This window comes from Mercurialis annua, linkage group LG7, assembly GCF_937616625.2.
Source record: "Mercurialis annua linkage group LG7, ddMerAnnu1.2, whole genome shotgun sequence".
In the NCBI taxonomy this organism is placed as follows: domain Eukaryota; kingdom Viridiplantae; phylum Streptophyta; class Magnoliopsida; order Malpighiales; family Euphorbiaceae; genus Mercurialis; species Mercurialis annua.
This window is the reverse complement of record NC_065576.1, coordinates 10722214-10849361: the sequence shown is the minus strand read 5'-3', so window position 1 is coordinate 10849361 and position 127148 is coordinate 10722214. Positions and strand designations below refer to the sequence as shown.

At 32.1% G+C, this 127148-nt stretch overlaps 11 protein-coding genes, 2 non-coding genes and 1 pseudogene across 15 annotated transcripts; 5 read left to right on the top strand and 9 right to left on the bottom strand.

Annotated features, from left to right (window-relative positions):
- Positions 1–6299: 6299 nt before the first annotated feature.
- On the top strand, positions 6300–9759 carry LOC126655515 (shikimate kinase 1, chloroplastic). Its single transcript, XM_050349731.2, has 11 exons — positions 6300–6495; positions 6594–6922; positions 7407–7465; positions 7671–7725; positions 7813–7885; positions 8042–8129; positions 8382–8464; positions 8577–8706; positions 8812–8890; positions 9046–9110; positions 9303–9759. Exons 2-11 carry the CDS (start codon positions 6706–6708, stop codon positions 9381–9383), a joined length of 930 nt encoding a protein of 309 aa, XP_050205688.1. The 5' UTR covers positions 6300–6495; positions 6594–6705; the 3' UTR covers positions 9384–9759.
- A 2076-nt stretch (positions 9760–11835) lies between these two features.
- On the bottom strand, positions 11836–13146 carry LOC126655514 (F-box/kelch-repeat protein SKIP6). Its single transcript, XM_050349730.2, has one exon. The coding sequence runs from the start codon at positions 13104–13106 to the stop codon at positions 11988–11990; it is 1119 nt and encodes a 372-aa protein (XP_050205687.1). The 5' UTR covers positions 13107–13146; the 3' UTR covers positions 11836–11987.
- An 8344-nt stretch (positions 13147–21490) lies between these two features.
- Positions 21491–23979, top strand: LOC126654605 (cytochrome P450 78A7). The gene is made up of 2 exons (XM_050348520.2): positions 21491–22574; positions 23134–23979. Exons 1-2 carry the CDS (start codon positions 21582–21584, stop codon positions 23731–23733), a joined length of 1593 nt encoding a protein of 530 aa, XP_050204477.1. The 5' UTR covers positions 21491–21581; the 3' UTR covers positions 23734–23979.
- A 2691-nt stretch (positions 23980–26670) lies between these two features.
- Positions 26671–31129, bottom strand: LOC126656783 (uncharacterized; annotated as a pseudogene).
- An 11607-nt stretch (positions 31130–42736) lies between these two features.
- LOC126656782 (uncharacterized) lies at positions 42737–43370 on the top strand. Its single transcript, XM_050351400.1, has 2 exons — positions 42737–43208; positions 43252–43370. Exons 1-2 carry the CDS (start codon positions 42737–42739, stop codon positions 43368–43370), a joined length of 591 nt encoding a protein of 196 aa, XP_050207357.1.
- A 21143-nt stretch (positions 43371–64513) lies between these two features.
- Positions 64514–64594, top strand: TRNAL-AAG (transfer RNA leucine (anticodon AAG)). The gene has a single exon. It is a non-coding gene; the product is annotated as a tRNA-Leu (tRNA).
- Positions 64595–64693: 99 nt separating this feature from the next.
- Positions 64694–67048, top strand: LOC126655628 (uncharacterized). The gene is made up of 10 exons (XM_050349870.2): positions 64694–64911; positions 64978–65073; positions 65465–65539; positions 65622–65690; positions 65901–65977; positions 66069–66157; positions 66237–66366; positions 66489–66579; positions 66671–66736; positions 66803–67048. Exons 1-10 carry the CDS (start codon positions 64765–64767, stop codon positions 66920–66922), a joined length of 960 nt encoding a protein of 319 aa, XP_050205827.1. The 5' UTR covers positions 64694–64764; the 3' UTR covers positions 66923–67048.
- Positions 67049–67173: 125 nt separating this feature from the next.
- LOC126655627 (4-alpha-glucanotransferase DPE1, chloroplastic/amyloplastic) lies at positions 67174–74705 on the bottom strand. The gene is made up of 16 exons (XM_050349869.2): positions 74301–74705; positions 74076–74126; positions 73489–73580; positions 73296–73356; positions 72729–72807; positions 71371–71507; positions 71102–71260; positions 70617–70693; positions 70026–70165; positions 69909–69940; positions 69749–69823; positions 68775–68847; positions 68577–68665; positions 68341–68385; positions 68072–68224; positions 67174–67535 (listed from the first exon to the last, which is right to left on the bottom strand). The coding sequence occupies exons 1-16, from the start codon at positions 74646–74648 to the stop codon at positions 67431–67433; spliced, it is 1716 nt and encodes a 571-aa protein (XP_050205826.1). The 5' UTR covers positions 74649–74705; the 3' UTR covers positions 67174–67430.
- Positions 74706–75963: 1258 nt separating this feature from the next.
- LOC126655108 (peroxidase 5-like) lies at positions 75964–77138 on the bottom strand. Its single transcript, XM_050349107.2, has one exon. It carries the CDS (start codon positions 77101–77103, stop codon positions 76126–76128), a length of 978 nt encoding a protein of 325 aa, XP_050205064.1. The 5' UTR covers positions 77104–77138; the 3' UTR covers positions 75964–76125.
- A 711-nt stretch (positions 77139–77849) lies between these two features.
- On the bottom strand, positions 77850–90553 carry LOC126654788 (alanine--glyoxylate aminotransferase 2 homolog 1, mitochondrial-like). Of its 3 annotated transcripts, none has more exons than XM_050348767.2 (9): positions 90268–90553; positions 87900–88130; positions 86752–86922; positions 86466–86612; positions 86114–86293; positions 83375–83600; positions 82887–83000; positions 82698–82784; positions 77850–78079 (listed from the first exon to the last, which is right to left on the bottom strand). In XM_050348767.2, the coding sequence occupies exons 1-9, from the start codon at positions 90514–90516 to the stop codon at positions 78036–78038; spliced, it is 1449 nt and encodes a 482-aa protein (XP_050204724.1). In that variant the 5' UTR covers positions 90517–90553; the 3' UTR covers positions 77850–78035. The 3 variants fall into 3 exon arrangements, with proteins under 3 accessions (XP_050204724.1, XP_050204725.1, XP_050204726.1); XM_050348768.2 differs by having other exon boundaries at positions 86469–86612; positions 90268–90552; XM_050348769.2 differs by lacking the exon at positions 86114–86293 and having other exon boundaries at positions 86469–86612.
- A 13016-nt stretch (positions 90554–103569) lies between these two features.
- Positions 103570–106382, bottom strand: LOC126655124 (amino acid transporter AVT1I-like). Its single transcript, XM_050349125.2, has 3 exons — positions 106221–106382; positions 105348–105958; positions 103570–104151 (listed from the first exon to the last, which is right to left on the bottom strand). Exons 1-3 carry the CDS (start codon positions 106321–106323, stop codon positions 103639–103641), a joined length of 1227 nt encoding a protein of 408 aa, XP_050205082.1. The 5' UTR covers positions 106324–106382; the 3' UTR covers positions 103570–103638.
- A 12485-nt stretch (positions 106383–118867) lies between these two features.
- Positions 118868–121295, bottom strand: LOC126657688 (FBD-associated F-box protein At5g22730-like). Its single transcript, XM_050352424.2, has 4 exons — positions 120734–121295; positions 119671–120588; positions 119456–119599; positions 118868–119332 (listed from the first exon to the last, which is right to left on the bottom strand). The coding sequence occupies exons 2-4, from the start codon at positions 120565–120567 to the stop codon at positions 119048–119050; spliced, it is 1326 nt and encodes a 441-aa protein (XP_050208381.1). The 5' UTR covers positions 120568–120588; positions 120734–121295; the 3' UTR covers positions 118868–119047.
- A 2202-nt stretch (positions 121296–123497) lies between these two features.
- Positions 123498–123600, bottom strand: LOC126658893 (U6 spliceosomal RNA). The gene has a single exon (XR_007634460.1). It is a non-coding gene; the product is annotated as a U6 spliceosomal RNA (small nuclear RNA).
- Positions 123601–124834: 1234 nt separating this feature from the next.
- On the bottom strand, positions 124835–126533 carry LOC126657689 (stress enhanced protein 2, chloroplastic). The gene is made up of 2 exons (XM_050352425.2): positions 126133–126533; positions 124835–125433 (listed from the first exon to the last, which is right to left on the bottom strand). The coding sequence occupies exons 1-2, from the start codon at positions 126463–126465 to the stop codon at positions 125164–125166; spliced, it is 603 nt and encodes a 200-aa protein (XP_050208382.1). The 5' UTR covers positions 126466–126533; the 3' UTR covers positions 124835–125163.
- Positions 126534–127148: the final 615 nt, after the last annotated feature.

The following is a 127148-nucleotide window of genomic DNA, read 5'->3' as shown; positions in this document are numbered from 1 at the left end:
AACACGATCAAAGTTAAAAGACGTATTTAGAATAAGATCGTGATTGCCCAAGGTTACAACTTAGGATTTCGGTACTAAGTTTACGTTTATGAATTAAACGTACAGGTAATTTGGATAAGTAATGGACGTAACGACGAGCTACCAGGCCGACGAGCTGGAATAGCTACAAGATCGGACAATGCATAGAACCTGCGTGATAGATTGGTAGCATTGCGGTAGATTGGATAGCAGTCACTGTGAGTACATTTTAATTACTCGTTAATATTCATAGAGTCACGTATTTTCATATACGGACGACTATATGAATACTTATATGTTTAATATATGTTTGAAAAAGTACAAGTATGTATGTTTTGAAAATGATTACTTTCCGTACTGCGTTATTTTAAGAATAACATAAATAGATGAAAAGAACATATATGTTTAAAATACTGGGAAAGGGGTTAAGCAATATACAAGTATCGAACCAAATATGTACGAGAAAAGTATAGTACATTCCCATATGTACTATTATTCATATGTTTACAAAGAAATATAGTACGTTCCCATACGTACTTTTAATTATAACGAATACCATATGTGCGTGTGTTATAGATGTATGATTGTAGATTGCAATGTGCATGTCATGGTCCATAAAGGATCAATACAACATAAAGGAAAATATATAATTAAATAATAAACGTAAAACGAGAATTTGTACGATGGTACAACCAAATATAAGAACTGAGATACAAGGTTGATTTCGGTAGAGGTATCCCGAGACCTGTATCTACCGATTCTTGATAATAGTCCTCGGGACTCATATAAAGATAAAATTAAGTATATATATACTGAGAATCAATATGAAACAAGAGTAATAATTAACATATGAGATAAGACACATCGGTTGGCGTGGCTATCGATGTCAGATGATTAAAGACACATCGGTTGGCTTGGCTATCGATGTCAGATATGTAAAACACATCGGTTGGCTTTGCTATCGATGTCAGATATGCGTAACACATCGGTTGGCTTTGCTATCGATGTCAGACAGATGAAACACATCGGTTGGCTTTGCTATCGATGTCAGAAAAATGAAGTTAGAAAAGTTTAATAAGAAAAATAAAGACAATCAAAACTATAACAGTAAACAAAACATATCAAGCATGTACGCAGTATAAACGTACATGAGATACAAGAACGAGGCAAGGATATCAAGTACGTCTATAACATAAACGTTTAGTTTATGACACGTACATGGCCTCTGATAGTATGAACGAACATACGAAGTATGGTTGAGAGTAAGATCGTGTGAAGTATAATTCAAAAAGAATATTTTCTACATAAAGAGGTTTTTAAACATTTTCACCCTTTATGCAATATTACTTGTAATTAAGTGTATTCACTCAGTTTTATACTGACCCCGTTGTTATTCCAATTTTTACAGGTTGAGTTAGGTATGATGTGGAGAACGAAGCTTCCGAAGTTTTAATTCTCGGAAGTAGTACGAGTCATGAGACTAGGTTCTCATTCTAGCAAGTCCGCAGTAGTTTAGAATAGTCAGACTCTATTTGTGAAGCGCTTTAACTCTGATATGTATTTCAAATAGGGGTCGTGTATATTTGGATACTATTATGATATACGAGATATAATTTGATTTGCGAAAAATTAATATGTATTTTCAGGCTTGCTACGGGTTTTGGAGCTACCACTCCCATTCCCTAGCGCCGGTCGCGGCTCAATAATTTGGGTCGTGACAATGCAATAAGCGAATTTTCCATCTATTAAGTCATCCATTATCTGAGGTAGCCCAAAATAGAATTTCTCTAGCTTCAACAATACCGGTTGAACGGTTTGGTATTGGTTTACATGGCCTTCTTTTATGAAAAATATTCTCTACACCTTTTTATTTCTTTGAGAAATTCTTCTCAACTGCTCTAAAGGTCGTTGAATTGTCCTAAGCTTCCTGACTAAATCTTTCTCTTCTTTTGAAAAAATACCCCTCGGCTAATCCAAGGGTCATTCCACTAGTTTGGAGTTTGATGGCTGGCCGATTATATTTGACACATTCCATTTACTAATAGAGGAACAATCTCTAACCGTCTTCAACTTATCCTTGATCATTAGGATGGATTTTAGTGGCTGGCCGATTATGTTTGACAATATGTTTGGCAATGGGCTATCATTTTATTCTTGTCGAGGTATTAATTATATACTAGAGTTGTTGGGTATAGTTCAATCTATGAAGGGTTGCTCTTTGCGCCAATGTGATCTCTATGACTATTAAGCCCATTGAAGATTGATGATGATGTTGACCAGGTGGTTCGGGCTTTCCTAGTATTCTTATTGGGGACTATCCAGTTTTGTTTTACTAGTTCTTGAAGATTTGGATCGTGTTCAACTTCTTTAGCCTCTTTGTACACAACAAGGATAGAGTCGTCCGTGGACATGTATGACTTTGGGGAGCGTATCATGTCATTCATATGGGTTCTTTTTGGCTTTTTATATATTCCATTTACAATGTCGGTTAATGATCGATTCACTTTCTGTGAGTGTTTTTCTTCAGATGTGGGAAATTTCAATGGCCATCTTGACAGGTGTTAGTGCTATCTTTATCTTTGTTTTTCCTCTACTGAGCTGCTGAGACTATTCCTGCTTTTCTAACCACATTCAATTAGCATCTTTTCGAGATTGTCGGAATGATCTTGCATAGACTTATGTAAACAACAAAATACAAGAAGATCTTGTTAGTTTTATAAATTGTATTGAAATTCCTTCTACCTTATTTGTTTTACAGATTAAGCTCGTGTGGAACAGGCCTCCATGGCTCGATTGGCCTACTTGGTTTAGAGTGTCCCGCGAGAAATTAGAGATGGAGTTCTTTATGCAAGGGCCAAACTATCGTGCCTGATTCTTAGAGGAGCAAGTATTTAGCTAGGGGCATGGCCCTTCCAGCCGTCAACATTTGTTAGAGCATCCTTTTTCTATGCTGAAAGGCCGGGATGTGTGAGATCCTGTTTTTCGTGAAACATTGACAGGTTATCCAATTGCATAGTTTGTGGTTACACCCTATGATGCACCTTGGACTTTGTCGAACAATATCTTATAAGGAGAGTGCTTTAGGGGCGTGAAGCCGGCCCTTCCTCCTGCTCCTGGTACAACTTTGTGTTAGGTATCTTTCTTATCTTTCCTTGCTTTTGATTAAATAGCATGTCTATATTTCCTGACTGGACTCATTGTATCAGGTGCTTGGAGATCATCCTAGATGAGGCTCCTGTTGTGCCCGTCAGCGCATGTCAGTTCCATCATCTTCTAGAGGGATCCTATTATGAAGGAGAGGAGAAGGCTTCCCTCCTAAATTCATTAATAAATCATTAGACTTCATGTGTGATGTTGTCTCGCTCCATTATAGTGGTCGTGGTCGTGTCTATAAAATTGTTTCAGAGTCTTTTCAGCCTCGGGATTAAATTCACGTAGGTAATTCTCTTCATTTTTATCTTTTCCTTTGGCAATTCTTGCCCCCTGTCTGAGTTATTCTTCTAAAATGAAGGTGGTAGGGGACCTGGTCGCTCATTTGGCTGACTCCGACGCATTCCTGTAGGATCAGTTATGTGACATCACCACCCAAATAAAGGTAAATTTGTGATATGTTTATACAATATTCTAACATGTACGCGTGAATGAAATTGTGGTTTTAACTGCCCGTTGACGCTTTGTAGTTTTGCATTGATGACTTAGAGGAGGTGGTTACGCAGGTCCTCTTTAAGTCGACTTTTAATAGGACGTGAACTAGTAGTGCTTTACAACTTGCACAGAGAGATGGTGGAGATCCCAGACTGAATGAAGATGGCATACTATTTGAAGATGACGATAGCAAGGAGGAGACTGATGACTTTTTGTCTATATTAGCAAATTCGATACCCCCAGCCTTGGTCTTTTGCTTTTATGAATTGTGTATTACTCTCACATTGTCTAGCACTTTGTTTGTAAACTTGTATCCAATATTCTAAACTACCATGACATGGTGCGGCTTTTACAAAAAAATCACAAATTTTTCATTTTTCTACAACGTTCATCCTTCCTAATCAAACTAGTGCCTTTTTTAAACATGGTTCTATTATAAGATGGCATCGAGCATGTTGGCACCAAGTGAGATGGCGATAACGCCATCTCGATTCCAATTTTTTTTTTGGGAAAAAGTTTGTTTATGCTCCTAAAGTTTATCCAAGGCATTTATCTCTATGTTTAATTTTGGTTAAAATACACCCCTGGCGTTTTAAAAGTAGCCTAATTATGCCTTTACTTTTGACGGGATTAAACATTTTAAATTTTTCGTCATCTCTTTCCTACGTGGCTAATGACATGGTTGGACACCTAAGCACATGTTTGTTTATGCCCTTAATGTTTTTCCCAAGGCCCAGATTTGCCCTTAGTTTAAATATTAATTTAAATTAACTTTTTAATAAAAAATAATGAACCTTTTTTAGATTTTTACACTCCGTAACTTCTGAAAATTATTGGTACGAAATATCATAAATAATTTTAATTTCATCTTTAATTGACTTAACTAATCATAATTATGAGAGTGTGGTGGACGGACTGTGAGAGTGCGGTGGTGGCGGGAATTAGGATTTCAATTATAGATTAAATTAGAGTAATTACGATTAATTAAGTTAATTACTAAATTAAAATTACTTATAATATTTCATACTGATTTTTGTTCCGATGTATTCGGCGGAGTTACAGAGTGTAAAGTTTTTTTAAAAAATTCTTCAATTTTTATTTAAAAAATAATTTGAATTAATATTTAAACTAAGAGCAAATCTAGACATTAGGATAAACATTAAGGGTATAAACAAATCTGTACTTAAGTGTCCAGTCACGTCATCAGCCACGTAGGAAAGAGATAACGAAAAATTTGAAATATTTAACCACGTCAAAAGTAAGGGCATAAACAGGCCAATTTTAAAACGTTAGGGGTGTATTTCAGCCAAAATTAAATGTAGAGGCGAATCCGAGCCTTGTGATAAATATTAGGGGCATAAACAAACTTTTTCCCATTTCTTTTTAGATCATGATTCGTCTTCGATAAAACTAGATATTTTAACATACAAATGACTTAAAAACGGATGAAAACATTTATTTGATATATTTTAGAAAAATTAAAACCTTAATCTAAAATGAATAAAAGATTTCATACAGTACTACAATAGATAAAAACTTAACTTAAATTAATTACATACTAATAATATTATGATAAAAATACTAATTAAAGTTAACTAACTTTCTATTAGAATTTTTTTATTAACCTAATAAGCACGAAAACTTCGACGAAGTTGTATGTCCCATTTCGAAAACCGGAAACTCTCAGAAAACTCATAAGGAAATGTTTTTGGCCGTTTCCGTAAATAAATAAAATTATATAGTTATAAAAAAATCTAAAAAATTCTCAACTAACAATTTTTTTGAATCAATTATCCCCAATTTTTATTGTTTACTTTATATACAATAAAATTTATCTTCTTATTTTATTAGATTTAATTATATTTAATATTTTATTAATTAGCATAAATATATAAATAAAATTTAATATATATAATATTTTATAATTTTTAATATTATAAATATATCTCTATTTTATTAGGCAAAAATACTTAAAAGCCTCCCACTTTTGACTTTGTTTTCAATTACACCACCATATAGGAGAATTTTCAATTACACCCTATTTAGGGTTTTCAGTTTTCGTCTGTACCCTAATTGACTAAAATGACCTCTTTTTATTTTAAAAAAAGTTTAAATTAATTCTTCATATACTAATTTATTTGTTTTCTTCAAATGGAAAAAATAATGATACAATCCCTCTATTTAGTTGGTTTTAATAATTTTATCATTAAATTATTAATTTTTTTTTATTTTGGAGTACAGATGAAAATTGAAAACCCTAAATAGGGTGCAATTGAGAATTCTCCTAGGTGGTGGTGGAATTGAAAAAAGTTCAAAGGTGGGGGAGTTTTCAGTATTTTTGCCTTTTTATTATTTACACATTTCTCCCACATTTCGTGTCTTTTATTTTAAAAATTTATCGTTTTCCATGTCTGTTCTTTGTTTTTTTTGTTTTTGTGCTACCTACTGGCTCGTCAAAAACAATTTTATTATAAATAAATTAAAATAAAGTATATTTTTTTTAATTTACTGTAAATATGAATGATAGGGCAGATAATATGGTTAATAACTCATTTAGCACATGAATGACAACGAATTTATTCGTTCGTAAAAAAACAAAGCGACAGTAGAATCTCCCACTTTTTCCCTTATTTAAAAAAAGAAAAATACTGTTTCTCCCACCACAACCTAACCATCGCTGTTATAAACTGAAAACCCAACTCAAGCCACCAACACAACACTCCACAACAAACATATAATCAAACGTCTCAATTACCTTTTCAATTCTCTTCTTTATTCTTCATTTTTAATTTGATTTTTGATTATACAGATTCTGTTTCTGGGTTCTCTCTGGTAAGTTCAACCTCTTAACTTTTGAATTAATTTCCAATTCTGTTGCTTTTGTTTTTTGTTTATATGGTTCTCTCAACTCTTGGTTTTTGTTTCTACAGAGAAATTTTGATCTGGGTATCGCCGATTTAGCTTAGTGGACTAATAATATTCAGTAAAGTTCAAATCTTGGATTGAGCTGTTGTTGAAAATACGCTTTGTTTTTGGTTACTAATGGATGCCAAATTGGTGCAAGGAGTACAATTTTCAACGTTATGGACTGATTCTAGCCAGTTTTCAAGGAGAAATTCACATGGTTCGTTGCGGTTTTCGAGTAAATTGAAGGGGAAACAGAGGTCTGAAGTGGTTAATTCAGCTAAGTTTATGCCTTTGAGTAATAAACATAAGCATAAATTTGTGCCTTTGGAGGTCTCATGTTCTTATACCAAAGGTATGCCCTCATTAACATTAAATGGAGCATCTTTTTGTAGTTCAAGATACAATTAATATTATGCTTTCATAATCTTTTTTGTAGCTTTATTAATTTGTTTGATGTAGAATTATTCTTTTTTTAGTTTGATACTGATTTTTTTCCAATGAGATTGGGAAAAAGATGAGATGCTTTTATTTAAATTGGTTTATGGATCAAAAATTAACATTGAAATTGAGAAATCTGTTCGAATCGGTAGGTGATTAGATCTAATGAATTATGAATGACATCGAATTCTGGTTTTGGATTGGTAAATTAGTCAAACAATGAGTTGACAAGGTCAATATTAGTTTGCATACATGTTTTATGCAGAACAGAAGTCAATCTCGGAATTTTTTTTCTTTTCATAAGCTCGAATGCTTGATTTATCTTTGATTAACAGTAAATATGAGGCTCTAGTCTATTCTAAACATTAACATTTGTTTTTTGATTTTTTCTTTTGTAGCTTCAGTATTGGAATCAGGAAATATCCATGCTTCTTCTGAAGAATATTTGATTTTGAAGGTTTTTGAATTCCTGCCTTTTCGTATTTTAATCATTTCGGTATATCAAATTTAATAAACAGTACCTCTAATGGTCCTCGTGAATGTTCATCATCTATCATGTTTATGGTATTTGGACATAGGCTTAAATAATAAGGCCTAGTACAATTATCTCAACTACTACAGTTTTGTTCGATATCTCACTAGATGCTGAACAAATTTTGCAGAATAAGTCACAAGCAGTTGAGCCCTATTTAAGCGGACGTTGTTTATATCTCGTAGGTCAGTTTATTTTTCTTGAGTCCCTCATGCACTGTTAGAGAATGATTTGATTACTTCTAGAAGTAACTATATAGGTTTGAGGTGCAGGAATGATGGGCTCCGGAAAAACCACTGTGGGCAAGATTCTTGCACAAGCGCTTGGATATACATTCTGCGACTGGTTTGTACTTGTGATTGGATTTTCTGATTGAGATTTTTGGAAGTTTCATTACCATTGAACATTACATCTAATGATGTAGAATGTTCAAATGATTGCTACTTCTACTGCTGCCATATAATACGTTCATTGTTTTATGTATGTCTTGTATTTCTTCAGTGATACCTTAATAGAGCAGGAAGTAAATGGAGCTTCAGTAACTGAAATCTTTAACTTGTATGGAGAAGGTTTCTTCAGAACAAAAGAGGTAAACATAGTTCTGCTTGCTCTTGTTGAATCTGCATTGTTACAGCAGTGCTTGTTGGAGCGCTGATGATAATTATAACTTCTTTGCAGTCACTACTGATTCACTCAGTGCTGTTTTTTCTTGTCCAATTGTATCTATCTACTGCTAGTCTACTTCTGCATGTGACAATTCTACGGATAACTTAGATACATATCTAAAATATGTTTTTGATAGTGGAATAAGTGCTTAATAATTTTTAATTTTGCTCGTCAGACGGAGGCCTTTAAAAAGTTGTCTGGGATGCATCAAATGGTTGTTTCTACTGGTGGAGGTGCAGTTATACGGCCCATTAACTGGTACAAAAAGTGAACACTGTTGAAGTTTTGATATTTTCTTCTTCATTAATTTGCTAGATTTCTCTAGAAATGTTGTTTGTTTTAGCCAGTGTCCATGTTGTTTTGTTATCAGGGAATACATGCAAAAGGGAATAAGTGTCTGGTTGGACGTTCCTTTGGAAGCATTAGCAAAAAGGATTGCATCCGTGGGAACTGATTCTCGCCCCCTTTTACATCACGAATCAGGCGACGCATACACAAAGGTATCTTATTATCATCCCAATCCTTGTTTAAGCACCATGGTGAGTAGTCAGCCATAAGTGGATTCAGATCTCATGTTATCTTTTTGCACTTAAAATTCCCTGCAGGCCTATAGGCGTTTGTCTGCTATACTTGAAGAGAGAGGAGAATTGTATGCAAATGCAAAGGCCAGGGTTTCTCTGGAAAGTATGTGTGCGCATCCCTTTGTTTCAAATTAGTACAGATTGTGTGACTGTTTTGTTTGCAATAGACGGGGAGCATTTCGTGCACCAAATGAATAATTATATATTGAAATGAAAGTTAGCGTATAAGGTCTGAAGAAAAATTGTTCTCTTGTACAGATATTGCAGCCAAACTGGGATATAAAGATGTGTCCAGTATCTCGCCAACCGCAATTGCAGTTGAGGTATTATCTCTGTCTATTTTTATTTGCATATCCATGTGCAATAATTGATGGATCCCAAATTAGAATAGCAGTGTCATTCTGAAATATTCTTGTAACTTGTACCATAAATAGTTTTGCGATGCTCTCGTCTTGTTTTTGTTCTGCACAACTATACTGCAGGAGGGTTGCTGATTTTAGTCTACATTTTTTCAGGCTCTAGAACAAATTGAGAATATCTTAAAGAAAGAGGAATGGAATATAGCATTACAAGACACTGGTTCTGATGGTTTGTGATCTCATCCTGTTATATCTGTCTATGTTGCACGAAAATTGTAGAGTCTTACGTTTTGGCGTTCTGTTTTTTGTTATCGTGAACACTTCTGAAACTCCTAAACTTTATATTTATAACTTTTTCCTGTAAGAAATGTCGTTTTATCGCTTTCTGTTGTAAGGTTTTTTCAGCGTCTTCGTGCAACATAGATGCCTGTAGCGCATGCCTTGGCTCTAAATTTATTAGTGAAACGAGGAATGCGGCTTGTAATTATGTATCAGATAAAAATGTGTGATTGTTGGCTTGTCTAATGCTGAAGCATGTAATTGTAACACTGTGATGAGTATTGCTTGTTGAGTTATACTACACATTCTCAGAGCAGGTCGATTTTGTTGGGTTTCCACTTGTCTCCGTCGCATAATGGTAGAATTTTCTTTTAAGAGCTTTATTTACTGACAATTGAATCTGTAGCAAAAATCTTCAGATGGTCATTGATGTATAAAATGTGTCCATATTTGATGGGATGTGTTTGGGTTTTGAAGGCTAGTTGTTTGTGATAACCAAAACTTGCATGGATGGAGTAATGAGAATGATGTGCCCTAACTGCTTTGAACTTGATTTGCTTTCAATAGCTCATTCTGCTTTTCATCTCACAAATTCTTTACATTTTACAGGCTGCTTTACCATGTGATAATGATAACTTTTATATCAAGTTAGTGAAATTGGAATCAAGACTGCTGCTGATAAACTTCTTAAATTTGATTCAAAAAATATTTAAAGCTAATTCAATTATATTAATTGAATCGAAACTCCATCTAATCAAATTAACAGCCAATCCAAAAATTTATATTATGCTTATACATATATTACACAATACTTAATTTTGATTCTAAAAGTTTAATTTTAAAATTTTACATAAATAATTGAGTCGAATTCCCAGTTTTTCTATCAAGTTCAAATTCAAACTCCTAGAACAAAAGTTAATCGAGTTCAAATTGAATTTTCGAGCTCCGACTTTTATTCAAGATCCTAGAACAAAAGTTAATCGAGTTCAAATCGAATTTTTGAGCTCCGACTTTTACAAACAAGACAAACCCAACCTTAGCAATGTTGCATAATCAAATATTTATTTGCTAATGTGCATCAGATAACATATAATCGCATACATAGATGAGAGCCTATTTTGCTTTATCATATTACACCTACAAGAAGACAGATTCAATGCAATACTTAATAGATTTGCTGTTTAAATTACAATTCAGAAGCCACACAGAACCATCAAACAAAGTAAAATACAGCTTCTCTAATTCACTGTTGAGATTTATTTTATAACCAAGAGTTTAAAGTCTTTTGCCACTTAGCTTAGTTATGCGGCTTACGCCCTATAACATGGTTTGAAACTTACAAGCATGGCCATGCTCATACTTTAAATTGCAGATAGCCAAACAACAACATACTTTGTTGATCACGACTACAATTAGGTTCCTAATCATATAAAGTAAAACAGGTATTCCAGAGGAGTATAGAAGAGACTTCAAGCTTTTTCTAGGTGCATAAGAACAAGCAGCATAGAAACATAATATAAATAGTAATGACATGAATTTTCGACTTTATTCTACTATCACGTGGAAGTCGATGATGCGAGACTGAACATTAAAGCCCTAGTGCTCTATTGCTTCAAAAATTTAAACTAAAAAAGAGTCCGAACAGTTAAAGCTTTGTAATGCAACATTCACAGATGTGAAAATTGCTAAACATGCTAGGATCCTTTTCTTGTTGCCATATAACTTTGTATCACAAAATAAGATATGGTAAAAATGCAAATTCAACAGGTTACAATAAGACGAGATGGGTCAAGCGGTAAGAGTGTCTGACCTATCTAAGACCAATAGATCTCAAGTGTGAATCTTTTAATCCGCTTTAAAAGAAAGTTACGAAAGAATCCTATTTCTGCAATTAAATTACATGTGAATAGATTTGAAATCAACAACTCTCAGCACACACATTTTGAAAATAACATGTAAAAATGATTTACATGATTCTGTTCTTATTAAAATATGATGATAATGCATAAATAAATAATTCAACAAATTAGATCAAATATTCTTATTACACACTAGAACTTAAAAACTTTAGGAAGAATTCATACATAAGCGAAAAGTTTATCTTGCATCACCAAATTTCACCCACAAGCATCACAAAAGATTTAATGCCTCATAGCACTCAATATCTAATAATACAAAATATAAGCAGCATAAAACCATCATACGAAACAAATTTACTAAATGTCCTCGGAACTCAGATGAGATAATCAGTTTGAATGTATTTAGCTTACATTTAAACACTCAAAACTTGCTCCAATTTGTTCACACCAATTGTTTCATTGACCTAAGTTCTTCCCGGCTCATCCATTTCTTCTCCTCCCTAGTAAACACTTAATAGACTATCAAAAATAGCTCTTACTCGCACGCAAAATTATCACATATCTAATGACTGAACTTCTATATAATAACCAATTATCAGATTACACAACATATGTACAAAATTTACATGGAACATCAAATGAAAAAGTTAAGCAATGAGTATTAGTAAATAAGGAACATACAAGGCATCTTTATAGCAGGCCATCACACCTTCACTGCCAAGCAATGAACAATTGAAGATCCATAAGGAACCTTATGAACAACCTCACACCATTCAATCATCCCCCACAGTTCTTCATTCTTCTCCCCCTGCTTCTCCACCTCAATTTCAGCACACCAAATCTCAATCTCCTTCCCACTTCCATTCCCTTTCTCCCAAGCCACCACCAATTTCCCCCCGACATTCGCCATGGTGGCCCCAGCCAAAAATCTCGGCAACGCCTTCTCGACACCTCTCAACTCCATCCAACAATCTCTCTCCACATCAAAACCCTTAATCTTCCCTAAAAAATCATAACTAAACAAAACCCCATCAACCACACACGCCCTCCCTCGCCACCCCGAATCCAATTCAACCCCGACACACTCCCATTTCGCACTCCGAGGTTCATAAACAACCCCATTCCGATCCCCCATCGCGTAAATCCTCCCATTAATAACAGCACTACCGTGCATCCATTTCTCCCGAAATACACTCTCTTCAACACTATCAACACCTTCCCAATGTCCCACCTTCGGATCAAAAACCTCCGCCCAGTACTTAGACCGGGCAAAGGTATCGACAATACACCCGCCAATCACGTAAATCTTTCCTTCCACGACACCAGCAGCAGCAAACTCCCGGGAAATGTTCATACTCGGCGCGACTTCCCACGTGTGGAACCTGAAGTCGAAGGTCCACACGTGGGAGGACAGTATATCTTTGAAACAGCCGCCGATCACGTAAATTTTGGGTCCGAGTGAGACAATTGCAGACCCAGATAAAGGAGAGGGAGTTGGAGGTAATTTGGCGAGGAGATGTTTGGAATTTTGTTGTGGGTTTTGGCGTAGAGTGAACCAGTGTAGGGTTGTTGTGGTGGGGAAGCGGATTGCGAGATGGAGAAGTGGTTGGGTGGCGTTGAGCAGTGAGCGAGCTGTGTAATAGAGAGGGGAGGAGAGGAGAGAGCGGAATGATTTGGAAAGTGAGGAGAGGAATGGGTGGTGGGAGCGGGGGATTCTTGCTAGGATGTTTATGCTGATATCGTTTGGGAGTGGTGGGATTAGAATTTGGGGTGGGGAAGTGGGGGTTGCCGTTCCGGCGGCGGAGGTGGTGGTGGTGGACATGGCGGGAGTTGGGTTTGGGCTGGAACTTTGGTAAGAAGATGACGCGTGCAGCGTGTGTACATGTACATAGGAGTTGGAGAGTTAAATGGGTTGGGTTTTCTGTTTGGGCTTTGTTCGAACACGTTGTTAACAATTAGGGCTTTTTATATAAAATACAGGATTTAGGCTTAGACTTTACTTTTATATGCCCCAATCCATATCTTTACTTTTCACACCATCAATTTTATAAAATCTAACCTTTTTTTTTGATTTATTTCTTTTTTACCGTTTTCTTATTTTCTTTCTCAATTGGCGGTTTCTTCATTCTTCTCCGCCATTTTCGCTTCTCTTCTCCACGATTTTGCTATGCGTTATCTCCATTACTGCACGACTCCTCTTGCTTCTCTCATTTTCATCTCTATTTCATCATTATCTCAACCGTTCTTGCTTATATAACAGTAAATTCTTTTGAGTTGTGAAAAAAAAATTTACGATTTCTACTCCTTCGCTTCCGCCGTTCCGCCTCCGCTGTTGCGCCTCCGCCGTTTCGCCTCCATCGTTCCGCCTTTGTCTCGCCGCGCCATCTTTTTTTTTATCTTTTTAATTTTAGATCTGAAATTTTTTGTTCTTTTTTTTATTTTCAGATCTGTAATTTGTTTATCTTTTACTGTTGATTCACCATTAAACATGTATAAAGAGTATCTTTAAAGAATCTAATACTTATTTCATGTTATATAGAATAATTTTGTGATTTTATATAATAAAATTCTGTTATTTCTGCTTTTTTTTGTGTTTTGTTGTATTTCTGCGTTTTTTTATTCTATAGAATGATTTGTTGATGATGATTGATTGCTGAATTATTGTAATGTTACAGTGTTGTTGATTTTATGTTTACTTTATGTTGATATTATGTTGATATCTACTGATTCTTTTTATTTTAACATTGACAAATAAGATAATATTGTCTGTGAAATAAACTTTCGTTGGATGAAATGAAACTGTATCATAACCGTCTTTGTCGAAATTTAGTTAGGTATGAGAGGTGGAATGCAAAACAATTATACAAGTGATTTTGAAGAAACTGTGCAGCTGCAAATAGAATTGAGGAAAAAATATATTTTGAAATAGATTTCTTTAATTTGTTAACTGTTGTGCTGGTGTATATTTAATATTCTTTTATTTTTATATGTAAGGATAATTTTATTTTTTTCATTTGAATTATTGTTGTTGTTTTTTCATATTGTTTTGATTACTTACTCTACTAACATCTTTATCTGATTCATTTATTTTAAACATTTTGTACCTTTATTGTTCTTTAGTAGAATTACTACTATCATATTAACAAGTTATCAACATAATGTCAACATGATATCAACAATTAATGCTAATATAGTTAAGATGTTTGTAAAATGAGAACATTGATTGATTTAAGCCAAAAAACAATCAACATATTATCAAAAATATGTCAACAACTCATCAATACAACAATTTAAGACTAACTTTGCTTTTCTTTTAATGATTGAAAAATCAACATGTCATCAACAGTATATCAACAACATGTCAACATAAAATTGAAAATCAAAAAAAGTTAAAATACTTATCAACATATATAATGTCAACAATAAATCAACAAAAAATCAACAATTAATGCTAATTTAGTCAAGATGTTTGTAAAATGAGAACATTGATTGATTTAAGTCAAAAACAATCAACATATTATCAAAAACATATCAATAGTTCATTAATACATCAATTTAAGACTAACTTTATTTTTCTTTCAATGATTGAAAAATCAACATGTTATCAACAGTATATCAACAACATGTCAACATAAAATTGAAAATCAAAAAAAGTTGAAATACATATCAAAATAATGTCAACAATAAATCAACAACGAATCAACATAAGGAATAAAATAAAACATAACTTTTTGAAAAATTGTGACAATCGATAAAATATCAACAAGAAATCAACAACATGTCAACATGATAATGCTAACATATAATTATTTAGTCTCTATTAAATTTTATTTTATTTAGTTTATTTTGCGGATAAAGTTATCTAATTTGCCAAAAAAAAATTAAATTTTTTTTTCCGATGTTAAAATCAAGGAATACCAACTGATTATCAACACAAAATCAACAACAAATCAACAACACTGTAACATTATAATAATTCAGTAATCAACCATCATCAAAAAAACGAGCTGCAGAATAAATAAACACAGAAATACAACCAAACACAAAAACAAAATGAAGAAATAACAAAAAATTATTCCATATAATCATAAATTTATTTTACATAACATGAAATCAACATTATATTCTTTAAATATAATCTGTATACATGTTTAATCGTGAAAAAACAGTAAAAAATTGTAGATCTGAAAATAAAAAAGAAGAAGAAGAATAATGAATAAATTGTATATCTGAAATCAAATAGATGACGACGACGAGTAGAGGAGATGATATTGTTGGCGAACATGACGAAGAAGAGGATGATGAGAACGATGACGGAGGAGCGGAGGAACAGAGGACGACGCACCGGAAGACGGCGGAGAACGGTAAAAAAAAAAGCGACCTGAGAGTGAAAGAAAGAAACATAAGTGAAGAGAGAGAAAATTGAGTTGAGAGGAAGAGAGAATTGAATAATGAGAAGAGAGAAAAAAAGTGAAATTATGATGTCTCTACTATTAGGGTTGAATATATACAATCCGTATTAAAGTAAGAATTATGTCCGCACATGGTAGTTTAGATAGCTGAAAATATGACCCGTATAAAAATAAAGATTTAGCCAATGTTTGTTGATCGTGTAAAAAGCCCTAACAATTAAAAAAGGAAAAAAGAGTCAACGCGCCCTGAACTTGTGACACAGGTCATATAACCCAATTTATATTTTTTTGAACAATTAACCCCAAAACTTTTCATTTTTTAGTCAAATAACCTGATAATTTATATTTTTATTTTAAAAAATAGATTTAAAATAATTATATCGGAACAATTAGGAAAATATCTAATTACTTTTTAGCATCGCTCGCCTCCGATTTGTACTTTACACGTTTTAAAATATAATTTTGGAGTTATCTGACCCAAAATTGAAGAGTTTGGGGTTTGTTGCTTAGAAAAGTATAAATTAAGTTAAAAGACCCCGTGTCACAAGTTTAAGAGGTGCGTTGACCCTTTATTCATTAAGAATGATATAGAAAAATTTGTTAAAGGATTATCCATTTTGAGTCTCTTAAGTTTACGAGTTTTATTTATCTGGTCCTTAAACATTTAATTGGTGTTATCTGATCTTTTAATTTTTTATTTTTTATTTATAGGGTCCATGAATTTCTATTTAATCCTATTTGTCCCTGAATTTTGATTTTTTTGTTGTCTCATGCCCTCAAAATTGTAAAATTAAAAGATCGGGTAAATTAAAATACTAAAGTTGAGGGATCGAATAAAGAAAAAATATAATGTTAAGAGACCAGCCAAATGAAAATTTAGGGAACAAACAAACAAAAAATATAAAATTAAAAGATTATATAAGCCCAAATAAATAAATTTCATAAAATTGAAATACCTTAAAATGGGTTAATCCTTTATTAAAACACTCCAAAATTAGACATATTTATAAAAGAATGCCCCAATAAGAAAAATTAGAAAATATACTCTACATTTTTAAAATTCTTTATTTTTACTCTAAAAATAAATTCTCTTACATTAATGCCTAAGTTTGTTTAAAACTATTCTAGCAAACTTCACTGTTTACTAACAAAATTTATTTTTTGTTTTCTTTTTTCATCTAAAAATCTTCCTTAACATTTCTTTTCTCAAATTTTTACTATCTCGAATCTTTTTGTTTTAGCGATAATTTTTTATGGCGGGGATTTGTTTTAGCGACATAGACGATTTTTTAGTTGCTAAATTTTAGAAGCTTAGAATTTTGATTAAGAAACATATATATTTTGAGTGATCTAAATATCAAGCTGCAATCTGTTGCATGCAATTTATAACTTAAAAGTTTCTTCTAACTTCTCAAGTTTATCAGACTCTGATTTGAGTTCTCTTGCTTCTCTCCGCTCTAAGAATTTCTTGATCTCTAAGCAAATTGAGTATTTTTGACTTCAAAAATTCAGACTGAATTGGAAATATTTTGGTGACAAGAACACTAAATTTTTCCATTTGACTACTTCAGTTCGTTCTAAGAATACTTATATCTCAGCGATGACTGTTAATGACATTCGTTACACTTCTCCTTATGCAATCAAGAAGCAAGTACATTTGTTTTATTATCATTTTTATAAGAGTAATCCTTCTATTCTTTTTTCAGTGGACACTTTGCCTATTTTTTTATCTCTCTGACTCGCAGGCGGACCATCTAATTTTGACTTTTAGTGAAGAGGAGGTTTATCAGACTCTTTTGGATTATGAGCATAATAAAGCTCTAGGGACTGGTAGTTTTAATTACTTTTTTCAATAAAAAAGCCTGAAGGGTTCTTAGAGCTAACATTATGAACTTGTTATGGAACTGTACCAGATCTTTTCCTAAAGGAATTAATATTGTTTTTCTAGTGTTAATTTCTAGTATCCAATAGGCTAGCAATATCTCCAATTTCATACCAATTAGTTTGATTAACAGTATCTTCAAGCAAAGTTCTTGCCAACCGTATTTATCCTCTATTGCTAGCATAATCACGACCGATCAATTTGGGTTTATTAGAGGCCACAACATTCATGACTGCCACATGATCGCTTCATATATTGTTCACCTTACTTCTCGTTGCAAGGAAAGAGGTTTTCTTTATTAAGTTGAACTTTAAGAAAGCTTTTGATAGTATTTTTTGGATTTTCATACTGAAAATATTGACTTGTATGAATTTCCAGCAACCTTGGATAGATTGGATGTCATCTTTTTTCAGTTCATCTCAACTTTTGGATTTGGTCAATGGTTCTCCTACCAAAAAAATTGTTGGAGAAGGGAATTATATAGAGTGATCCGCTCTAACCTATGTTGCATACATGTTCTTGTTGTGGAGGATTTCAAGGCTTTGATGATTCAGGCTATTAATCAAAATCTTTTGAGGGACATTCACATTGAGTAGTACGTTGAGCCGGTTTCTATACTATAATTTATTGACGATACACTTTTAATCATTCCAAATAATTTGAGAATGATCCATAATCTTTTGAGGATCCTCAAGTGTTTCCAATTAGTGTTGTATCTTCATATTAATTGCAAGAAGATTTTTATCTTACTCATTAATAATCCTTGATTATTCTCTTGAGTCGGCATCCAAGATTCTGAACTGCCCTATTTCTCACTTCCCTATTACTTACCTTGGCATGTTGCTATCTTTGAAGCCGATTAAAGCTTCGCTTTGGTAGCCGGTTGTGTCAAATTACAATGCTCGACTTTTATCTTGGAAAGGTAATCTCCTTTCTCTGTCTGGTAGATTAATTTTAGGGTGCCCTCATGGTTCAGAAGGTGCAAACAACCATTAACGTTTTTAAATGAGCTCCTTTAGGCCCTCACATTGAATATTGTTAGGGGCATCTGTAACTCTTTTCCAAAAACACGTTAGTGGCCTAAATGAGCCATTTAAAAACGTTAGTGGCCCTTTTGCACCTTCCCAATCCATGAGGGCATATGTGATCCTTAGCCCAAACGTTAGTGGTAAATATGACATTTTTCCCTTGATTTTAATTAAATTGATTTTGAGTAGTTTACCGTTCTACTACATGTGTTCTATGGTTATGCCCTAATCCGTTATTGTTTCTTTGGATTGTTATATGAAATAGTTTCTTTGGTGTGGCTCTCCTTGTGGTAGAGGTTTATGTAAGGTTTCTAGATCTCAAGTTTGCATTCCATATTCAAATGGTTTGAATATTTTATCTTTTCGTATTAAAAACTAAAGTTTGCTTTACAAATGGATTTGGAAATTAATGACTGAGAACAATTCTCTTTGATATTATGTTACAATCCAAATTTGTTCTTTAACAAATTGGTATGATTTTTCAGTTCTTGAATGTTTTAGGCAGTGTTTTAAAAACCGAACCGGTGGCCGAACCGGTGAGGCCACCGGTTTCCGGTTCAACCGGTTGAACCGGTTTAATGACCGGTTCAACCGGTTTGACAAATTTAAAAAAATTTCCGATTCACCGGTTTTTTACCGGTTCAATCCGGTCTGATCCGGTTCAATCCGGTTCAACCGGTCCAACCCGGTCCAACCAAAAAGATCCGATTTTTCACAGTTTCAAACCGGACCACTGGCCGGTCTGCGGTTCAACCGGTCCGACCGGCCGGTCCGGTCCGGTTTTTAAAACACTGGTTTTAGGCTCTCACATATTTGGAGTGCATCAAACATCCTCACCGTGGGAACCATTTTATAGGTGTCATTTCCTTTGTTGTTGGCTGCGGTAATACAGTGAGATTTTGGGATGATTAATGGTTGGCTAATGAAGCTTTGCAAGACAGATTTTTGAGATTATACAATTTATATTCGATGCAATATAGAAGAGTGGATGGGCCCTGCAACTTGCTTGCAGTGGATTTCTCTCATTTCTGTTGGAAACGCAAACTTCAAGTTGGTAAGATTACTGATTTTTCAGCATATTCTGTCTTAGCTCGCTCCGGTTACTAGGTATGACTCGGTTTGTTATTTGTGGAAGCAAACAAATTTCAGTCCAGGCATATGTTTCAGCTGCTAATTTATGTCAATTCTCAACCGGTACAAAATGTGTTAATATCTTCAATTTGGAAGCTTAAGCTTCCTCTTCAGGTGCATTTTTTTGCTGGTTGTTATCGACAGAACATATTTCTTACGATGCGACTTTGGCGTATAAAGGTATTATTGATCCATCTCTTATTGGTTGTTGTTTGTGTTATGAAATTGAGACCTCTTCTGATATTTTTTTATACTGCCATTATCTTTGAAAAAATTGGTGCTTCATCTTTGACAAGTGTGGTATTTCCTTGGTTACTTCATCGTGGAATGATTGAGCTTTGTCAGAATTCAGAGAGTTATGAAAGATCATTCGGTTCTTTTGCCTTTGGAAATTGTGGAAAGCACATAATAAGAGAATTTTCAGGAATGAACTACTCAAATATAGTTGTTGGTTTATTTGAGTATTTGTCATGCAATATTGTATTTTTCTTTTTTTACTCTCAATTTGCTTATTCGTGGAGTGATATTTTTAGATATTTGGATTGTTCACTGAAAATGCACTCATTAGGCTGAAAGCTTACCAGTAGCCCATTACTTTTTAATGGAATGAAGCACGAAGCATTAAAAATACCGATTCACAGAGGCGCCCCTTGTTGAGTCAACTATTGGTGGGACCAAGAATTGATGTTGTTCTCGGACTAAAAACATCTCAGAAGAAGAAGGATGGATCCGATTCATTTCTTTAGAAACGTTTATCTCATGAATCAATAAGATCTGATCTCCGATTTGTTCCACAAAAAGGAGCAAATTCCTTTTCATATTAACTTGTAACTTTTTTGGTTCTTTATCTTCTACTCATTGTGGTTAAGCTTAATAACAATCTTTTATCTAAAAAAAAGAGTATATCTGTTATGTATGTGATTGATATTTAGTAAGTAAATAAAATAAAAGTTTTTTTTAAAGCAAAAAAAAATTCATATTAATTCAAAATAAAAGCAGTTATAAGTATAAGTTTCAGAAAAATTCCAATGACCTGATTTAAAACAAGACATCTATATTATAACATAAACATTTTGATCGTAAATTGCTTTATAAATATAGTAAGATTAATTATATAATCGTGTTTGATCTTTAATTCTTCAAGAAACTCGTCACAAACAAGTATGACATATTGCCAAAATGTTGAATCAACAAAAATCGATAACATGCAAGTCCAAACCATCACAAAAATAACTTGAATGAACCAACAATCACATCAAAAGCGGTGTTCATCCAGAATCAAAACAAGTGATCGCTTATACTCTTGGTCGATTCCGAAAAACCAAACTACAACAACAAAATAAACACACCATAATCAAAACACATCTTCCATATAGAGAAAATTTATTCATAAAAATAGAAAAACATAAAATATATGGGCCTAGTTTTACTATTAGTATATGTTACATTGCCAACTTTTAATATGAAATAAAAATGAATTAGTATCAAGATTGAACACATATTTTCCTAGACACACCCCATGGCCATGGCCACCGCATACACTTCACATTCCATGCAATTCCCTACTTCCCATTCTCTTTCTTTCCCACCACGTGAATCCCTCCCCCTCCGCTCATTTCTTTCTTTCTTAAATAAAACATCAGAAAGAAACAAAAATCGTGAATGTCTCTCTCTCTCTGACCTCACTGCTCTAATAATATATCAAAATTCAAGAAATCAAATAAATGCCCCTCCTCTATAAATATACCCTCTCAACCCTCCATTTCTTGCAAGTGTCAAAACCTTTCTCTCTCTCATTTTGTTCTTGAAAAGCTTGAGTTTCTCTGTTTATTTACTCAGAAATTATGGACATGAGTCTTGTTTCCAAGGATACTAGCTGGTGGGTCTTTACTCTTCCAGCATTTCTTGGTTCCACAAATTTATTAGATCCCTATATTTTGTTTTCTCTTCTTTTTTCGTTTCTTTTCCTTACATTTCTCACTTGGATTTTCACTTCCGGCGGTGTTGCATGGAAAAATGGTCGGAATCATAAGGGCCATGTCCCCATTCCTGGTCTTAGAGGCTTACCGTTCATCGGTAGTCTCTTCACTTTAAGCCGCGGCTTAGCTCATCGTTCTTTGGCCACCATGGCTTGGAAACGGGCCAATTCTCAGCTCATGGCTTTCAGCCTCGGCTCTACTCCGGTTGTTGTATCATCTGATTCTCATATTGCTCGTGAAATCTTGTCTTCTCCTCACTTCGCTGACCGTCCGATCAAACAGTCGGCTAAACTCCTCATGTTCAGCCGAGCTATAGGGTTTGCACCTAATGGTACTTACTGGCGCCTCTTAAGAAAAATTGCTTCCTCTCATCTTTTTGCACCTAAACGTATTGCAGCTCATGAACCTCTCCGTCAGCAAGAATGCTCAGTCATGATACGTAACATAGCCAACGAACAGGAAACTAACAGTTTTGTTTTTTTAAGGAAACATCTTCAATTTGCTTCCTTAAACAACATTATGGGGAGTGTGTTCGGTAAGAGATACGTCGACTCTGCGCATGATTATGATGAGCTTCAAGAGTTGAGAGATATGATCAGAGAAGGATTTGAACTGCTGGGTGCTTTTAATTGGTGTGATTATTTGCCTTGGCTTAATCACTTTTATGACCCGTTTCGTATAAATGAACGGTGCTTGAAACTCGTTCCTCGAGTTAGGAAACTCGTTCGAGGTATTATTGAAGAGCATAGACTCGGGGGGTTGAGAAAAGAGAGTGATAGCTGTGATTTTGTTGATGTTTTGCTGTCTCTGGACGGTGAGGAAAAGCTCCAAGAAGATGACATGGTTGCTGTTTTATGGGTACGTTTAAATTTTCCTTTTGCCGTTAAATATGAGATTAGATATTTTTAAGATTATTAAAATACATTTTTTTTATAAAATGGTTAAGAAATTAATAAAAATTATCAAACAGTTATTGAATTATTTATTTAATTTTTATAAATTGGTTACACAATTATAAAAATTTATAAAACAATTACCAAATTCTATATAGATACGGTAAGAAAAAGTCATACAACTATTAGACAAACCTATAACCATTATATAAAAAGATTACAGATTCAGTAATTGTTTTGTGAAATAATTATAGTTTGATAACTGTTTTGTTGAAAAATTATAGTTCCGTAACTGTATCAAAAAACCATTATAATTTGACACTTATTTTGTAATTTTTATAGTTTAATAACAGTTGTGTAAAAATATAATTGGTCGGTGATTTTTTATATTTTTTTTGTAATTCCGCAGCCAATTATGAATGAAAAAGAATTTAGTTTGATAACCTTAAAATTAGCCGTTAAATATGTAATGATCTTACCGGATCTAGACAAGAATTTTACTAATTAATTTTTTGGAAGTGCAGGAAATGATATTTAGAGGAACTGATACAACAGCACTGTTGACAGAGTGGGTAATGGCGGAATTGGTATTAAATCCTGCAATTCAAGAAAAGCTACACCAAGAACTAGACAAAGCAGCTGCCAACTTGACAGACACAGAAGTGGCAAACTTACCCTATTTACAAGCTGTACTCAAGGAAACTCTTAGGGTTCACCCACCTGGGCCCCTCCTATCGTGGGCCCGCCTCTCCACATCAGATGTCCACCTCAGCAACGGAATGACCGTACCAATCAACACTACTGCAATGATCAACATGTGGGCAATCACTCATGACAGTCAAGTGTGGGCAGATCCATGGGAATTCAGACCAGAGAGGTTCATAGAAGCTGACGTGGACGTAAGGGGAGGTGATCTGAGACTTGCACCGTTCGGCGGTGGCCGTAGAGTGTGCCCGGGGAAGAACCTAGGGCTAGTGACTGTGGGCCTCTGGGTGGCTCAGTTGGTGCACCATTTCAAATGGGTTAACCATGTGGCCCACCCGGTTGATCTTACTGAAGTGTTGAAGCTGTCTTGTGAGATGAAGCATCCACTGCATGCTGTGGCGTTGAAGAGGAGGAATTAGGGTTTGTATGGAGTTATTATTAGTTATTCATATAAATTTTTGTTTGGTGTGGGTTTAGCTAATTAATCATTTATTAGTTCATAGGCTATATATATAGTTTAGTATGCTCAGAATTATTTCTGTTGTGAATAATCTATATATGTTGGTATGGATTGAAATAGGGACTCCAGTTTTGTGTGGTTTTCTGCATGGGGTTTCCTCTGTTTTATTACTACTTGATTTCTTTATATATTATGGATTTTATCATCTTACTTTTGTTTCTGTTATAGAAGTTTTATGTCCAGTAATCTTTGTAAAACAGTGGTGTGTAGAAATCAAAATTAAGAGGGGCAAAATATAATTTTTTTATATAGTATATAAAATTTAAAAATTTATTAAAATTAAAGGGGTCAATATATAATAATTGTCTAAATAACATGATAATTTTTTAAAAACTACTTAAAAAATCTGTCATTTGCCCCTCTTACTCTCCATGTGGCTCCGCCACTGTGTGTACATGCCTATATGTATTTAGTATTTGTATTGTCAAATTCAATTTTGAGAGTGGGTTTAGGGTAGGAATTTTTGCACTCCACTATTTTATAATAGCACTCCACTTTAATGTTAAAGGACTTTATTATCCCTCATTAAAATTGTTTATTTCTTTAAGTTTTTCATATTTACTCGCCATTATCCTAGCCTTACTATTATTTCCTTCTTTTTTCGAAAACGTCTTAATTTTATAGGATGCTTTATTGTTGATACATTTATTTCAAAATAAAAATTACAATTAAATTATTTCAAAATTAGATAAAATAAGATAAAAAATCCAAATATTGACATTTTTATTAATTCTAATTATATTTTTTAATTTTTTCAGTTCTAGTATAATTTAAAAAGATTAATTTCAATTACAGTCAAAATTCAAATCCTCTCAATTGAATCAACAACATTAAATTTTACTCATATGAAAATTATTAAACAATTTTATTTTTTGTGTTTTTCTTTTTATTCAATTGAGTGAATTTTTTTTAATTGGGCACCATTAAATTATTACCAAGTGAGAAAAACTTCATTTAATTTATTCAATGAAAAAAGTGGTAATTTCTCAAAATACATGTTTCGACATTTTATTTACAACTTTACATTGCAAGTTTTGACTTTTCTTTTCTGACTTTTTCTATTTACGAAAAATACCTTTTTTGGTTTTCAATTTCGGTTTTCGGTTTTTTCGGTTCGGTCGACCGAACCAACCAAACCGACCGACAATTTTTTTATATAGTGTAAGATTAGTGTATATATAGTGTTAATTTTTTTTATTTTTTGAATCATTGACCTAGAAAAAATAATTCATATTTTAACAAAATCAGTTTTACTGAATTGTCATTTTAAAATAATACTCCCTCCGTCCCAATAGAGTTGTCCACTTTGCCTTTATCACACAGTTTAAGAAAAGTAATTATTATTTATAAATTTTACTTATTTTTTTTGTCATACTCCTATTAATTATAGGGTCCACTTTCAATTTATTTATTAGTGGATTTTAATTAGGGATAATATAAAAAAATTAAATGTAAAAATTAGTTACTTTTTGAAAGTGGATAAGAGTTTTGGGACAAAAAAATTTCTCAAAGTGGACAACTCTATTGGGACGGAGGGAGTATCTTTTATGATAAATAAGTAGATAAGATTAAAAAAAAAAAAAAAAAATTTTTGTCTGCACAAAATCTCAACCCTAAGAAATATATATTATTATAATAAAACTTTTTAAAGGATAAATTATAGAGCATTAAATGGTGAAAAATCAAATCATTTTTAACAGAAGGCAAATTAGTCATATATAATAAATAAATATGAAAATGAAGTGCTATTATTAAATAGTGGAGTGCAAAAATCCCCACTTATGGGTTTATAAAAACTTTATCTAAACAATGCACATAAACTTTCCTGTGATAAATTACTTCAAGTAAGTTAGACAAGGTAAAAACTTCTTTATTTTCGTTGTTAAGGGCATCTCTAACATGATATTTATTTTTAAATTGCATAAACTTAATTTGTCATGTAAAATTATGAATTATTTATTTATTATATGACATGTGTCAACAATAAATATATTAATCAATCAATAAATATCATATTAATATAAACATTTAATGTGATATTTATTGATTGGTTAATATATTTATTGTTGTCACGTATCATACAATCAATGTATGGTTCATAATTTTATATAATGAAATGAGTTCGTCTAAGAATTTCTCAGATTTTCTAGAATGTTTTACTCCAATCCATGATCCTAGATTTCACACGAACAAAATATTCTCTAAAAGTTCTCTTTTATGTTCAATAATATATTTAACCATTTACCAATTTACACCTATATTTATATTTTAACCATATACACCCTCATCTATTAATATATTTAATAATTCTCAAATAATGTTAAATTAATATTTTAAGGCTTAATTGCACCAAAATCACGAACTTTCGCGTGTTTTTGGTATTTAACATAATCTTTTTTTCTTAGCATAAAAAATCATCAACTTTCATTTTTTGGCATATTCGTCCACATACCGTTTCCTTTGAAAAATTAAGCGCAAAACGACGCCGTTTTAGCGCAAAACGGCGCCATTTTACATTCAAAACGGTGCTGTTTCAAATCCCGTGGAAAAATATGCCAAAAAATGAAAGTTGGTGATTTTTTATGCCAAGAAAAAAAGATTATGTTAAATACCAAAAACACGCGAAAGTTGGTGATTTTTTTATACAATTAAGCCTAATTTTAATTATATAATATTATTTAATATTTGATTATCAATTTTAAAAAGATATACCGATTAATAATTAAAATTACAATAAATTAAAATAATAGATTACATTCAAATATTAAAAAGAAGTACAATTTGAATAATCTTTTTCATGCCTCCGCATTAATATATTTTTTCTGTAAATGATCAATCAATTTGTTATGAAGTGCAATGTGCGCATCTTTGTCCTTAATTTGTCCGGTCGAGCAAGGAATTCTTCAAATTGAGTATCATCATTTAATATCATTTCAACTTGCGGTATTTCTCCTTACATTGAGTTTGTAATTGCTGTATTTAAATCACATACATCCTCGATGATCATATAGTGCATTATTATGCAAGATGTCATTATATCATGCAACATTGTTTTTCCAAAACGAGCCGGTCTTACGATAATTGCAAATCGTGATTGTAGAACTCCAAATGCCCGGTCAACATTTTTTTCACAGGCTTGTTTTATGGCAAACTATTTCTTTTTCGGAGTACGTGGTTCATGAATAGTTTTTACAATAGTAGACTACTTTGAGTATATAGAATCAGCTAGATATTAACCCATATTATATTCTTTTTCATTGATAACATATTTAGCAGGAGGAGAAATACCTTGTGTTAAATTAGAAATAAGATATGATTACTCTAATACGTTAAAATATTAGTACCAGGCATACCATAATAAGCATGTCATATCCATAGATCATAATGTACTACAGCTTCCAGGATAATTGTTGGTTTTCTTCAATGACCTGCATATTGTTCGGCACATGCTGTAGAAAATTTTTTCCACCTCTAATGCATGCAATCTAGACTACCCAACATTCCAGAAAAACCACATTGTTCACTAACATGGAGTAACCGAGCAATGTCACTTACATTTGGTGATCTCAAATATTTTTCAAAACAAATCTCCACAATAGCGCGACAAAACGATTCTTTCAATTGTCGTTAACTCGTCAATTTTTACATATTCGTCGGTTAGATTTGCGGGTAGATCATATGCTAGCATCCGAAACACAATTGTCACTTTTTGCAACGTTGATAACCCATTTTTACCAAAGAGCATTAATATGTTGTTGAAAGTATGAATCATGTTGTTTTGTTGCATCAACAACTTGCAGGAATAAATTTCGAGGTATTCAATATCGTCGTCGAAATATATCATCACCATATTATGGATTATAAAAAAAATAATTATTGAATAAATTATGATCTGCCACTTCACGATCCCGATTAATCACAATATGATTTGAACTTGAACCTCGATAAGACAATCGTTGTTGTTGTTGTATTTGATGTTCATAGTATGCAATAATTTTATTATTATTACTGTTAGTGATATGCACTAGGTCAATCATGTTTGACCATGTTTTGACTTTATCATTTTATTATTTATTGATTGGCAGTTTTTATCATTTTATATTAATGATTAAAATACTTGAATGGTTAATTCTTTCTAAGGTCATCGAGTATGTGACTTGATAGTAGTTACCTTAGGTTTAATAAAAGAATTATATACCATTTATCCCTAGTCTTAATAGAACATTGAGACTAGTATGATGTTGACTGATGATTATGTTTTACTAATCATGTATATGAGATATTAAGTCAAATCATAGGTGCTATTTGAGAAATAAGGCACTGGATGACCCACTGTGAGAATACTACATAGATCACTGTCATAAGTAATTCTCATTACAGTTCTATTAGTATAATCCTTTGACCTTGAAATCATCATGAATTTCTACATAGCTATTTCATATTTTGATACAGTCTTACATTATCTTTAACAGGATAATGGAATAGATTGTCATTGGATATGAAAGTAACTATGTGAGAAATGTGAGTGACTGAGAAGGAATTTGTCCCTCATTTATTTGAGTAAGATATCTATGGGCCCCTTGAAGAAGATAGGCTGAAGAAAATGCATGGCCATGCTAATTGATAAGAAGTTATCATTTTCAGTCTACTTAGAGTCAAGAAACTAATGATTGAATGTTATAAGGATGACATAACTATGCCTTATATTCAATCTGGATATCGAGAGACAAAGGGATTGAAATATTATTGTAAATGGTTAAATCGGATTATCGATATTCATATAACTTGGGTAGTCATAATGTCTTGCTAGAGGCCACTTATGACTTGTGGGCTGAAATAGGGATTTCGAGCCTACTGCCAACGTTATATGAACCTACAGGGTCGCACACTAAGAACAGGCCCAAAACAGTTATGGGTTGTACAAGCCCAATGTGATTAAGTGATTAATTATATATATATATATATATATATATATATATATATATATATATATATATATATATATTAATAAATATATATATTAATTCGAAATTTAAGGATAAGTGTTTTTTTTAATTTATTATTTTTGAAAGATAATAAATATAGTAATTAATATATATGGATAATTATCATAAAAGGAGTTTTTGATAAACATAAACTTGTAGAATTGCAATGAGATTGAAATTCGAATTTGTCTCAAACCCTAGTGTTATTTATCACTATAAATACTCATTAAGCAATTGGTTTGAGAATCACGAAATTCATTATTCACTAAATCACTAAAATTCGAAATTGCTTGTGAAGCAATAGTGCTAGCACACAAGCACTAGTTTTGGCTAAGGTATGTTCGTGTGGATACTCGTAGAGGACGCGTTCTTTTGGAGGCGTTTCTGATCCGAGGCCAGGTATCACCAAAGTGAACCACCTCCTTCCTTCCTACATTGCTGTTGAATTCGACATACAAGTAAGTAATTATTCTGTTAATTCGAATTACATGGATCTTGGTTTGGGTTTTTAGATAAATTTTTGAAATTCCGCTGCGTTATGAACCTATAAAACCCAACAATTACATATCATACAAGACATCAAATCTTCTTCAGTTTGTTGTTGTACAATATAATTATTTATTAATACATCATTTTCTTCATCAGATGAAGATGAATGATATGATGACCCACCAATATTATAATTCATTTTCAAAGTGAGAAGAAGTAAGTATTTTTGTTATAGAAGTTTATGATTTTCCAAACTTCCTTTATGAAATTATTTATAGAAAAATATTGTTAAACATGTGATAAAGTGATAAAATTCTTATACAATTGAATCAAATGATTGGGATTTAAAAAAAAATCGATCTAACGATTTGATGTGAATAATCCAAGATATACTTGGTTAAAAAATTCACCATGTAAAAAAATGATGTTTGAGACATGTCATAATTAATAAGATTCTTGTACAATTGAATCAAATGATTGGGGTTTTAAGAAATCGATCTAAGGGTTTGATGAAAAGAATCCAAGATGTGCTTGGTTAAAAAAATTCACCATGTAATAAAGTGATGTTGAAAAATGAGACATGTTATAATTAATAAGATTCTTGTACAATTGAATCAAATGGTTGGGGTCTAAAGAAATCGATTTAAGAGTTTGATGAAAAGAATTCAAGATGTGCTTGGTTGAATTTTTTTACCATGTAATAAAGTGATGTTGAAAATTAAGACATGTCATAATTTATAAGATTCTTATACAATTTAATCAAATGGTTGGAGTTCAAATATAGATCTAAAGGTTTGATGTAATGAATCCAACTGTGCTTGGTTGAAAATTCTCACCATGTAATAAAATGATGCATATAATTGAAACATGTCATAATTTATAAGATTCTTGTACAATTTAATCAAATGGTTGAGGTCATGTAATAAAGTGATGTTGGAAAGTGAGACATGTCATAATTATTAAGATTCTTGTACAATTAAATCAGATGGTTGGGGTATAAAGAAGTTGATCTAACATTTTGATATAAATAATTCAAAATGTGCTTGGTTGAAAATTTTCACCATGTATTAAAATGATGTTGAAAAGTGAGACATGTCAAAGTTATTAAAATTCTTATACAATTGAATCAAATGATTGAGATTTAAAAAAATTTATATAACGGTTTGATGTAAATAATCCAAGATGTGCTTGGTTGAAAATTTTCACCATATAATAAAGTGATGTAGAAAATTGAAACATGTCATAATTAATAAGATTCTCGTACAATTTAATCAAATGGTTGGAATTTAAAGAAATCGATCTAACGGTTAGATGTAAAGAATCCAATATGTGTTTGTTAGTTCTTTATATGTCTATAAACAAGAGTTTTATATTACTCCATGATACACATCATTCCATATATTACTAATAATTTCAATTTTTTAAAAAGATGTCTGGTTGATCCTCTAGTTATAGGTTTCACGAGGATATGTATTCATCTCGGGTTTATAGGAAATTTCTCAATCACCAATCTTCAGATAATTTTTGGTCTCGAGTGTGAAACAAGTACAACAAAGAAGGAACTGATGGTTTGGAGGAGTATACCCAATGTTTAGTTCAAAAAGAGGGTTTGTGGCAGGAGTTAAGCCTTCTTCTAGGTTTTGTTGGTACCATTTTTTTTAGCGGTGACTTTAATGATACTTTGATTCCTGAGGAGAGATTGAATGGTTCACGATATTTTGCTTCTATGTTGGCTTTTGTGATTTTGTTAATAACTCTAAGATATTGTATCTCCTACTTCAAGGAAAGGCTTTATAATTCAAATTTTTTTTTCTACGTCATCGATTGACAAATGCTTAATCTCTACTGCGATAGGTTCTCTCTAGCTGAATGTGTCCTTATCTTCTCTGCCTGGAGGGCAGTCTGTTCATGTTCCTATTTATTTCCATTTGGCTAATAATTTTGATTTAGGTTCTAACCATTTTTGCTTAGTGGATGCCTGATGGGAACATGAGCAATTCGGCACTTTGTGGAGGAAAGCTGGGGTTAAGTTTGTTCTAATTTTACTAATTGTATTTAGAGATTAAAGGAGTTGCAAAATCTTGGAATCCACAAATTTTTGGTGATTAGGAAAAGCGAATTCAAGAGCTTTCTGATAAGATTCTTGTGGAGGATTTGGCAGCTTAGTCGGAAAAAATTAGACATTTGAAAGTTCAGAGAAGATTTGTGGGTGGCAGAAAAAAGAGTTGAATCTTTGTGGTTTTAGAAGTCGAGGGTTAAATGGAGTATGAGAGGGGATAAGATCACTAAGGTTATCTATAATATGGCCTCTGTCCATTATAGGAGCTCTCGTTATTCCCAATTATATGGCTCGTAACAGATGGCTTCTTCCAAAGCACGTCCTGTGCGCTCCGCTCGCAACAATCAAATTAGTTTTCCGGGTGAAAAAACATTAGACATTCCGTCTTCTAAAGCCAATACTTTCGATGTTATTTGACGTACAATAATTTCTATATGTACAATCATATTTCTTCAGTTCATGTTAATGCTACAACCTTTCCTAAGTCTAAGGATATCAGATTCCACATTAAAAAGTTTTATAGTTCTCTCTACAATCAGAAAGACAAGCTGTTGTTCGATATCTCTGCTCTAGATTTTAAGAAAATCTTTGTAGCTCAGTCAGACTCTTTGATTAAACCTTTTGATGAGATTGATATTGTACATGCGCTTTCTTCTTGTGGTCAAAGAAAGACTCTAGGTCTTGACAATTTCAATTTTTACTTATATTGGAGAGCTTGGTCTTTTATGAATCATGCTATTATTGAGTTATTTTTGGATTTCTACAAATTTAATATCTCTAAAGGATTGTCCAATATTAAGGATAATCGATCTATTAGCTTACTACACATGTTAGTTGAATTGCTCTCTAAAGCCCCCTCCTGCAAATTAGCGCCTGTACATTGAAAGACCCTATGGGGTATGGCAAACCGTGGTTTTTGAATGTGAATCGAAAGATTAAACTCTTTGAATGAGGAATATAAAAATTAGAAAGAGTTTAAGGGATAGAGGATTGACACAAGAGATTTAGAGTGACACGAATCACAAATCGATCCTACTCCACTACTCAATCAAAGATTGAGATTTAGAATCCACTAAAAGATATTCCCAAGAAGTTTTATAAACTAATTTCAAATTTCAAATTTAGTACTTTATAGCTAAATACCAATTATGAGATTTTCCAAATCTAATCTCTAACTTATAAGGGTTGAGGTTTCTCAAAGCTAAACTCTAACTCACACTTGATTTTCTAAGGCTAACTAAGAACCCACAATGATTTAGGAGTTTACAAGCTTACTCCAAAACTACAACAAAACAAATGTAAATTTAAGATGTGTGTTTGTTGTTTTAATGTGTGGAAATCATTAATCTTGAAACATTGCAAATGAGTTTATATTTATACCCAAAGCAATCCCCAAACAAAGAAAACAAATTTTGCTCTCAGCAAAAATATCTCTCCCGAGATGGAAATATCACGGGCGAGATATTTGAATAGGCCAAAATCCTTTAACGGCTAGTTCCACGTGTCAACGCTTCATTGGGTTTTTAAAAATATATCCTTTGGATCTTCAACGGTCTCATTTATCGCGCTCGAGATCCATTCGTCGCGTCCGAGATTCTTCCCAACGGTCGATTAGGTTTTGTCAGCTTAAATATCGCCCCCGAGATGAAAGTTCATCACGGGCGAGATATGCTACTGGACAGGTTGCAACTCAAAAACTCGATTTTTGCTAAAGAGCTTCGAATTGACTTCCGATTATTCCTATGAGTTCTTATATACTAATAAATAAGATTAGATCACTCATAGTTGATTGTCAAAGTCAAAACAAAGGAGTTTGAAAGGACAAGGGTCCAACAATCTCCCCCTTTTTGAGTTTGACAATCAACATGCTAAAATGGCTAAGTTAAGTAAGAGACAAATTATTCATCAAAAAAAGTAAAAGACAAATTGATCTTTCGCTCCCGCTCACTTTATGCACATAAGATCAAAGCAATATGTAAGACATAAGTAAGGAATATTTGAAAATACTTAGCAATTTGAGCATAGAAACTTCTCCTCCTTTGTCAAGCACAAAAAGAATAAAAGCATGTTTTAAAAGCATAGACAAATAAGCTAATTGAAAGAGATTTTGAAACCAATTGAAAACAAATTTTAGTTTCTCATTCAATTGAGGCGCAAGGCACTAATTTGAGAGATGCCAAATTGTTGTTATTATGTGATTTTCAGTCTATTTTCAATGTCTTTTCTCCTCGTCTGGGTCATTTGGATGAGGAATTTAGAATTCAAGCTCTCGGGTCTGTACTTCAGCTTCCTCTTGTCGCTTGCTAACTGGTAATTCAGCTGGTTTTGTGGAAACCGTGATTGTTGATCCTACAACTGCTATTTTGGAAGTCGGAGATGCTCGTCGTATTCCTTAGAATTCTGCTCTTCCGGTCTTAAATATCTGTTGACTGTGACGATTATGCTCCTCGTGTTGTGGAAGTTGTTGCTTGGTATATGGTGTTTAGGATAATTCATGTCGAGCTAAGGAAGACCATAGTACTCGTCCATCGACTGTTATTCAAGATCCAGCTCAAGGTCTGGTTGGCAGGGCTGCTATATATTATGAGCAGATTTGTGGTGGTCTTTCAGTCCCTTTTAATAAAATCTGGAAATTGTGAACTCCTTCTTGAGTTAAATTTTTTTATTTGGTTAACGTTGCATAATTTTATCACTTGATTTTTTTGGCAAGACGATCTATTACCTCACCTGGTAATTCTGCGGTATTGTGGAAACGCAAGCTCATTTGTTTTATTTAATGTGGCTTCACAAGAAATATTTAGTGTGATATTACTCAAAAATTGGATGCCGTGTGGATTTTTCTCTTTTTTTGTGAATTTTATAATTCAAAGGCAACATATTATCCCAATAGGTCTTATTGGAAGTTATGACAAATTTTGTAATTTTTTGTGGTGCAGAAAATTTGGAAGTGTAGAAATAGTAGATTTTTTTTGGAACAAAGTCACAAACAAGATATGGTGATTTTAACTGTTTTTCTAAGATGGCTTATTTTTATAAAATTTTTAATACGTATTTTACTTATTCAGTATTGGATTGTTTTAATTTTTTTTTTTGTATCTTGTTCGCGGAATTTTGATTCTTCTAATTATTTTTCTAAATCGTAACCTGTAGTGTGGCACTTAGATGTATCACTTTTTTGAGAAAATTTAAAATTTGGGGTTTTGCCATCTTTTTGACTTATAACATGCGTACTATTCATCAAAAGAATAATCTATATCTATGCTATATATAAAAGCACGGATGAGGGGGGGGGGGGAACAGGAAAATTTACCGAATAATCCTTTTAAATTTATCACTAAATAATGGTTTTATAGTAATTAATTAATTAGCTATTAAAGATATATTATAATTAGAGTTTTAATTAGAATTGAATTGTAATTTACTAAATATAATTGATTTGTCATCTTTATCCGCAATTATATATTGATGATATTCTTACCTAAATAAGAAAACTCTTTCAATTGAATTGTTAATGTATATTATGTATTTTATAGAAATAAAATTTATAAAAAATTAGAAAATCAAGAGTATGTTTTTAAATAGGAAAATATTTGAAATTTTAAATTACAATTTAATTTAGATAGGGTGTGTCAAAAAAAAAATTAAATTGATTTATCTAATAATTATTGATATTAGACTTTGTTATAAAATTTTACGAAATCCCATAAATTTTCTTCTAGGTTTGCCTAAGCAGAAATAATGTATTATGTACTTTAGGCCAACAAAATTTCTCATGTGCGGTAGGGCCATGCACGGTAAATTTGACAGTCCACCTTTTCATCTGTGCTTTGATACTGTCCAAGCGGTGTTTCAAATATAATTAGACACCACAAAACTTTAAAATTAAAATTAAGCGATGTTATCATCAATTGATAAGTATACACAGTTCAATATATAATAGTAGTGTATTGGTAGTTAAATCGCTTAATATAAAATTGGCTTCAATAATTTTAATAGTAAATTTCTTTCTATTCTTTTTAGTTAATATTCTAATTTCTATCCTTTTAATTAATATTTAAATTCTAACTCATAATATAGCTTTAATAATTTTGTATACAATTATTAAAGCTATATTATAATTAGAGTCCTAATAGTGTATAACTTTTTAATTTTTAAAAATAGAGTCTAATTAAAATTTAATTTGAACAGAAAATACAACAACATTAAAATATTAGATGTTTAATTATAGAAAAAATAATTTTAATATTTAATAATTACTATTTAATTTACTTTTTACTCATATAAAATTCTAAATAAGATAAACCATTCTAATAAATTACTACTTTAGTTATTATTTAATATTTTCTATTTAAATTATCTATTATTATAAACTTTGACTATCAATTAAAAAAAATTAAACTGTTAAAATAAGTATTTAAAATATTAAATAAGATAAATTATTTCAAATTAATTATCTATTATTTTAAATATTATTTAATAGTTTATACTTAAATATAATTTGCAATTATAAAAACAATTACTAACTATACATAATATAATCTCCTTAATTCATAGTGAATATAATTATAATAATTTGACAAGTCACACTACGAATCACGTGCGTAGTACGTAATGCGAAATTAGTAATATAAAAAAGCTTATTATTTTGCTAGAAGACTAAAAATAACAATTTTTTTTATCTTCAAAAAACAAATGAGGATTTTTGCACATAATCATCTGTGACCCTTCATTTCAGAGCCCCTTTACAAGAAACCCCTAATCTTCAAAAATAGTCTTAAAATTCAATTATTTGATACCGTTAAATTTGATGAGCTCACTTAAAAACAATTATACACCTCCACATCACCTGATTGCTCGTCAGAAAATCCTTAAAATTTAAAAAACCTAAAATACTCAAACTACCCTTAAATTCTCACAATTTAATTAAAAATTTGAAAAATTAAAAATTTAACTAAATCTAACCAACCAAATCAAACTTAATTTAATCAAACTATCCACCACCCACTGTCGCCGTCAACTGCCAAATTTTTTTCGGCAACTGAGGAAAAGCAATTGCTTTTTCTCAGACTAGGAGCAAATCTGTTACTCCTCGTCTGAGGAGGATCGGTTGCCGAAAAGACTTGACGATGAATAATAGCGGATGGTGGTGGGTAGCGGCGGTGGGTGGACGGCGATAGACCAGCCGGTCCAACAAAATACCATTTTCAAATTTTGATTTTTTATAAAATACTAAAACCAAATCAGTCTTAGGTCCTTAAGGGAACCGGCTGAGCCGTACCAGCTGTACCAACTGGTCCGATTCAACTCTTAAAACATTTATTGTAACTATGTGGCGGGGATTAAAACAGCTAATGATGTCCCACTCTGATCCCAGCCTCAAATTTCAAGACATGTACTCGAAGCACTCCCATTGCCATTCCTAGTTCAAAACAAGGTGCAAGGAGAGCAGTGTACATAGTTTTTGTCATAAAAGGGTTTAAGCACAACCAAAAAACAAAGGCTAGTTGAAATGGAACTGAATAGAATACAGCTAGCAATGAAGACCTCTGTAGCCGACATATTCATATGATGAGACCAGTTTTATGGCTCGCTCTTCAAAGACAAACCCTAAATTCATATCACCTTTTGTCATTTCGTTTGTTTTGTCAGATTCTAAATTTCCCTTCCCTAGATTCGTCTTCTTTGACCGTACCATTTTACTTGTACTCTCCACTTGCATTTTACCTGTCAACCATCACGTCCCGTCTGACGCATCCAATACCCTAATTTATTTATTTTAAATAACATACTCTAAAAACATAGTAGTAGATAGATTACCGAGCTAATCCTTGTTACGATTCATTTATTTCGTGTCGTAAACGACTTTATACGTTTCTGATATGGATTCACTAACCTGAACATGAATGAAATTGGTAAGTTTACATATTTGATGATTTTGATCGATTTTAACAGTCCTACATCGAGGTCTACTAAAAGATTTAGGGTTTTCTATGGTCTCTATTTTGCTATAGAATTATTATGCATGGATGAAACGGGTTTTTTCCCATTTAATTCCCCTAAAATAAATTATTTCCCAAATAGTGCCTCACCCCCCAATCCGCAAGTATGACTTGCGGATTCACCATGAATCCGCAAGTCATACTTGCGGATTCCCCTTAATCATAGATTAAGGGTATGATTAAGGGGAACTTGTTACTTTGATTCCCACATGGAATCAATTAAATTAATTCCCATGTGGGAATCAAACCCACTCCCTATAATTTTTTTTTTAAATTATGAATTTAAAAAAAACACTCCGCTCTTTATAAAATTTTAAAAATAAAATATTAATTTCTAATACTTTTTCGATTTAAATTTGCGATTTTATAATTTAAAAATATCGGAGTAAGGTGTCGAAATTTTAAAAGTGACAGTGTAATATTTTCTTGAGAACTACAAGAGGTGAGTGAATATTTTATTTACTTTATTTTAAATATAAATTATTCGTTAATTGTTAAAAATTAGTTTAAATTAAAAAAAATTAGTTTAAAGAATTTAGTGTATCTGTAAAATTCTAGGGATTAGTCAAATATAGGAAAATATTAGTAAGATTTTTAGCATTTTATTGTTTAAAAATGTTAGAAAACCGTAATTGTTAAAATTGTTGATCTATTATTTAGTGTTGGTAAAATGATAGATATTATTAAAATTTTTAACACTTCACAAAATACTTCGGTTTGATTGTAAAAAAAACGTATAAGATAAAAAAATATTTAATAAAAGTTTTATATAATGCTCGTAACACATATAAGACTTCTCTTCTAGGGTTTGGCCCACGAGAAGCAACCCGCAATTCAAAATTGCGGATCGCTTCTTATATAAGATGGAAATTTTCATTCTCATCACTCGCACAATTAAGTCAAAAGAAAACGTAGAGAGAAAAGAGAACGTCAAGTTTGTATGAGAGTATTTTCTTTGGAGTTAAATCGAAGTGTTTTGCGAAATGTTAAAAACTTTAATAATACCTATCATTTTACCAACACTAAATAATAAATTAACAATTTTAACAATTACGGTTTTCTAACGTTTTTAAACAATCAAATAAAATACTTAAAAATTTAATATAAAAAGCGGAGTGTTGTTTTTTAAAATTTATAATTTTTTAAAAAAAAAATTATAGGAAGTGACTTTATTTCCCACGTGGGAATCAATTTAATTGATTCCACATGGGAATCAATTAATTGTGTGGGAATCAAAGTAACAAATTCCCCTTAATCTATGATTAAGGGAAATCCGCAAGTATGACTTGCGGATTCATGGTGAATCCGCAAGTCATACTTGCGGATTGAGGGGTGAGGCACTATTTGGGAAATAATTTATTTTAGGGGAATTAAATGGGAAAAAACCCTGGATGAAACTAATTTCACCATGGGTTTATAAGTGATATGTCGTGATCGATTTCAATTATATCAATCATAAAAATGCTTAGTGCGGCAGATAAAGATTGATGGCAAAATGTTTCCCTATAACTAGCTAATGGTTAAGAAATGGGTTTTTAAATTTAATAAAAGATAATTTTATCGTTTATGCAGTGTCATTCAACTTAAAATAAATTATGTAAGTACATTGAACATCAAATGATTAAATAAATATCTATATATCATAGTCTATATTTTCGCGATTAATTTTGTAAAAATTTAATTATACTGTTATTACAAAACATATCTTAATTAGATTAAAATAGTTTAAGATATTAATTAGTATAAAATTAACTAAATCAATTGAAAAATTAAATTTCAGAAAAAATATTTTTAGATTGTAAATATTTTGCTTAATATATTAATTTAATTTAATTTGCTTTTCGTTTCATTCTTTATAAAATAATTTTGTTTATTTATTTCCTCTACATAGCGTGGTAAATGTATAGTGAGAAAGAAAACAAAGGAACAAAAGCACGTGAAAATAGCAATGATATACTGAACAAATATAAATCTGATGACCAAGTTAAGTCTCTCTCAAGAAACTGTTTTTTTCTCTCTAGCATTAAATGAATAATATAATATTTTGCTAAAGGATCGGATTCCATGCTCTAAACACATATATAGAACCAGACATAAAATGTTAGCGTGTTTCACAAGTAAATATATAAATGTGAGTCATCCAATCATATACATATAAATGCATGAAAATGATGAGATGGAGGACCACTGCTTTTACTGTTACTGTTGCTCTGCCAATCCATTGTGAGATGAAGTGTGTGCCAAAACTAGCTTAATTGGCCTTTTGCTTCGGTGCTTTTTTCTTGTCATCTTCACCATAATATATCTTGCTACTTCTTCCAATACCCATTATTGCTATGCACTTGGGTAATCGACAAAATTAGGTCAACTTTGATCTTCAATTTGCTTCAAAATTTCTCATCATTTCATACATGCACAATATTTAAGAGGAGATTTGTTTTTTAAGAGAGTATGTCCATATGTTTACAGCTCAATTATGAAGTTCCATAATTATTTTTAATATATAGAAATTTACTGAAAATACATCGACCATACGAATTTCAATTCTAGCCATAATATCGGATTAAAAAATTACAATAAAAATAGGAATTTTTTTCAATTTTATGCGTCGCCCGATTATAATATCTTTTCCCAAAATTGAAAGCATGTGATAATATCCCTATATAACATACCAGACAAGGTATCCTTGAGACTAGAGTTAGAGCTAGTAATAAGGATAAAATTTGGAGAAACTTAAAAATGAGAAATTGGAAGTTGATTGATAATTATGAGTTTAGTGATAATGGGAGAATGTGGATCATGTATGATGATAGTAAAGCTAAAGTTAACCCTATTAGATTTACTGATCAAGTGATTTATTGTGATATTAGTTTAGGGGGGGTGTAGTTTCAAATGGACTCTCCTCTATGGTGCTAGTTGTATTAATGATAGGCAAAGAATGTGGACCGAGCTTGCTGATCTTGCTAGAAGTATTGATGGCAACTGGATTGTTCAGGGTGATTTTGATGCAGTTATGGGAGATAGAGATAGACTTGGTGGGAATGAGCTGGATAATAATCATGCTCTGGAAATGGTTAATGGTTTGGCTGCAGCTGGCTTGAATGAGATAAGAAGTACTGGTTGTTGGTTTACCTGGAATAATAACCAGATGGATGACAACAGAGTTTGGAGGAAATTGGACAGGGTTCTTTCTAATGGACTCAATGATGAGATGCATAATTCTTATTATGAAGCTCTGGCTTGTGGTCTCTCTGACCATAGTCCTATTTTATTGAGAATTCAGGAAAGAGGAGTTAGCAACATTAAGAAGAACTTCAAATTCTTCAATTACTGGACTTCTAATCCTGAGTTCAGAGAGATAGTAATGGATGAATGGGAAAAGGAAGTCAATGGTTTCACCATGTATAGAATAGTCAAAAAGCTGAGTGCTATAAGTTACAGATTGAGGAACCTTAATAGGAAGCATTATTCTGAGATCTCTCAGAGAGTTATCAGACAGAGAGAAAGGCTTGATAGAGTTCAAAAAGATTTGCAGCTGGACCCTATGAATGAATACCTGTTATGTGAAGAGAAAGCAATGTCAATTCACTTTAGATATTTACTGAGATGTGAGGAAAGTTACTTGAAACAAAAGTCTAGAGTTTACTGGCTTAAGCTTGGAGATGCCAACACCAAGTATTTTCATAACTCCATTAAGCATAGGAATAGTATGAACAATGTTCCTGTTTTGAAGTTGGAAAATGGAAATTATGTGTATACTCCTGAAGACATTCACAAAGAGATGACTAACTTTTATACCAAGCTCTTCAATGACACTGATGAGGGTAGGAAGCATATGGATTACAGCATTATTAATGATGATAGCAAGCTGTCTGATGAGGATAATGACTCTCTTGTTAAGGAAGTTATAGAAGAAGAAGTCAAGCAAGCTGTTTTCTCTATTGGGTCAGATAAGGCTGCAGGGCCTGATGGGTACAATAGTTTCTTTTACAAAACTACTTGGGACATCATCATATTGGATCTTACTAAAGCTGTGAGGGAGGCATTTGCAAATGGTAAAATTCTGAACTCTATTGATAGCACTACTCTAACTGTCATTCCTAAGAGTCTGAATGCTGATTGTCTAAATGATTTTAGACCCATAGCTTGTTGTAATGTTATCTACAAAGTGATTACTAAAGTTATTACTGCTAGATTGAGTCCTCTCTTAACTAAAATTATATCCCAAAACCAATCTGCTTTTGTTCCTAGAAGATCCATAGCTCATAATATCATGCTTGCACATGAACTTGTCAAAAATTATCATAGGAATTCTGGTCCTCCTAGGTGTCTTCTTAAAATTGACCTTAGGAAAGCCTATGATTCTATTTCATGGGATTTTGTGGAGGAAATGCTTATTGGCCTCAATTTTCCTAATGAGTTCATCATCTTAGTAATGAATTGCATTAGAACCTCTACCTTCAGTGTTATGTGGAATGGCAGTTTAGGTGATAAGTTTAAATCCTCTAAAGGGTTGAGACAAGGGGATCCCATGTCCCCCCCTTATCTTTGTTCTTTGTATGAATTATCTCTCTACCTTACTGTCTAAACCTAGCAATGAGTTCCAGTATCACTTAGGTTGTAAAAAGCTCAAGCTTAATCACTTAATCTTTGCTGATGACTTACTTTTGTTTTGCCATGGTGACCTGGAGTCTATTTCTTATCTTAAGAATATCCTTGGTTGTTTTAAAGATACTTCTGGCCTTAGTGTTAATGTTAATAAAAGTCAATTATTTTGCTGTAATGTTGACAATGACATCAAAAATGACATGTTAAGAATGCTGAACTTTAAAGAAGGGAACCTGCCTATGAGGTATCTTGGTATCCCTCTTATATCTGCTAGACTGTCTAAGGAGGAGTGTAAGGGTATTGTTAGTAAGATTACCAGTAGGATCCATAGCTGGACCAGCAAAGCTCTATCCTATGCTGGTAGGATTCAATTGATCAATTCTGTGCTTATGAGTATGCACATTTTCTGGGCGTGCATTCTGCTTCTTCCTAAGAGTGTCTGCAAAGATATTCAAAGAGTATGTGCAAGATTTCTGTGGACAGGGAAAGATGAGGGCAAGTTTAATGCCATGGTCTCCTGGGATGAAATTTCAAGACTTAAAGTTGAGGGTGGCTTAGGGGTCAAGGATATCCACATCTGGAATAAAGCTGCAATCACTAAACATGTCTGGCAGATATATAACTATCCTGATTCCATATGGGTAAAATGGATCAAAAGTAATAAAATCAGGAATATGAGTTTTCTGGAGTTTGAAGTGTAATGATAGATCTAGTTGGATTTGGAGAGAAATCTTAAACACTAGAAGTGATGTAAGGAAAGTGATGGAGTACAAGATTGGTAATGGCACAGGAACAGAATTTTGGTATGATCCCTGGATTAATGGCTGCACAATTATGGAGAAGTTCTCTAGAGTCAAAATGAGAGACTCTGATATCCCCAGAAACTTCAAAGTAGCTGATCTTTGGAGGAACAATAGGTGGGACTTTCCTGATCCCATTGATGAAGCCTCTTCAGAAGTTTGGGAGTTCATAAAGCAGAATTACAGACTTAGAGATGATATTGTTGACAGCATAGAGTGGAATGTTCTGAAGAATGATAAGTTCTCTATTAGCAGAACTTGGAAGATTTACAGAACTGATTATAATAGTTTGCCTTGGTTTAAAATTGTGTGGGGGAAAAATTATGTTCCTAAACACAGTTTTATTCTTTGGCTAGCTATAAAAAACAGACTCAAGACCAAAGATAAACTAAAAAGGTGGGGTGTAACTCCTGATGATCATTGTGTTTTGTGCAGTAATGGCAAGGAAAGCATAGAGCATTGTTTTTTTAACTGCAGTTTTGCTACTGAAATTTGGAAAGCCATGGCTGCCATTTGAAGAATCAATCAGAACATTGGATCTTGGAGAAGAACTATCAGTTGGTTTAGCAGAAAGAGCACTGGAAAGAGCTTCTTAGCCAACATCCGTAGAGTGACACTTGCAGCTGTGGTATACATGATCTGGATCACCAGAAACAAGAAGATTTTTCTGAATGAAAATGGTGTGCCTGTTGAAGCTGTGAAAAGAATCAGAAGCATTCTTCTTGACAAATTCAATGGCTACAGCACTAGTACCTCCTTTAATAGAATTATGTATGATATCCAACAACTTTAGTCTTGCTTTGCCCCCCTGAGGCTTTTGTAACAGGGGTAGCTTAGTGTCTTTGTGAAGCAGTTGCCTGAGGCTTTTGTAGCAGGTTTACTGTTTGCTTTCCTTTTGTGTTCTGTTGTCTGATCTGGGGTTCTGTCAGCCTTGAGGCTTTTGTAGCAAGGTCTTGAAGACCCTCATATTCAGGCTTACTTTTTTTTGTTGTTTGTTGTTTCCCCTGAGGCTTTTGTAACAGGGGAACTTGTGTTTTGGTGCTGGCTTTCCTTTTGCTTGTAAAGGGAAGTCTTGTTTGTTCCTCTTTTGGTTTTCATCAATAGAGCTTTTGGTTATTTCTTACCAAAAAACATACCAGACAATCGTGTAGAATGACCTCACGGTCAGGATCCACATATGATCTCCTCTTTATAGCTTGAGGAAATTAGACCATACACTGTTGAAATCCAAAATAATCTCACTTTTACTGTTCAGCATCTCCGGCTTGAGAAATACGGTCGAAGTTCAGCATGTTTGAATTTTAGACTTTTTCCTTTTTGATTTTACGGTGGAGTTGACAATGGCTGTGGATTTTTCTTCTTTCTTCTGATCTTCGTCTTCTTCGCGCAGTAGTCTTTCCCTCCGATTTTGCGACTACAACGACGATGAGTTGCCGATTCATAGGTTGCTGGCGATGGCGGCGGTGATGGATTGTCGATTTAAATGTCTAAATCTACAACAACAGCTCAATCTTATGAAAATGGAACAATCGTCGATTAGGGTTGTTAATCGATGGTTGTGGTGGCTGAGGGTTTTCCAGATTTTGTGGATTTTATTGGAATTGATGGGTTGCGGTGGTTTGCTGACAACGGTGGACCTGATGAATTCAGTGCTGGATTTTTAATTAAAATGGGTAGTTGATAATTTTGGGAGTCAATGAGCATTGTAAGTGGGTATGCAGTTCACTAACAGTTTATTAGTAGTTTACTAAAAAATTTATAAATTTATTTTAACGAAGCCATTAATGAGAAAATAGAACCATAGATAAAATCTCTTCTCTTTTGTTTAGTTTTTGATTAAAATATTCATATACTAGGTAATTTTTCTCTTTTAAATTCATTGTTAAATTAAGGGCATAGTTTATTTATAAATAAATAAACTGATAGTAAGTTGATAGTAAAACGATAGTAAACTATTAGTAAACGGTTAACAAATATAACTATACTTTATATTTAATAAATTAGCTATAATTTTTAGTAAAACTAATAAACTGTTAGTAAAAGTAAGGTAAATTAACTTATTTTTTAGTAAACTGATAGTAAACGATTAATGAATTAACTATACGGTTAAAAAAAATTAATAGTAAATTTGATTTTTAAGTAAACTGTGAGTAAACAGTTAGTAAATTGATAGTAAACTTTTTGTTAGTAAACTGATAGGGGATTTACCGTATTTTTATAAATCAAAATCGTTAGTAAACTGTTAGTCAACTTTTTATTTTGTAAACCGTTGATAAACTGTTAGTAACCCGATAGTAAACTTACTGGTTTTTAAAAATAAAAAACCGTATTTTTCAACTCAAAAAGTGTAATTTCGCAACTTTTAAAAGTCAAACCGTAAAAATTAACCCCAACTGGTCAAACCGTATTTTTCAAAATATTTATACATAGTATGGGTATTTTTGAAAAATTCTCTTATAGCTTCCATAATGCCTTCACCATTTCCTTCAAAATTGGGCTCTATAAGCTTGATTCTTGCATCTAAGACAATGGCTTCTCTTACAGCTAAGTCTTTCACGAGCGCTAACGAAGAGGTAAAGAAAAAAAAAAGAGAAATAAAGGAGATAGCATGACCCAAATGATTCCTGGCCACACAAGCTCCCAATCCTACCTTAGATTCTACATGGAAGGCTCCATTAAAATTGATCTTGTAAGTATTTATATGAGGTCAGTACCATTACAATTAATGCGCTCTCGTAACATTTCGTTCGAACCAATCTGCTCACATGAGATTGTTGCACTATAGTATTGTTCTACTCAAGGTGAAGCTCCCCGACAACTCGCGGAAGTAATCTCTAATCGCTATCATCATTTTAAAAATTAAGGCATTTTTTCTAGCCATAGTGCCTAAATGACCCAAATAACCAAATATAAAACGTTTGTCTCTATTTGAGACAGTTCGATGTGCTTATATCTAAATACAAGCTTTCATTATGGATAATAATGTTGCATCCACCCAAAGATTAATCATTGAATCTAGTCACAGTACTTCAATAAAACGGCAGTAAAAAAACATATAAACCAGCGATTCGGAAAGTTATAATGTGGGCAAAGATCGAATCTTTATGAAATTCACCAATGCAGTTTGTCATTTGAAGTTAGCCCGTCGTTGAGGACCTTCTAGATGAAGCATCTAATATTTAAAGGGAGCTTTAGTTTCTATCATAATTTTCAGCTAATTGAGTCACTAATGGGATGCGAGGAAGTCTGGTTTAAAACTAAAGGCATAAATGAAGTAGACAATATGGATGGTAAAATGATTTAACTGTAAAGTTTATGGACTTGTTGAAGTGTCAATTTATCATTTAAGCCTGTAGCACTATTTGGGAGACCTAAGATAATAGTAGCTTCATGGGGTGGAAAAATGCTAGTTACTAATTGTGAGCAACTGGGCTCTGCATTTCATGTATTGTTTTGTTTGACCATCAAGTCAGAGACAAAATTCAAATGATTAGAAACGGACATGGTTGTTGTAACTGCAAAAAGATAAGTACTATAAAATCAAGAGTCCCACCCAATATATATCACATTGCCTAATCATACCTCCAACAGACACCTTGTTCTAAAACCTATCCACCCTTAAGTAAACTTTTTCAAACCCATGAGCCGCTTTGAATGTAAATTCCACCTCCAAAAAGAAACATATGAAAAATACTTGCCTTTGAACATTTTGGTAATTAAGGATTATGGTTTGGTTATAAAGCGCCATCCATGTTTCTCCAAGAGAGCTAGATTAAAATGCTCAAGATATCTAAAACTTTAGCAACCTATTTCCTTTTAGTAACACATCCGCCTCTAAAAGTCTAATGCATACACCTTTTTCCATTTTTCTATGTTCGCCAAAAATTTGAAATGATTTTTTTTCTTTCTTTGCATAATCTTTAAGGGAACATAAAGTAAGACATTAAGAAAATCGGTATAATAATAGCAACACTTTTGGTTGAAATCTTTTTGCCTCCATAAGCCTTCTAGATTGGCAACTTTTTGTCGGACTTTTGAGCAAATTTACAAAATGTTGCATTCTTTGACTTGCTTATTGGTGCTGGAAGTCTCAAATATTTATCTTTACCTCCAACGTTGATCACATTAAGGCATTTAGATAATTGGTTCCTCATATTCACAAGGGTATCTCAACTAAAAAAATATATAATTTCTACATGTTACCATCTAGCTTAAAGCCTTGAAAAGAGTTTAAAAATTTGATAAGCCATGAATGTTTTCTCATGAGAGGCTCGAAAAAAAAAAACATCGAGTAATCAACAAAAAAAGGTGCGATACTCTCTTGTGAGAAATCTGAATAACCAAAATATAATGATTCATTCCTTCTTTCACAAGTAAGAAGGACAAACATTCAACACATATTAAGAAAAGCAATAGAGAGAAAATGTCTCCCTATCTTAAGCCCCTAATGTGGGTGATGAAACTCTGGGAGGTACTATTAAAATTTAGAGAGTAAGTAACTGGTGTGATGCAGCTCATGATCCAACAAATCCAGAAATGATGAGAACCCGTTTTTTGCATTAACCTTTTTCACAAAATCCAGTTCTATACACTCGTAGGCTTTGCTCATTTCGAGATTGAGAGCTAGCTTAAAAATAAAATGTCAATTTTTTGTCTTGAGAGGATGTGTCAGTTTGTGGGCAAGAAGGATACTATCCTTGATGTTTCTACCTTTGGTAGGAGTTTTAACTTTCGGAATGCGGGTTATGGTTGTATGGTTTAGCCGTATGGTAATCTGTTCAAAGAAATCCATCACTACCTCCCATATATCTAATTTACAAATATCCCAATGATCTTGAAAAAACGTTTTTGTTATTCCATCTTGTCCCAGTGCTTTTGTTGGACTAATGGAAAATGCAGCCTTGCAGATTTCATCATCCGAGAATGGTTTGGTGAGGCTTTGGTTCATGTTATGAGTGATCCTACGATGGATCCCTAATGTAGCTCCCAAGATCTTGTCAGGATAATATGACGTATGAATCTCTTGAAAATGCTTCAAATAAATATCCACCAATTAATTTTAATTGTGACAAAGAATACAATTTCTATTTTGTAACCGAGTGATTTTATTTCTCCTTCTTCTTTGAAAACCTTTCATATGGAAAAAGGATGTATTTCTATTCCTTATATTATTCAGCTAAATCTCTCTTTCTGGTGCTAAAAATGCTCTACTTTGTGAACTTTATTAGCTAGATCATATTTAAGGTCCTTAATCATATAAGCATTATTGCCGAACATCTATCTGTGCTATAAGCAACTTTGAGATTTATATCTTTAATATTTATGTTGACATTTTGTGTTTTTTCTCTTCCCCATTTGATTAAACCTAACCTTCATGATTTAATCTTATGTTGGACTTTTCATTTACTGTCGTTGTTAGGAGCAGCAAAATTTGCTACATAGTTTTAATTATTATTTTAAGCTTTATAATTCTGAACCTATCTTTGATCATAATAGAATTAACCTTTTGAATAATATTGACATTACAATTGCTATTACAAAACATGGCAAAACCTCTTAAAATTTTAAAGGGATCAGCAACGTTAATTTTTTTATAGCCACATTTTCTCAAAAACGCTTGAACGGTATGAGTACTTTGTCTTTGAAAAAAATAGAGCTCTAGCCACATTTAAAATGTATTGACGTTTCCTCTCAACAATGCTATTTTGTTGAGGAGTATAGGCACAAGATTTTTGATGTAAAATTCCTTGAGATTGAAAGAAAGGGGACATTTGAAACTCAAGATCATTGTCTGATCTAATGGTTTTTATAATTTTTTGAAATTAGGTTTTGACAAAAATACAGAATGTTTGAATATGAGTTCTTGCATCAGATTTTCTATTTAACATAAAAGTCCATATATATCTACTCAGATCATCTACTATAGTTCGAAAGTATCTAAAACCTTTTAAGGAAGTGTTTTGACAGGGCCCCCACAAATCTATATGAATAAGATCAAACACAGAAGCAGAAACATATTCACTAAGAGGAAAAGGTAATCTTTTCTGCTTTGAAAAATGACAAGCATCACAAATGTCAATAGAAGTACAAGATATAGCAGAATCAATCTTGTGCAGAAGTTTCATTCTAGAATTGGATAAATGTCCTAGTCTTAAATGCCATAATTTGGAAGAAACAGAAGAAACGACATTACAAGAACTAGTTTTTGAAATCTCTAAATGATATAGGCCATCATGCATTTACTACTGTCATTGATAATATGAAAGAGCCTTCCACTTACAATAAGGCTGTCAAACATGAGTGTTGGAAGCAGGCTATGCAGTCAAAGATTGATGCATTGAATCTCAACAAAACTTGGATACTTACTGAGCTTCATCCTCATAAACATACTATTGGCTGCAAATGGGTTTATAAACTCAAGTACAAAGCAGATGGTACTGTGGAAAGATGCAAGGCTAGACTAGTAGCTAAGGGTTTCACTGATCAGCAAGAAGGGATTTATTTTCTGTAAACTTTTTCCCCAGTACCCAAGATGACTACAATCAGATCTCTTCTTGCTTTGGCTTCCATTCACCATTGGCATTTGTTTCAACTAGACATAAACAATGCCTTCCTCCATGGTGACTTACAGGAGGAGGTTTATATGAGACTTCCACCAGGCTTTGAATCTAACAAGCCAAACCAAGTTTGCAGACTTCAGAAATCCCTCTATGGTTTGAGACAAGCAAGTAGAAATTGGAATGAAAAACTCACACGGGCTTTTATCAGTCAGGGTTTTCTTCCTGCCACAGCAGATCCTTCAGAGTTTTAAAAGTCATGATATAGACTGATTCTCAGAAGATATAAACTGTACATATCAAAACTCCAAACAAACTAAACTCTAATTATATAAACAAATAAATAAATATATACAATTTGTTTTCAAATAAAACTGCAAAGTTTTTACAGTTATACCCACAACTACAATTGAGTGTTGTAGATAAATAGAAAACCCCATAGGGCCTCCAATCACCTTAGAGAAAGATATTTTATACAATACAAATATTTGAGTGAGAGGATTTCTGATAGATAAGGTTGATATGAATTTATGCAAATGTATTTCTCATGCTATTTATGTGATATGCATATGAATTAGGGATCAAAGAGATCGGTTATCTTTACAATTTACTCACTGCTTATTACATTTGAAACATGCATTTCTCCGGCAGGATTTTTGTTTGTTTTATTTTGCTTATACTGTTTTCAACTGCAGTTCCAACTATCTGCATCATACATTTCATTGACCGGCAAGTATGGAGGATGTTGTATTAATTGCCATGGTTACTCTAAGACTTCTTTTACTTGTGTTGTGTGTTTGTTGTGGGATTTTTCGGCAGATTGTTTTTAGTTAGAACACGATCTTGTTGCTTATCAGTGAACAAAAGCATATTGCTGAATTAATAAATGGCCACGGATGCCAAACTAACTGCTCTGTTGTTTGATTATGACTTGAAAGTTACACTTATATACATGCATTTAGTTCCTTCATTAAGAATGCATCTACAATAGTAAGTCTTTATAACCTTACAGATTGTACTAGATTGCTGATGATAAGAGAATGCACTCTGAACGTAGAAGCAATTTTTTTCGCATTCGTTCTTGTCACCAATTCGGAAATGGGTTAATAAACATCCGGCAGACAACTTTGCAGAGTTTTGACATGCTTGTTGGATTTATTGTTGATTTTGGTGTTAGAGAATATTTCAATTCTAATATGTGGCACTTTAGTGTTTTAGGTCAAAGGATTTGTGCTGGATATGAAGGAATAAAAAGTAGATTTAATGCAAATGTGTTTTATATCATTGCTGCTATATATTCTTAAAATCAAATAATTTACTTGTTGTACTGTAGGTAATCATTTCTTTTTAATTTTTACATTTTCTGTTAGAAATACATTTTTCACTAGGCTATTATCAATATATTTATGGCATTTACCTTCAACTCATTGGGATTAACTTGCTCGTTACTAATTTGCACAACAACTCTATGATTTGATTTTTTTTGTCTCATTCTGACACGTTACAGAGATATGGTAAATTGAGTAAACAAAGACTTGATCGAGCTATTCTCTACTTCTTTCATCATTTCCAAAAATCTTATGTTATTGATCAGGCTGCGCACTCATCCAAGGTCAGTGTGGTATTTATTTAAATTATGTTCATATCCTCCCGTCTATATACTTTGTTCGTACAATTCGTCAAGTCTCTCTTTCTATTGCAGCAGTTATATGCTCGATTGTCTGAACTTCTTGGATCATCTAGTGTTGCTGAATGTGATTGTCGGGAGATTGCTACTAATTTAAAATGCTACATAGTGGTGACAGTCTCATGATTGATCAATAGTTTGGTTTCGTCTAATTAGAATTATGGCTGCTAATGCTATATTTTCAATGTGATCATTCTAGTGTGAGGTCATTGATCACACTTTAAATTTGTTCTTGTTGTTTATGTATTTAGCTTTAAGAGGTCAAGCTATCTGTTCTTTTCTTTGGATATGTCAATTGTTTGACAAGTTTAGAATTATAGGATCAGTTTTGACCTAAACCCAAAAATTACATAAAACAAAGACTTTTGTTTACTACATATTTGAAGAGGTCAAGCTATCTAAACTTAGCTAGACGACTAGATTAGCCTCGCTCATGATTGGAAAAGTAATAGATAATAACACAGATGCTTTCCCCCGCGGCTCCCTTGTTATTTTTCCATACCCTTCCTTTGTGCCATCATAATTTAGGACGACCCAAAATTTATGCCGATCCTCATCAATGTCAAACCCTGTTATCACTATAGGATGGCGTGTTTCTGTCACGACCCAATCTCAGGGCCGAGACCGGCGCTAGGGAATGGGAGTGGTTGCTCCGAAACCCATAGCAAGCCTAAAAACGTAAAATAATTTTTCGCGAAATATAAACGTCATGCATGACGTACATAAATACGTGTCATGCAGAAGCACACATGCCAGGCATACATATCCTCTGGCAGTCACAATATAAATAACGCAGCAAGCGTAAAACATTTAAAACTTTAAACATTAAAGTTATATTTACAGAAAACTATATATTACAAGTTGACTTGTAAAACACTTATCTACTGCAACTCTAAGAGTAGAGTACTGTTTCTTTACATACTTTCAAAAATACAGACTTCTGGAAGTATGATAGAAGTCCGTTGCTTCAAAGCGTCTTTAACCTGAAAGGAAATCTGTGAGGGGTCAGTATATTGGGATATACAGAGTGAGTTCATACATTTACTAATAAGTATTCAAATAAAACATAAAACGATAGTCAATTGTATGCAGCCAAGTCCGAGATCCGATTGAAACCTTAATCCTCAAACATACTAATCGTCAATCCAGCAACCCAATCATTAATATCAAATTGTGAGTCCAACTCACTGGTGGGTCCAACCCACTAGATACGGGGACTCCAGGCTACACCGTAGCCGAGTGCTCGCTCGTATCGAACTATACCTCAAATCTCAAATTTCGTAATCATAGTCAGCTCATAGCTGTATCAAATCAAAACTGGTGATCACACAGTCCTATTGCCGCTCAATAGGTAGCACGTTCCATCGGATCAATACTGGTTTCAAATCAAGCGTATGCGCAATTCATATAAAAATTTCGCATATAAAACATGCAGTTTAAATATAAAGCAATATATAATAATTGCTTAAATAAATACTTTAAAAGCAAATCGTATAAACTCACAGAAAATGCTTATCCAAAAATATGTTGGGGCTTTAGATTGTCAAGCTTTCCGAACTACTGGTCCAGCTGCTTCTTGCCTCGCCGGATCTAAAATTTTTTTTTAAACATTTGACTTGAGTCAGAACCCTATTCTAAGATTGACTCTAGACTCGAGACTCGACACACTGAATTCTCATTAACCGTCGTGCTTCTCACGTGATTATCCCGATAAACGGTATTTAACCCGTTTACGAATCGTAAATCACTTTTAACTCAGTCCTCTTTTAACCTCATTAGATTAACGCCTCTAATTAAACAATAATTAATCGAATGTTAATCTATTATAAATCTCGATATATGCGTATAAAATTTTCTCGAAAATCTAGGTCGGTTGGCGAAAACACTGTGCGTACGCGCGTCTGCCTGTGCGATTGCACAGGGGACTGTGCGTTCGCACGGTGTGACTGTGCGTTCGCACAGTCCTGGCAGACTGTGCGTTCGCACAGTGCACCTGACTGTGCGTTCGCACAGTCCAGCTGTGCGTTCGCACAGTCCAGCTGTGCGTTCGCATAGTTCGGCTGTGCGACGCACAGCCACGGGCCTTTACCCGGGAGTCGATTTCGACGAGCTCCAACGCGCCAAAACGCTCAAAATGTATCCAAAACGCTATTTCTAACTTCAAAACACCCAAATACGATCCTATAATCGTTAAAACGATAAAATCGTTTCGTGGCCTAAAACTTTGAATCGATATAACTCAAAATATATCCGTTTAAACGAGAAAACGTCAAGCTTACCGTGATACGCCACTGAAATACGATCGTTTTGAGCTATTAAACGTCGTAAACGGACGAGAAACGAAAACCGCGCGACGAACCATACGTTATCGCCGTTTATGATCGAAAGAAAGAGAAAGGAGATGAAGTCTGGATGATTCCTTCATATGAAGGAATGTTTATATATAATCCGGCTAATTTGCACTTTGGTCCTTGAAACTTTTCAAAAGTTTCAATTTAGTCCAAAAACCTATCCGCGTCCAAATTTTAAACAGTCTCCGATTGACTCGAGACTTTTACCACTTATAATATAAATTATTTCACGGACTTTGGCGAAATAATTACTAGCTCGGGATTTATAATTTATTTTATATTAATTTTCTAAGTTAAATCCTCAAATCTCACTAATTAACTTATTAAAATTTATTCTAAATTCCCGATATAATTAAATTAAATTCTCCTTAATTTAATTTATCAGAAACCTCAACACGTGGCACGCCGTAATTACCTTAAAATATTTTGGGGTATTACAGTTTCTCCCTTATCCTTACCTTTATTTTTCTTATCCTTACTGTTTGCATTGATTTCTAATTCATTATAAATGCCATCCTGCGATTGAATATATAATTTTTTAATTTAAATTAAAAAAAAGTGACTTTATTTTTTTGCTAGTTTCTAATTAATAATGTCGTCGTATTTTAGTTTAGTTCTTTTCAAGATATTTGCCAGCGCTACACATATGGCCCAGCAGATGTCTACGACCTGCATAACAATATTGGTTCTCATCACACTGAAACTGGACAAGCTCTCATTACAATATGTGGCCGAGTCCCAATTTTCTGGGATGTCATCAGCCTAACAATTATAAAGAAGATTACTGAATATGTTTTAGACTAAAAACATTATGCTGAGCCTTTTCCCTAATTATGAACTTTAAGTAATTAGTTTTTGTTATGCGGACGAGAGGCATTCAAAAGGTGCAATTACAGTGTTAGGTTTAGAGTTAGTTAGAAGAATTCGATGTACTTTGTTCGTACAAGTCCTCAAGTCTCTCTTTCTATTGCAGCAGTTATATGCTCAATTGTCTGAACTTCTTGGATTATCTGGTGTTGCTGAATGTGATTGTAGGGAGATTGCTACTAATTTAAATTGCTACACAAAGGTGACAGTCTCATGATTGATCTATAGTTTGATTTCGTCTAATTAGAATTATGGCTGCTAATGTTATATTTTCAATGTGATCATTCCAGTGTAAGGTTATTGATCACACTTTAAATTTGTTCTTATTATTTAAGTATTGAGGTTTAAGAGGTCAAGCTATTTGTTCTTTTGTTTTAATACGTCAATTGTTTGAAAAGTTTAGAATTATAGGATTAGTTTTGACCTAAATCCAAAAATTACAAAAAAAAAGACTTCTGTTTACTACATATTTGAAGATGTTAAGCTATCTAAAAGTTTCTTCTGAAGTTGGACACTATGTAAACTTAGCTAGACGACTAGATTCGCCTCACTCATGAGTGGAAAAGCAATAGATAAAAACTCAAATGCTTTCCCCCGCGGCTTCCTGGCTATTTTTCCATACCCTTCCTTGCCCCACTTTGTGCCATCAGAATTTCGGACATTCTGATCCTCATCAATGCCAAACCTTGTTATCACTATAGATTGGTGTGTTCTTCCTTCTCCTTTCCATTATTTTTCTTATCATTACCGTTTGCCTTGATTTCTAATTCATTGTAAATGTCATCGTGCGATTGAATATATAATGTTTTAATTTAAATTAAAAAAAATGTTCTTCAGAAAAAAAAATGTAAATTTTTTCTCAGATAAAGTTGGTTTGAAGCGGGTGCAGAGGGAGAGTGGGGCGAGGTGCAGCGGTCGCCCTACTGCTCTAACAAAACCCTTTGGACATGTGATGTCATTCACCCCTGATACTAGATATCGTTCACTTATTATTCATCAAATTTGGTTAAAGGAATGTGTAATTGGATGACCCGTGAAGTGGCTAAAATATCTATGTATTCTTTTTAGTTAGGTTTACAAATTTATTATGTACTTTTTCCCACATATTAATAAACTCCAATTCCGTCAAAAAACCCATAAATAGATAAAATATTAAAAGTAAAGTAACAATAGAATAGCCATGAAAAATATTTTATCACCAAATTAATAAGAAATCACATAAATAAACAATTTACATGAGTATTTAATTATTTAATTTTACATGATATAAATCACAAGACGACACTAAAAAATATTTTTTCGCTAGTTTCTAATTAATAATGTCGTTGTTTTTTAGTTTAGTTCTTTTCAAGATATTTGCCAACGCTACACATATGGCCCAACAGATGTCTATGACCTGCATAACAATATTGGTTATCATCACACTGAAACTGGGCAAGCTCTCATCATAATATGTGGCCCATTCCAGTTCTCTGGGATGTCATCAGCCTAACAATTATAAAGAAGATTAATGAATATCTTTTAGACTAAAAATATTATGCTGAGCCTTTTCCCTAATTATGAACTCTAAGAAATTAGTTTTTGCTATGCGGACGAGAGGCATTCAAAAGGTGCACTTACAGTGTTAGGTTTAGAGTTAGTTAGAAGAACTCGATGTACCCACAAATTTTGGCGTTTTGTACTCATGTTGTGTTAACAATAACAAATATTAAGCAAAATTAACAATTAATTAAGGGTAATGGAAAAAAAACGTGGAAACAATTAACTTTCTATTGCATATATGATCGTAGATTGAGATTCATTGCTACTTACTTTCAAAATTGGCATGTGACAATATTAATTTAAAATGTTTATTTTGTTATTAAAATTTCAACTCTGTCTAAATGGTTCAATGTTGCTGGTGATACATGTACCTCAGGCTGCTCAATTTATAGGAAAGACTAAATGGTGCACACAGGAGTTTCAAAAGGTAAGATTGAACTAAGAAAAAGAAACAATTGTAGTGGTGATTTTTCTCTTCTTTTTAGCTAGCTGCTCTTAATTGTCATTACTTGTGGACACGAGCTGGCCAGTAAGCTATAAGGTTGACCCCTACACCTATAAGAAGCTTCTTACGTGCTCGGTAAAAGAGTTTGTTTGGCGTGTTTTTGAAACGGAGTTGTCATGTATAAATTTTGTCTTCTCTTGTAGTATATGTATTGATTTGAAATTCCTTTGCTGCCCGGTGACATAAATAAGGCACTTCCGTATAACATTAGATTTGATAAAAAAGTGAAGTTCATGTGCGCTGACGTTGGAAAGACATAAAAGGCAATGCAAGAAATCGGTTTTCCATTAAAAGCAAATACATATAAGCAAATGTAGAAAAGCTGCAGGGCAGCATGTTATAACAAATATCAGTATTTTGCAATGCCTTCATTTGGCAGTTATACCCACAACACAACTACAATTGGGTTTTGTAGATAAATAAAAACCTCAGAGGGCCAAACTAGGGTCCAACTAACTTAGAAAGAGAGATTTTTATACGATACAAATATTTGAGTGAGAGGATTTATGCTAGATATGATTTTATACAAATGTATTTCTCATGTTATTTATGTGATGTGCAAATGAATTAGGGATCAAATAGATCAGTTATCTTGTCGCTGGTTATCACATTTGAAACATGCATTTCTCTGACAGGATTTTTGTTTGTTTATTTTGCTTATACTCTGTAGTTCCAACTATCTGCATCATACATTTCATTGACCTGCAAGGTTTGCAAGTATGGAGAGGGAGAGTGGGGCGAGGTGCAGCAGTCGCCCTACTGCTCCAACAAAACCCCCAGGACTTGTGATGTCATTCACCACTGATACTAGATATCGTTCACTTATTATTCATCAATTTTTGTTAAAGGAATGTGTAATTGGATGACCCGTATAGTGGCTAAAAATATATGTGTATTCTTTTTAGTTAGGTTTATAAATTTATTATGTAATTTTCCTCACATATTAATAAACTCCAATTCCGTCAAAAAAACTCATAAATAGATAAAATATTAAAAGTAAAGTAATAGTAAAATAGCCATGAAAAATATTTTATCGCCAAATTAATAAGAAATAATAATACTAATGATACCAATAAAAAATAATAATACTAATGATACCAGTCTATTTAAACTTTATAAAACAATTAACAATAATATACATTACTCCAAACATTATCATTTTTATAGTTTACATATAAAACTGTTAATAACTCATTTTTACTGTCTATGATTATCATTATATCCATTTAACAGTAACATCTACAAACCGTTCCACGTTTTTAATAAAAGAAACATTAACAAGCAATTATTTCTTTTGATCATCTTAGCATCATTAAATATGTTATTTGATGAAAAGAGTTACAGATTAAACACATTAATCTCAACACTATTAGTTCAAAAATATTAAACCATTTTATTTTAATTAGTGTTCAAAATAAATATCATCATTTGGAAAATGTTTAGACAGTACAAAGAGAAATATAATTAAAATATAACTTTAAATCTTATACACTTCACAATAAGCCTCAAGGTTTATGGTGCCAAAAGTTATGATACAAGATCACGACCAGTCATTAACAAGATCACGCCAAGAGTTGTGATGCAAGATCACGTCAATAGTTGTGATACAAAATCACGCCAAGAGTTGTCATATAAAATCACACCAAGTTTTAGGTAGCACGGACACGAAAACAACATGAAACAGATTCAAAGAAACTATAATTTTTAAAAAATAAAAAACATGAACCGTGAGAAAATTACGTAGATAATAAAATAAAAGGGTATTTTATAAATATTAATAATTATACACTTAACTATACTAAATTTTATTTATATATTGATGACAACTACTAAAATATGTGATTAGATATACTCAAAATTTAAGTTCATAATTAAAATTAGAATTTTATAAATGATATAAAAAGAATTATATGTTTCAACAAAAATTAGAATATGAAATATATTATAGGTAATTAAATTTTTTAATTAATGTGTAACTGTGTACTTTTTTGCATTAAGATATAAATTAAAGTGTTTTTTAAGTTCTAATTTTAGTATTTACTGAAATAGATAAAATGTGTCAAATGAGTTTTTAAGATATTTTGAGAGCTTTTGATTTTTAAAACGGAAAACAAAACTTTGTGAAAGTATCCGTGCTTCCTACGCCAAAATAGTAATATTAAATCACGCCAAAATAGTGATCTTAAAAATTTGTAAGAATTATTATTCTCCAAAACGAGAACAATAAAAATAAAAATAAAATCCTAATTTTCAAATATAGCTATTATCTAAAAATTATGATTTTTTGTAAAGTTGAGCAGAATATTTTTATTAAAATAAATTTAAAATTTGAAAATGGTTAAATTTTTTGAGAAGGAAAGACAAGGTGGGGATCAAATAAAAAGAGAGAAATCCTTATCAAAAAAACGTGAACGAAAATTGCATAGTATTTGGCCTATACAAATTTTCTAAGTGACAACAACCGGAAAAAAAAATATGTTTTGTAAATTATTTCAAATGCAACCGCAATCCATCTAAAATAAGAAAAAAAATATAAATATTGCTTGAACTTGAAAAAGTTAGAAGAGCTCGATTTACCAACGGATTTTGGTAATGGACGCATTTTGTACTCCTGTTGTGTTAACGATAAACAAATATATACAAGTTGTTGCTCATATCCTTAATTGTAAGACTGAGTGTCTTCCTTTTTCTTATCTCGGTATTGCCTTTATGCAATAAGATTCCGAAACTGAGTTTATATCGTCCTCTCCAAATTAATTTCAGTAACCACTTGGCGCCATGGATTTAAATCGCGGTAACGGCCGCAGTCGTGGTCGCGGCTATACATAACGGTAACGGATTGGTAACGGACTCAACGTTGTGTAACGGTCTACCAGAGTGTATTTTTTAAAAAACAAATTGTAAAGTATGTAGAATTAATAGATTTTGAAAGATTTAAAATGATATTAAATTATACAAATATCTAATAAAAAGAACTATAAAAAAATACATATTTTATTCATTATTTAATATCATGTATTTTTTTGAAGACTTAAAACTTATATAAGTAGTACACTGTACACACATATATAGCTCATTAGCATATTCATTATTTATAGTATTTAAATTATTTAGTTATTCCATTATATATAGATAGTTATTATTTAAAATATAAATGTTTAGGCTTAATTGTTAAAAATAAAAAATAAAAAATAAAAAATAAAAGCAAGCTCTAAAAGATTAGATAAGAGTTTATAAAAATTACAAAAAATTTAAGCATAAAATCTTATTTAAAGATATAATTTATGTAATCTATTTATATTTAGTGAAATTTTATAATTTTAGTCGTAAATTCAAGATTATAGTTTATTAAAATTATTCATTTGGGCTTGTTTAGGAAAATAGATTAGTGATTGGGTACTAGGCCCAATGAAGTGTTGTTACAAAACCTAAACCTAAAAGAAGAGAAGTTCCAGCGCTGCTACTTCAGAAAATGCAGGAGAATACATTTGACGAAAAGGTGGTCGCTGGCTGCTCTTATCTCTGCTGCTCCTCTTCTTTTTTCTGTTTTAAATTTACTTCACACCGTTACCTTTAGGTAAAGGTGAGAAAACGGCCGTTTACCTTGAAGTAACGGAGGTAAGGCCGTTACCTTACAAAATATACGTAACGGTACAAAATCGGTCCTAACGGTAACGGCAGGTCCAAAAACCTGTAAATAACGGCCGTTACGTTATGTAACGGCCGTTATTTAAGTCCATGCTTGGCGCTTTGGAAAGGTAATCTCCTTTCTCCCGCTAGCCGTTTGGTTTTAATTAAATCTGTACTTTCAAGTTTGCCGGTTTATTCGATTTGCAATTTTGCAATCCCTCAAACTGTTATTAATGGTTTTAAGTGTACTATGCGTCGCTTCTTGTGGTCCGACTCAAGTGCAGGCAGAGGGATTTGCAAAGTTTCTTGAGACACGGTTTGTCAACCATTAAGAGCTGGTGGTTTAGGTATCCCGTCACTTTGTTCAAAAAAACAAAATTTGATGCTTAAATGGATTTGGAAATTTTTATCTTGTGATAAAGCTTCTCTGTGGTTTTTGGTGGTGAAAAATAGTTCGGACATAAGCAATTGGTACGATTTGATTTCAGGAAATAAAAGAGCATTTTCAGCTTTATGGCGTAATATTCGAAAATCATGTGTTGCCGATATTGATATTTGGAAGCTATTTCATTTTCGGATTCACTTCAAAGTAGGCAATGGAGATAATGTTTTTATTTGGAAAAATTTGTGGATGTTAAATCAAGTTCAGCCTTTGGCAATTTCTCACACTTCATTATTCAATCTTTCACTTGATCAAAAAGGTAAATTAAGTTCTGTTTTTGATAAGGAAACAGGTCGATTCTCAAGCTCTTTACAGTGACATGTGCAGCAGCTTTACTGAAATAACAGCAGCAGCCCTTGAAGATAATCAGCCATACTGGATTAAACCGAGCAACAACTACACCACGAGCAGCTACACCAGAATTAATTATGACAGTAATGAAACCCCTGTAAATGTGTTTTATAGCAGGATTTGGAAGGCTAAAGCACCTCTGAGAGTTCTTTTCTTTGTTTGGCTTCTTCACAAGGATTGTGTAGCATCGAAAGAATTTATATTTCAGCGCGGGATTATTAATGAGAATGCTATTTTCTGTTCGAATTGTTTGACTGAAATCGAATCGGGAATCCACATTATTCTTCATTGTTCTTTGGCTTAATCACTCAAAAGCCCCCCATCTTTAAGCTTATTTTCAATTGCACCCTGACGTAGGAAAATCCTCTCAGAACCCCGCCCCCCACCTTTAGATTCTTTTTCAATTGTACCCCAAAGTAATAAATTGACCTCTTTTCTCATGAAAAATAATTTAAAATAATATTTCATTTTTAATATATATTCTAATTAAAGACTAATATTATTAATAATATAAAAAATCATTCTTCTTAAAATTATATCCAATAACTTTTTAAAATCAAAATCATAAAAATTTCCAATTTAAGGTACAATTGAAAAAATATCTAAAGATGAGGGGATTTTGAGAGGATTTTCCTACGTCAGGGTGCAATTGGAATGAAATTTAAAGATGGGAGGGTTTTGAGAGAGTTTTCTAACGTCAAGGTGCAATTGAAAAAAAATTAAAGGTGGAGGGCTTTTGAGTAATTAGACCTTATTCTTTTGCTTGGGGTTTTTGGTGCCATTTTTTAAGTCGTTTAAAGGTTTTAGCTTGGTCCTTTCCATTTGATCTACAAAGTTTCTATTTTCAATGGATGGCTTTGGCTAAATCGAAGTTCAAGGATCTTTGGGAAACGATATGGTTTTTTAGGTCTTGTTTAGTTGTAGAAAATATTTTCTGTTTTCTATTTTCAATTTTCTTTTCATTTTCTGTGTTTTTCAATTTTTTATTTTCCAAACAGAAAACTAAAAAATCGAAATGTTGTTTGCTTATTGAATTTTTTTATTGTTTTCTATTTTTTATTTTCTAAAATTAAACGACATACTACTTCTTTATAACGAGATTTTTGTATTTTTATTTTTCTTGAATGTTGTACAACCTCTAAAAAAATAAAAAATTCAATTTTTAACTATTTAATATTTATTTTAAATAAATACTTTTAAATATATGGAGATAGTATGTGCTAAAACAACTTTTTTATATAATAATAAATGTGTATGAAATAATTCAAAAATAAAATGGTTGGACCATTGATCATTAACTATGTTTAAACTAACATTTACTAAGCGATAATTAAATATTTTTTTAAATTATATACTAAATATGTTTATATAATTCATTGTTAATAGGTTAATGTCATAAAAATTCAACAACTTTACACGTTCTCTCAATTTAATCACGTCTTTTAAAATTTATCATAAAAATACACCAATTTTGTTTTTTCAAATCCATATACAGTGTTAACGTGGCATTCATTCATTGGTTAAAAATGACCTCCACCTCAACAAATTATAACAATAGATGAGTGCTACCTCAGCACCTTGTACGGATTTGAAAAAATATATGAAAGTTGATGTATTTTTATGACAAATTTTAAAAGGTGTGATTAAATTGAGAAAACGTGTAAAGTTTGTGAATGTTTATGACATTACCCCTTGTTAATATAATTAATGAATTGATTATTAAATTTAATTTTATTTAAACATATTTTAAAATATTTAATTTTAAAGTAATTTTTTAATTTTTGAACCGATCGCATCCAGAATTTATCAGTTTCCAAACGGCCCGGAACAATTCAAGGGGCGGTTTAGGATCAGTTTAAGTGTTTTCTGAAATGTGAACAGGCAGTTCCTGTCGGAACTGTAGTTATGTGAAATGTGGCATTTGTATATGCACGTGCTTGCTAATAGAAAAAAAAAATTCATTAATAATTAGATTAAATAAATAGTGACTCTCGTTATCGAATTTTTAAATTAAATTTTGTTGTATTCTTTGAACTCTTTAGATAAAACTATTAATTATAAAATTGTGTTTTCTAAAGGTTACTTTTTATAAAGAAAAAGTTGGAAAACATCTTTTTGGTGTTTTTCAACCATTAGTTATAATATAGAAAATTATGAAAAATATTTTTTAATTTTCTAAATTAAAAAATATCACAATTGAACACCAAATTCCATTTTTCAGTTTTCTTGGAGTAATTTTCTGGAAAACAGAAATTATTTCCCACAACAAATTCAATACATATCGCAGTTTAATTGATATCAGTATACCAAATATAAACCTAATCTTTCAAAAAAAATATATATATATCCATGATTCAATTAATTCAAAAAGTGATCTAACATAGAAACATAGACTTAATTGCAACGATAAAGAATGTGATTGCTCTATTAAAATCAGTAAATTGTAGTAGTAAAAGTTATTTAACCACAAATTATAAGGCAACCAACTTAAGCACAATGGCGGATGACGACGACGGTTTCCAATCGGCAAGATAATCCGGCGTTTTTTTTAAATACAAATATGAAATATCCATTCTTCGAATCCATAAATATTTAGATACCCGGACGAAATAAGACCAGTTTGACAACTAGTTTTCCGATTCTAAAAAATAGTAAATCAAAAGAACAAAAAGCTAATATAAGACCTGAACTCCTAAAAAATAAATTGTAAACAGCAACATAAAAGCCAATCAACTAGTTGATTTCAGTGGTGTAGCCAGAAATTAAATCTAAGAGGGATAAAATATAATATTTTTATAAGTAATATGTAAAATTTAAAATTTATTAAAATTAAGAGGGTCAATATATTATATTTTTTAGATAATTAATATAAATAAAAATTAATTTTGTATAGGAAATTGTATTTTTTAAAAAATAAAATGTGCAAATGCCCCTTTTATACTACATGTGGCTCCGCCACTTGTTGATTTCTATTCCAAATTAATTAATAGCGTCCGTTAAGGGCGATGCTTCGTCTAGTAGTAGGAGTTGCCCTCAAAGGCAATCTTAACACAAACAGATCTTAAAATATAGCAAGAGTCCATCATTTTACAATCTGTAACGAAAGAAAACCATAAAAGAAAACTCCCAAAACAAAATTCAGTCAAAAACATCAAAGTTTTTAACCTGTTAAAGTCATATTTATACTTAAGCCTCATTTGGTTGGGGGTAAGTTCATTAAGGAAGTTTAACTTTCCGGGAAATAATATTTTTTTTTTCATTTGGTTCACTTTTGTTAATCTATTTCCTGGAAAGTTAAGGGGTTGACTTTCCTTTAATTAGGGAAATGACTTCCCTAGCAAAATCTAAGTAAATTTATCTTCCCTAGTTAAATTAATTAAAATACTATTATATCCATACATTTAATTAGCCAATTTAGTTATTGAGGGTAATATTGTCTTTAAATTTTAATTAATTAAAAATAAAATATAACTTTTCGGGAAGTTATTAAGTGAACCAAGTAATGCAAATATTAACTTCCTCCACATTAACTTCCTCAGTAATTAACTTCCCGAGAAGCATATTTTTAAACCAAGTGAGGCTTTAATTTCTTTATTAGAATTACATTTTTTTAACTTGGTAAATATTTTAGTTATTAAATGCTTTGTAATTTTGCATGCCTCCTTCCACACATAAAATAGTTAATCTACATTGTGGTTTTGGTTCATTCAAGAATTTCTCAGATTAAAGACATGCAACTTTTTTGGAACAGATTAGCATTTGATGTTTCACTTTTATATGTTTTGCAAGACAAAACTTTTCATTGAGGTTGAGATGGCCGAGTTGGTCTAAGGCGCCAGATTAAGGTTCTGGTCCGAAAGGGCGTGGGTTCAAATCCCACTCTCAACATAATTATTATTTTTAGTAATTTTTTGAAAAAAAAATTCTTCAACTCTTACGTGTACTAAACTCATCCTCGCGCCAAACTCATATCTTATCCACCAATACTATTATTTTGCTATCATAATAATGAAAAACAAAACAACACTTCAAATTTATTATTACCACTGCAAAATACAATGGTTAGTTCGAGTTTGATGATCCCTTCTTCCATCTCCAATCCTTCTATTCATCGTTACAAGTTCCGAATCGGAGTATCTTCTTCTGCTGCTGCTGCTGCTGCACCTAATGTTGATCTCAACACCCTCCAATCTGCTATTGCCAAGGTACTTATTTTTTTGACATTTTGAGGTCACATAATTGCTTATTTGTTAAAAAAAATGTGTGCACAGAAGGACAGCAATGCTGTGAAAGAGGCACTTGATCAATTAAGAGAAGATGGTTGGGCTAAGAGATGGAGTTCTCAGCCCTATGTCTCTCGTCGAACGGTCAGTTTTCGTTTCAGCTATGTTGCATGGAACTTTGTTTGCTTCTATGTTTCCGTATTTCGTTTCACAAAAATACTTCTAAAGCCATGCATATTTGGTTCATGGAATGGAATAGCATGTAATAGAGTTACTATTCCATGAATCAAAATAAGGAATAACTATTTAATACGGAAAAACTATTCTACTCCAAACTTATTCCATGAACTAAACATGGCCTAAAACTCAGAAATTTTATATCTATAACATATTCTTGTAAAAAAATCTAGTTTTTCCGTTTCCTGTTTCAATATTTCTGTTTTCGTAGCATGTCGGCGCATCACTAACTTTAAATTTTCTAATTGTTTACTAGTATTATTATTCTGATATATATTGCGAATTGTTTATGTGGCAGACATCTATACGAGAACTAACAAATCTAGGAATAAAAAATGCAGAGAATCTGGCAATTCCTAGTGTTAGAAATGATGTAAGTATGCACATTAATTGTTATAAGTAGCTTGGTTTCAAACAATCCATATGCATATAGTTAATATGTTTGATTAATACAGGCAGCTTTTCTTGTCACAGTAGTGGGATCTACAAGTTTTTTAGCAGTTCTTGCCGGCCAGCTTCCTGGGGTAACCCTCTTTACTCTACTCCCATATGTGCTAAAATATCAATTTATCCTCTAAATTTCGATACGATGGACAATTTAACGCTAACATGAACTATTTTATCAATTAATTTATCAAAATTATCAAGTTTTCTTGAATATGTAGGACCGGAACCGTCAAAAGGGTTTCGAGGTGTGGTAAAATGTAAGTTTTTGAACTGACTTGTGATTGTAGGATTGGGGTTTCTTTGTACCATATTTGATTGGGAGCATATCTTTAGTAGTCTTGGGTGTAGGAAGCATTTCTCCAGGGTAAGACATATTAATTACTTAATTAATTCAAGGTCATTTAAATGCATTCATATATTTTAAGTTATAATGAATGTTTATGTATTGAATGTAGGCTTCTACAAGCTGCAATTAGTGGATTTTCAACATTTTTTGGTGACTATCAAGAGAGGGTAGCTAGACATGAAGCAGCTCATTTTTTGAGTACTTCCTCATCACATTTCTGATTTTGTTTTGTTAGTAAAAGATAGTTGATTGACATAAAGAAAATTTGCAATTTCAGTTGCCTATTTGGTTGGCCTGCCTATACTTGATTACTCACTAGACATTGGGAAAGAGAATGTCAATCTCATTGATGAGAAGCTCCAAAAGTTGATATACAGTGGCCAGCTTGATTCCAAAGAGCTTGATAGGTGCCTCATTTAAACGTTTCATTTATATCCATGCCATTTTAAATAACTAAACCGTTTTTGGTTTAGAATTGTCGGATTTCGAGTTCGGGATTTCTATTGCTAAGCAATGTTGTGTTTCTCAGGTTGGCTGTTATAGCGATGGCTGGACTTGCTGCAGAAGGTCTGCAGTATGACAAAGTGGTTGGTCAGTCTGCTGATCTTGTCACTCTTCAGGTATGCAAATTACACATAACTAAACCATAACTCAGATTTTTACTTGAATGTAGAACGGCAAAGTTAATCCCGATTTTACCTTTTGTTGCAGAGATTTATTAACAGAAGCAAACCGCAGATTAGCAAAGAGCAGCAACAAAATCTCACCAGATGGGCTGTAAGCAGTTTCAGAATTTTATTGCCAGTTCATATAATGATAAAATACTGATGGAAAGTAATGCAGGTTCTGTTTGCCGCATCACTCATCAAAAATAACAAGGAACTTCACGAAGCTCTAATGACCGCAATGTCGAACAAAGCAACTGTGTTAGAATGCATTCAAGTAATTGAGAAACCTGCATAATTATACAACCACAACAATTACCTGTATCATACTTTTCTCAATTATGTCTCGAGTCATTGCCTAAAGACGACAGTTAAAAGGATTGTGAAAAATCTTAATGCAAATAAGAGAGCTCTGCGAGTACAAGTTCATGAATTTAATAAGCTAACATAACATTGGATAAAATATAATATAATTAAATACATTACAGTCTTAGGCTCTTCCCATTTGGACGAAAAATGAAACGGAGGCAAAGAGGAAGAATGGAGACGAGATTCAAGTTTCAGTGTACTATTGTCCAAAGACCTTTACAAAGATGTGACACGAAATAGTGCGGATTAAAAGAAAAGAATCCATATAGTCAATTTATTTGAGTTGAGTTATTGCCCAAAGACAGAAAAATAAATTGAATCCTTTATTCATCTGGGTCCAGAATGACTAAATGTCTCTCAGATCTCAGCTTTAAACACTTGAAGTTGGAACTCGTGGAAGCAAACTTAAATGTAGCATCTAAGGAAACCTTCGCATGCTATATCCGCCCATACATTGAAAGCAAATCCTTTAGTCGCACTGCTTCTTTCTCCATGTGATCAAAACTCAAGGAAGACGGTATCCTCCAACCCCAATTTCCCGACTGCATCCAACAATTCAAAAGATACATGGTAAATGTGAAAATCCTTTAGTGTAGACAAACTAGTTATTAAAACTGCAATTTAATAGTTAACCACTTAAACCAAGAGATCATATCAATCCCATGCCAATTAGCATAAAAGAGTTACCAGAAGCTCTAGTCAATCCCGGTTTCATCTGCTTGGTAGCTTACTTAGAGTAGACTAACCAGGGGGCCAGTCTTGAGTTTTCCTAGTTAATTACATGAAAAAGAAAGAAGAAACTTGCCAGTTTTAAAGAATATAGGCTAAGCAAGGGAGTGGCATGTCAATCAAAAATATTCATAAAAGTTATATTTTAGGTGTCAGAGTAACTAAAGCATAGCATGGTAGAATATATGGTATCTAATCTACAAGTGGGGTAGCATTAAGCGAAAATGGAAATGTAGAACCAAAGTCTTTAAGCAATTTTTCCGGCATGATCACACCAAGACAGCTGAGCCCTATCCTACAAAAGAATCCACTCCACATTTATTAAACAGGATGTGTTTAGATTTCTCACCACAGTAGCAGGAACATTCATCCTGGCAGAATTGCCCAGTCCAAGAATATCTTGCATAGGTATTACTGCAGTTTGGGCTACTGACGAAAAAGCAGCTTTGATGAGTGCCCACGGGATGTCGTTGTCTTCAGCAATTGAAAGATACTTCAGTACCTGAATTGGCAGTTATCATTCGGATAAATAGACAGCAATTAAGCATCAATCCTTGTTACATACATACATGTGAATCTTCACAAGGTAATAATAACAATGCTATTAAAATGACTCACATTAGACTTCTCCTCTTGTTGTATCACGTCCCACCAACCTCGAATCTGTTATTAGTACATTAACTACCAAACTGTAAGAGGGGCAATGTTTTTAATGCAGGAAACATGTTCTAAAACCAAAGAAAAAAAATCTCGTTTGTGTAAACTGTAGAGTAGCTAGATAATGTATAGTGTCTAAAAATTAATCAACAAATTGGAAAGGTCTAATAAACTGTTTAAATATGGTCAACATTTACCGTGTCATTATCATGAGTTCCGGTGTATACAACTTGATTGGCTTCATGATTATGAGGTAAATGAGGGTTATCTGCGTCACTTCCAAAACCTGGACAAACAAAATACTGAAATTAACTATAAGACTATACCATACAGACATATTGGAGACGAGCACTTTATGATCGACAATTGCACTAAAATCAAAAGTGGCTGTTTACCAAACTGAAGGACAGCCATTCCAGGAGCACCTATAGATTTTCTAAGCTGCACCACATCTTCAGTGATAACTCCCTGAAATGCCACAGTATAAGAGATAATTCATAAGAAAGTAAGTAAAAATATACATAAACAGAATATTTCCTTGCATAACTTTATGCCACTTCAATTTGTTCAAAAGCTATTGTCACTGTTTCAGTAGAACATAAATAAAACAAAGAAATTAAATAATTTTCAAAAAGTGATCTGAGGTCGTATAGATTACAAGCTAGTTGGCTAGAATAAAAATGAATCAACTCTTGCCTATAATTTAATATATTATTATACCAATTATGTCGTTTCCTACATCCACTATATTGTCCATGCCTTTAGCTTGTGCACTTCAAACAGAGGTGATAAACTATATAAATTAATCAATTAACGAATAAGTAATGAAATCAGAAGCTTTTTATTCAAATCAATCAAATCTGAACCAATAATGATTTTACATTGCTTTGAAATGCTAGCGGCTCTATATCTAAAAAGAATTCAAGATGCATCTTCATGGAAAACTTTACTGTCAGAATACAGTTTTGTTGATTAAAATAAATCATTATTTAGCCACCAGTATGTGTGAAATCAAACTTATACTCACAGTTTACCATTCCATTAATTTTACCAACCAGCAAGTGACATTATGACATATCATTAGTGGCGTAGCCAAGAATTAAAAATAAGGGGAATAAAATATTTTTATGTGATATATAGAAAATAAAATTTATTAAAGTTAAGGGGGTCAATATATAATATTATCTAAGTAACTTGTACTGATTAAAAAAACTTAACATAGGAAATTGTAATTTTTTTAAATTAAGCAGGGAAAATGCCCCCTGTTATCTTGCATGTGGCTCCGTCACTGCATATCATTCCACCATAGGTATCTTATAAAATAAGAAAGGAAACAGTAAGTTATTTGAATTATGTCTGATGAACGTACCAAATCCTCTGCTATGATACTGATCTTCCCAACGGCTCTGGTAATGGCATCAAAAAGGGATTTCCCAGGTCCAGCCTACTGCCATCAGTAGAATATCTAGAGTTGATAACAGGAAACTTTACCAAAAACTGTACTTTAATTCAAATAACAGAAACCAGACCTTCCAGTTCCCAACTATAGCAACTTTTGCATCTGCACAATAATCCAAAATCCAAATAATAAGCTTCATGTATTCAACAAAAGTCTTAAGTTTTATCAAACTTTGAAATTTTCTCACCAGAAGGAACAGCCCAATAGCCAGCAAAACCTCTAAAATGGTCAATCCTAAATTCACCATATAGATCTTGAGCTCGTCGTATTCGGGATACCCACCAAGAATATCCATCTTGCTCCATGACATTCCAATTATAGAGAGGGCTTCAAGTCAGAAAAAAGTTACTGGTAAGCTGTTAATATATTCAACTATATATATGTTCAACTTATATCAGCAAGCAAAAGTCTAGCAACTAAGAATTATTTGCGGACCAGAAGGCCTTTCATAGCTTCATAGCTACAACAATTTATAATCTACTAACTCTAAAACAACTACAACTTAATAACTTATAAATGGAAGTTCAAGAAATATTTCAGAAGTGTAATTACCAAGAGAAATAAATTTATCCTTTAAAATAATGTGAAGAGTATAGTAAATTTGTCAAAAAAAGAGGAGCTTGCACTACCGCAGCAAAATCTGAACCTCCACGCTAGTCTAAATAATTTTAGGAGCAAACAAAAACGATGAAAATTCGCAATTATTCAAAAGCACATAGATTCATTCAGAATCCATTATATCAAAAGAAAATCTCAATCTTTTTAATTTACGACATACCTGCCCCACAATTGACCAGTATTGCTGAAGGCATCAGGTGGAACACCACTAACTAGAAGAGGAAATCCTTTCCTATTCTGAAAGATAAATATAAGAATTAGCATAGGCATCACTATACCTGCATAGGTATTAGGTAAATCAAGAAACATATACTCTCTTCACCTCAAATTGATAGGCCGTTTATGACAAACACAAGTATTAATAAATTAAGTTATCTAAGGAAAATGAGTTAATTTATAAAAAAAAATACTACAGTTATCCTTATTTTATGTAGTAGTAATTTTTTGTCTTTTGGGAGTTTTTGTATTCTTTTTAATGCAATTTAATAAACTAATAAGGGCATATATATGACAATTAATCACTCAAGTAATAAATGGTTGTCTATAATTTGGGATTAAAAAAATTAAAAATACTGCCTATCGATTTCAGACAAAGGGAGTATATGATAAGCAGCAACTTCTCATATCTGCAAAGAAATCGGTTACCAACAAAAATTGCTTCTTATTTGCCCAAACATCAGCACTGTGATAGCCCACATAAATGGGCATGTCACCCATTATACTAACACCCTTTTCCTGTGCATAGTTGCGTACTTTCTGCCATTGCCTCTGGAATAAAAACTGTTGGGCGATAAATATCTCTATCTGTGAGGATGGAACAAAAGAATGAGAAGATAACCAAACCATGAGACTCAGGCATTGGTCTTGGGGAAAAGCAGTAAATATACAGAAAGGAGGGATTATCCAGGGCTTACAAAGTTCTTTTTCTTATGGTAAATGTCCTCCAAGGCTGCAAGATGGCGATTTTTTAGAGGTTCAGGCCAATCATACCAATTTAAAGCATTTAAAGTATCATGAATAGCAGCAAAATAAGCTGCATCCTCAAGCCAACCTACAAAATCATAAATATACGTTAAGAGTGTGTACAAGCAAGAAAACTAACAGAACAGGTAGTTAATACCATAGGTCAAGTTAACATAAAACAACAAAAAGGTGCATTACTGAACTAGAGACCTTTTCCAAACATACAAATGAGAGTATTATCTGAAAGACCATTAGTATAGAATTAGTAACCATATATATCTGAGAATGACAACAGATTTCTTTGGTTCTCAATTTTTGTTCCTCTCGAACACCATAAAAATAGTGAGTCATCAAAGATCAAGTTCTCCTCCTTTCATTTGTCTACAGGGGAACACCCTAGGAGTAGAAGATCAGAAAGCTCGACCTGCTAAGTAAATTGGGGCAAGGAGGTTATGAGAATGGGAAAACCAACCCTACTAAGTAGATTACTAATTATTCCAATGTAAATACTTCTCCCAATCTTCTCAAATCACAGAAAAAAATATAAAACTCTTCAAGTTCATAATTTATATGCCTTTGTATGATAAATGATAACTACACTGAAATCAGCCAGTAAAGTAGGACTTCAGTAACTTTTAACCTTACTCAAATTCATAAGTTAGATCCATCAAAACCTAGTCAGCCATTTTTTCTCCATTTCAGAAGAAACATAAATGACAAGTGGTTGATGGGAGGCATAACAAGTATCTTGCCATAGCGCCACCCACTTCCCTGTAATAATATTTCCAACATGTAATTCTAGCCTCACCAAATTAAAGACTTTCAAGATGAGAAACAACGATTTATAGATAAAAGGCAAACCTATTCTTTTCCTTGTGACAATTTTAAAATAGGACAACCAGAAAGTTATATGACATTAATGAAAAGGAGAGAAAAACGTGATATAAAGGATAGTTTTTTTAAACCTAGTATTGACTAAGCATGTCAAGTTTCGAAGAAACTTGTAGAAGCTCAATCTATAACAGCAGACAAAGAAACATTGTCCGCCAATTGCAGTTATTTATGAGTTATCAGAATTTTATTCAAAATAGCCGAATACTATGCAGAAGTTTGCGTTGACTTCTTGAGACTCGGTCCTAAAAGCATGTGTTCTTTATTTCTTTACCGTCCTATGTAATATAAAAAAATTTGTACGTAAAATCCAAACCTGAAGCTGCATGTACTGCTAATAATTATATTTTATGAAGCATACAAAACATCAAAAACTAGAACCGGAGAGAATGACAGTTTAAGACAATACAAATCTTACATGATATACTGGGATCTTTGCGAAATTCTTCAAGCTGATGTTTAATTTCACCATCACTCTTAATTAGCCTCTCTGCAGCCTACAGAAAATACTGAAATTAGTTACTTTATCTACAACACTCAGAGAAAAATTTGACATTCCAAACTTATTTCGAACTCCTTATAAACCCAGGAAAAAGTTGCTTTTCTTTTTTGCCAAAAAACATTTTTCCCTTCTGTAATATTAAAAGTATAAATCCTAATTGATTGACAACCAAACAACCATATAGCCTATTACTCTAAAAGAAAGAACAAGAAGAATTCCAAGAAAAGAGTGACAGTGAAAAATTGCACATAGTAGCTTCGGCAGCCTAGAAGAGATTAAACTAAACAAAATGATAGTGGCATTGCATCTTGCAAATGTTTTATAGTTGACCACCTGAACTTGTTTGCATCATTTTTCCAAAAGAATCAAAAACAAAAAAAGTCTCTCATATAAGGAAAGCAAGGCCACACAACATCAATAAAAGTATTAATAAGAAAATGAAAAGCAGTGTCAAACCTGAAACAGAGCAATAACAACATTTACCTTAGCTATCAAGGGATTCTTTAGCTTGGTGACAGAAGAAAAATCCACACGGTCAGAGCATCTGCATAAATGACAGAGCCATCAGTACCTATACATCATTATTTGGTTAAACACTTAAAAACTTACAATGTCATCAAACTTAATCAAATGATATGATATAGAACTGTCTAAGCAAACAAAGAAATTCTCTCACACTGGCTCCGGTGGAAGCTCATCTTTCGTTAACAAACCATCATTTACAAGCTCTTCAAGCGAAATCAAGAGTGTATTACCACAATTAGCATCCTGTGAACAAAATAAAACCCAATTAATTGATTATAACTGACATTATATTAGATCAATAGACAGATTCCACGACCTAGTCTCTTAACAATCTGTAACACTCCCTCCGTCCCAAAACAATTGTCCACTTTTCCCTTCTCCTTTTTCCCAAAATACTTGCCCATTTCTAGTAACTCACAATTTTTTAAAGTCAATTTCCCTATATTGTCCTCAATTAAAGTACACTATTTATTGCCAATACTCTAAGTCAATATGGTATGATAAAAAAAATCATAACAATTAGTTAAATTTAAAACATTAATTGTGTTTTCTTAAACTGTGGGTAAAGAGTCACGCGGAAAATTGTTTTGGGACGAAGAGAGTAACTTGCATAACTACACATAACAATCTGCAATTGTCCTAATAATTACTAAGCCCAATAATTTTGAGAAAAATATTAGACACCAAATAATTTGATTTAAATAGTAAATTAGAAAAGGAAAAGGAAAAATATGTGACCTGTCCTGAGTATGGCGATCCACCTTCATCTGGAGGTACAAGGGGAAGAACCTGCCATTAACTAATTATTAAAATTACAGAAAATAATAATACATCACAGCTGTTATATTATATTATTCGTGCAACAAACCATTAGAATGCACATTTAATAACTAAAAAAATTCCGATAAGCTTGTAACGGTTGCAGTTAATTAAAACAAATAGATAATGTATGTGTGGACCGACCTGCCAAACAGAGCAACCGGCGGAATGAAGCCAATCAATAAACCGAAAAGCCTCGTCGCCAAGATCTCCGATACCGTAAGGTCCTCTAAACGACGTAGGATGCAGCAAAATGCCGGCTCTTCTCTTTTGAGAAGAGTCACGTTGAGGAAACCATTGTTCGTAATCTAACGGGAGGTTTTGGCCGACGGAGACAGAAGAAAGAGCGGTGGAGGAAGAGACGGCGACGGCGTTGCATTTGGTAATATGAGCGGAGATTTGAGGCTTCGTTCGGTTGTTCATAATGGAGAACGGAATCAAAGAAGAAGAAAGGGAAATGGAAGTGGAAGGAAGAGAGGTGAGGAACGCCATTGTTGAGTGATTACAGAGAGTGAAGATCCATAAGTGACGGTTTATGTAATTCTATTTTAAAATTAAAAATTATATAAATTGACAAAAAGGGTATAGTACGATGTCGTTTTGCTTTATCTCACCATGGGCAAATTGGCTCTAAGCCTTTCTTAGTTCTGATTAACTTGTAATTAGGTCCCTTATCTTTCACTTTTATTTATTTAATCCATGTGTGACACTATTCTGGGAATATCAATTTAGAGGACATAACTGTTTATATTTTGATAAAATTATTCTTTCAATTCTTTCTTATGAATAAAAGATAATATTTTTCTCAAATTTAAAAAATTTATGCTGTCATTATCAATTATTACTCTAGTTATAGAGTCATCTTAAATGAGCCTATTGTCTTTAAAAACCCCGATTTTTTATCCCCTTTTTCAATCCGATCATGACGTTGAAAATCAGTCAATTTTGTTCTATTTTGTATTTTTTTTATTTTTAATTGTTTTTTGAAGCATAAAATTGACCTCTTTTTTATTTGACAAAAGTTAAAAAAAAATTAAAAAAATTGGCCTTTCTTAAATTAGATCAACTTTTCATATTAAATTGACCACTTTTGATGAACTTATTTGTAAATATAAGTAATCCTAAACTCTTTATATTAACTCTTCAAATGCGTAACCTATTAATAGTAACATTAATTAATAAAACAAAAAATGAACTTTAAATGAAAAAAATTCACTTGACAATTTATGGTCAACTCACTTGTCAATATATAACCAATTTAATTTGGAAATCAAGATTATAGTACAGAAATATACATAGATTATTATAAATACAGATATAGATGATGTGATATTAACAATAATTTTAGTATCAATTGCTCCAGGTTTTTGATTTTTGGTAACTCTAATTTAACTAATTAAAATATCAAACTACTTCAGTTTTAAAAATTAATAGTAAATTTAATTAACTTTTAAAAATTAATTAAATAACATGTGATATTAGACATTAAAAATTAATCTTTAGAAGTTGCATATATAAAACACACAATTTTAAAGTTAAATATATAAAAGTACATATATAAGCTTTTTTAATTTATTAATTTAAAACATTATAAATACATATAATAAATGAATAATTACAAAAATTATCTTAAATTACAATTAACTTTTTTAAATCAGACTAAAATTACTAATATTTTAATTTTTAGTTAGATAATTTGTAATAAGCCGAAAAACCATTTGGACCTCTTTGCTAGACCTTTTTACATTGTAATAACATAAATAAATTCAAACATAATATCAGGGTAAAAAACATTAGGAATTACGAATTTTAAGGCAAATGTGACATTAACATTTTATTCCAAAATTGATCCAAAACTTGTTTTACTTTGAAATGTTACAAGGCAAGTACATCAACATAGCAAGGGACACAAAAAAAAAGAGATTCACGGAACAAAATCAAAAGAATTAAAAAGAACTAAAAAAAAGAACTAGTTCACAACACTGCATCTTGTTCTAATTTCACCTTCATGAGTTCCTGTAAGAACATCAAGCGAACCCAAATGCCCGATGGCCGTAACGAACTTGTCGGCCCATGTTCTTACGTTCCTTGTATTATTCATCACCATCCGCTGCGTTGTACGGTTATTCATCAATGTCTGATCGGAAGTGAATAATCCGCGGTTCTTGGTCACCTCCAAGTAATACCTGTTGTCCATTCGATCAGGGGTGGGATTCATCGCGACGGTTGGACCGCGACTGTTATTGGATGGCGGCGGGCATTTCGTTTTCAAGAAATCTACGTATCTTGAGTCCATGGAAGGATCCTGAGGATGAGTGGCATTGAAAGTGTAGAGACGGTTAGAGAATGAAGAACAGTGCGAGACTCCGATAGAATGTGCTCCCAATAGCGTCACCATTTCATCTACCGACAGTCCTTTCCGAACAAAAAAGTCCGCTGCTTGCTGTGCATCCATGGTAGGAGGTGGAATGTTTTGTTCCACCTCGACCATTATCGAAACACGCCCGTCTCTCCGTCCTGCGGGAACGCTGTAGTTTATCCCTCCAAGCTTCGAGACACTATCGCGTGCTGCGAATGCAAGAATGTCCGCGCACGACACTGTTTTCGGACATGCAGATTCTACTTGGGCTTTAGCTTCGTCAATCACTTCGAAACCTCGTAAGCTAGGATTGTTAGCAATATGCTCTCTCTCCGCCGGGTTACCTGGTGTGGAAGCTAGCAGCACCGAAGCATCGCAACCCCTAACGAAACAGTCATGAAAATGCATTCTAACGAGACCAGCACCGAGTCCGGGGTTGCGAGAAACGAAATCGTTGACAGCTTTTCTCACAATATCTTCTGCTGATGGACAAGAGATGTTGTAGAAACCGACACTAAGGGAAGCAGACGATGATAATGTAACCAAAGAGCAAAATGTCATTAGGAAAATAATATTAAAATTAGACATAGTGATTATTGTATGTATAAATTAATGTTACTATGAGAAGAGTACTATTAGATGAACTTATAGTAGAGCTTAGTGGACGAGCTGCAAGTTAGGTTAAATCGATCGAGTTGATCATGAAGAAAATTTGTGGATCACACATTAGTATTTAATCGGTGAAATTGTGGTTAAGGCTTTAGCCGTGCCAAGGTTTTGCCACATGTTTTAATTTGATGCCATAACTTCAGTTTCTATTAAAACAATATCAAAATATTGATCTTTTTTACTTTAACATTAAGTTCTTTATATTACATATTTTCAATGAAAATTAGTGTATATGGTCATTAATTGTATCATATTCTAAATAAACTAAGTAGATACTTGCGGATTCTGCGGGTGGAATTGAAAAATTTAATAATATTTAAAATTAATTAAATTTTTTGATATAAAAATATATATGTATATTTAAATATTGTGTTGGAGTCCGCATTTGTAATGTTGTCATGTAAATTTTTGTAGAATGGTGGCATTCTCAACATTTTCTGTAAATACCACAATGGGGATTATTGTTCGATATGTACGTAATATTTTTTGTTTATGAGCTCCCAACGTCTTTAGTTTTGTCAATCAAAATATATGGCTGCTATGTTGCCCGGTTTCTTGATCAGATTTACTATTCGGTCTTTCGATTCGGTCTTGCAAAGGCTTATGAAGTTCTAAAACTCCATATTCATAATCTATTTTGATAATAAATATATAAACTTTTGCGATTTTTCGTTTCAATGTTCCCCTTTTCGGGGTTCATCTTTATTATTGACTTCCACAGTTCCAGATTCATATCAGCAGATAAGTCACAAACTTATCTCAGATTATCAAGTTTCAATGTTCCCCTTGGAGATGACCATGAAACAGAAACATAATTATTTGATAGATTCATTTCAAACAGATACAATAATTCACACCTTTGACATAACATAGTCCATAGCATCTACAAGAAAATCTGCACACACCAAATCGAACATCAGTGTGATAGATCATTGTAAACAAAACTTGATAATCTGAGATATTTGTACAGGGAATAATCACTTGCTGAATAAAAAAGTAATTTTTGAAGAAAGAATTAAATTGATAAATAAATTCTTACAAATTAATCAGTTATTCACCAAAGAAAATAAAAGTAATTCAGCTATTCCATATTTTTTTGCACATTAATTTTTTTTAATATGTATATCATTTCTAATCATTTTTTAAATATAGATTTCTTTAATAGTTTAACTTCTTTTTTTATATACATTTGGAAGATTTATTATTGGAGTTAATATGATATATTGTTTTATCTTTTCTTTTTTTGAAGATGATCTTTTTTTTATTAAAAGAAAGTGAGTAAGTCATTAGTATATTATCTAAATTTTATAAAAATCAGTCAATATCTTAATAAATTTTATCATTTCTATTAATTGACTTTTTTTAATAAAAATAAGCTTTTTTGAAATCTACCAAAATTTTACCAAATAATAGTATATCAATTACTCTCTCTCTTGGTATGACTGCACAATTTTTTCAGACATATTGGGATTTAATTAAGAAGGATATAATATTAAATGTCCGTGACTTCTTCAGGTACTCCGCTCTTCCTGCTCGTAAAATTTATTTTCCTTTAAATTCGCCTCTCTCTTTATTTTCTTTATATCTTATTTTGTTAATCAATCAATCTATATAGTTTAGGTAACAAATTTAAGTTTTAGTGACTTTTTCATTAAAAGTAAGTTTTTGGATCGTTGAACATCATTCTAACTTAACCTACGAGTCCTTAATTTTTGTAACTCTCAATTTGTTCCATGTTTTCAATCTTTGGTCTAGAAAATTTATCATTATTTTGCTGTTATTGCCCTCTATATATAATACTCTAATATAATTTTCACAATCTTACTTTTGATATATATAGTTGATCTTAACGGTTCATCTGTCTAATGTTTAAACATACTTTATACATAAAAGGTACCTTTCTCAATTGGCATAGTAATAACATGATTTATTGATTTATTGATATAAAACTCTATAAGTCAAATATCTGTATATTATTTCACTTCCAACTCTTCTATATTGGTACAGGTCTAATTTTATTTTTAAATCTATGTATCTTATAAATATTACACCTTTACAATAGTACACATCTACTATTGAGCATCTATGATACCAAAATTTGTACTTTGTTCAGATTATCAGTTTTACCAAATATATGCTATTACTAATACTCAATTATAATAAACTAAACTTACACTATGGTCAAAATCTTCATTTTCTGCCTCATTTGAAGAACTCATTTTTGTATTTGCACTGTTTGATTGTCTTATAAAAACAAAAATAACAATTTAAATATATTTAACTATAATTCTTTTTATTCTCTCATATAAATTATTAAGAATTAGTTTTTTTGATGCTTTTTAATGCTTATGCTCTTAAAAGTTATTTGCTAAGACAAATCATTATTAAAACTATAAAGATAGTTGTATCTTTTATTTTATTTTATTACTAATATTTCAATTATAATTTTAATCTTACATAGGTCTGGAAAACTTTTGGGCAATTTTAACCAGACACATATTGTTTTAATTCCAAAAATTCAAAACGTGCGTGCAGTTAAAGACTTAAGGCCAATAAGCTTGTGTACGGTCTTTTATAAAATTATCTCAAAAGTGATGACTTCAAGGCTTCAACAAGTTATGCCACATATTATCAGTTCGGCACAAAGTGCCTTTATTCAAGAACGTCTCATTTCTGATAATATTTTGATAGCTCATGAATTGATCCACTACATGAAGAACAAGAGATCAGGAGATAAACAATTCATGGCTATTAAACTTGATTTAAGTAAAGCATATGATCGGGTTGAATGGATGTTTTTGGAACATATGATGACTGTTCTGGGTTTCCACCCACTTTGGATCTCTTGGATTATGGAGTGTGTGTCAACTGTTACCTATACAGTTATGGTAAATGGAGAGCCTACCCATGTTATTAACCCTACCCGTGGTATTAGGCAGGGTGATCCATTGTCTCCTTTCTTATTCTTAATTGTTGCAGAAGGCTTCTCCTACCTTTTAGACAAAGAAAATGAACATCAGAGTCTATTGGGCATCAAAATTGGGAGATATTGTCCTACAGTTACTCATCTTTTGTTTGCAGATGATTCAATTCTCTTTTCACAAGCAACGGTGGATGAATGTGATAAGATCCTCACTTTGTTAGAATGTTATTGTCATGCCAGTGGACAACAGATAAATTTGGATAAATCTTGTGTCATGTTCAGTATAAATACACCTCAGAGGCTACGACCTTACCTAGCTCAAATATTGGGAATTTCCAACATAGGAGCACAAGACCGATACCTTGGCCTTCCAGCTGTGATAAATAGATCGAAAACAGAAACGTTTGCTGAAATTAAATTAAGAGTTTCATCACGTCTTTTTGGCTGGAAAGAAAAATTCTTATCCCCGGGTGGTAAGGAAGTTTTAATCAAATCAGTTATACAATCCCTTCCGGTATTTCTTATGTCGTGTTTTAAGCTTCCTAAGAGTTTATGTGACGAGTTGAACGGCATGATGGCACGCTTTTGGTGGAACCAACATCATTCTGAATCTGGCATTCATTGGGTTAGTTGGCGTAATTTATGTGCTTCTAAACAAGATGGAGGATTAGGTTTTCGTGGGCTCTTTTGGCTAAACAAGGATGGCGGTTGAGTCAACCTTCTGATGGGTTATTTTATAAGATTTTTAAGGGTAAGTATTTTCCACATTGTTCCTTTTTGGAAGCCCGTAAACCGTATAAGTCTAGTTGGGCATGGCAAGATTTTCTTAAAGGAAGAGAGGTGTTACTTAGAGGTATACGTTGGCAAGTCGGAAATGGTTCTATGATCAACTGTTTGAAGGATCCATGGCTCCCAACTACTTATCCATTCATGGCTAATCCCAGGTCAGATGTCTTGTTTAATATTTCTCAAGTAAGTGAGCTTATACTACCCAATCCGCCCCATTGGAATTTTACCTTACTCTCCCACTTATTTCAAGACTCTGATGTTCAAGTTATTATGTCTCTTCCTTTGAGTATTGACCCATCTCTGAATGATAAATTAATATGGTCCTTTACTAAAAATGGTCGTTATTCGGTCAAATAAAAATGGTCGTTATTCGGTCAAATCAGGGTACCATATAGCCTCTCAACTATTGTTATCTACTAGTGTGAATGGTCATAGTTCTACCACTAATCTCTCGTCTATTGCTGAAAATTTTTGGTCCCGTGTTTGGGGTCTTAAAGTCCCTCCGAAAATTCGCATCTTTATATGGAAATTATTGTTAAACAGAATTCCAGTGGGTATGAATCTTCAAGTGCGATGTCCTTCAATTCCCTCGCTTGTCGTATCTGTGGTCTATTTGAAGAATCAGTTGAACATCTTTTTTATTCATGTTTTTTGGCAAAAAGTATATGGTTGCTTTGGTTTGTTCAAATTCTTCAGGGTTGGTTTGGTTTGTTCAAATTCTTCAGGGTACATCACTTATTCTTGCTCTCATCGTTTTCCAGGAATAGTATCTCCTGAAATTGCGGAGGCACTGGGGATGCGGCATGCCATTATGATTGCTTCTGAACTTGGTCTAAGAAATATTATTATTGAAGGTGATTGCTTAAATGTGATCTCTACAGCTCAAGGCAAGAAGGATATTCCGTCAACAATAGAAGTCATAATCTTTGATACCGTTCGCTTATCATCGTCGTTCATATCTTGCGGCTTTGCATATGTTAAGCGAATGTGTAATTGGATGGCCCATGAAGTGGCTAAAAAGTCCTTAAAGCCTCCATTTTAGGAGTAATTATTGTAATTTTTATTATCTCGCTCTGACAAACAATCATTATGTACTTCTATTTTCCGATATTAATACAACTTCTACTTTGCCAAAAAAATTACTCTCTCTCTCTCTCTATGTATATATATATATATATATATATATATATATATATAATATAACATATATATTTTCCTTCTTATTTTATTTTTTAAAAAATACAATTTTTTATATAAAATTAATTTTTATTTGTATTAGTTACCTAAATTAGCATATTCGTGTCAAAAATAAATTTTAATTACATAAAACATCACTTTTTACATCGATGATTTTAAAATAAAATTGTCCCATTTCCTCGTATCCATTTTTGTGTCCGTGCTATCTAGTTTATTATTTATGGTTATGAAATGATTAGTGGACAAATATCAGAAATGTTAGAGTTAATAAAACCAAATCATCCCGAAATATATTATTTCTTCAACTGGTCAAATTATTAATTTTAACTAAAAACAGATTCAATTGAACTAACTAAAACATTGAAAATGGAAAACAAAACAAGCCAAATTAGTCGGTTATTTTGGTTAATTTGGCTAAACCAATAAAATTATAAAATAAAAATAACTAAAACAAAAATATATATAAAATGTGATTAATTTTTTAATAATTATTTTTAGTGTATATTTTTATGATATTATATTTATATTTTTTATAATTAAATTGTACCCTATCTGAAATCGTAGTCTGACTTCGTTATTGTGCATGTATGCCATAAATTGTTACCTGCATCATCTTTGGTGAAACACATTGGTGGCTTTATTCGAAAAACATTAGCATGTATTCCTCCTCTCCCAATTAAAATACCTAGCTCTGCAATTTTGAAGACAAAAAATTATTTTTAGAAAACAATTGTTGCAAAAAAATAATACTGGGTAGTGTACTAAAAGCATTTTCGCAATCTTGTTTTAATACCTCTAAGATTCTCAAACAGATGTAGAGTTTCTTGTTTAGCAGGGGTCTTTGCTTGCCTGTCCGTCACAAGCTCTACGCCGATCATTAAGCCACTCCCTCTCACATTTCCGATGACTGAAACAAAATTAAAACATTATGAAAGATCATTGATATCATTAATATAAAAATTAATTAATTGCAAATTGAATCACGAACTTCAGCGTCTTGAAATTTGATAATGTTAATCATCAACTTTTATCTTTTGACAAATCACAATATTGAGTTTAAAAGACGCCGACATAGACATTATAATATACAACCATAGCAGCATTTTTGTTGTTGCATGATTGTTCGGTATTCCAATTTGTCAAAACTAAAAGTTAATAACAAACATTGATAAATTTTAAAGCCCGTCTGGTAATTACAAATTACGCTAAAGGTCGTGATTTAATTTGCAATTAATTTATAATATAAAGAAGAAAATGATTTAAAACGTTAAAACAAATTACTATCGTGTTTCTGCTGAAGATGTTTCAAGCGGCTAATCAGGTGGGAACCAACTTTTGCGCAATTTTGTTGAAGCTTTTCTTGGTGAATGACTCTGAGAACAGCATGAGCACCGGCTGAGCACACAGGATTTCCAGCAAATGTATTAAATTGAACATGTTGGGACATCACTTTTGCTATTTCTGGTGTTGTCACCACTGCTCCTAACGGTAAACCATTGCCAATCCCCTGAATTCATCATTTACTTGACAAATGTTAATTATTTAGTAACCAAACTTCAATTTTACCAACAACTAATAGAACCTTAATATATGAATTCAGGCGGAAAAACTGCTTACGTATCCGATGAAAAAATGCATACCTTCCTAATTTTACCATATCATTTAAAAGGGATAATTGATTATGACTATCGCTGAACTTTTCAATTTTTTAATTTCAATCACTAATTTTTTTTTATCATTGAACATTTTTTTTTCATTTTAATATTTCCGGCCAAAAATATTTAGGTGGCAGCGGAAATAGACATATGGCAACCAGATTTTTCTAGTTTTACTTTTAAAATTTATCACATATACATAATTTTAATCTAAAAATGAGTTTTCAAGTCAAATTATGCATATATGGTAGGTTTTTAGGTAAAAAATTTAATTCCAGCTGCCACCTAAGCATTTTTGGACGGAAAATATCAAAATGAAAAAAATTGAAAGTTCAATGATGAAAAAAAATAGTTCAATGACTGAAATAAAAAAATACAAAAGTTCAATGACCTTCAGAATATAAACAAGAGGGAAGAAGAGAAAATAAATGAATAATTATTATTACTTCTCAAATATTACATTGTAATTACTAATTTTTTTAATATTTTTAAAAAGTCAATTATTATTTTCGAACGTTTCATAAAAGTATCTACTATTCTCTTTTGTAAGTTAATTCAGTTTACTTAGTCAGAAAATGTGATTGTCAAAAATAAAATTCAATTTGATCCAAATCTTTTTGTTTTCAAAAAAATTCATAAAATTATAAGAAATTCAAATTAATTTTCAAAGTGATTTATAATTACTTATTAAATCATATTTTTATAAATATGTTTAATTTTTCATAATTAGTTTAAATATTTTGTTTTAAATAAAAATGTATATGTTTTGATTTGGTAATATTTTTGTTTAGTTTAAATTTTTTAATTCAAAATCAAATCATATCAATAAGTATATAGCATTGTATAATTTTAAAATAGAACCGAATAAAATATACTCCATACAATTAGTTTTTTAAAATGATTTTTCTTTTATAATTAGTTTTATAAAATGAATTTAATTTTGAAACCCTTAAGATATATTTTAAAAGAGCTAATAAATAGTGATAAATTTATTTAAGTTTATTAATTGATGGAGTGCTCAAGACGGGTTAATCAATAAAACAGAGGTTAGAATAGTAATCTGACGGTGGCTGTTCGATGAGCTCTCCAATGCTTAAATTAGTAATTGACCGTTATAATAGCTTATGAGCTTATTGACTACTGATGATAATGTACTGTGACTGACAGAATGCTCCTTTAATAAGATCATACTTAGTAGAGTCTGAATAAGATTATGATTCCTGTATCGTATTAGATGTTTAAGTAGCATTCTCCAATAAGTCTTCTAAAAGGTCCAAATCTTCGATATGATTCTCAAACCTTCTAGATTGACAGTGTTGTATTGAAAAAATAAATTTATGTTTGGGTAAGATAAAATCTAATGCGGATTTGTCAAAATATTGCTCTTTCTAAACCCTAAAGGGTACGGTCTTAGTATGGCGAATCCTAGGGGGTTCGCTTTAATGGGCGGATCTGTAAGGATTCGGCTATTTAGTTATTTAAGTTGATTACTTTCCCCTTGTATGACTTGGATGTACGGATACGGTATTGTACAATTAGGTACGGTTTCCATCATTAATTAAATATAAATAATTTTATGAATTTATGAATTCTTTTTAAAGCAAATTAAGTTTAGGGGCCAAAATTTTATTTTGTATTTTTGACAGTAAGACCTTTTATCTAACAAAAGGGAGGTGTTAGTTAGTTTTTATCAATCTTTAGGGGAAAAATAATTGACTTTTTAAAAGTTATGTGAGAAGTACTAATTATTACCTAATGTTATGGAGTAAATAGTAATTATTCCATAAATAAATTGCGACAAAAGAGGGGCGAAAAAACATGGTTGGCGACGGAATAAAGGGATATATAAAATGTGATAATTAAAAGAAAAAAACTAATTTCATAAAATAGTGAAATAATTAATGATAATAAAATCGGCAAACAGTGTACGCCCAAGGTAAATTTTAAAAATAGGCTTAATGGTGTTAAAAAATAAATATTTTTTATTTTTTGAAAATATAATCAAATCTTGTAAATCTATCATAATCCAACCAATCCACTAAAAATTTATTTGATTTTTAAAAAATAATTAATTATCTCTCTATGACAATCGAATGTGTATTTTTTCAAAAAATTTTGAAGAAAAACAATTGTTGATTGAGATGCAGTGTGGTTCATAAAAATTATAACTTTTATATTTTATACCAACTTGGCATACCACGTAAAAACAATTTAATTAATTTAAAAAAATTAAATAAATTTCTAATGAATTGATCAAATTGAAATAAAATCACAGCTTAAAAAATAGACCCTTTTTGAAAAAGTAAAAACAAAATAGTTTATTTGTCAAATTTACAAGGGTAAAAAGTTTTTTTAAAAGAAAAACCTTAGCCAAGGTAATTATGTCAGGAATGACCCCATGTGACTCAAAACCCCAAAAGTGGGTTCCTGGCCGGCCAAATCCGGTTTGAACTTCATCGGCAATGCAAACTCCACCAGCATTGCGTACAATGTCATAAACCATTTTCAGGTATCCTGGTGCCACTTCTGTTGCTCCTCCAAATCCCTAGAGCCAAATCATTAATAAGTATAAAATTTCAATCTAGTTCCGCCTCGTATTTCATCGATCCGACCAATTAGAAGTTAACACATGTTAAATAATTAAAATAAATAAAGGTATATGCACTAGAGTTAGGTAAAAATATTTCTAAAAAGGATACATCTATTCGAATTTTGACAACCTGAAACGATTCGGCTATAAACCCAGCAACTGTTCCGGAAGTCCCATAATCGATGTAATCCTGCACATCTTTGACATATTTAGACGCATCCGAACCGAAGACCCCTCGATATGGATCCGGGTTCATAACATGATGAACGTCCCCCTGCACCATGTTATGGTTAGAGTTATACAATATTCGGTCGAAACTGAATAAACATTTTAAAAATTTAGTTTAATTTTCGTTTTGACTATTAAAAAATGTGAGCCCGAATATTGGGACGAACATGAACAATTAAATTAACCTGTGGTATTGGGAATTTCCACATTCCTAAAGCAGTAAGGCCAACTGTGCTAGAACTTGCACCGTGAAATGAATTTCTCATAGAGATCATTTGAAGATTTCCGGTGTAGAGTCTGGCCATCAGTGTTGCTAATTCACAAGCTTCCGACCCCGAATTTACAAAAAACACAGACTGCAAAAGGCATTAGTGTTGTTACAATATATAATTAAAAAATTTATTTCCCCGGTACATATTAAAAAATTAAACTTTATTAGTCATTTAAACTAACTATATACAGTATTCTTATTAAATAATTGATCCATTCACATTTTAAAGAGATGCAAATATTATTTAGTATAAATTATAAGAATAAGGTGGGAACAATGTTAGTAAAAGTAATAATTAATTATATAATTTTATACTAATATATATAATTATATTATCTTCTGTCTTTCAAAATGATACTAAATTTTATGTTTTCTATGTTTACAAACTGATCTCAATTTTGAATTGAACTATCAATTTTTAATAAAATTTCGATGACTTTTGTTTCAAAATGTTACTATGTTTTTATATATTTTTTACCAATAAACTATAGCTCAAATCGTATAAATACTGGTTAGCAAACTGCTATAAAAAGAGTTTTTATATCTTTTTCTATTTAATAAGAATAATCTTGTGTTCAATTAACAGTAAGTCTTTCATGAAATTTTTGGTAAATTTTACTCAAGTAATTGTCCGAGGAAGAATATCCTCAACACCAAAGGATATAGTTATGTCATCGTTTTTTTTTATTAAACGTTTACCACCGAAACGAAAATGAAAGACCTAGTTATTTTCTAAATTCAACATTTCTATTTTTTTATCAATTACAACAAATTTTTTTAACTTTGACAATTATGTCCAATTTAATTTTTTTTTTTTTGCAATTATGACCAAAATTTTCAATCTAATTTTTGAAATCTAAACCTTTGCGTTTTTTTTATCAATTGCGACCAAATGTTCATATCAACTTATTTTAGAAGTTAGACAATTTTTTAAAAAAGTTCATCGTAATTGATAAAAGACATAAAAATTTAAATTCAAAAAATAATATTGGCTGACCGCCAAAATTTATTACTCGAAAGCTCTAAAAAATAATGAATATGATTAAATGGTAAGTTAAGAACCTTGAGATTTGCAGGCATCTTGGCAGCTAAAGCCTCAGCATAATCAGCAACAGCATGATGTAAATAAATAGTATTAGTATGCTGAAGAAGCTTGCTTTGTTGTATTATAGCCTTCAAAACCTCAGGATGACAATGCCCACATGACACAGTCACTATTCCACCAAATGCATCCAAATATCTTCTCCCATTTTCATCAAACAAATACTGCATCTTTCCTTCAACAAGATTCAACTATGCAAATAACATAATCATCATGAGACACTATTTATTAATTTTAAACCTCCGTTTATATATTGATCGTTAATTTTTACGTTAAGTTGTGATCGAATCATAAATAATATTTTTTCTATAAAACGAATTTTGTTACATGATAATATACAACTGTAAATTAGTTGATTTGAAGTGAGTGAGTTTCAATATATTGTTTAGAAATTATGCGTTTATTATTTTAGTTGCAATTAAAGTTCCTTTCTAGCATATACCAACTTGGGTACCAAATAAGGGAAAAAGTACGATATAATGGAGTATGTTAGAGGAAGAAAAAAAAACTCAATTATTGTATTCTCTTGTTGCTATGCTAGCTAGAGACATAGAATAATGTTTTACAAATGAACTCTTATAGTATTAAGTTTTTTTTTATATACGAATAAAGATAAAATTGATAAATTCTTTCATAAAAATTAGGCCTAAATAGACTACAGTTTTTTTAAATGTTTCTTCTTCTTCTTCTTTTAAATCCAATTAATTTTAATAATTTTAGTTCAATTAAAACAATAACAATAATTTTAATAACTAATTAGAAAACTATAAATATTTTCAATATATTGTAATTGATCAATTTTAAATTATTTAAAGTTATTTAAAAAAAAACAAACAAAATAAGTTTAGGATCAATCTTAATGCTATATGAGTTGAGTGGGATCCTAAGTAGTATAAATTTGGAATTACACTACACATAATGCTCTCTCTGGACATGAAATTTAATCGCTCTATTTTCAAATAAGCTCCACAGACTCTTAATTAATTGGTCACTGAATTACTAAGAGTAGCTAGCCTAAATTGTTTGATTAAAGCTTAAACTATCAATTTGAACTAGACAAGATTAATCAATGTTCTTTCTCAATGTGCCACTAATACTATTGATTAGAGACATAATTCCTTAAATGGGTCAATCTAACAAAAAAATGTTTCCTTAAATTCACTCTAATATGGGAGATGTACCCATAAACTGTTCAGGTAAAAGTTAGGTATAATAGATATAAATCTAAATCTTTTTAATTTTTTTATAAATTTAATCCAAAAAATTAATGTTGATTGATTTAATCCAATTTAAATTCACAATAATTTTATTTCAATTACACAAATTATTTAATTGGCATGAAACATGATGTATTAAAAAATTATTTTTTTTAAAATTACATTTAAACAATTATAAGAAAAGAGTAAAAGTGTGTGTGTGTGTGTATGTGTGTGTGTGTATATATATGTATATATATTTAATTTAGCATTGAAAATGTTAAAATAATATCAAATTAGTAATTAATGAAATCGGTCCTATATTATAATTAGCTTTTTAAAATTGAGAATAAAGTAAAAACTAAAATTTTGATTAGATTTGTAAGAAGATAGTTTTTTCTTTAAAAAAAATATTTGACCGTTGAACTTAATGTTTAAATTAGATATCTATTTTATAGAAAATAGAATACACTATTATGGTAAAATATGATACACCTGCTTCATTTTAATTTTCTAGAAGTAGTAGTCAATATAAGTAACAAAAAGAAGTAAAATCTAATCTATACTGTATATAAAAGCACGGATGGAGGAGGGATAGACATATTTACGTTAATGTCCTTTTCGCTTTATAAAATTTAATTATTAATTAAAAACTATTAAAATAATTATTAGAGTTAGAGTACTAACTAAAATAGACTACTATGTTAAGATAAATCAGAATTCTAACTAAAATAAACTATTATGTTAAAATAATTATCTAAAATACTAATTAAAATATACTACTTTTATTATCTAATAATTACTATTCTAATTATTTTTTAATCATATAGAATTCAAAATAAGATAAACTATCCGATTAATTACTATTTTAATTATTATTTATATTTTCTATTAAAATATAATATAATTATAAAATTTGGGTATGAATTCAACATATTAAGATAAACTATTACAAATTAACTACTATTTATATTTGATAATTTGACGAGTCACACTACGAATCACGTGTGAAACACATAAAGCAAAACTAGTTATTATAAATATAGGAACGGACTAATGTAATTAATCAAAGTTTCGTATTCAATTTATTAATTTATACTTTCATAAAAAATTAATATGAATAGAAACTAACTGGTTTTTCATAATAGTGAAAAAGAGTGGAACCCAAAAACTTGTTTCGCTTGCTGAGAATTTCATCAACCATTGGACCTTTATATGGCTTGGGACTATAATCAAATGGAGGAAGCTGTGGCGGAGGAGGATCATAAACACAGGTTGCAGCAGTATTTGTGGTAGAGAAGGGAGGGACTGAAATGTAAGAAAAATATTTGGATTTGGGCTTATGCGTGATTATCCTTAAGATTTGAGTATATAATGCCATTTTTTGAGAGTAAGTGAGCTTGAGAGAGTGAGAGAAGAATAGTTTTTATAGGAACAGTAGCTAGGATAGGATGACTGGTTTTTGTTTGTTTATTATTAATTAATTTTAAACCTCCTTTTATATATTAATTATGTACGATGCTCTTTCACTAATGTATACGTTAAGTTGTGGTCGAATTATAAATAATATTTTTTTTATAAAATGAATTTTGTTACATAATAATATACAATTATAAATTAGTTGAGTTGAAGTGAGTGAGTTTTAATAAATTATTTAAAACTTATACATTTTTTATTTTAGTTACAATTAAAGTTCCTTTCTAGTATATACCAACTTGGGTACCAAGTAAGGGAAAACGTACAATAATGGAGTATGTTAGAGGAGCAAAAAAAAGTACTTCATTATTGTATTCTCTTGTTGCTATGCTGGAGACATAGAATAATGTTTTACAAATGAATTTTTTTTATATACGAATAAAGATAAAATAGATAAATTCTTTCAAAAAAATTAGGGCTAAAGAGTCTACGGTTTTTTAAAGGGAAAAGTTAAAAAATATTCAAAAAGAAAAAAATATTCTCATAATTACGGACATCTCTAATTAATTGGAGTCAATACTTAATTAACTTTCTAAATTTCTTTTAGCACTTATTTTCTCAAATTTTTTTCATCCAACACTTGATTTTAAAAGTTCTTTCTATCCCCTTTAAGAACACAAATTATCTGATTTTTCCAAACCTAGATCTGAAATACAAAATCATCTAATTTCTTTCAAAACGAAGAAGATCGGAAGAGACGACACAAATCAGAGGAGATGATAGCAAATCGGAGGAGTAGGCGGCGGCAGATTGTAGGAGCCGGCCCAGGCAACAACAACTCGGAGGAGACGATTTATCTTGAATTGATCTTATTTATGCTGCTTCTTTGATAAGATCTACCAAGTTTCACCTCTAAATCTTTGAATTCTGATTTGCAAAAAAGAGAAGCCTTTTTCAAGAGTTTTATCATTAAACCTAGACATTTTAATTTCTTGCATTTATTATTGTTGTTTTTTTCAAAATTCTTCTTGAATTTGTTGCTTTAACTAATGATTTTGTTGGTGGTACCAACCCATTTGTGGTTCTTTTGTATCAAATATTTACTTTAGCTGATGATTTTTTTTATTTTTAATTAAATTTCTAGAATCAGTTGAAATCGATTTCAGCTAAAAATCGATTAAAGTCGACTTCTGAAATCGAATTCAACTAATCCTAGGAATTGATTTCAATTTGTTTTAGCTTTATGGAATAACTTAGTTTATTGTGATGTTGCTTTTTTTTTTTTTTTTCATGTTGTTGCTACTGTTGTTTTTTTATGTTGCTACTACTGTTGTAATTTGTTTTCTCTTACTGTTGCTGCTGTTTTCTACAACTACTGATGTTGTTATTTTTTTAGTATACTTTTTGTATATTTTTAGTATACCCTCATATAATTTTATTATATTGTTTCTTTTTATATTAACGCAATTTAAAGATTAAAAATAACAAAATGTATCCAAATTAATTAATTTTAATATTATATCGAAAATATTATTCGTGTGTTCCTCAGTTTGTTATATGTACTGCTTATTTTATTTTTAAATATTACGATGATTTGGTGTACCTTTTGAATATTATATATACTGTACATTTGCTATACTAATTTTTTTAAATAATTACAATGTTCATGCTAATCAAATTATACATACTTTATGTATATTATCAGTATACTTATCGTATTTTTTTAATGCTTCAAAAATGGCAACATCATTTATTATCAGTATTTGGCATTGTCTTTTGTATTTTTTATTTCAATATTTGGTATTATCTTATATATACTTTAGTCATATTCTTATTATACCTTGTATGTTTCTAGTTTCTATTTACAGCGTTTTTATATACTTTATGTGTATTGACTATATACTTTTATGTATATTTTTTATGTGTAAATTTCCTAATACAATCTGATATAGATAGTGCCAACGCATCTATTAAATGTGCTGAATGGGAAGAATACTTTCATAGTAAACTTAAAAGAGAGAACATGCACATGAAAATATGTTCTAAGTGTATGAGATACCATGTCGGTATGCAATTAAATAATTTATGTCTACCAATTATACTTTTAGTATACTAAATATATACTTTATGTCTACCAATTGAATAATTTATGTAATCTAATTTTATACTTTTGGTATAATTTATGTATATCTTTTGTATACCTTGTATATGATGTTTTTGTATAAAACTAGAACCTGTAAAATGCACAAGTACATAAAACTAGAACCTGTAAAATGCAATTAAATAATTTATGTCTTTCTTTAGTATATCAAGTGTATATTTTATGAATTCTCAATTTATGCATCTGGTATAACTTATGTATACCATATGTATACTTTATGTATAGAAAATTAAAACCTGTTAAAAATAAAAGTATAAATTTCATTATAAAATATAATCTGTTTTACATAAAAAGAACTGTAAACATTTTAAAAATAGAACACGAACAAATATTAAGAAACATAATAACCACAATAATTCTAAGAAACTTATAATATAGATAACACTGCGAGCTTTAGTAGTTTTTCGCTTTGGAATATTCCTTCTAGTTAACCTTTTAATCACTTTTTCTTCGTTTTATACCTTTTCAGTACTTTGCATAACTCCATATGATTAAAGCTGAAACGATATACGAAGCCTGTAATCTTCAATAGAAAGGGTCTCTGGAATCGCAATTTTTGCCATCAATAATTCATTAAAAGCAATGGCAAACACAAAGAGTATAGAAAATAGTCTGAATTTGAAACAGCCAATTCTCAAAATCTAAACCAAATATAACATTTCAAAACTCAACATGACATAAGCTAACATAGTTTACACAAAGAGTATAGAAAATAGACAGAAAATATACAACAAATATTTGAACTGAATTTGAAACTGCTAATTCTCAAAATCTAAACCAAACATAACATTTCAAAATCCAACATGGCATAAACTAACAGAGTTTATACAAAGAGTATAGAAAATAGACAGAAAATAGACATAAAATATACAACAAATATTTGAACTGAATTTGAAACAGCTAATTCTCAAAATCTAAACCAAACATAACATAATCCAACAAATAAGACAAGAAGAATACAAGTAGAAAGAATGTATATATAAAATACAAGAACATCATTGTAAAAACAGTTTCTATCAAATTTTAAATTCAACATAATCTAACCTAATAAACTACATACAAAATATACAAAAAGAGTACATAAAGTAGACATAAAATATTCAAGAAAATAATAAACATATTAGAACACATGTCTTAAAAAAATAGACAATTCAAGACCCTTTGCGGCATTTCGTCGAATAACTTCTGTGCTATATCAAGATTTTCATATTGTACAATTTACATTAGCCAAAAATAACAGAATTTACGGGCCATCAAATCAAGGAACTAGGGGAAATCAATAGTACCGTTCCCATTAGTATCAACCTCGTTTATCATGTCTTGGAGATCCGCTTCAGTTGGATTCTGATCCAACAAGCACAGTCCCAAATTTCTTAGTGGTGAAGCAGCCATCGCCATCCTTGTCGAATATTCTGAAAAAAAAAATTAAACTCAGAGACCTGGTCACCGTTGTTATTGGAGCTGATGTCGCCATTGTCGTTATTAGAGCCAATGTCGACTTGGTCGTTATCAAAGCCGTTGCCGCAGTTGTTGTTATCATAGCTGATGCCTTTGTGTTGAAGTAGAAGTAATCCAAATTAGAACGAAAAAAAAACTATGTTAAGAAATTTCAATTTGTTCAAACCCAAAAATAAATCATAATTCATTACAAATGTTAAATAAAAAATGTCAGGATTGAATTAGAAAAACAAAATGAGAAATAGAGAATGTTTAATTTCAAAATCAAAAATAAAATGTAGTTAAAAAAGAGAGAACAGTGGTGTTTCCATGTAAATAAAGGAAACAAAAGTGTTATAGAGAAAACAAGTTGGACCATCAAGTGCTGAGTCAAAATAAATGAGCCCATCACGTGTAAAATCTTGATAAAAGTTTTCCATCAATAAAAATAAGAGAGTAAGTATTTTTGGGAATACTTTTCTAAATCAAGTGCTCTCTCTAATTTCCTCTTTTTTAAAAGCTTAATTACTAAAAAAGTACCAAATTTTTATGTCTTATTCCAGTTATAGTAAAACTTTTTAAAATCACTAGATTTAGCCGATTTTGCTATAATCTAATTTTTTCAGCTATTTTTGAATCGAACCGGATTTGTTGTCTACATGTCATCCATGTCACTTCCAATTCAACAAATTAGCTGACATGACAACATCCCAAAAAATGTCAAACTCTTACGTCTTGTGTCAGTTATAGGCAAATCTTTCAAAATCACCAAATTTAGCCAATTTTACTGTATTCTACTTCTTTTTTAGCTATTTTTTTAATCGAACCGGATTTATTGCCTCCATGTCATCCATGTCACTTTCTACTCGGCAAATTAGCTGTCATGGCATCATCGCCAAACCACTAACCCAACTTAATCAAACCAAATATTAAATCAAACAAAATCAAATGCAACTAAGACTAAATAAACTAATGAGTTATAGTTCAATGATAGCAAACTGGTAGGTTGTGTGTTCAATTTTTTCTAAAAGCGCTCTCCCCTTCTCAATTACCGAAAAAGTATATTAAATATAATTTTTTTTTTTTATTAGAATTAGACTTGTATTTAATTTCGTAATTTGTTTAGTTATCGGAAGTTAACATTGTAATTTTGCATGTTTTCCTCCTTTACATTTATAGATTATAGATAAATATTAGATTACATAACAATTACAATGAATCTAGTCATCAATCTAATTGTTTTACAAATGAGTTATTATCTTCTTAAGAGATATGTAAATACATACAACAACAATAAAAGACCCCGATATCAATATTCCCACAATCACCACAAGCTCAAACCATATATTTATAGCATCTTTGTTAATTTAATATCCCGTAAAATTTTAATTTATTTTGCGATTAAATTCCGGTAGTTTTTCTAGTCGTTTTCGGTTTTGTGGTTCGATTCGTGACTAGTTGGAATTTGGGGTTACTCGGTTCGAGTTGTGGTTCAACCAAAAAGGTTGAACCATAAGAAAAAAAAGAAAAGGGGGAGGTCTCGTACGAGAACCTTGTTTTGTAGCCTGGTCTCGTACGAGACCAGGCATTCTCGAACGAGAACCAGGCCAATTTTGCCGGTCTCGTTCGAGAATTAATACACCGTGGGAGAGGGCAGTTTTGTCCTTTGTTCTAACCTATTTCGACCTACTTAAAAACGAAACTTTCTACCCTAATTCATTCTCCTCACTTCAGACAATCCATAGCCGTCTTCCGTTCACTTTTTCTCTGAAGTTTAACGCTTCAAAATCCTTTCCAAAGTTGTTGTTCCGGTAAGTTTCCTTAGTTCTTTAAATTTCAGTTTTAACGTTTGAACGACATTCCGTAATTTGAGTCGTTCTCTCTCGTTTTTAGATCGAAATTGGTTCCACTCGATCTCAGACGTTCTAGACTCAATTCTCTACGATTCCTAATCTCGTTTTTGCAAAACGGTACGCTATCGATCTCGTTTCAATCGCCGTACGGTTTCCGTTTTAAGCTTTCATAATCTGTTTCTTGGGGAATCCATTATTGCCGAATTCCTTTACTTGCTTTGATCATGATTTTGCTGCATTAGAGGATTATAAATCACTCTTGTATGTTTAGTCGTTAATTGTTTAAGCTCGGTTGGGAATCCTTAGCTCGTTTTTATGATTTCCTCTTCGTCGTTCTTAGAACGAATGTTTACTGTCAATCCCTTCTTGGGATTTATGATTTCTTAATCAATGGTAAGAGCTATGTTTGCTTGATGATTGAAGGTTTAAGGTTGGGCAATGATTCAGTTTCATGATTGCTTTCAAATTGAAGTTATATTGTTTGATTTTGTTCAATGTTTTGGAGCTACTGTTCGTGGGATTCATTAGGTTAATATGTGAGGAAGATGATGTCATGTCATCGCTGGATTGGCCGAATTATTTGTTTTTTTGGCTAAAGGTTTAATTAGATCACTGATTTGTTTTGCATTAAACCTATTGATTCCTTAAGTTAAATGTTATCTATTGATTAATCAATTTCAATTTCAAATTTGAAGATTTCATTAAATTAAAAGTTTGATAAATTGGTAAATTGTGACGATAAATGTTTTACAAACTTAAGTTAATATAATTACTCGGGTAATTATATTTGTTTTCGAATATCAATGTGGCTAAATTACAATTTAGCCCCTGAACATTTGTATAACTTAATTAAGTAAGTTTTTAATTAGTAACATTATATTTTGTATTAATTATAAACAAAAGTAATTAATTTGATTTTAAATATCAAATTGGCTAAAGTACAATTTAGTCCCTAAATGGCTAAAGTACAGTTTAGTTCCTAAACTTTTATAAACTTAAAATGGTTATATTTTTGGGTTGTAACTTGGGTTACTTGAAATTGAAGTTATTGAGTTCTGCTTTTAAATAGATTATTATTTTATCGAGTTATTTTATAAATATAAACTCGAGTTTATATTTGATAAACGTTTTGAGTCGGGTTAGACTTGGGTCACCCGACAAGTGAGGTTAGCTTGGTAATTATTGGTAACTCGGCTAACCCGCTATGTGGAAATTAATTATTACTTAAAGGTTATTAAATAATATTTGTAAAACGGATTTTAAGCGAGAACTCAATAAACTTTTATTAATTGGATTTTATTACCTATTGGGTATTTTTATGTGTTATGGCTTGTTTTATTCCGACGTGTTAATTGTGCTAGTCCTATGTGGTGTCTAGTACTCTCTAGAGTTAGGGCCTGTTTTTAATAATTATTTTATTTGTCTAGACCCGTCTATTGTTCGTGCTCCAGAGGCGAACCAGGATTAGTTGCTTGCCGGTTATCACGTGGATTAGCAAGCAGTGAGTTTGTACTTACTATTTACCGCTTTATTAAGTAAATTGTTATTTTAAATATTAAATATATATACTGTACGTATATTTCGAACTGTTCTATATTATGGCTCTTAGTTGGAACATGCTACCTAATGGGCATCATTAGGACTGCGTGCGCACCGGTAATCATCTGGGTAAGGTATATATGGAAATGTGGTAGCTCGGTGTGAGCATAGCTCTCGGGACCAAATAGAGTAACTCGATGTAGCACAGCTCTCGGGACTCTGGATATGGTAAAGTGTGGTTAGTGGTAACTCGGTGTAGCTCAGCTCTCGGGACCAGGCCTATTGGATTATGTTATTTATTTAGAATTGTGGATTAGGGTTCCAACTATTATTCGTAATATCGTTATTAAATATTTTAAACGGTTTTAAATATTTTCCACTTAATAAATGTAGATAGTGGTATAAACTCATCTCAGTATATCTGACCCCGTTGTTTTCCCAATTTTTCCCAGGGTTATGATCTGAGAGAGTCTGGTGATCTCCGCAATTACTTTTCTTCGGAGGTTCCATTTATTTTTAACAAACTGTAAAACTATTTTATTCTTAGACCGCAGTAGTATCTAGACGTCTTTGTTATTATTATAGTTTTTGTCAGATTTAGTTATATTGCTTTGGCATGTTACATTATTTACATTGGTTTATGTTAAATCTATTTTAGACTCGGAATTGGATGAGCATGTTATATTAACTGTTGAATATTATAACTGCTAGATTTAGGCTGAAGTCTCGTTTGCCCCCGAGCATTGGTTTTCTGCAGGTTTATGTGTTCATATGTTAATTGAAAGGCTAGCTACGGGTTTTGGTACTACATTACCCATACCCTAGCGCCGGTCGCGATTCATGAAAATGGGTCGTGATAGTTAATCTTCAGGTAGCAAAGGCACGATAATAACATAAAAAATGTAACACTCAAGAAATATCCAACAAAATCCATTGCATAAACAGAGAACGGAATGGTGAATGCGACAACTAATGTGGTGATCATAATCGAAGTTCTCAGTAGAATATTGAGATATCGGCTATTGTCGAGATAAAATTTGTCCTCAATAGCTTTAAAAATTGGAGAAATGACGAGTGCATATTAGGTAAATAGATTTATTACAGTAGTACATATTGCAATTAGGGTGCTTATTTTTGTTGTAGGGAGGTATAATAGTCATTATTTTAAAAGTGGCCAACCCAGATTCGATAAAAGACATGAGACATATAAGTCCTTGCAATGTTATCTATAAAATTATCTTCAAAGTGCTTGCTAACATGTCATAGTTTGTCCTTTCTACAGTCATCAATGAATCTGAAAGTGCATTTGTCCCTTGTCTTATAACAGATAATGCTTTATTTGCTTTTGAAATCTTTCATTCGATGGAAGAAAGATCCTAAGGTAAGCAAGGCTTAATAGCTTTGAAGATTGACATGAGTAAAGCTTACAACAGAATAGAGTGAAATTTTATAGAAGGTGTTATGAGAATTTCTCGACCTTTTTATTTGTCTAATTATGGCATGTATCAGCTCAGTTACATTTTCTTTTATGGTTAATGCAACAACTTATGGGTTTTCACAACCCCATCGTCGACTTCGCTAGGGTGATCCGTTGTCTTCATACTTGTTCTTCCTATGTTCAGAAAGGTTCTATGCTCTGTTGAAAGGTGTTGGTTGATAGGAGTAAAATACTCCTATCTACTAGGGTGTTCTAAAAGCACTTTTATGCTATTTTCATAGTGTTTTGAGATGATTTGAGTACCTTATTACGTGCTTTACCTTTTCAAGGCATTTGAGTGTTTTAGAGCGGTTTTGGCTAAAGGAAGCGAAAGAATCGTCAAGAAAGCGAAGAAACGAAACCTTCGAGAAGCCAGAAGCTTGTCTCGATCGAGACAGGCACAAAAGGAAGTGTCTCAATTGAGACAAGGCCAAGATTTTAGGCAGTAGCTTCTGAGCTACTAGTGTCTCGATCGAGACACACTCTTTTAATGAGTGTCTCGATCGAGACAAGGGTTAATTGATGGGCTCAGATTTCGAATTTTGAAGAATCAAGACTTAAGCCCACTTCCTTATTTGGCCAAACACCCATGTAATAGGATGTCTTTTATTTCCTTTTTGGGGAAGTACTATATAAACCCTCTTATCTCTATTTTTAGGTCATTACCTCATTATTGTAAGAATCAACTAAAAAGTAGAGAGAATTTCCTTTTGCTCTAGAGAATATTTCTAGTTTTAGTGTTCTTGATACATTTCCAGATTTTGGGATTTATACCCTCTTTAATGCAAGCTTTTATGATTCAATCTTCATTATCTTATTTATGTTAGTGTTCTACTTTCCAATTAAGGTAATCTATCCTATTTCCATTATGCTTATTAGTTATTCCCTTGTGATTAATGTTAGAGTAAATATGGTTGGCTAAACTCTTTATTTGGGGGTTGTTAATTTAGGTTGTTAGTTGATTGGGATTGGGGTTGTGATTGGCTTGTGTTTGTTGTGGCTATATGTTCTTAATGCCTAGGTTAGTGTGATCTATTAACCTAGGATTTTGGTCTAATTAATTAGGCGAGGGTCAACTAATTAGACGGAATTGATTAGTCATGAACCTAGGACCTAATCACGCGAGGGAGGTTTAGGGAATAGGTGGTCTTTTAAGTTTGCTTGATTAATTGTAATTTGCTAGTTTAGTCGATAACTAATTATGCTAGGGCAATTTAGTTATCGGTTGATTAGTTCATTGCAATTTTCCTAGTTTTAGACTCGAGAGAGCGGAACTTAGGACTTTCGAATAGCTTGACCCAAAACCGGCGCCATTCAACAATCCCGACTCTAAGATATTACCAATTTAAGCTAGCAACCCTTGAACTTACCTTTATTATTGTTTAAATCTTTAAGTTAAATAGTTGTTTGTTTGGTTGTTATTGATAGATTAATTATTGTTTACCTTATTATTAGTCCGTAGTTATAAATCCAAATCAATCGTTTGTTGCTTTCCGAATTGGAATTCAAGATCCGTGTTCGTTCATTTTAAACCCCTTGTCCTTGTGGGTTCAACCTCGACTTGTCGAGTACTACAAGTTAGTGAGTGAAAATTCTCTAACATTGGTTCAGAAGGAGCGCAATGTATAGGAGAATACATTCATGAGGCCTATAATAGGAACCACATAACCGTGAGTTGCGACTTGCGCACCACATCAAACCTAAAACCCTAAGGCAATGGGTTAGGTAGTCCATTACACTTATAATATGTTCCACATTCTACTCATAACTTTTCAATGTGAGATTTATATCACATTTAATATTAAACAATCTCCCCCTTAAGTGTAATACTCTTTAAGTGCGGTGGACTTGGTTTCAGAAATCTTTGCGCATTCAACTTGGATATGCTAGCAAAGCATGCTTGAAGACTGTTTCCATATTCATATTCTCTCTGTAGTAAAGTTTTTTAGGCCAAATATTACTCATCTACAAATTTGCTGAATGTAGTTGTTGGTTAAAAACACCAACTTGTAATGCTCGATAAGTCGAGGTCGAATCCACAAAAACGAGAGGTTTAAGGTGAGTGAAATACGATTTTGAACTCCAATTCGTTTAGCAATGAGCAAAAGGTTTTTCCATTAACAACTACGGAACTGAACTATAGCAAGCAACGATTAAGTTATAAAACAAACTACAATTGAACAACTAATTGATTAAAGGTTTAAAACAATAATTAAAGGCGCCTAAGAGTTGGTAATCATACCAAATCAATTATTATGTAGAAATATCGGGTATACGAGTATTGGTTCGGGTCAAGCCATTCTAAAGTATCCAAATCACCTATCTCGAGCCGGAAGACGAAGAATCGACAATTGATTGATAAGTCAAAATCCAACTCACTCCCGCGCAATTGGATGTCGACTACACCAATCAATCTGATTAGTCTGCAAGCTCAAACAACCGCTAAATCTCTAAATCACTATCACGCATTTAGGTCTTAAGCTTATGCTTAACTAGGTCTATTTGATTAACTTTCACCCTCATGAATCAAACACTAATTAAAGATTAAATGATCAAATTAATCTAGGCATTAAGATTAATAAACATAACAAAATCCTAACCCATACAATCCTAACCAATCATCTAGTAATCATAGAAGGCAGTCATAACAACCTGTAGACTAGGGGTTTAGCTACCCATAACTAAACAAGCATTAGTCACTAATCAATAATTACTAAGCATATTAAAGAGTAGGATGATTACCTTAAGTAGAATGGGTATTAAAAGCATGAACGAAAAAAATGAAGATCCCAATAATAAACTTGCATTAAAAAGGGGTTTCAATCCCAAAAATCTGGAAATAAAGTATGAACATCAAGAACAATAATGATCCTCTTTCAGTTGAGAGCAAAAGGAATAAAAACTAAAGCTATTGATTGACGTCTTACAAAAATGAGATATTTATATTTATTCGAAGGAATCGAGCGGAAGATTTTTATCTGCAGATCTCATTACTTCTCAAGAGATGACTGAAAATTTACAGAATGATTTTGTTTGTACATTTTTTAATCAAAATAATTTTTCATATACTTATCTTTTTTAACTATTATTTTTTTGGATAAATGCTTGTTTATTAGCTCAACCACAAGTACTGAAAGGCAAAAAAAATAATAAGTAAAAATTAAAAGTACCTTACAAAGCAATCTTAACATCTATAAATATCGAGACCCGAAAAAGGAAAATGGGGATGAAAAGAATTATAAAACAAAACCGCTTTGCTAATAACCAAGAAAGCCAAAAATTCAATCCGAATAGACTCACCCATAAAATATCTCTTATTCATTCCTTTTCATAATTACAAAACGCTAAAAAACCAAATTAACCCCCCAAACTCCTTGTATTCTCTGAGAGCACAATCCATTCAGAAACAATAAAAATGATGAGCAGATAATGGAGTAATCCAAAGAATACCAATTTTTTGCGAATATCCAATTCCAAAAATCCCAAGCATAACCACAATACAAAATAATGTGAGAACTAGTTTCTACTTCACCACATCAAGAGCAAAAAATATGAGATTATGTTAAAATATATAATTTTTATACATGATATTTTATTTATATTTATTCGTTTAACTATAATTTTTTATTTTTTCAGGATGCAATTGCAAATTCTAGAAACAATGGGATGGAATGAATTTTAAATTCTGCCGAGGGATATCGATAAACTGGATTGTGTTTTTCTTTATTTGGTCCATTTATGCAAAATTAGAAACATAAAAATTACTCTCCCAATTGCGGTGAACTAAGTATTCGTCTGTTGATATTGCTAGCTAGCCTATTCATTTCTTTAGTTAGAAATTTTGGAACAGTACAGTTTATAGAGTTTATGAGATGGGAAAAAGAGTTTTTCAATGTCCCACGTGATTGATTTTGAATGCGTAACAAAACTTGATTAAATATCAAATTCAGTTCTTGAACGAAACTGAATAATCAATCAAGAACTAGATAGAAATATTAGTCAATTCGTTATAGGAAGGCAGCGGGAAAATTTTGTTCTATTTTTAAATATTGCATATAAATGAAAAAAGACTAAATTGAGTATTTTTTTTTTATGTGATTTCGTCATATTATAATGGCTGGGTTATATATTGTTTAGGTCACTGAACTAGAGTATTTTTACTTAATGGTTACCGAATTATAAAAAGTCATAAAATAGTTACTGATTTGTAGTCTTTTCACAAAACGGTTATCAAACTATAAAAAGTTACAAAACGGTTATTCGAGTATTATTTTTATACAAACGGGTTACCATATTGATGACATGGACAAGAAAATATGTATAGTAAGATAACCTTTTTCTAAAAAAAAAAACAGGTTGGTAATCGTTGTAAAAAAACAATAGTTCGATAACCATATTGTAACTTTTTATAGTTTGGTGACCGTTTTGTAAACATAATGTAGTTTGATAACTATTTTGTAACTTTTTATAATTTGGTAACCGTTTTTTAAAAACACTATACTTCAGTGATCTAAAAAATATTTATCCCAGGATGGCTAGTAAGGAAATGTATTATTGTAAAAGAACTTTATTGCTATTACAGAATTATTACAATGAATCTAGCCATCGCATCTATTTTTTTTACAAATGAGTTATTATTTGCTTAAGAGATATGTATGTACCTACAACAGCAGTAAAAGACCCCGAAATCAATATCCCCACTATCACCACAAGCTCAAACCCTAAATTTCTAGCAGCTTTGTTAATCTTCAGATAGCAAAGGCACGGTAATAACATAGAAACCGTGACACTCAAGAAAGCTCCAATAAAAGCCATTACATAGGCAAAGAACGGAATGGTGGATGCGACAACTAATGTGGTGATCATAATCGAAGTTCTCAGTAGAATACTGAGATATCGTCTATTGTCGAGATGAAATTTGTCCTCAATAGCTTTAGAAATTGGAGAAATGACGAGCGCATATTTGGTAAATGGATTTATTAGAGTAGTATATATTGCTATTTGTGTGCTAATTTTTGTTGTAGGGAGGTTTAAGGTCACTTGAGACTTTAAATTTTCTCCATACATTAGGTATCCTATAACTGCCATTGATCCGTAAGTGAGGGTGCTTGTGACAAAGCATACTAGTAAAACCTGCAAATGAAACATGAAAACAAAATTAGATGATAATAAATTTTAGTATTCAGTAAAATAGATACGTTAAAATGAGAACTGTTGAAGCAGGAAACAACAATATAATCTTACACTTTTGTTTTGTCAACAAATTAATCTCTCCGTCTATTTTTGGTGTTAAAACTGAGTCAAAAAATTTAACTGAAAAAACTTAAATTTCAATTTAGTCTTTAAACATGTTTTTGATACAAATATAAATAAAGATTATAAATTTGTGAAATTTAATAATCTAATAAATTCAATTTGTTTTAATTTTTACTTTTTATTTTTTTCTCCATAATAAAAAGATATTTTTCAAAAAATTAAAATATTAAAAATTAAATTGAAGCCGTTAGTCACGAAACCTCATAATAATTTGAGTTTTATTTAAACATATTATAAATTTAAAGATTGAATTGATTTTTTTTTCTTAATCCTTTGACTAAGTTAATTAACACCAGTTTGAAAAAAAGAAGTTAATTGACACAAAAAATGGATGGATATATAATTTAATTTTTAAACATGAGAGACCAAGTTATAAATTATAATATATGTGGAGGGCTCAGAGTAATTTACTCAAATAATAATTACTATATATACAAGAATAATTATAAATATAATGTTTTAAGGTTTAAAATTATTTTCAAAACCAAAGATGCTGAAACGAAAAATTATGAAGCAATTTTTTTTTAAAATAGTTATAAAATATCAAAATTTCAAAAGCAAAACTTGAAAACACTCGAACTAACAACTTTACTATATTTTTTATAGAACAGAAATTTGCTGCTGACCGGAGAGCAGGAAATTCCTGCAATCTCTTATCTTAGGCTGCAACTCTTGTTTTATTGTTTTTGTTAATAATCGGTTAATTAATTAGTTTAGTACTGATTAATTAACCAATTTAATTATTACATTGCTTATTTTGTAACTTTGTTTATACATGTATTGTATTGATTAAATATAATATTTTAAATACTATACAAAATAAAAAAAATAAAAGACCAACTAAAGAACAAAAACGCTTAGAGACAAAGTAAAAAAAATAATGAAAAGCACAAAAATTTCAAATTAAATTTTGTCTTTTTTTTTTTGATTCATTTTAAGTTTGAAGCGTGCGAGTTAGACACCGTAACTTTGGGGGAACTACTAAAACAGAACTATCTTGCATGGAATGGTACCTTAGAAAATTGAGTTTTATCTTGCATGGAATGGTACAAAGTAGGGAAAACCACATGGCCACAGTAACAAAAGGTAATCAAACTTATAGCAGTAGGCAAGCCACCCCAATTGAAGAGAACATCTCCCTCATTAAATCCAACACCATCAACAACACCAACCCAAAGAACACAACCAACCAACACAACAGAAGCCAAAACACCACCAGCAGAGAGATAAGCCAGCATGCCTAAACTTCGCAGCCATGTTGTTGGCAATATCACAAGCGCAGTTAGCAGAATGAACCCTTGTTTACCTCCGACTTCAACTTCACCAAATTTGAAACTCATCACGTCCGGAAATAACTTGTTTAGATTGTCACCTTCTAAAATCAAAAACTCTACTGCTACTAAATATAGTTCGACGTACATGAAAACCGATACTAAAATTCTTCCTTTATGTCCGAAAGCTTTTCTTCCTATGTCGGGATAGCTTTTGATTGTATCATCTTCATCCATACATCTTCTTAGTAGTATTCCTGTGTACCAACACAAAATTGCTACAACAAATACGAGAATTAAGCTCAGCCATCCTCCTTGAGAAAGTGCATACGGAACGGATAATATTCCTACTCCTGCAAAAGTAAATAGTAAATAAAATAATGCTCTATGTTTTTTTTTTATTTTGGTTGTCCATCCGGTTTTCAAAGTTTCGCCCTGACTAATCCGGAATGGTGGGTGAGTCTGCCAGCGGGGATTTTTTGCATTCACAAGACTCGAACCTGAAATCTTACTTAAGCGATATCAATCCGCTTAACACTTGAACCCATCCCCGTTGGTCTATGTTTATTTTAGCATCAAAAGATTAAAAAAAAAAGAGAAATAAAGAAAAGTAACCTGATAAGGTATTAACACCATTAAAACAAGTTCTAGAAAAGGTAGTGCCTTTGGTGGCAGCTGATTCATGTGATTGTTGTGGAAGATAGGGTTCACTCTCCATTTCCTCTTCGATCTCTAAATTTTATGCGTTTTCTTTATAGACCACTTTAAATATTGTTAAATACCACCATATATATATAGTTTGGAGTATAGGTATTTTATTTTCCTACTCCACCAAACTAAATATTATATAATTTCTCTTAACTAACTAAGTAGTTAATTTTAGGCTATTTGACCAATAAAGCCAAATATTTGGCAGTGTCTTTATTCAATTTTAACGTTTATATTACGATTTTAATCCAAAACGCAATTTTCAGTATATGATTATAATTGGAATTAAAAAGAGTTTGTAATGTTTGTAAATAATTTAATAGATTTAATAAATTCTAAAACTATATATAAATAATAGAAAATGTTTAATAAAAGCATGTAGATTCTTTTTTATAATTTTTTAATATTATCGAAAAATTCTTATAAAAATATGTAAATTATTTTACTGACTTTTACTTTTTCTAATTATTATTTTTAAGGATAAAATGAGGCTATATTCGATAAATCAATCTAAAGCGGTTACATTCGTAAGAAATGCAGGGAAGTCATCAAACACTACTAGAAAACAGAGAATTACCGACGGATTTTAGCCTTTTACCAACGGAAAACTTAATTTACTGACGAATTTCAGCCTTTTGCGACGGAAAAATCTGTTGCTAAAATGCAGTTTTCTAGTAGTGAAACCACACTTGATGACCTGATATAGAACGAGCTGCTTGCGCAAGCGAATGAGCAGCTGAATTTGCAGATTGTGTTACTAAAACAAAAGAAATATTATGTAGCTGGTTAGCTAAAGAACAACAATTATCGATGCCTAAGTCAACTCCACCTTTGAGAGGCTGCTAATATCCGATATGATCTCCAGAGCGTCGGATTCGAGAATAACATTTGATCTACCATGAAGCCGAGAGAGAGCCTCCCGAATAGCCATGATTTCTGCATTTCGAGGGGAGAACAGACCCTGGAACCTAGCAGCCCTAGCTTGGATAATTCTGCCCTGATGGTCTCTGACAAAACAGGAGACACCGATGCCATTCTGCTTCGGAAAAACTATCGCATCGACATTTGCTTTCACCCAATTCTCCAGGGGATCTCTCCACGTCATACCTTCCTCATCGTTGGACAAACCCGAGCTAGAACCTCTTCCTCTAGCTGAGTTAGCAAATCTTCAGGCTTCAAGATTGAACAAAGGATCACTTTACCCCCTGAACTTGGCGCAAAGTATCAAAAACGTCCAAATTAGCGAAACAGGATCACTTTTACCATGAACTTGTCAAATTTGGTACAAAACCCCCCTCCTCACTCTCACCTAAGATAGTGAAGCACACTCTCTGGTTTTAGAGTTGGTTTTTTTCTATGTGGTTTTTAATGGTGAAATGTTTAAAATGATCCTAATTTTTTTAATATTGTATAAATTAGTCCCTAATAATTAAAAAAACAATTTAATTTTAAAACCTTACATATCAAAATCATATTAACTAAAAATATAATGTACCTTTTTGTAATTTTTACAGAATAATTTCAATTTTTTTATTATAATCAGCAACTGCCGAAAATCTTTTCCGGCAGCTTCCGAGTTCGTCTTTCAGAGACGAACGGTTCGTCTCAGTGAGAGACGAACGGTTCGTCTCTAACAGAGACAAACACGGGAACTCTTGAACCCAGATCTGGGTTTGTTGATGTATTGAAGACGAATTGAGTTCGTCTCTCCTGAGAGACGAACTCAGTTCGTCTCAGATGGGTGGCGGGTGGTGTTTCGGGCGGTTGTTGTTGGGTTTGGTCGGTGGTGGATGGATTTTGGGTGGTGGTTGCTAGAGGTGGAGGAAGAGGGATAGCGGCGGTGGTGGTGGTGTAAAAAAACAAATGAATTTATCGTTTTTAAAATTTAAATTAAAGATTTAATTAAATTAGATTAATTAAGGTTAAATATTTAATTAGATTAAGTTAATTAGAGTTAATTAGAGTAAAATTAGAATCTCACTCTCCAATTAGGGTGCCACATCAGCATAGGGGTGTTTTTGAAACGGGTTTGCCAAATTCAGAATAAAAGTGATCCGATTTTGCTAATTTGAATGTTTTAATACTTTGTGCCAAGTTCGGGGGGTAAAGTGATCCTTTATTCCTTCAAGATTCTACTCACAATTTGAGCGGCATTACTCCATTTGTTGTTCCAGATAATATCATTCCTATTCCTCCTTACTTTTTCTAATTAGAAACTTCTATTGATACGATAAATGATTAAAAATCAGTATACAATATATATTACTAGAAATCAGCAGTTTACCAACGATCTTTCCGTAATTATTAATGTTGTCAAAACCGACATGGCCATAGAACCGGTGAAGAAAGAAGATAAAGAAGGAACTGGGGTTCAATCGAAAATTAAAAATAATAATTTATTAAATAATTATTAATATAATTTTATGAGAATAAATGATTTATATAATAAGATATATTGAAAATAGAAAACCAACTTGTTTTAAATATATATATAATTTAAATAAAAGTTAAACTCGTTAAAACTAGTAGTTTGGTGGTGTAGCATGCATCTTGTACTCTACACGCAAGGGGCTGTGACCGAACCCTAGGCGTTGCATTCTAATTTTTTTATTAAAGAAAAGTGCAGCATTTTGATTATTAACCGGCTGGATATGGATCCGGATTTACTGATTTAATCGTTGAAAATCCACAATTACTCGACCGGTTCGATGAGATAAAAACATTTCTTTAAATATAGAGGTTATTAGTGCAGTCTAAACCGATAATCTAGCCGTTTTTTAGATGAACCGGCCAATCCGATTTGAGTTTGACAACAATAATAATTATGTTAGGAAAAATCAGTTTGCCTCGTATATGGCTGGTGGTTTAAAATAGTAGGTATTAAGGGTGTTTATGTATTAAACTCTATAGCTTATTTCACTTTAAGTGAGTTGTAAAATGACGGCTAATAATCACCCACGGCCCCTGACTTTAGGGGTACCTTACGACAAACCCCCTGATAAAAAAAACGATCAGTAAACCCCCTGATCTTTGTGGCGGCGCCACCTAAACCCCCTAAGCCCCAAATATGACGAAAATACCCCTGGCGCAGTCTTTTTCAGTCAACTGTCATACTTCAAAAAAAAAGGAAAAAAATCTGACGGCGCCACGTCAGCTGCCACGTCAGCAAAATTTCATAAAAAATTAAAACACCTAAAATACCCCCATATTTAATTAAAAAATAATAAAATTACACAACCCAACTCTATCAAACCCAAACCATTCAATCAACCCAACCACAAACGACCCAACCACCGCTACCCGACCAACCCGTCACCTGACCACCGCCGAAAAATTTTCCGGTCATCTTCTCCGAGATGACCGGAAATTTTCCGGTCACCATCCTCGCCGGATATGTTCCAAAAACAGATCCATCGTCGGATCTGTTTTTGGAACAGATCCATCGTCGGATCTGTTATCCGGCGATGATCTGTTCCAAGAACAGATCCGACGATGGATCTGTTCTTGGAACAGATCCGGCGAGGACAGTGACCGGAAAATTTTCCGGCAGTGGTTGGGCTGCGGCGGTATTGATGGTTGGGTTAATTATTTTGGTTAATCAAATGGTTAGCGGGTTGATTTTTTTTTTGTCTTTTTCTAAATTAAATATGAGGGTATTTTAGGTGTTTTAATTTTTTATGAAATTTTGCTGACGTGGCAGCTGACGTGGCGCCGTCAGATTTTTTTCCTTTTTTTTTGAAGTATGACAGTTGACTGAAAAAGACTGCGCCAGGGGTATTTTCGTCATATTTGGGGCTTAGGGGGTTTAGGTGGCGCCGCCACAAAGATCAGGGGGTTTACTGATCGTTTTTTTTTATCAGGGGGTTTGTTGTAAGGTACCCCTAAAGTCAGGGGCCGTGGGTGATTATTAGCCTAAAATGAGCACTAATATTTTGTTTTTGTTATTGAAATTATTATTTTATTTTAAGCTTAATCATTAAAAACTGTCAAAACTATACATCTTGTATCAGTTATAGGCAAACTTTTAAAAATCACCAAATTTAGCCAAAACATATATATTTTATTTCTTTAGTCATTTTTGAATCGAACCGGTTTTTTACACTCTGTTGTCCACGTTACTGCCAACTAAACAATTGGCTGACATGACAACTGACATGTTTAAATTAAATTTGTCTATAACTGACATAAAATGCATAGTTTTGGTATTTTAAGTCGAATAAACCTAATTTCAAAAAAAAAGTTGAAAAAACCTAATTTAAAAATCAAACTAATTTTAAAATTCAATAATTAATAAATTAATTATATTATAATAAAATTCATATATATTTAAAAATGTTTTCTATTTAATACTATTTCAAATTAGTCTAATTGTTTACTAAACTTAACTAAATCTAATAATTTTGTTTAATAATATTTGATGGATATATAATTAATTTAAATTCTATTAAAAATAAAAAATGTCATGTTCATCTTAAAATTTATGTTTTCAAAATTCTAGTTGCCGGACCGTCGAGACCGCCGCCGTATTAAACCCAATTGTTCGTCTTCCGATGAACAATCTGTGAGTAATATACACAACAAATAAGCGATAATGTACATAATTCAACTACACACACATAAATAGAAAACGAATTACTCCATAGGCTGCTTAATTAAAGGACCAAAATTAATTCTTAAGTAATTACATTAATTCAATTTTTTAATTAAAAATAGCTAAAAATTTAAAATTATCCTATAATTTTAGTTATTAATTAAATTAATTACATATTCATGAAAATATATTATAAAACAAATTTTTTAGATTTAATTAGGTTTACTAAAAAAATTAGATTAATTTTAATTAGTATTAAATAGAAAATTTTAATTATTTTTAAATAAATATGAATTTTACAAATGATAGAACTAACTTACTAATTATTGAATTTAAAATTAGGTTTATTCACCTTAAACTACCTAAACTATGTATTTTGTGTTAGTTATACTAAATCTAATTTAAACATGTCAGTTGTTATGTCAGTCAATTGCTTAGTTGGCAATGACGTGGACGACAAGGTGTCAAAAAAACCATTTCAATTCAAAAATGGCTAAAATAAATAAAATATATAAAATTTGGCTAAATCTGATTATTTTTAAAGATTTGCCTATAACTGACATAATACAAATAGTTTTAACAATTTTTGGTGATTAAGATGTTATTGCCTATAGGAGCGGAGCCAGAATTTCGACTCAAGTGGGACAAAATTTTGGTTATTCGGCTATTTTTTAGAAAACATTACATCCAATGGCGTGTTGTTCATTTTTTATATAAAAAAAATTAAATTAAACATAATATATAAATATTTATAAAAAGAAATTACAAACAACATATTTGGTTCAATTTTTCTTTTAAAAAAGAACTATAGTCATGTAATATCCTGTAAGTTCAGGTGCCATTTAGTGCAACGTGTCATGTACAGAGGAACCGGAATTGCAAAAATATAAGATTTTGGATATTAAAAAAAAGATAATATCGAGTAGGACGTCTATGTGTAAGGATCTAAATAAGAAAATTTGGATATCGGCATGGGTTAAAGTAAGAAGTGATGATATCGAAAGAAATGAACGGGAAAATAGGAAAAGTGGAATTTATGTCTCAGATTGGAAAACTTAAGTATTTTAGCCGAGAATAAATTAAAAGGAATTATCCGAATATAAATTAATAAGATGTTGGGGTAGTATTATTTATTTGGATATAAATAATACATAAGAAGTCGAGTTAAACGGTTACGTGATGAATGAAGTAAAACGTACAAAAGAAAAAATATAAAAGTTACTTATTTGAAAGATAAAGATGAGGGACCAAGAGAGCACTTTAGCCAAAGTATATATGGCCTAACGCATGAAATAAAATCACCAAATTCACTTCCAGAGCTAAGAAATTCGTTTTCATCTCCATTCTTCACCGCCAAACTTCGATCGATTGCGGTTTCTTCGTTCGGACTCGGAATTGAGTGATTATTGTTGCGTTGGAAAGAGGATAGGACTGTCTATCTTCTTAGGGCATAAAATCAAGGTAATAATCAATGTTTGGTTGCTGAAATTAGAGTTCAGTTGCTTCCAAGGGTTAGGATTTCGTCGAAACGTATCGAATTCTCGTATTTGATTCGTTTTAAGCTTGGATTATGCATTTTTGATGTTTCAATGAGTTGTGGTGCTGATGGGTATGTGAATTTAGATCGGAATAGAGTCAGAAACACGTCGGAATTGCGTTTGAAGTCGGAAATCACGTCCAAACGATGTGAGGACACTCCTCACGACGTGAGAGCATGCCTCACGACGTGAGAGCATGCCTCACGACGTGAGGAGACCCCTCAGGGTGTGAGAAAGGCTTGGCATGATGTGCCAAGACTATTTTGAGGCAGGAATGGGATCCCGAGATCCAACACGAAGTATTCTAGCTTGATCTTGACTTATGGACTCTGAATACATGAAATTTGGACATAGAACATGACGTTTATGATTAGGGTTTTGGAATGAATGTAATAAGTGTTTGATGATCGATAAGATGAACACGACGACTAGTTTGGCTAGGTATAAGAGTACGATTAAGAGAGAGTGAATTCAAGAATCATAATAAGAATAAGATTCGTATTAACCTAAGTTTGCAACTTAGCGTGTTGACATTAAGTTCGCGTATCTGAATTAAACATACGTTTGGTTTGATATGTAACAGAGGTATCGACGAGCTACAAGATCGACCAGTTAGTACCTCCAGGGAAACATAAATCGACATACTGGTGTATCGTTAGATTGGATAGCGTATTCTGTGAGTTATACTTTACTTTTGTGTATTATTATGTTATATCTAATTGAGATAGTACAAGTATGATTAATAAATTACATCGCATCCTATAGTATTTTATCGTTATATATGAATTTGTGTATTGTATTATCGAATATTAGAATTGTGAAAACTAGTATATGATCTTGGGGAACGAGCTACCTGTTGGGCGTCAATAGGTTGTGTGATCACCAGTGTCCGGGTAAGTCATAGACTTAGTCTCGATAGCTTTGTAGAATAGTCTTATCGTTTGTTTAGATACAAGATCATCTCGGTGGAACTATCTTGCGACCTGTATCTACTGAGTCACCATGGTTGAACTATCCCGAGACTCATATAGCCCAAAGTAACTGGGAACAAATCCTCATCAATCCAAAAATAAGCCAGACATATAGTCAGCCAATCCCAAAGTGCTTACCGGTGCACATAGTCTCGATACTCGCCTATCGAGTAGCTCATTCCAATCCAGATCCATAATTATTTAAAACAGTTAGTAAACAGTTGAAATACTAAAATAATTTGTGGTACTTAATAAAGCGGTAAATAACACTATAAACTCACTGCTTGCATATCCACGTGATAACCTTGGCAAGCAAGCTAACCCTGCATAGACTCTGAAGCACGAGCAGACGACGAGTCTAAAAGCAAGATATAAGTTAAAACACATACAACCCCTAACTCTAAGAATACTAGACACCACATAGGACTAGTATCTCAATCACAACCAAAGTTCAACCAAAGAATCCATACAATCCATATAAACAAGTTAGGCAAGTTAAGTTTAGGTTAGTTATTACTTTTGAAATCAAATCTGAAGTACTTAAATACTTAAATAGTCCTTTTAAAACAATTGAAGTGCCCAAAGTAGTGTGTTGGCCTTAATCACTATATAGCTCAACACAACATGTCGGGCGACATAAGTCTCACCCGACCCAAAGTATGCCAAAGCAAAACCCAAAGTATAAATCCTTTATTTCAAACCAAAATAAATTAAATCCTTTTTAGACCAAAGTTAATTTGAAAACAAGAACTCATACTAAACTTAACAACACCAAAATAACAACAATTCAAGTAATTTGCCAACATTTGACAAATCTCACCCAAGGTATATACAACCTTAATAGATAGCCTAAAATGATATCAACATGATTTATAACAAAATCAACATGCTCAATTTAACATAGGCTAAATTTCGACCAACAAAGCGAAGGCAAAACCTTACCTAGTTTGCATCAATTCTATTAATTGATCAAACGGCAATCTTAATCAGAGAAACATCTTTTATATCCTAAAACAGTTTTAAAACACATATTTCCAGCCCTTAACAATTTAATTAAACCACCCAAGGTAAGCCACATAACTTACGCAAATTACACATAAAATTACTGAACAAGCCATCAACCAATTAGGCACCCAAAGTACTCATTTCAATTTATGAAATCTGCCCTTTAATTACAAATTTTCAGCCATTTAGATAAGTTCAACGAATTAGTTATTAAGGAAGACACAATTGACATAAGATTTTGATATAACAAAATTCTCCAATATACCCAAGGTACAATTTATAGCTAGCCACCTATTATTGATTTATTTAAGGATTTCCAGATTTTAGTTTAGCCTAAAACAGAATTATAACTCAAGAACATCCATAATTTGATTAATCTATCAATTTCATTACTTAATCCAGTCCATCCAAGGTTATCAGAGCATCCCCAGTACTATCAAAAGAAGTCGGATTCAACTTCATGTAGGTCATCACTATCTCTCTGTCTGTCGGAATATGACCGACACCAACAAGTCCACCAATACCAGCTACAGCACAAGCCTGAGGTTGCTGTTGCTGCGCTATCTGACCCAATACAGTACACTGATTCTGCAGAAGAGCCTGGTTGTTCTGCATCTCGACAATCCAAGCCAAGAAAGTAGTGAAGTCGAACGCCTGCATGTTCGGTGCCTGTTGCACCCCTGGTGCCTGCTGCACATTCGGTGCCTGAACACCTGCTGCACCACGTCCTCTAGCTCCGCCCCTACCAGCACCAGCTCCTCTACCTCTGTCAGCACCTCTACCTCTACCATGTCCAGCATTGGCCGGAACTGGTGGTACGTTCTGATCGACTTCCATGGAAATTGCATCATCAGCCTCAGCTTCTTGCTCTGCCACAGCACGAGCACGAGTACGAACAACATTGTCCATATCCTAAGGATTGAACAAAAACAATTTAAATACACAGATATTTCATACCCAAGTATGAACAAAACAAGCAACATAAAGGATTTCCCAAGAAATCAACAGCAATAAAATATTCACCCAAGTGAAATAAAATTAACATTTAACAGCATCAAATCAATATATAATGACTGACTCGACGCAATCCTATTGGTGTAGGCAGAATATTTTAAAATCAAAAGATGACGTTTTAAAGACATGACAGAAACCTATATCCGCAGTAGTTCCTAAAACACAACCATACTTAACAGAGTAAACACACAGCAAGCAAATGGCCTTGGTTTGAAACCAAAGCTCTGATACCAAGTTTGTCACGACCCATTTTCATGAATCGTGACTGGCGCTAGGGCATGGGTAATGTAGTACCAAGAGTACCCTACAGACTGTGTAAACGCAGGTCTCTGCTGCTGATAAGATGACTGCGCCACACTGGAGTTAGACATCTGTTGTCCAGATGTCAGACACTTCCTGGAAAAATGACCCGGCTGGCCACAAGAGAAACAACCTCCAGGAGCTAACTGACACTGACCATAGTGTCTGCGTCAGAACGGAATGTTCGATCCACCACTGTACCCGCGTCCTGAACCACGGTTACTCCCACTGCTACTGGATTTGTACGGAGTACTCCTAGCATTATGCCTCCCTTTGTTGTGAGTACGGCGACTCCCCTTATTGGCCTGAGAAGAGCCACTATAGTAGTTCCCACTACCATGCTGCACTGGGGCCTGTTGCTGTTGCCCCCCAATTTTACTCGAACCACAATCGAAACATCGAAACCGAAAACGATCCGAATTGTTCTAAAACTTCCCGTAAAGTTTTAATAAAAATTTACGGGGTATTACAATATTAAAAATTAATATACAAATACAACTAAAAAACATGTCAAACACGTTTAATATATATATATATATATATAATGAACGTATTTGAGCTGTTTCTATATATATATATATATATATATATATATATATATATATATATATATATATATATATATATATATAATGAACGTATTTGAGCTGTTTCTAACATGTACTTGATATGTATAACATATGTATCTGATATGTATCAAAGATGTATAACGGTATACTAAACTTCTCGCTAAAGGCATTGTTGAAATCTTAAATTACAAGTAAAAAACAAATGAGAGACGTTAGCAAACAATATTATAATAGCTATCACATAATGCACGAAAAATAAAAAAACAATATATCTTTTAAATATTATAAATACACAATACATCTTAAATACATAAATAATACATGACACCTACTTGCAGATGCTATCTTCTATGTATAACCTATTGTCACCTATTTGCAAATGCTATCTTTTATGTATAACCTATTGTCGTGAAAACCGTCATTTTGTCGTTTTCCATTTCAGCAAATCCATTTCATACAACATAGCATCTGCAAATAGGTGACAGCATGCAATGAACCCAGCACTTGATCACAGCAACAGGCAAACAGTAAAGTTCAAAATAAGAAAATCAATGCCCTGCAAAATCTTTTACTTTCTTCCGTACGTCATTTTCATCCTCATCCTCTGGTTCCTCGCTATGAAATCTCATAAAATTGAAAATCAAGCCGCCATTGCACATCATCCCCAATCGACGGTACCATCATCCCCAATAGTGTCATCATCACCAAAAAGCAAGTGATAAAAAATGGTAAATGAACAAGAAGCTTGAACGACGATGGACGGATCGCAACAACAGTCTTCACCTCCAATGGCAACTTTAGACAAATGGCGAAGAAGAGAAAGAATTTGATTCCAGTTACTGTGCCACGCATAAGAAGAGAGAAATAAGAAATTAGGGCAAGTGGTGGTTGCGGCAAGTGATGAATAATTGGTCATCCAAAAAGCAAGTGATTTTTTTTTGTTAATCCATATAGAGGTCACTGTACTTTACACATTTTTTCCGTAAGTCCTTATACTTCATTTTTGTATTATTTGATCCCTCTACTTACCTATTTTTGATTTTTAGGTCCTTTATGAGTTTTTTTCGGTTCTTTTATATGGCTGGAGGAAACAAAAATTGTAAGTAGAGGGACTTGAGGAAACAAAAATTGTAAGTAGAGGGACTGGAAAAAACTCACAAAAGACCTGAAAATCAAAAATAGGTAAATAGAGGGACCAGATAATACAAAAATGAAGTATAAGGACCTACGGAAAAAAAAAGTGTAAAATACAGGAACCTCTACATGAGTTTGGCCTTTTTTTTTCAATCATGTACCATATGTAAGGATGAGATCAATTAGGTATGCAATGTAATATTTAATCGTAATCAGCTCAAAAAAATAAAGAAAAAATTAGCATTGATGAAAGAATTTGGAAGCCTTAGCATTTTTGTAAGAAAGACCCTTATTTAGTCCATTCCTGTAATTTTCTCTTTATGCTACAACTCAGTGGTCACAAAATGCAACTAAACCAGTTTTACTTTAAAATAATACAAAGTTCACTTATAGGTAGGTACCGTAGCATACTCACATACTTTATTTTACAAAAGATTATACTGCTTTTTTGGCATACACTAAAATCTAAAAAGTCTATAATTGTAAATATATACTCCACACTTCAATCATAAGATATGATAAAAAAGAGGAGAGGGGAGACCTGTATTCTGTACATTTAATTGCATATATGAGTTTATGTATTCCAGAAATTCTTAGCTAGACCCGGTTCATTGTGTATTCGGGAAATTATTGGCTAGACCCGGTTCATTGTGATTGTGAACCATTCGAGCTTAAGGCAGCAGTAACAACTAATAAGCTGGACTAATGTTTCTCACAGCAGATCAGACCAGTCATTGTGGTCACCTTCATAGAACAAGCCATCGACAATCTCATCAACCAGTGAATCGATAAATGTTTGCAACTTTTATCGAATATTCTGCAAACTCTGTTTCGTGCACTCGAGAACCAAGCAAAAATTGCAGCGCATATTGCAGCGCCTAAGCAGACTCTAGTTGCTTCAGCAATCCTCCGTAAATCCATCTTTCGGAAAACAGAGGTTTCTGTAGTGAACTCTATTCCCACAGTTGCTGCAAACACAATCTGCAATCATATATATGCTTCATCAGACAGTCTAATTCGAACACATACATCACTTAATAAATTATTCACGGTATTAATTTGTTGAATATCTTACTCATCTAGTCAAATCAATTCACAAGCTACTCGGGATTGATTTGAAAATACTCATAACTCGATTGATGTTAATCGAGTTGAGCTCAAATTCGAGCTATCAGAATCAACTGCAAAGTCAATCTTAATAATCAATTATATTATTAAACTTGACATCTACCTCCAAAACTTAAACTCAATAGAGTTGAGTTTCGAGTTTCAAATGTTTTGTGCTCAAACTTTACAATGTTTCAACTCGATTCAATTCAATTGGTTTGGCCTTTTAGTTTAGTGATGTAAATGATCAAATTTAACTAAAATCCTCATGGCAATGTGATTGTGATTCTATATATGTTCAAAAAATTATAGAAGACATATGTTCATGATTTGATAATATATCAAGGATTACAGAATAAAGATTGCTGCAGAAGTGCATAAAATTATTGTATGAAGGAGCAGTTCTCTATTAACAAATTGCAAAAAAAATGACAGTTCAATCGAATTTTTATCAAGTGAAACATCAAAATCTGTAAAATGTCTTGATGAAAGTACTCAGCCTCCATTAAAAAGATCGATTTAACAGGATCCTGCATGTGCCTGAGCCCCTTGGAAACATAATCAGCTTCCAGAGAATTTTAACTAGTTTCCGAAAATTCGTAGTAGTAGAAATCGAAATTCCCAATTTCTTCAAAACACGTCCATTCTTCAAGAAATATTTTAAGACTTCCATTTCTGCTGCATTCCCTCTAAATCTTTTAAGTTGGACACTCTTCAGGGATGACAACAAACAACTGGGCACTGATTCCTCCTCGTTAAAGATTGTCCGGTCAGGAATTTTATTCTTTTCCTGGCACACATTTATAACATTATTAGCATGTACAGATGATCATTCTAGCAGTCTGTTACGAGTCTGGGAATACGAGGGATTCATAAAAATAGAGAGAAAACGAAAAACAGAACATAAAATTACCTTATAGAGGATTAACACTTCCAACTTAGGTGCACATTTGAGTATCTTTGGCAGCATCAGCCATCCATCTCCGAAAGCTCCGATCTCCAATCGAGTCAAAAAATGAAACTTCGGAAGTGTTTCATCACATGACTTGAAGAGAGTCTATGAAGGAATACTATGCTATCAAACATAGTTAAGCAGATTAAGAAAACAGTGAAGAAAAATATATTTACCTCAACCATATATGCAGATAAGCGTAAAACAGTGACACTAGAGATTCTTTTAATAAGCCTTAATACATGATTTGTATAGGAACCTCTAACATCAATAGCTGCGCTAAACGGGGATGACGACACATTTATCACGCTAAAATATCCGGAAAAATGATCCTTTAGCTCGAAGAAGTCAAGTTCCGGGGCACGTATAACCATGCTTCGAACGTCCAATCCTCTCTGTGAATCAATTTGGTGAATCGTGAGACGTTTCAGTGAAGATGACACCACATACAGGGTGACTGCATCATCGTCAAAATACTCCCTATAAAACACTAATTCTTTAAGAATCGGGGACCCGAGTACCATCTTCTCCAAATTAGCAACACTAGAATTTTTAATATGGAGTACCTCTAGTCTCGGGAGGTCCACAGATTCAAATATCTGAAACCGAATTCTGACACCAAGCTTCAAGATCTTTAGTGTCTTGCAACTAAAAATAATTTGGGGAAGCCCAATTGTGCTATGATCCAGATCAAGCTCCTCAACATTTCTCATTATTGCCGTGCCAATCCATAAATATACATGGTGCGAAACACAATCTGAAAAACTAGTTAGTTGGAGGCGTAAGGTTTTGATATTATCGCGACGAAGAAGTAGTACTCTGTCTACAGATTGCAGAAAGAATTGTTCATTTGGGTGGTCAGAAGTTTGCGGATGAGCGACTGAGGTGTCGTCGAAATGTAATACGGGAACCGAGGTCCAAGTGTGCCTCCATCTTGTACATAAAATGCTTGTTCTGACTGCAGATTCGGTTGGAAGAAATGACAGAATGTGACAGAGAACCGCGTCCGGCAAAGCGCTGATAATGTCTCGATTTCCATGCAGAAAAGGTAAGCATGAATTTGATACTCCCATTAGGCTTAGATGGTATCAAATCTGCACAAAATCACATTTGAATATTTGGTGATCAGCAAACACATACGAAAATGACAGGATGGCTTTTTTTAAAAAAAATTAAACTAGAAATTATTTCAATCAAAATGGTTTAAATTTTACACTTAAAAGCTAAGAAAAAACTTACAAAAAATAAGAATGGTGTAAGAAGCTACGTGTTTTCTACACTCTGCTTCCACAAATATAGAATTGAGGGTTTCTTCAATATTCCTCTGGCTCTACAACTCTTCAAAAACCTACGAAAATTGGTGAGCTAAGAGAGAAATAACAAAATTTTCTGGCAAATCGGATTAGACTACAGTGTTTGAGTTACAAAAGGAATTTACTCTCGTCACGTAAGCAAGTTCATTATTAACTTGAATATCTTTAAATATTTTTGGATTCCATTCAAATTCAAATCTATACAATTTAAAACGAATAAAGGGTCAAATAAATACATTTTAGTTTTTTTCGATAAATTAGACCTAAAACTTTTATTTTCGAGGTCAAATAAGTCATTTGAATCAATTAGCTCACTAATTTGCATCTCGGGATCATATAAGTCCAAGTTTGAGGTGTATAATTTCTGAATTACTTGACTTAAATTAAGAAAATCTTGTGTCTAATTAACCCAAAACATTAATTTAAAATTTCAAACAAAAATGATATGGTCGGTTTTGTCAGATGATTTGTTTATTGGTTCAATTATTTTGGTTTGTTTACAATAGAACTTATTGATTTTTTATGTCCAAAATGAACCGAACCGAAAAATCAAAAAAAAATATAATACAAAGCCGAACCGAGCTAAATGTTTTTATTTACAAAATCGAATGATCCAACATTTTTAGTTTTTCAAAAACAAATTCAACAGAAATTTTTAGATAATTAATTCTTTTAGAACCAAACTAAACCCATTGGTTAAGTCGATTTTGGCTCAATGATTTTGGTTCGATTTACATTACAACGTTATTTTTTTATGTCCAAAATCGAACCGAACTTAAAAATAATTGTTAATGATATCAAACCGAATTAAACCAGGAAATTTTACGTCCAAAACCGAACCGAGCTGAAAAATTATTTTAACAAAAAAAAGTACAATTAAATTCGAAAATTAGAATAGGCTGAGTTTTTTTTTAGCTTAATACTGTCACTGTGTGAGTTGAAGACTTGTAGTAACAATGGTGATTTCTGCTAATAAGCAGGTGATAGTAACACCATCAACCTCTGGTTAACCAAATGAGAATGTGGACGAAGAAGCACAGACACAGCAGCACATATCAGCAGAACCTACGGAATCAGCCAAATCAAATGTAAGATCTCCCCTCAAAATGATAACAACCTTGTTTGCTCAAAACAGGAAAACATTTTCCATCAGAAGTTGAAATTATAAACGCAGATATAATGACTCGAAGCGAGAATACGAGGAGGTAAAACAAAAATGAGATGGTTCATGCTTGCTTCTACTGACTTTAACATGGTATTCAATCTAACAACAAAGTTTTTGACTAGGCACATTTTGATATGTAGATCATTAAACAAAAATGTCCCTTCGATCTGCGGTAAGAAATCTATCAGATCTCCCTTCTATGGGCGAGCGATTAAAGCATTAGAAAGGTTCGCTAGAGCTAGGTTTAGCATCCACAATTAGATAAAAAAAAACACACAAAATCAGTCTATGAAGAGCACTTTCACTGTTTTTTGTTACGCCCTTCTCCATTTCCGTTCCCGTGCTATATAACAATTTTTTTTTTTGATATATAAATGAACAAACGGCAAGTGGCAGTCTCCACAAATACAGCCGAAAGAAGACTGCGTTGGAAGAGCATATAAGACATCCTTGCCAAGGTACACTTCACCAGTTAATAGTGAACTTGCTAGGTAGGACAATCGACTGCTGGACGCAATGTTATAATATAAACTCAACGCAACAGTACAAAGATTACAATCCAAGTCCCGAGACGTCCTATTCTTTTGCACCATCAACACCAATAGATATCATTCGGACATGATAAAAAATTAGTCCAGATAGACGTATAGAGCGAGAAGATATATCAAATGCATTTTCCAAGTGATTAGAATACAAATGAAATAGATGATCACGGTCATAGCATAATATAAATTTTGCGGAAAATATGCCTATCTATATAATTATTGAGGACCATAATGTGTCCAACTATGAAGAGCACCTAAGACTAACTACGAAATCAACGATAAATCCATATTAAAGCAGCAGCTTTGAAGAGTATATATGCCATCCTTGCCAAGGTGCAGTACACTTCGCGATTATTGCAGCAGCCGAATGATGAACTCGCTAAAAAAAGTTGACTGCCGACAACAATGCATTGACATAAACAAGGCCATATTGCAAAGAATGCAAGGGACACTGTCTTTTCTTGCATTATCAACACCAGCGTTTATCATTCGGATGAGACAAATAGAGCGAGAAGATCGACTGGATGTGTTTAGAACAGACATGAAATAAATGATCAGAACATTTTATAACAGAATTTCCTAAGTCCAGACATAAGTCTATGAAGAGCACCTAGGATTGTAACTAACTACACACAAATAGTTTGGTGGCAGACAAGTATACAACATCTTATACTTTCCAAGTACACATAACAAAATCCGAGAGATTTAAATTAGTAATAATGCTCATCAAATCTGTATTAGGAGGCGTATAAATACAGATATTATTAAACTATGTGAAGAATTAAGAGCGCTGAAATTCAAAATTCACCATAAACTGAAATGCACACTATCTGTTTGATGTAATGCTACCTACCATCTAAACCCAACAAACTAATTTAGTGAAATTCACCAAATCTGCATTGGCTATGCATGTTAAAACAGAGATTTAAACAATGTAAGATGCAGGTTAAGAAACAAAAATCAGGGAAATTGAGATAAAAAAAAAATTGGACCATTTCTCGATTTATGCGTGTCATCCTTGCGCAGGGGCCATGCTAATCTTCTCTGTATCGTTCCAATTTTATCGGATGTCCCCGAAGGGACGATAGCAAGCGTTACTGTATTTGACTATAAACGCTCTTCTAAGTGCTTAAACGAACGATGTGGGATATTTTACTTTAGGCTTTATTTGGAGCTAATATATATGTTATGGAATGGAGCTAATATATATGTTATGGAAAAGGAGAAGGTAGGAGGACAAGTTTCCTCTCAAATTTATGAATTTAAACTATTTAACTTAATATATTCACTTTTTTCCCATTTAAAATGAACATTTTTTTATCTAATTACTAATTTTTCAATATATTATTTATATTTTTAAGTAACATTTTCTAATTTTCTTTATATCCTTTATTATATTCTTTAGATAAATTACCGATATTTAAAACATACATTATAAAATAATTAATAATAAAAATAAAAAGATTTTTTTAATATGTATGTTATATAATATTGTTTTTAAACAGAACAAAAGAAATACAAAAGAGAAGGCATAATTCAACATAGTTTTCCCATAATTAAATTTGTTAGTGATTTAAGTTTTTATTTTATGTAATTATAAAATAAAACTTACATAATTTTGGCTTAGAGTATTCGTATTGGATAAATTTAATGAAATTAAACTTTAATCTTAATATTGAATTTGTTAAATTAATGTTACTTTACGTGTGTCACACGTAACTCAGAATATAACACATTACAATTAATAATTAAATTAAATAATCATTTGTTAAGTAATTAACGTGTAAATTTATAGTGTAAATTTAATTAATAATTAAATTATAAAAATGTTAAATAATAATATTTTATTTATAGAATACATATATGTTTCTTTATAAATTATTATAATGAAGTAGGAACAGTGATTTATTTTATTTAGTATTTCATAATCGATTAAAATTATAACATAATCTAAAATTAGCATAAATTATTATTTTATTTAATAATAATGATTTATGTGAAATATAAATATATAAAATAACTGACATTAAACTTATCAATTGGCTCAAATTCAAGTATTTAAAATCATAAAATAATTTTTGCTACTACATGTTTATAAAATAATAAAAGTTAATTTTTAAAGCCATATATATTTTTTATTAATAAAATGTATTTAATAATGCTAATACAATATTAAACAGAAAAAAAAGTTTGGTCATATCTTTATTTGGATTGGTAGTATTAAAATAAGATAAAATTAAAAAATTTATACACATCTAGTGACGACTCGTCTGGTGAATAGAAAAGTCTTGAGAAATAATGAAATTATACTATCACAAATTAAAAACCAGTATTACTATAGAATAACACAAAGTTCACTTATAACTATAGAATATAACAAACTTGATTTTACAAATGATTCTACTGCTTTTTTGTATACACTAAAAACTAAAAGGTCTATAATTGTAAATATATACTTCACACTTCAAATCATAAGATATGATAAAAAGAGGAGACGAGTAAGTCACTGTATTTCTGTATATAAAACTGTATATCTGAGTGTATGTATTCCAGAAATTCTTGGCTAGACCTGGTTCATTGTGTATTGTGAACCATTCGAACTTAAGGCGGCAGTAACAACTTATATATAAGCTTGGCTAGCGTTTCTCACAGCAGGTCGGACCAGTCATTTTGGTCACCTTCATAGAACAAGCCGTCGACAATCTCATCAACCAGTGAATCGATAAATGTATTGCAACTTGTATCGAATATTCTTCCGACTCTACTGCGTGCACTCGAGAACCAAGCAAAAATAGCAGCGCATGTTACCGCGCCTAAGCAGACTCCAGTTGCTTCAGCAATCCACTGCAAATCCATCTTTCGGAAAACAGAGGTTCCCGTAACGAACTCTGTTCCCACAGTTGCTGCAAACACAATCTGCAACCATATTTATGTTTCATCAAACAATTTAATTCAAACACATACATTACTTATTAAATGACTCACGGTAATTTGTTGAATGTCTTATTCTAAGGAGTAATCTAGTAAATCAATTTGCAAACTACTCAGGATTGATCATTTGAAAATACTCAAAATTCACTTGATGCTAATCGAGTTGAGCTCAAATTCGCGCTATTGTAATGGACTGCCAAGTCAATATTAATAATCATTTATATGAATTAACTTGAACTGTAGCTCCTTAATATAAATTCAATAGAGTCGAGTTTCGAGTTTCAAATGTTTTCTGTCCGAACTTTACAATATTTCAACTTGATTCACTTAAATTACTCATTTTTTTAAGCTTAATTAACGAAAATAAAATTGGGTGATCCACTATTCTCAAGATGCAATCTTCAAATATGATACTTTAAACTATTCCTAAAATTTAATTTTCCAATATAATACATGCACCTTAAATAATAATAATAATAAAAAAATTGCACAAGCCAATTAGGAAACAAAATGAAAAAAATGTTTTCTTGTTATTTTTTAATTAAACTTTTCATTTTCATTTCATCAAATTAATCAAGCATAATCATCCTATTCATATCAAGAAATATATGCAATAATAATAAAACAAACTAATATCCATAATATTTATAAGTTTTTATTTATTTATAAGTTAGATAAACATACCATGGCAAGACGACCAGAAATAATCTCAAAATCACGACTTTTTTTAGAACTTTCAATATACTCAGATAACGTCTCAAAGAAAGGCGACACCACTTCATCACCGCCGTCCTTTCTACTCTTCACAACAGCAAACCCATCCTCACCGTACGATCTAAGCGTGCAAAGCCTCGGTTGCAGCAAAATCTTCCCGTTCTCCAGTTCACTTGCACCCACCTTATTAGTTTTATTACCAACTACAGGAACCTGAACCGAAACGGCAAGTTCTTTTCTCGAAACGGCAGGTTTCTCGACACTCAGCTCGCAGTGAATTGCACGCGCCACCACCTTGGCCATCGTTTACCGGTTGATAGTTTGTAGAATGTTTGAGATTTTTTTAAGTTTGTGAATTTGTGGAAAAGTAAGAGCAGGTTATTATGAATCCACGTCTGTCTTTTCTGTGAGGTGGTGTACGGGTGTGACGTGGCATGGGACCTAGTGATGCTTACGTGGCAAGATACTGGTTCGGTGACGTCGTTTTTGAAGGTTGGAGTAACGTGTCGTTAACTGGGTGGATGTCGGTATCTCTTTAAACGTCTATCGTTTTTTCATAAAAGCGGACGAGGAATCAAGTTAAATGTCAATTTGCCCCTCAAATTAATATAAAATCAAATTTCTCTCTGAATTTGAAAACTGTGCTCAATCAATACTAAAAATGATCTCGTAATTTCAATTTAATTATATGTGAAACTTATAACAATTTAATTTTTAATATTTATTATCCTTTTTAAAAAATTGACTTTACAAAATCTTTTATTCTTGGAGTAAGAAAATTAAAAATATTTAAGAAAAACTAAAATAAAAAGATAAAGTAAGTAAAATAAAATGAGTATTATCGGAAGACTAATATTCTCTCAAGTTAACTTCAGCTAAAAGGGCCGTGTTGTTCGATTTCCACCATTTACTATAAAATAATTGATGTAAATTTATTTAACTAAATTTGGACTTTTTTTTATCTACACCATTCATGTTGTTCAATT

What these genes read in the sequence shown, in the direction of transcription:
- LOC126655515 (XM_050349731.2), top strand. Translation starts at nt 6,706, where the DNA reads ATGGATGCCAAATTGGTGCAAGGAGTACAATTTTCAACGTTATGGACT. An exon ending in CTCATGTTCTTATACCAAAG is followed by an intron (nt 6,923 to 7,406) that starts GTATGCCCTCAT and finishes TTTCTTTTGTAG; the next exon opens with CTTCAGTATTGGAATCAGGA. An exon ending in AAGAATATTTGATTTTGAAG is followed by an intron (nt 7,466 to 7,670) that starts GTTTTTGAATTC and finishes CAAATTTTGCAG; the next exon opens with AATAAGTCACAAGCAGTTGA.
- LOC126655514 (XM_050349730.2), bottom strand. Translation starts at nt 13,106, where the DNA reads ATGTCCACCACCACCACCTCCGCCGCCGGAACGGCAACCCCCACTTCC.
- LOC126654605 (XM_050348520.2), top strand. Translation starts at nt 21,582, where the DNA reads ATGGACATGAGTCTTGTTTCCAAGGATACTAGCTGGTGGGTCTTTACT. An exon ending in ACATGGTTGCTGTTTTATGG is followed by an intron (nt 22,575 to 23,133) that starts GTACGTTTAAAT and finishes TTGGAAGTGCAG; the next exon opens with GAAATGATATTTAGAGGAAC.
- LOC126656782 (XM_050351400.1), top strand. Translation starts at nt 42,737, where the DNA reads ATGGAGTACAAGATTGGTAATGGCACAGGAACAGAATTTTGGTATGAT. An exon ending in TGATCATTGTGTTTTGTGCA is followed by an intron (nt 43,209 to 43,251) that starts GTAATGGCAAGG and finishes TTTTAACTGCAG; the next exon opens with TTTTGCTACTGAAATTTGGA.
- LOC126655628 (XM_050349870.2), top strand. Translation starts at nt 64,765, where the DNA reads ATGGTTAGTTCGAGTTTGATGATCCCTTCTTCCATCTCCAATCCTTCT. An exon ending in TTCCTAGTGTTAGAAATGAT is followed by an intron (nt 65,540 to 65,621) that starts GTAAGTATGCAC and finishes TGATTAATACAG; the next exon opens with GCAGCTTTTCTTGTCACAGT. An exon ending in CTGATCTTGTCACTCTTCAG is followed by an intron (nt 66,580 to 66,670) that starts GTATGCAAATTA and finishes CTTTTGTTGCAG; the next exon opens with AGATTTATTAACAGAAGCAA.
- LOC126655627 (XM_050349869.2), bottom strand. Translation starts at nt 74,648, where the DNA reads ATGGCGTTCCTCACCTCTCTTCCTTCCACTTCCATTTCCCTTTCTTCT. An exon ending in GAGCTTCCACCGGAGCCAGT is followed by an intron (nt 73,357 to 73,488) that starts GTGAGAGAATTT and finishes TCATTTATGCAG; the next exon opens with ATGCTCTGACCGTGTGGATT. An exon ending in ACTGGTCAATTGTGGGGCAG is followed by an intron (nt 70,166 to 70,616) that starts GTATGTCGTAAA and finishes TCTGACTTGAAG; the next exon opens with CCCTCTCTATAATTGGAATG.
- LOC126655108 (XM_050349107.2), bottom strand. Translation starts at nt 77,103, where the DNA reads ATGTCTAATTTTAATATTATTTTCCTAATGACATTTTGCTCTTTGGTT.
- LOC126654788 (XM_050348767.2), bottom strand. Translation starts at nt 90,516, where the DNA reads ATGGCATTATATACTCAAATCTTAAGGATAATCACGCATAAGCCCAAA. An exon ending in AGATGCCTGCAAATCTCAAG is followed by an intron (nt 86,923 to 87,899) that starts GTTCTTAACTTA and finishes TGCCTTTTGCAG; the next exon opens with TCTGTGTTTTTTGTAAATTC. An exon ending in GGAAATTCCCAATACCACAG is followed by an intron (nt 86,613 to 86,751) that starts GTTAATTTAATT and finishes AACATGGTGCAG; the next exon opens with GGGGACGTTCATCATGTTAT.
- LOC126655124 (XM_050349125.2), bottom strand. Translation starts at nt 106,323, where the DNA reads ATGGAGAGTGAACCCTATCTTCCACAACAATCACATGAATCAGCTGCC. An exon ending in TGGTGTTAATACCTTATCAG is followed by an intron (nt 105,959 to 106,220) that starts GTTACTTTTCTT and finishes TTACTTTTGCAG; the next exon opens with GAGTAGGAATATTATCCGTT. An exon ending in ATAAAACTCAATTTTCTAAG is followed by an intron (nt 104,152 to 105,347) that starts GTACCATTCCAT and finishes TTTCATTTGCAG; the next exon opens with GTTTTACTAGTATGCTTTGT.
- LOC126657688 (XM_050352424.2), bottom strand. Translation starts at nt 120,567, where the DNA reads ATGGGAGTATCAAATTCATGCTTACCTTTTCTGCATGGAAATCGAGAC. An exon ending in TATCTGCATATATGGTTGAG is followed by an intron (nt 119,600 to 119,670) that starts GTAAATATATTT and finishes ATTCCTTCATAG; the next exon opens with ACTCTCTTCAAGTCATGTGA. An exon ending in AAGTGTTAATCCTCTATAAG is followed by an intron (nt 119,333 to 119,455) that starts GTAATTTTATGT and finishes AATGTGTGCCAG; the next exon opens with GAAAAGAATAAAATTCCTGA.
- LOC126657689 (XM_050352425.2), bottom strand. Translation starts at nt 126,465, where the DNA reads ATGGCCAAGGTGGTGGCGCGTGCAATTCACTGCGAGCTGAGTGTCGAG. An exon ending in TTTCTGGTCGTCTTGCCATG is followed by an intron (nt 125,434 to 126,132) that starts GTATGTTTATCT and finishes ATATGGTTGCAG; the next exon opens with ATTGTGTTTGCAGCAACTGT.